General features: G+C 36.3%; 2 protein-coding genes across 9 annotated transcripts in view; both read left to right on the forward strand.

The window, feature by feature from the left end:
* The first annotated feature begins 32,096 nt into the window (after positions 1-32,096).
* On the forward strand, positions 32,097-106,356 carry LOC103659521 (sodium channel protein type 1 subunit alpha). Of its 8 annotated transcripts, none has more exons than XM_040644302.1 (27): positions 32,097-32,360; positions 42,984-43,102; positions 45,216-45,305; positions 46,918-47,046; positions 48,940-49,031; positions 49,930-50,120; positions 50,731-50,743; positions 53,571-53,634; positions 54,330-54,471; positions 55,120-55,326; positions 56,795-57,076; positions 58,235-58,615; positions 59,863-59,995; positions 60,764-61,002; positions 62,312-62,485; positions 63,461-63,817; positions 65,031-65,513; positions 81,005-81,125; positions 82,815-82,969; positions 84,726-84,899; positions 87,253-87,375; positions 94,443-94,724; positions 97,044-97,097; positions 98,646-98,783; positions 100,974-101,078; positions 102,663-102,933; positions 105,042-106,356. In XM_040644302.1, the coding sequence occupies exons 1-27, from the start codon at positions 32,097-32,099 to the stop codon at positions 106,217-106,219; spliced, it is 5,961 nt and encodes a 1,986-aa protein (XP_040500236.1). In that variant the 3' UTR covers positions 106,220-106,356. The 8 variants fall into 8 exon arrangements, with proteins under 8 accessions (XP_040500236.1, XP_008685274.1, XP_008685270.1 ...); XM_008687052.1 differs by having other exon boundaries at positions 58,235-58,582; XM_008687048.1 differs by lacking the exon at positions 50,731-50,743 and having other exon boundaries at positions 49,930-50,199; positions 56,792-57,076.
* Positions 106,357-127,281: 20,925 nt separating this feature from the next.
* TTC21B (tetratricopeptide repeat domain 21B) overlaps positions 127,282-144,179 on the forward strand; it is a 73,045-nt gene continuing 56,147 nt past the window's right edge. Inside the window, exons 1-7 of the mRNA XM_040644320.1 lie at positions 127,282-127,418; positions 131,331-131,460; positions 131,551-131,661; positions 134,946-135,112; positions 136,514-136,636; positions 139,315-139,472; positions 144,132-144,179. The exon at positions 144,132-144,179 is cut by the window's right edge and continues 37 nt beyond it. Of these exons, the coding sequence (XP_040500254.1) occupies positions 127,398-127,418; positions 131,331-131,460; positions 131,551-131,661; positions 134,946-135,112; positions 136,514-136,636; positions 139,315-139,472; positions 144,132-144,179 (758 nt within the window). The 5' untranslated portion in view covers positions 127,282-127,397. The remainder of the gene's footprint in view (positions 127,419-131,330; positions 131,461-131,550; positions 131,662-134,945; positions 135,113-136,513; positions 136,637-139,314; positions 139,473-144,131) is intronic.

Below are 144,179 nucleotides of genomic sequence, written 5' to 3' on the forward strand. Positions count from 1 at the left end.
TGTTGGTACAAAACCAAAGAGGCAACAGACTGGTTTCAGGTCTAGAATGCCATCATTTCAGTGGGCCTTGGCGTTTCAGGTTTCCAGTGATTTGAGGAGTCTGGAAGATTGCACACCAATATTTATTAGAAGTTTATAGATCAACCTGTATGAATGAAGACAAGACTGACTTTTGAAGACATTCCAAAAAAGGATGTTAGAACATAATTAAGAACTTAAATAGACATCAGTAAGCAAAGAAAAAAGAAAACACAAGGGTGGGCTCCATCAGCCTACCTACGGAATAACAAAGAATGGATCTCACCTCTCTCTCCTCTGGGACCAAAGCTTATCTTATTCTCCTTTACTCTCTCTTTTTTTCTTTTCATTTTTCGGCATTTTTCTGAGATCAAGAATCGGATGCTTAACCGACTAGGCCACCCAGGGGCCCCCTGTTTTTGTCCTTCATTTCTAACATTCCTTCCACTCTGTGGTTATTTAAAAATATTTCCACAATCATATTCTGAATATGTTCATAGTCTTTGATGCATACAGAATGTAATACAAAAAAATAGAAAAAATCATTAACATGACTTCAGCAGTTATTTTCAAAATGTAGTCCACAGACCCCTCTAAGTTCCCTTGAAAGCTTTTAGGGAGTCGTTCAGGTCAAAACTACGTTCATAATCATACAAAGGAATTTTTCTTTTTTTCACTATATTGACGTTTGTCCTTATGATGCAAGAACAATGGAATCCCCTAGCCTTAAACTTACCAAGACAGGGACACCCAACTGTACTAGTCATCGTTGTATTCTTCACTGCCATTCACTTCCTGTAAAAACAGGTAAAGAAATAAATTAATTAAATTAAAAGCCAGTTATTATGTTCTGTGTGCTGAGATGGGAAATATGCATAAAGAGCATGTGCCACATTCCAGAGTATGATGATGGTTGACTCAAAAGAAAGCACTGTGCAGTTGTTTGAGTTACAGACTGAACTGGCTGCTTTTCCATGGAAGATCATTTTTATTTGAAAGAATGACTGACAGACAAATTGTGGTCATTCAGACTTGGCTATTTGGCAGATAATTTTTTGAAAATGAAGTAAGCCTGTCATTTCAAGAAAAACAACAGACTATTTGTTACCAATGACAGCATTGGAGCTTTGAAGAGAAAAATTAGAATTTTTGAAAACTTCTATCTGAACTCAGCAGCTTCTCAAAACTTAAAGGATTTTCCGATGTGATTAGTAGTGATGATAACAGATGGATAATGAAATGTTTCAACATCTCAAAGACCTCAACTGGTACATTTACAAATGAACAATGGATAATGATACAAAATTGTACATGGGTAATGGATCCATTCAAAGTGTAAGATAGACCAATAGATTTTAGTGTAGCAGAGTACGAAGTTCATTGATAATGGTTTCAGATTCCAGCTGTCCAGTTTCTGTAGGCTATCAAAGAAGACTGTTCACATTGAAGTGAAAAGGCTATTAAAAATTTCAAACTACAAATCTATGTGACGCCAGATTTTCTTCATCCAAATGTAAATTATAATGGATTGAATGTAGAAGCTGATTGAAGAATCTAGACATTAAGCCAGATGCTAAAGAAATTTACAAATTTATAAGATAACAGCACTCTCAGGTTTTTTTAGAACTATGATTATTTTTCACTTAAAATATTATTTTTAACATGTGATTGGTTTATTATTTATAAATTAGTATTTTCATGATTCCTCTATTTTAATTTCTAATATCATAAATATCAATAAACAACCCACATAAACAAAAGCTTTTTGGGGGTCCTCAATAATATTAACACTATAAGGGGGTCCTGAGACCAAAACTTTGTATGACAAGGATGAATTTGATAATTCATCAATTCAATGGTACATTTATGTCTGTTACACTGTAGACATGTACTCATTGAGATTATTATAATGCAGGTTAACTCAGTCCCTGGAAGCTCTGCTGATAGAGAAAATATTGGTCACATTATACCAGTAGGTTTTCCATTAGCTTCACATGTCATCGGTTTAGTTCAATAAGTTCTAGTGAAAGTGAACAAAAAGTTTTGCAAAGTAAATCAGAGATCATAAAAGATAAATGTTCTAGTACTTTTTTATTTATTATTTATTTATTTGTATATTTAGGGATTGAGAGCATGAACTAGTGAGGGGGAGAGGGAGAGGGAGAAGGAAAGAGACAATCTCAAGCAGACTTCTGCTGAGCGCGTGGCTTAACGTGGGACTGGATCTCAGGAGCCTGAGAGCATGATCTGAGCCAAAATCAGGAGTCCCTCGCTTAACAGACTGAGCCACCCACGCGCCCCAATGTTCTAACACTCTTGTTTGGACTTTCATCATCCTTCAACTAAACCAACGTAAGAATGTTCTGTTGGTTTTCATCTTCCCTACTTGGAGTCAGCCCTCCACACAGTCAGCAGTGACTTTTCTAACAAGTGCATCAAATCACCACTTTTTGAAACTCTAAGTGATATCCTCGGGTAAAAACCAAGTTTCTTTAGGATGGCTGGCTTCTGTGAGCTGTCTAGGTTTTTCTTTTCCCCATGGCCTATCTACCCTGCCATTAGTCTTGCAGAACTAATTGCATTTCTGTGAATACCGGAAGCTGTTTACGTCTCCAAGTCTTTGCTACTGCTTCCTTCTCTGCCTAAAAAGCCACCGCTGCTTCTCGCGAGGATTCATTTCGCCGCTGTGCCGCGAATGTGCTGCTGCTCGCCGCTATCACAGCGCCAGTGGTACTTGGGTGTGCGTGTTTCGTAGCCTCCCTCTGCGGTCCTGCACTTTCTTTGCAACACAGGCCAACCTAGTGCCTGCTGTGACTAAGTATTATCAGCACTGCCTACATCAGTTTGGAGCACATAGGTACTCAACAGGTGTTTGTTAAATAAAAATGAAACAAAACCAAAAACAATTTTTGGGTAATATCTAACACCTGACAGTTCCATACTTTAATACCACTTCTATAAAAATACCACTTTTATAAAACTATATGTAAGAATAATACAGTAATTTTAATAATTCTTTTATTTCTTATGCAAATTCCAAACTGCTATTATAGAGCCCATAGATATTACAATTAACACTGCTTTTCAAAGCAATTTTTAAGGTTTTTAAATTATTATCTTTAGCATTATGAGTTGATTTAATATTTGATTACTTCTTTTTTTTTTGTCATTTTGAGGCATATGTTGTTTTCTTACGCGAGTCTAACTTTTAAAAAATTATCCAAGTGTTATTTTTTACAGTTGTAAAATTTATAAATAGTTATTATAGAAAACTTAGAATATTTAGAAAAGTATAATGAAGAAAATAATGTTCACAATCTTACTATCTTTTATGTGATTTTTCCCCACAATAACAATAGGGTATTGTTTTTAATATTTTAATATTTTCCTCAAAATAATCTTTATTCTTCTTTGCATTATAGGATTCCTATAGTGTTTCAATTTAGTATCAGGTGTTATATCTTAAACATTTTTTCTTGCCATCAGAAATAATCCAAAAATATAATTTTAATGACTCCATATATTCCATTATTGAGCTTTACATTTATTTAGTTATTCCTACAGTCTATTGTTCCATATATTTATGATTAGCATATATGCTGATTGTACAATCTGATAGACAAGTGAAAGGAAACATTGACTGATAACATTGATTTAGCTTTATAATAATATTCATAGTTAATGGACCCTGGAGTAGAATGGTCAGGAAGTTGTTCAGAGCAAGAGATAATTTTTCCATCACTCATTTTTTTCATTTACTATTCATTCACTTAACAAACACATATTGAGAACCTGCTTTGTATAAGACTAGCGTTAAAGACTATGTATAAGATTGCAAAGATACTTGCTCTTAAGTATTTAGATTCTGAATAAAAAATATAAGCTTGGGTATATAAAAATTGTCTTTAGAAAGATAGAATTCATTACGTCTTTCAAACTCTGAACATATTTTATACCATCTTTAAGCTTCAATACTACAGAGCTTAAGAAAAATCAATGTTCGTATTTACATGTACTAGTCTCTTCATATAAATTGAGTACTGTGCCTTGGTGGGTCATAATAGGATTCAAAATTCCAGCTTAAATAGAGAATAAAGATTTTTCTTTGTTTGTAATACCCAACATAACACCAAAGATAATTAATAGACATTCTGTGAGGAGTAATAATTCTTGACTTTAGGAAAAAAGAAAATTAGGTAAGGAAATATATTTATGTCCTTTACTATAAAATGTTCTGTATTTTAGCCTTTGTTACTATAGCTGTTGAATTTTGAACCATTTGAATATTGAACTTTGCACCTCTCCTTGGCATTGTTATTCCAATTATTTTATTAACTAATTCAGCGGCTACTTATTGTGTACCATTCATGAGGAAGGAACTTTGTATGGTACAGTGATGAATGCAAAGACAGATGCTTCTCTAAAACCGAGAATGAGATATATTCACAAGTAGAGATAAGGGGAGATAGAAGTCAGCAAGTAGTGCAAGAGTGGCAGATGAACGCTTATGGGAATTCAACCATGACTTGCTCTTCGTTTTGGAGAACTGCCAGTGAATGAAGAAGTTAACAGTCTATATAACAGCAAATTTGCCTCCACATTGGTCAATAAAAGTAGTTAAGGGGAACAACAAAGAGTAGGCAGTAAGTATCTGATTGATAAAAATAAATGAAACATAGCTAATAAGCAGTATGGCCTGTGACAAATATAATTATGAATAATAATATTCATTGTACAAGACGTGCCAGTTACCAATGTATTGACCCTCAGCTTCAGGTCCACCCTTTGGTACCTAGCCAGCCATAGTATGTTGGGCTCTTTAAGCGTTTGTCCTTTACAGTAAGTTTTGTCACTGGTGTTAAACTTTGTCAGCAGAGGACACGGAAGGGGCATTGCAAGAGGAGAGGCCTTCTATTCCTGGTTCTAAATGTTACATTTTGATTTTACCTGCTTCCAGTGCATGGCCCACTAGAGGGGTGTGTGTGTGTGTGTGTGTGTGTGTGTGTGTTGTGTGTTGTGTGTGTGTTGTGTGTGTGTGTGTGTGTGTGTATGTGTCTGTGTACATCTGGTGATATTCTTTCCAGCCACATACTCAGTTCGGGCAGCCCCTTGGCGACTTCAAAGCCTTCCCAGCACGGACAGCACAGACTCTGGGACTGCCCACCGTGGTGTCCCGTTCCTCCTGAAGGCTCATTCACCAGCCCTGGAGGGTTGTTCCTGCTTGCCCCATGACTGTGGCCCACTCTGGCCTGGGGACCCCAGCAAACTACACGGTCCTATACAAACAGGGCTTCAACCACAGAACCTTCCCATGTTTATCCTCCTTTGGGTGCTCTACCTCAGCCCAAGACACTCCTTAGGCCTTTCTTAAATCTTTAAGTGACTCTCCTATCATAACATTAACTCTTCAAATTCAACTTTCTGTGTTTAGGATGTGGTTTCTGTCTCCTGACGGGATCTCATACTGTGGCTACAAGTTCTTTTGCTCAGTTAAAATTGTTGATTGTCAAGTTCCGTAGTTTGTAGCGGTAAAGTTAGATTTCATGTCACTATCCCTGAAAAAAAGAGCTGAATGGGTGTGACATATCATCTTCTTGCTTGGCGTCATGGAAGATGGCTTTTTCACTAGGGAATGCTAAATATGGTCTAGCACTCCCATTAAGATATAAAAATTAGGCACTCATTGACCAAATAAAGTCTCATTAATCCTATTTCTAATAAAAATGCTTAATTTCATATTGAGTTATTAATATAACAGATGTCATAGGATTGTTTTGACCCAAGTAAGCCAAAAAAGATGGATTTAAACTATTTTCATATGGTCATAGGTGTGAATTCTTTTAATGTAAAGTGTTTCAATAAAGTATCGTATATATGCAGAAGTTTTAATAGGTATGAGGTCTGTAGTCCAGGAAATCATTTGTTAATTGTAACTGATTTCACTTCTTTTGCCCGAGTTTTCAGTTACATTTAGACCTGGTGTTAGCCATGTTAACAACTAAATTCGGTCCCTCATTTTAATCCTTTGGTAAAAGGGGGAGACCCTGCATAAAGCAGTTTTAAAAATTTTATGATTGATTTTTAAACTCACAAGTGGCAATTTTACCTCAAAGATTTTTAAAACAACCAAAAACAGTAACAGCTGGGCTACAAGTTTATTGACTCTGGGATCTTTTAAAAGTGAAAATATTTACCAAGAATCCCCACTGGATTGGAGCAAGGTACACCAAGTAAATATGTACAAAATGTTAAATGAAGAAAAGTTCACATTCTTTCCTCTATAGCAAAATTCCTAAAAAAATAAGATATAAGATATAAGTCATTCCCCCTAGGACTTAACTGAGGTTCTTTGAAACATATCAGAAATAAACTGAGAAATTATCTCATTTCCTTTTAGAAGTGCTCTCCCACAGATGAAGTATTTTCTGTTATTTTTATTCCCTGAGGAAGTACTTTCTCAGGACCAGATATTAATTGTTTCCTTTCTCACCAGCAGCCTTGCACTTTCTTATAAACAGCAGGCTGGCAAGACAAAGTGGCCAATTCGCTTCAAAGATGAGGAAACTTTTCCATTAAGGGTTGTTGACCGAGAAATATCAGTCGAAGATCCCATACCAAAAAATGCACCTTATTTTAGCTTTAAGAAGGATTCTTCTAAGGGAAGAAATAGAAAATGTTATAAGGATATGGGTGCCAAATGGAAGTAGGGGTGATCTTATCTAGAGACCTTCTTTTTATGAAACTCTCATGTCCGATCAAGATCGATGCCACCTTTTATAGATGAAGAAAAATTAAGAGGAGTGAAGTGTTATCTCTGCTCACTCAGGTACGAATCTGCACTTTGAACAGTTTCTTCTTCCATATTAACCTCTCAGTTCCTCTGTTTTTTCCACACTTATTTTCTCACAGATCTTGATCCTCTGCTTCATTCTTTTTCTCCAGCATATAATAAGATTTTTTCCTTCTTATCAAAATGTTCCTTCTCTGTCTAGCTACAGTAACACCTTGTCCTTCTATTCAGTCAAGCTTCTTGAAAGAAGACTCATTCAGTGTCTCCATTTCTCATTGCGCATTTACTTTTTAAACCACCGCAATAGTTTGTTTGTATTTCTAGCACTCTAGGACTTCCATATGTTCATGAGATGATAAGGACAACCCTGTTGGTAATCCAATGGACTCTTCGGATCTTCCCATCCTAGATCATGCTGTAACATTAGACAGTGGTGATCATTGTCTCTTACTCTCTCTTCCCCGGTTTTCTCTTCTAGAAAATAGGGATTATTTCTGCAAAGATTGACAGTTGAGTCCTAGGAATGAAAACATTCCTTTTCGATTAATGTCTAGTTTCATCATTTTCATAAGAAAGTTATGACAAATTTGTGTCTCTCCCCTTTCTTCTCAGTTCTTTTCTCTACTATCCGTAAATACCACCAATAAAATTAACTGACTAAATCGAGTTTGATATCAGATCATTCACTCATTTCTTTCGCGCAGCAGATATTTATAAGCAGAGTGCCAGGCACCCTGCCATGAGCAGAGATATATTTCTAGCAAATCTGGTAGAGTGGAAGAACATGGAGCTACAGTCAGATGACTCAGTATTCATATCCCAGCTCTTGCTGAATCCTCTGTGACTTTGATCAGGGTTTATTTCTTCTGACTTTTGTTTTCTCATCTGTAAAATAGTGACAAAAATACATATTTGCCATGCAAACTGTGTAGTAAAATCTACCATTCATGTTCATCAAGTGCACAGCACGATGCTTGGCACCGTGGCATTGTGTTTAAACTATCAGCATTCCATTTTGTACTTTTTTCCTAAGTGATCAAAAGACCATATTAATTTTACAGGTCCTACATGTCCTCACAGCCCTATTCCTTTGTCTTCCTGGAGAATTTCCTTTCATTTGATAAAACCCATTTCAGCCATTAGGAAGCTTTTCTTAGCAACGTTTCTACTCCTCCCCATTCCGAAAGAATTGATCATGGCCTCTTCTGTGCTTCCTCTGTGTCTCATAGATAACTTACGGTGACATGTACACAGTGTAACAAACGTGTCTCTCCTAATATACTGTCTGCTTCTCCTGAACAGAAGCCATGTCTTCATATGTATATCCCAAATTTGAAATCAGGCTTAGAGCCACTTAGGCAACCCAGGAATGATTTATTCTTAAACAGATTAAACCATGCTTTAAGATACAAAAGCCTCCCATTATACATAAAATAGACAACATCAAATTTACTGACGTTTTATTTGGTGAATGATATTTTCTTTATACCTATTATATCTGAATAACAATGAGATATAATGTAATTATTACATGATCTAAATAATTCTGCATATATTTAGCAATCAAAATTAGTTCTTTAATTCACTGTCTTCTGAATGCTGGCGTGTATGTTTTCCATTATGAGTAAGTGCTTTACGTACTTCCAGAGATAACTATCATACTAAAATGTTCAAACAAAGATAAGCCCAAGATATGCCTTCAGTTTTAAAGGGAGGTTATTTCTTGTTTAAATGCATTAATTCAGATAAATACAATAAGATTATTTTATCCTTTGTTGTGCTTTTTAAAATTTAAATATTTCTTATTTATGTCATGTTTTAAATCTCAGACAATAGTTTCTTAGCTTTAAAAAATTGTGCCAAATTAAGTATTGGCCGCATGATTGGTGTTTCGGCATGTGGTCATTCTTATTTTGGATATTAATATAATTCTTTTTTGTTATTGTTTTATGGAACGTGCCATCATAAAGTTTTTAAAATGTTAGTATCCTAAAATGTAGAAATAGAGAAGATGTTTGGCTGGCAAATAGTTTTACTATTCAAGCATATAAATTTACTTACTGGCTTTTATGATTGCAAGTGAAGAAAATAAAATAAAATTTATCTTTCATGTCACTTTAGTGAGTAAAAGCCTTACAAATCACATATTTGTATTGCTAACTTAAAGGGTAGAAGGCTCTACTTATAAAAGTGTATCTTTCATCATTAATCCCCAGCTTTTATATCAGAATTACGAAGGACTACCATAGTCAAGAAGTTGAACTTTCAGTGTCTTAATGGTAACAATGAACATTGACTGTTAAAAAGCCTTCTATGAAAGAATTTGTATTTTATTACATATTGCCATATATATAATATAAAGAGTGTATGAACACGTGTAAAGTATGCATTCAACAGAGATCCAAAGCTGGAGTTGGATTACAAATTCTTAGAATCTTTAAAATAACTCTGAACCTTATTTCCTGCAATTATTGGTCTATATCATATTGCTGTTCAGGTAATTTCAAGTTATTCAAGATGATTAACACTGATTCCATGATATCCTGGAGAAATATATTAACTATACCCTTTTGAAGTCAATTCAAAACTATTACTGTTTGATAACTTTTTACTGATCTCAATGTTGAAAATGAAAATAAGAAATTAAGTGACATGAAATAAATGATATTAATAGCTCTGAGGGATAGAGGAATAGGAACTAGAATAACCTTGAAACTTTTAGAAACTGGTTCATTAAGGCAAGAGAAACTCTAGTGTTAAGTTTAACCATAAGGTAGTATATTCTGAATCAAGAAAGAAACTTACAAACAACAAGATGGTGGAGAAACCAATTCATCACACGCTAGTGGAATCAACAAGGCTCTTGTGTTTGAAGGTAGTCAATTATGTTTGTTGTTTTTGATTAATAGCAGGAAGAACAGGAAGATCATAGGATATTTTGATATGTAAAGATCAACTTAAAAAAGATCAATTTTATTGTTTCAATCCTTTTTCAAAAATATTAAATTGATTTATACAAAGACATAGGCTAAATAGAGATACTCTATCACTAAAAAAACTACACAGAAATTTGTATTAAGGGAAATGTATGCAAAAGTCAGGCATTGTCTTTATGCTAATCTTATTACCCCGCTTCTATTACAGTGTCTAAGCAGATCAGTGGACTTGGGCAGAAATTGGAAAGGAGCAAATGAACAACGCAAGTGGTCATATAGAATCCATGATACTGGAGTGAGATGTTTTTTCAGTTTAGCAGAGAAAAAACGAAAGGGAGAGGCAATAGCTACCTGCAAGCCTATGCAGGTTTGTCAGAAGGGGAGTAGGGGGCTGAGATTTTCATCTCTGTAGAAAGATCACTAGAAATGGGCATAAATTGTAGCAGGGGAGAGTTTTGTTTGTTTTCTGTTCTACTTCCAAAAATGATTTAATCTGACTTACAAAATCAAATACAATATAAATCAGAATAATAAAGACCAAAGAGCTAAAAAGAATGGTAAAGTAGATGTTGTTAGAAGCTGAAAAGTAATAGTGATTTTTGCTTGGTCTTGAGTTTAGCTTGTGCTTCTAACAGCTAAAGAAAGGGGTAGGGTAAGGGACACGGTGGAGTACATGAATAGTCCTCGTTGTCTGCACAGGCAAGTTAATAATTAAAGGCGAGCACCCTGCAAATCTCTTCTAGCCCTGTGTCCTCCAGCATATAATAGCCTAGCTGTGTGATTTAATAGTTCTGTCGGTGATTGATTGGGTGATTGGTATTTAGTGATCCTTTTTTTGTTGAATTCCATTCTACTACATATGCCTAGCAACTGTGTGCCTGTGCCAACTGAATAGAAATTTCTGGTATTTTTATCCTATCCAATTTATTTTCTGCATTTGGCCCTACTTTGAAACATCTAAAACACTAGGTATTTTTATGCTAAGATCTTTTGAATTTTGAAGTGCCACATTCTGACTGTTATTCCTTATTTCTGCCAAAAGATTATATAATGATGTATAAAACTGTGACTTTATGTGGAAAATAAATTTGGCTCAATTTAATATTCTGGGCACAAACTTTGTGTCAGCTGCACTAAAACTTGTTCTTTCTGGTAGATGTTCTACAAGATCTGAGTTGATCATTTAAAAGGACACTTTCAAACACTCACCTCAGTAAGTGGCTCAGAGATTCCAATTTGCAGGTAGCCCGTGTGACAGATCCATCTGTATACAGTTCTCCTCCAAATCAGTCATTCTCCAAGTGTCTTTTTTTTTTCTTGAATGTTTAAAGCATAATAATAATGGCTGCTTTTTTTTTCTGGTCATAATTTTTTCCATCTTTTACAACGTAGAGCTCTGACATTCCAACTAGGTGCTTGCCCAAATGCTCAAGACTATGCTAACGACGTTTTGAGGAAGAATTCAGCCTGGAAGGATTCTTTTAGTCCACTTTTATGAATAAAATGGGATGACTCCATTGCTCAGGGACAGAATCAGTCGGGGCAATACATGTTTCTAATAAAATATCAGCTGCTTGAATTTCTGGTTTTAAAACAAGAACACTGAACTGTGAAACAGTAGACCCAGATCCAGACCTCAGACTTCCCACAGGCCATCAGACCGAGGCTGCTCATTCCATCATCTGTGGCACTGCACTTCACCATACTTCCGTGTCCTCTGTAAGGCAGGCAGTTAAAATAAAATGTTAAGAACCCTTTTATGTGCAAACTGTGTATACATGTCAGGAACAATTGTTTTCAAGGATTAAAACCATATTGAAGTTCACATAAGTAAAATGGATTATTTATTGAAAATCCCATAGACCAAAACATAGCTAAGCCAATGAAAAGCCTGAACTGGAATTGAGAAGTCAGGAACCAAATCAAAATGGCCTACTCTTTGGTTGCACAACTAACTTCTTGTTTCTGTGGGTCTCTTTTTTGCCCTATTGGCTGGTATCCCCTGCTTGCTCATGGAGCTTCCCAGCCTCAACTCTAGATCACTCAGTTCCGGTTATCATAGCATTCTGACTCACTCAGTCAGTCTTAGTCTAATTTAAACATTCTCCAGGAAGAGAATCCTGTTGGCTCAGTTAAGCTTATGCAGTGGCTTCCCTGGGATCCGTGTCCTCATTTAACCTCCCAGGCTATGGCCGTGGGAAAGGGTTAGAAGAGTCAGGTGGTACAAAAATGTCTGTCTGGGTTTATCTTTCAGCACAGGTTACATTTGGGACGCAATTTCCAAAAAGCAGTGAGGGCTGGGTAAGCATCTAAAATGTATTATTCCAAGAATCACTCACATTTCAGAAATGATGGAATTGAAGTTGAGGGAGGTCAAGAAGCTATTTTAATGTCCCAACTCTAAGGATTAGAAGCAAAATCTGAACCGAAATATATTCTTATTGCAAATCCAATGATCTCAACACGAAACTTTCATGGCTGAGAAGCTAAATCTCCAGGTCAGAAATGACCCCTTCCAACATTTAAATGAACTGTAACATGGATTCATCTCTAATTAACAAACCAATACTTGCATGAATTAACTCAATTGTTTAGGTGCCAAAAGCTTGCTTTTGGTATTTGTAAAGCGTGCCTTACCTAGTCTGTTTTTCTATACCAGTGTTTCTCAACACTTGCCCATTGATCGAATACAAGCTCTACTTCCTAACCACCCAGACGAGTGGGTTAAATACAGATGCTGGGCCCAACTTCAGACCTCTGAAACAAATTCTAGGGTGGGGTCTTGGACTGGATGTTTTCTCAGAGCTCTCCAGATGACTTTTGTTAATGCAATGGTTTGTGTCCGCCAAGTTCAGTGTCTATTAGAACAATAAGCAATGGGCTATATTAAATTCCTTGCATATTTTCACTTAGTTAAAATGTTATGTTCCATGCTTGGATTTCATAGAAAGGGGAGGTTTTATTTGAATAAGACTGAAAATTTTCATTGTGGCTAAATGTTGGGGTTCTCTTAGCTTAGTGATAACGTGCCTGTTAGCATGAGACGGAGAACAGTGGCATCGCACTTCTTATGATCTGTGCGCTGAGCACATGGCCTGGAATAGACCACTGATTGATTACAAGTTAATTCATGTATTCGTTCATTCAAAGAAACATTTACTGAACAGTGTGGCACATATTTTGGTTCTCCAGTATCTCAGAATGATTATACTTGTATTTCTAGGGAAGCTGGAGAAGAATGTAGGACCCAAGAGATTCCGTTGATTTAGTTCTTGTTGATTATTTGCACGATTTGCCTTTTTCCTCAATGCCAAACTTATCTTTTCTGCCAGTAGTGAAAGGGGTCCCGGCTTGCCTATGCAGCCAGCAAAATTTATCAGCTTCTGAAAATGCCTAAAGTGCTGAGTAATGCTTGCCAATGTAACAGGCCAGTCTGTCCCTTCCCTACAGCTCAGTGAATGTCCTCTACCAGCACGACATGATCCCCCTGTTTTCATAGCTCTGTTTCTACACTCAAAATGAGCCTCGAACTAAACAAAACATTCAATAAGCTTACCGGTATTTTCTTTATTCAAATCAGTATCATCTAAGTCCTTCCTGTAAGGACCCTCTGCTTTGGGTTACTAGAGAGAAAAATATTTAAAAGTGCTATGTCTCTCGTTTCTGAACATTGCTGAACGATTTCCTGAACGATACCTTTCCTTGTAGCCAGTGTTTAAAGGAATTAAGTTAGATTAGTTATGTGATTTTTCTTAAGAAAAAAAAAAAGAAGAAGTAGGAGAAGAAAGAAAAGAAAATCTTTTTCATCTCAGCTGACAGCAAGCAGTGCTGCTCCAGAAAGCAGTGATTGGATCTGCAGCTTCTCCGCAGCCTCTCTAGACTGCATTAGTGCACTCTGCTGCAAAGCCGTGCATTGTGTAACTTTCCCCATCAGGCAGCCAGCTGTTTAGCTCTCTTTCCCATAAAAGTCATTGTGGACGAAAGGGCAAAAAATAAAAATACAATGCAGGTGAGTTCATATGTCCCGACATGTTTCATGCAGATTATAGTACAATAAAATGCTTGTAACTGAAAGAGTAGCTGGAATTATTTTGGTAAATTGGGTTATTTTAAAACAGAAATCTTAGGAAAATGAAATTTTAAGCATAGATTATTTAGTTAGGAGTAACAAATAGCAATAGGAATAAATATAATCTAATATAGAAAATATTAGATTTTAGAATTTAGAATATGTCTAGGGGAGTTTGCTTTGAAATATGAAGTTTAATTAACAATTATTCAATTAACCAAAGGCTTTGGAGGGTCTGTTAAGTATGTTACTCTTCTGGGTGTTACCAGAGGTAAAAGGGGTTTGTCACTAAGGCAAATATATAACATATTAGTTACATTCTACAAGAAAGCTGTGTTGTGCCGGGGAGTGGTAAAGACAATAGAAACCAGGACCGTGCTGATCAGGGAAGGTGTTGGGGCTTGATGGTTCAAGGAGAGCCAAATGCTGCCAGAGTCTTATTCATCCTTTCCCTTTTGCTTGGAATACATTATATCCGCTCTCAGGCTGTAGGCAGTATATAATTGCTTTATCTCTTAGAGGTCTGTGACTCACGCAAATGTTTCAGAGCATTTTCCTCGTTATTGTGGTTATTCATGTTCACCAGTTTCCTCCTTAGTGATCCGAATTGCCTTCTCTTTCTTTCAATCTTGATTTTGAACGTATACGACCTCCTGGGTCAAGAGGAAAGTGATAAAATCAACAAAGGGGACAAATCACTGATGTGGACAGAGGCACTACCCAAACCTTTGAGGATAGTTCACATTCTTTATAATAGAAGAAACCTGACTACATGGTGTGGGAGGAAGTACATATTATCTATGCCATGAGTTTGCTTTTCAGAGCCTTCTATTTAACATTTTTGTTAAAAATAGAAGCCAATATTGTTCATTTAGCCACCATAATTTACACACATAGTGAGGCCAAAATGAAATTAGTAAACTTGATCTGTCTTGCTGTTTTATTTTATTTATTTTTTTTTAGGATTTTATTTATTTATTTAAAAGAGAGGGAGAGAAAGCACAGAGGGAGAAGGAGAAGCAGACTCCCCTCTGATCAGAGAGCCCAATGTGGGGCTCGATCCCAGGACCCCGAGATCATGACCTGAGCTGAAGGCAGAGACTTAACCGACTGAGCCACCCAGGAACCCCATTGCTGTTTTATTTTTATCACCATCTCTCCATCATTGATGAAAATCTGCTTGTCACTGTTTAACAGTTAACCATTTTCCACTTGCAAAAAATAGAGTCCACTACTGATTCCCCTCATCAGTTAGGGACTGTTCTCAAGAACAATTCTGGAAGGAGTGAGTTCTCCGTGGGGCCCCTGCCTTAATCTCTGCCCCCCATTCTATCCTTTCTCCCTGGCATTTGATGATTTTGTCAGAAAGTCCCGCTAAAATTAGTTCATCCACAAGTATCCTCCCACTGAGCTAACAGTTCCCACCCAGACCCACACTATACCTCTTCCCACCAAAAAGGAATTCCGGGCCCTCCGTCTGATGAATGGACTCACTTTGATACAGAGAAAGGAGTTAGCCATTGAGAAATAAGCAGTCTCTTTACATTCGTGTTGATGTATGAACAATTCATACTTAGCAGAGATAGTTGTCTTTTACAAGGGAATGCCTGTTAACTGAAAATGTTAACTAATTGAATTTTAGGCAATGTGAAAAGAATTTTTAGCAGAGAAGCCTTTCTTCAGGTTTAGGGTTTAGCAAATGAAAATACAGGACGTGTGATTTTCTGATAAACAATAATTTTTGTGTAAGTATGCCTGAAATAGTGTATGGGATATGCTTACAGTAAAAAAAGTGAGTCTGTTGTTTATCTGAGGTTCAAATTTAACTGGGTGTCACGTATTTTTTCTGGCAACCCTATAGAGATTTCTTAAATTATCACGGTGGTTACTAGCACCCTCCGTGGCTTAAGCTGGCCTGGCTCTCCCTGCCTCCAGTCAGGTTAGGATTATATTTCCTCCATCTAGCACTCCACCCAGAAAAGAACAGCAGCTAGTGCCACAAATCTAGCACCTTTCTAGGCCAACTCTATAGCATTTTAACAGCAATAATGCCCTCGTGCCTAGGAGCTTTGGGACTTTACTGGAGGTGGGAGTGGAGTAACAGGCAAGAAATATTTGGGAATTTAAGCAGAAGGAAAAACAATTTGAGTGTAAGCCTTAGTGGAACGTAATAATAGTATTTAAATTATTTATAAGGTTTCATTTAACAAAGCATATATTTAAATGACTTCAGCTGCCACCTGCCATTGAAGATAACAAAAAGGAAATTTTTCTCAGTACTTAAGGAATGTTAGAAAACATTTTGAGATGGAAGAACAGAAATGGATCCAAAAAGCATGCCTTTTTAAGAGTTTGTGTGTTAACTGTCTCTTTCCAGTTCTTCATCACTGACATAAGGCAGTGGCAACCACAAAAATGGGTAGGTGAAAGAATGTGGGACATGCATTGAACTTTATGGTTTCTTGTCTCACACATTTATTAACATTCGGTTTGGTGTACCAAAAATATCTTTAAATGATAGGAGCATTAAAATGTGCATCTAGATTAGAGAAAAATCACTCTGGCCTGATAATTTTGTGTGAGACAGTGAATACAGATGACACAATGGTTGCCCAATTATTAAAACATGGTATATTGGTAATAATTCAGCACAGCATTGCAGCTCGCTGCACGCACACGCAGATACCCACACACTGACTTGACTTGTGGGGTTAGGGAAGATGGCCAGTTTTAATGCTTCAGTGTTCAGTGTCCATTTCCTCCTCTCCAGGACTAAAAAAAATGAATCCACTAAGATCAGGAATAGCTAATTCTCCAAGTGGCCTAAAGTCTATTTCATAAAGCAGCCTTTAGAAGGAATTAGCTTACATTCCAGTATTTCCAATATTGTTCATTTCCCCTTGCCAACTTACATCCTTCCCAGCCCTGCCCAGGACCTTGTACATGGTATGCATTCAGCAGATTTTTGAGGAATGAAGAAAATTGACTGCACCTACCACGTGTCACAAACCAGACGGAAATAGACCTGGCTAGGGCTCTGCCGTGACAGACGTGCTGGACATCTGGTCGTGTCCCCTCTCTGTGAGTCTGTGATCATCAGCAGCTGATGGGCACTCAATCTGTATGAAACTAGAACAATACCTAGAGGGTCACTTTAACCCAGACCAGTATTCCACAAAAGGAGTATAGTGAGAATGACTGAGGCCACACTACAGACTAAAAGCTGCTAACAAGTACTGCATGTAAGAAGTAAAGCAAATTTGATTGGATAGATGATAAATAACATATACAGAAAATTCCATATAGTGAGTTTTTGAGTCAGGATGTTATCTCTATCTTTCATCTTTCAAGATCTATTTTCTGTAAGTTCTTTCTGCTTACCTTGTACCCTTATGGTTCTTCTCTGAACAAGAGTTCACAGCAATAATTGCAGGTAATATTATTACTTTACCCATAATTGTTCGATATTCCAATTTTATATATACAATCTTTATCAGTGGAACTACTGCAGCTCTGATAACTTCTGGTCTCAATTTCTCATAACTCAAGGAGATTACCTTTGTCTTCAGGCCATTTTGAAAAGTGAAAGTGTCAAACACCAGGTACTCATGCCTCAGGGTGGTTCATTTGTGTGCGACACTCTCCTCTCCCCCGTGCCACCATGTCTTTCTCTCATTCTTTGCCAGATAGCTCTGTCCTTCGTCTACCCAGCTGCCCCTGGTTCTGTGACGGCCGTGTTTCCGCACACATCAACCGTGCCCTGGGCGGTTTCGCTTTGTGATGAGGTGGTTTCATATGAATTCCCTTGAACAGGAGGAGGAACTTCAGGTTGAGTTTATGCTAAAAAAGAACCCCCTGAGCAGAATTCCACACTCCAGGACATCTTCTGTCTGGCACCACTTAAACACCCTTCTGGCTACAGCAGCTCAAGGACTGAACTCTTGAACTATTTCACACCCTGAGTTGTTCAGGCAACACGCATAATAGTGAAGGGGAGGCCATAAAAAAACAAAAATTAAAAACAAAACAAAACAAAACCCAACTGTGAGTGTGTAAGGAAGGTAATGCCTCAGCATTCAGTAAAGATCCTACCGAAGTCTAAACATGCATGCCATGAGACCTGAACGGGAAAACATGTTGGCTGAAAATATTGCGTTATTTCCCTGAAACGGTTATCAAAGTACATACTGGCTAAAAGGGAGCGTGACAATTTTCCCCCCCAACGACTTGTGTTAAAATGCTAGTGCTAGTGCTGACTTCTTTTTCCCTCGACAGGAATTATACCGAGTAAGCCTGATTTTTTCTCTTCTGTTATTGTCCCCATAGCAAAGGACAAATGCTGACTCTAGCACTATTTCCCTGGCTGCTCCTTACAGCTCCATAACTCCCACCTTGACCAGCACCACGGGCGCAAATGACTTGCATTGCCTGAGAGAGAAAGCAGCAAGAATGATGGCATTCATTCTGTCTGTATCTTTGTCAGATTCATAATACATTACTATTCAACAGTGGAAAATACTGAATGGACTCCTGACAGTTCTACAGACAGAGGAGATGGTGGGGAGTGCGAGGAAGGTGAGCCACGGAAGTGAGATGAGAGGCTGAGGAAAAGGACAGAAATGGAGCATCAGGGAGAGTTGGGAGAGAAGAAAATGAGCGAGGAGAAAGGGAAGGCGAGTGGATGAACACAACTGGCTGCTGTACTTCTCGTCCCTCTGTTATCCACTGTGTTGACAACCTGCCGTGTATAACCTGGGCTTAGGCAGTGCCTTCCTTGGTCCCAGCCACACGGGGTGGGGGGCTTCCAGTGCTTCCAGCACACACTATCTCCAAATCTCCGACCACAGACACAGCCCGAAGAGACTTCTACTCTTTCCTCCCAAACCTCTGTGGCCCGACCACTCCCCCACCAAAAGAAGAGTATTTACTTTCAAACATAGAAGACTTCTTTATGGAGAGATTTTAATTTAAATAACTTGTTACTTACTGTTTTCTTAATACAAATTATTCAAAGTTGTGCCAGAGAATACCTTTCAGTTATCCTGAGTAGGAATGAGCAAGAAGAGATCCTGAATTTCACACGGTTTATGCTGTGGGCTAGCCACCATCCGACTTCTTATGGCTGACTTTTAAGGGAAAAACCCATCCTAATGGTATTATGTTCTTTGTGACCAATCTACAGGCAGAACCTAAGAAACTGAGCAGGTCTGAATCTCATTCAATAGTTGTGTTTGAGAGATACTGTGTTTCTGTATCATTTGTTAACTCGGGTTAGCGATCTGGTCATTGATTAGTGGCTTTTGCCAATGGATTAGTTAGCTTTGCTGTGTTCAATCAACCCCAAAGTTTCAGTGATTTACAAACTTGTTAGTGGTGAGTGGCTGGCTCTGGCAGCTCTGTCCACTGGTCTTCCTGTTCCAGGACCCAGGCTGAGAGAGCAGCCTCTATTTGACACATGCCATTCTTAGGAGTGAGGGAAAAGAAGGCTGGGTGGAACCGCAACATTGCCTGGTGAGCCTCTGTGTGGTTGAAGACTATGTTTGTCTTCTTCTCTCCCATTGGCCAAAGCAAGTCACCTCTTCAAAGGAACAATGCAGCAAGGAAGCACATTCCAGGAACATCACCTACCCAGAGGGGCTGCAAGTCACAAGGCAGTAGGTGGAGCTGTAGCCTCCCCTTAGGGGAAGCAATGATTAGGCATCTACCACAATTGAATTCCAGTGGGGCACTCGTTTCACCCCTTCGGGTCCATTACACCTGCTGCAGTGTGCAATGCTCAATGTAAAGAGGAGTTTGGGGCAAGACTAAGATTCTCCCTGTCAAGGATCTCCCCTGTCAGCTGTCGCCTCTGAGATGTTATTGCCTGCCTAAGGCACTGCCATCCCCTGCTCCATCTAGAGACTCTAACTGTTCACAGAGACAGTTCTTTCCCCATCTCCCTACTCTGAGACTTCTAACCTCATGTCTGCAGTGCATGTCAGAGTTTACCCAGAGGAAGGAAAGCATGGACTTAATGCAGCTTCTGTCTACTGCTCTACTAAAATTCATGAGTTGATAAAGACCTTACCATTCAATCTGCTGGAAATGATAAATATATATATATGCAGAGCACACACAAATTTATATTTCAGTAAATGGTGCTACCACGTAACAAGTTTTCTAAAGGTTAAGACTCTCAGTCCAAGTCTAGGACACAAATGTGCCAGCACTTCCTACTGTCAATGCATCTTTTTAATCAGGAATACACTGAGTGCAAGATAACGTCCTATACTGGGTAGTAGTTGAGTGGTTTCTGGAATTCAGGGAACAAACTGATGGTATAGTTAAAGGCATAGTATGGAAATAGCAATTGCCCATAAGACTGGACCCAGTGAACTATTTTGGCTAGTAAAATTTATCATAGGGCAAAGGAAAATAGGATTGAAGGCCGGATGGTATCTATTAGAGCTAAATTTGAATAGGAAAGTTCTCTGTGGAGCAAGAATACAAATGTTTGGGCCACAACAGTATATGTATGGTCAAGCACATTGTGGGAACCGATTTGAATGAGTCGGTGTATTTTTTTTTTCGATTCATTAAATACTGCCTCAAACATACTGCCAAACCAAGATATATTCGAAGTTAACTCCAATTGATGGGATTGGGACATTAGGGGCTCTTTTGTTTTTCTGAACATTTAATTCAGTAATTATACAGTGAGGCAAAAATGCCTAATAATTACACAATTTTATTAATAAAAAAGTAATGCATTGTGTGTTTCTTGATTCTAAACATCCCTAGAATGTAGTGTTTTATTTTGGTTCAACATATAGCACTTTTTAATCCACTGTTTTTGTTAATTTAGCATTAGCATCTGAAGTAAATATAGACCATCTATTCAACAGAGTAATAAGTGATGTCGATTTGAACAAAGAAGTTTATTGATACTTGATCGGCCAAGGCACTAGTGGATTGAGTCAATTTTGGAGCTTGTGGTTTATTATTCGAATGCCCTGAAAAACACAATGTAGATGTCAATGTATGTTAGATACGAGACCTTCTTTTAAATGATATCAGCATATAGCATGAAAACTTAGGGATGGATTACAAACATTTTAAAGAATGTAATTTTTTTTTAGATTTTATTTATTTGAGAGGGAGAGTGTGCACATGAGGGAGGGGCAAAGGCAGAGGGAGAAGCAGGCTTCCCGCTGAGCCGGGAGCACGATGCGGGGCTCCATCCCAGGACCCCAGGATCATGACCTGAGCTAAAGGCAGACACTTAACCAACTGAATCACCCAGATGCCCCAAGAATGTAAATGTTTTAAACACATGGAAGAAATATGTTGTTTAATCTCAGGTATAATACTTAAAATGAATATTATTAAAAACCAAATGAAATAAAGACTTTTTAATACACATACCAAACCAAATTTTTCTAGAAAAGAAATTTGTAAAACAATATTTCCTAGGCTTGTGAAATTCTGTGTAAAAAGTAATTTCTTTCCTGGGTATTAAAAAAAAAGAGTCATGTGAGATCACAACTGTAAGAATAACATTTTACCTAGTTATTTTTATTATTATTGGCAGCAACATTCTTTTATAAAATGGGTGGCAGATACACCACGAAACCAACCGGAATGCTTCATGAATTGCCATGCCCAGGTGGTTTATGTGCCCAGAATAGTAATGGGACTGCACAAGGGCTGACAGTCATTTTGGCAGGAGTCTGTTCGGTGTCTCCTCAGCATGAAAATCAAACCACTTTAATGACAGAATTGCAGATATATGAATTTTCCCCACCTCAAATTATATAGTATAAGATGATCGAGATACATAAATGATACATAATTATAACTTTAGTGTTAGGAAACCTTTGGGGAAATTGAAGTGGGGCAGATGAATTAGAGAAAGTGATCTGCTCAGTAGATAACTAGAAATAACCAGGTTTAGCAAAACATTAAAAAAGTTATTTAAGAGTGGGGGATGGGCTAGATGGGTGATAGGGATTGAGGAGGGCAGTTGTGATGAGCACTGGGTTTTGTATGTAAGTGATCAATCACTGAATTCCATCCTGAAACTAATATTTCACTGTATGTTAACTAACTAAATTCAAACTTTACAAAATTAATTAAATAAATAAACTAAAATGAAAAACAAACAAATGTTATTGAAGTAAAATATAAATTGACTGTGGAAATACAGTTTATCAGGTTTTAAACCTACATGATATAATTTCTAAATTTAAATATTACAATCACCTCTTTTTTTTATGTCTCCTGTTTTTCAGATTTTCTAAGATAGTCTCCATTTCTGCCAAAATACTTTATTTAGTAGATTTGTTTTGGGTGTCTCTAAGAAATATAATTCAAGTGAATTTCAGTTTAATGTGGCTATTTATATTTGCATACACTTTACTGAGGTTTAATATCATGTAAGTACTTGAAAATTATTTCGTAACTATTCGAAAAGGACAGGCGCTGGTTTGGGAGTCAGGAAATAAAAATTCTGATTCCAGTTCTGCCATTATTAAGCTGTGTGACCATGGACATATCACATGCTTATTTTGGAAGTAGGAAGCACAAAAACTCTAAAAAAAGAAATGTCAATTTTTCTTTGATTCCGTTTGTTTTCTGTTAAGTGAGAGGGATGAGTTAGACGATCCTAACTCTTCTTTAAATGTCTGCCATTTCTTGATTTTATGAGGACTTCTGTTTGTCTTATTCTCTTAAAATACCTTGTTAACCTATCAGAAGTTCAGAGGTTGAGGCAGACGAAGTCATCCCTGCCTGAAAGCCTGTCTCACAGACTCCAGTGACCTGTGCCTCACCAGCATCATATTAGAATTACAGTAAGGATTACATGCATTCTCTTGTCTGTAAAGAAAAACTTAAAATCTACAACCTGGGAAAACAAAAACCTGTATGTTTAGTTCATTCATCAGTTGGTCAATTGATTTTTTTATTAATTAATTTAATAACTCATAATGGTAGCAGTAGAAGCTTGGAGGAGAAGATGAGGATTGTCTCACCATGTTGGTGGCAGGAGGGGCAGGCAGTCGAGAGGGGGGGTTACTTTTAGGGTTTAAAAAGAACATGGACTTTAAGGACACTGTGAAAGTAAAAATATCTCATCAGAAGTTAACAGTTATGTTATTCTTTGCCTAAACCCACGACGACATTAGAATGCAAAGTTGTGGGTATTAGTAGTTGCTTAGGGGGAACATTAAATAGCAACTGTCTTTCTCACCCATATTCTGAACCAAGAGCAAAATTAAACAGAGGACTAAGATAGATACGTAATAAAATATCACCTTTTTATCTCATAGAAGTTTGTCTGAAGGATGTAGCTTTGTGTGAAAGCCCAAAAAAGCATGCAAACCAAACTCGAGTTAAGCAGACCTGCACACCCAGGCCCGAGTTGTCGAGGATAGCAGTACTTTCCGAAAAGAAGTTACATAGTCATTAACTTGAAAAAGGCCGAACTTCTTCGCATTCAAAGCATTTATAAGATCGCCTTCATGTTGCAGGCTTTTTGTGTGAAATGCTGCAATGAAAAGGAAATGCTTCATTCTGAGCTATTGTAGACATTTCCATTTGGGTGGAAAAATTCAGATGCTCAAAGAAGTCTGAACTATGAGACCTCATGAGTTAAGATAGCTTTAAATGAAGCTCTTTTACAAAGGTGATCAAAACCATATTGTTCACTAGTCCAGGCCACCTTACAATAAAAATCTTTTGGCTGCGATACACAATTGCTCCAGTCCAGTCTGTACTACATACATAATCTTCTACAGAAAAGAGAGATACAAAATGTCCAGAAGCAAAAACTTCATCCAGGACTGGAACGTTTATTATAACGCATGTAAGGAATTCAGAAACTTGGAAGTGATACAGAATATTATCATTACGAACTTTCTGATCTTACAAAGCCCCCAAGAATGTGTAACATCACTGAAATGTGATTCTAATGCTACTGCTGTAGCTTCCCTTTTTTATATCAGCTTGATATCATCAGAATGCATCATTTATTTATCCTTTCTACGTTCTGATAAATTTTTCCCTTTTATTCATCTTTCACCCATATTAATGAATATTGGGCTATTACTTTTTTTCTTTCCAGTCACAAATCCTATATTTTGTTTTACAAGCTTTTTTCTATAGCCTCTGGCTTCCATTTATGTTCTTTTGGATTTTTTTTTTCCTCTTTAAGACTTCTTATCTAATTGTTTTCTACTTTTGTTTGCCCTCCTAAAGAATCATTCTTCTTCCATTTTTCTTTTTTTAAGGATTTTATTTATTTATTTGAGAGAGACTCAAGAGAGAGAGCACGAGTGGGGATGGATGGGCAGAAGGAGAGGGAGAAGCAGGTTCCCCATTGAGCAGGGAGCCCGATGTGGGGCTCGACCCCAGGACCCCGGGATCATGACCGAGCTGAAGGCAGACGCTCAACCAACTGAGCCACCCAGGAGCCCCTTCAATTTTTCTGTTGTCCATTATACTAATTATTCCCAACATTTTTTTTTATTCTTTCAGATTTGATGTCTGTTAACATACACTTCCTGTTATTTTGTGTTCCTAATTATGGTTCTTTCTTTGCTTTCTTTCTTTTTTTTTTTTTTAGTTTTCTTTTTTTTATTTTGTCTAACTGCATATCTCTATTCCTCTTGAAAATACATCTGTGTCTTTGAAGTCTTTTCACTAAGAAAGTGAGCGTGTCATCTTACCTTTTTTGAAAGTTAGCAAGGGCTTCTCTGTCAACCCAAAGGCATATATAAATCCTGGTTCTCTTGTAAAGAAAAGGGTGTAAGCCAAAACCACAGATTCTGATGTTCCCCCCTTTCATATCAAATGAGATGTAATTTCATAAAATTAGGACCATGTATTTAGTTACACATTTTTGCACTAAAGAGTGAAGTTTCCTTTCAAGTGTAAATGAAGAACTCATCATTTGTTTATTTATTTATTTATGTTAAAGATTTATTTATTTATTTATTTGACAGAGAGAGACAGCGAGAGAGGGAACACAAGCAGGGGGAGTGGGAAAGGAAGAAGCAGGCTCTTAGTGGAAGAGCCTGATGTGGGGCTCGATCCCAGAATGCTGGGATCACACCCTGAGCCGAAGGCAGACGCTTAACGACTGTGCCACTCAGGCGCCCCTCATTATTTATTTTTATATTTTTTAGCAAAGTATGTACAAATTCCAAATATAATTTAGAAGTTTTTTTCTATAGTGGTACTTACAAAATATAATATTAAATTGTATTTGATAGTTTGTAAATATTCCATAAATCAACTTATGGGATAGTTTATAATTTAAATTTTTTTATTCATATAATTAATATAAGGTTTACTTTTAAATAGATATTGGAATAAGCTCTACTTAGAGTTGCAAAAACCCTTTCATTAATCTCAGTGTGATGTTATTATAATATGCATGAAATTGCTCAGATATAAATGTAATTCCAGTGTCTGAACTAATTTATAATTATATGTAATACAGTTGAAGCGATTGTATTTATCAACATAAAATGTTTTTCTTCTATCTTCCTGGTTGTTTACTTCTCCAGTTGGAACTAACAGCTAGTAATCAGGAAGATTTGCCTAGAAGGCTTTTCTCAAATAGACTATTTCTGGAAAATAGGAAGGTTTTAGTAACTTTCTGTTCCATCTACACAACTTCATGGGCAACAATCTCCAACATAACATTCCCTTTGAAGGGCAGTGATTGGCCACAGTGATCATATATATTTAAAATATACCTATATACAAAATCCAAACATATATACATATTAAGGAAGTTGCAAAAGTGAAATGGAAAGGAGGAAACCAAGTGGGACGGGCAAAGACATAACAGATAAATGCAAACAAGAAGAAAACAGGAGTCCTAATATGACATCAGACAAAATTGTCTTCAGAAGGAAAGATATTAAAGTGAGACAAGGACTATTTAAGGTAGTAAAGGGTTCAGTCCACTCCATAGATCATACCAAATAATACAGCATTAAAATTCATAGAACAAAAATCACAGGGACTATAAGAATAAATAGAAACACATTAAAACAGACTTTAATTTTCCTCTCTCAACTCATAATAGATCAAGTAGAACAAGAATATGTACAGATACAGAAGATCTAAGCACGGTAAATTTAACTGAGATAAACTGAACTCTATAGCTTTATTTTTTTTTTTAAAGGCAACTTTTTTTTTTTTAAGATTTTATTTATTTGACAGAGAGAGACAGCCAGCGAGAGAGGGAACACAAGCAGGGGGAATGGGAGAGGAAGAAGCAGGCTCATAGTGGAGGAGCCTGATGTGGGGCTCGATCCCAGAACGCCGGGATCACGCCCTGAGCCGAAGGCAGACGCTTAACCGCTGTGCCACCCAGGTGCCCCTGAACTCTATAGCTTTAAAACAAAGAAAATCTTTACTGTGTTCTTGGAAGGTCACTTAAAAAAACAACCTCCATTAGGACAAAGAGGAAATCTCAGTAAATTCCAAAGAACATAAATGGTACAAAGTACATTATTGGATTATAATATAATAAAACTAAATATAAATAAATAAGAAGAAACCTGTTATTTGGAAATTATAAATACTTCTTCTTATACAACTCTTACAATAAAGAGGAATTTGAAAGCAAAGTTAATTTTAAGAATTTTCTGGTTATTTTTTATTTTTCCAAGTTCATGCAGTTCTAAAGTTTTCTTGTTATTTTTGGGAAGGATATATTTAATTCATTAATTAATTTAGGACAATTTCATATCTTTATCATATTGTATTTCTATCTAAGAAAATGATATGTCTTTCCATTTATACTTTGTTTTAGGTTTATTCAAAGATTTTTTAAAAATTCTTACATTGTATTTATGAAATATTCATTAATTGTGTTTTCCTCTTTTAAATGGACTGTTTTTTAGGTTCACATAAAAACTGAGCAAGAAGTACAAAGTTCCCATATATGCCCAGCCCCCCTGTGAGCTCAGCCCACTGTCAATATCACACACCAGAGTGGCACTTTTGTTATAATTGATGAGTCTACATTGACACATTGTTATCACCCAAAGTACATAGTTCAGATTACGATTCACTCTTGGTGTTGAACATTCTATGGGTTTGGACAAATGTGTAGTGACTTGTACCATTACAGTATCATACAGAAAAGTTTCACTGCCCTTCACATAGTCATTGTTCTTTCCCCACTAACCCCCAGCAACCACTGATCTTTTTACTGTGTCTATAATTTTGCCTTTTCCAGAATGTCATATAATTGGAATCATGCAGTATGTAGCTTTTTCTGATTGACCCTTCCACTTAGTACTATGCATTTAAGTTTCCTCCATGTCATTTCATGGCTGGATAGATCATTTCTCTTTAGTGAGAAATAGTATTCCATTGTCAGGCTATACCACCATTTATCAATCCATTTACATTTTTAGGACATCTTGATTGCTACCACATTTTGGAATTTTTTATTAATAAAGTTGGCATAAACATTTGTGTGCAGGTTTTAGTGTAGACGTAAGATTTCAACTCATTTGGGTAAATACCAAGGGGGACAATTGCTGGGTTGTAGGCTAAGAGTAAATTTTGTTTTATAAGAAGTTGCCACATTATCTTCCGAAGTGGCTGTGCCGTTAAGCATTCCAGATGGCAATGGATGAGAGTTCCTGTTACTCCACATCCTTGTCAGCATTTTGTATTATCAGTGTTTAAGATTTTGGCCATTCTAATAGGTGGGTAGTGGTATCTCATTGTTGCTTTAATATGCATTTTCCTGATAATATATGATACATAGCATCTTTTCATATGCTAATGTGCCATCTGTACGTGTTCTTTGGTGAAGTGTCCATTAAGGTCTTTGATCGTTTTTTTGAATCAAGTTGATTGTTTTCTTTATTATAAAGTGTTAATTGTTCTTTGTATATATATTTTTTCTTTTGAACTAAAATAAAATGTATTTACATTATTTCTAGTGCAGTTCAAGTAAAAACAGGTCCTGAACAAGCCTGGGAAGGTGTTGAAGCGAGAGAACCTAGGAAACGTGTTACTTCTTAGGTGCAGCCTGATTGTAGCAACAGGAAGAACTTCAGACACAGGAATACAATGTAACCCTTCAGTTTTGAAATGTTGCTAAATCTTCTTGTGCTTCAGAAATGACTGCCCCTGTCCTATAAAAATTAAAATCATCTCTGCCGTTATGTGGAACTGCAGCCCAGATGGGTGCTTCATCAGTCCTTGTCAGCTTTATCTTTTGCAAATATTTTCTCCCAGTCTGTGGCTTGTCTTTTCATTCTCTTGACATTGTCTTTAACAGAGCAGAAGTTTTTTATTTTAATGACATCCAATTTATCAATTATTTTTTTCATGGATCCTGCTTGCTGTGTTTTTATCAAAAAAGTCATTCCCACACCAAAAGTCATCTAAATTTTCTTCTGTGTTCTCCTCTAGGAGCTTTATCATTTGCATTTTACATTCAGCTCTATGATCCATTTTGAGTTAATTTCTGTGAAGAGTGTAAAGTCTGTGTCTAGATTCATGTGTTTGCATGTTGATGTCTAGTTGTTCAAGCACTATTTGTTGGAAAAGACTATCTTTGCTACATAATATTGCCTTTGCTCTTTTATCAAAGATCTGTCGACTAAATATATATGGGTTTATTTCTGAGCTCTCTATTTTGTTCTGTTGACCTGTTTGTCAATAGTTTCACCAATACCACACTACCTTGGTCACCGTAGCTTTATTGTAAGTCTCGAAGTCAGGTACTGTCAGTCATCCAAGTTTTTTCTTCTCCTTCAGTATCGTGTTGGCTATTCTGGGTCCTTTGCCTCTCCATATAAACTTTAGAATCAGTTGGTCAATATCCACAAAATAATTTGCTGGAATTTTTATTGAGATTGCATTGATCAATAGATCAATAAACAAAGATCAAATTGAGAAAAACTGACATCTTGATATTATTGAGTTTTCCTATTCATGAGCAGGGAATATCTCTATTATTTAGCTCTTCTTTGATTTCCTTTATTAATTTTGTAGTTTTCCTCATATAGACCTTGTACATAATCTGTCAGATTTATGCCTAAAAATTTCATTTTGGGGGGGACTAATATAAATGGTTTGTGTTTTTAATTTAATTTAATTTAATTTTTTTAAAGGTTTTATTTATTTATTTGACAGAGACAGCCAGCGAGAGAGGGAACACAAGCAGGGGGAGTGGGAGAGGAAGAAGCAGGCTCCTAGTGGAGGAGCCTGATGTGGGGCTGGATCCCAGAATGCTGGGATCACGCCCTGAGCCGAAGGCAGACCTTAACGACTGCGCCACCCAGACACCCTATGTGTTTTTAATTTTACATACCACTCGTTCATTGCCGGTGTGTAGGAAAGCAATTTGCTTTTGTGTATTGATCTTGTATCCTGCAACCTTGCTATACTTGCTCATTAGTTCCAGGAGTTTTTTGTTTTTTGTAGGTTTGGTTGTTGTTGTTGTTTAATTCTTTTGGGTTTTCTACATAAAAAATTTGTTATCAGCAAACAAAGACACTTCTATTTCCTCCTTCTTAATCTGTGTATCTTTTATTTCCTATTCTTGTCTTATTGCAGTAGTTAAGACTTCCAGTACAATGTTGAAAAGGAGTGGTGAGAAGGGCTATCCGTGTCTTTTTTCTAATCTTACTAGGAAAGCTTCTAGTTTCTTCTATTGTGTTTTAAAATATGTATTGTTCCTGTAAAGAAAATCTATTGAGTTTCTTATGTTTTTGAACCCAGACACTTAATTCTCTTACTACTTGTCGGAGTTTTTCAGTGTTTACACAATATGCAAATAAGTATAACTTTACTTCCTCTGTCTGTGTACACACAAATGTGTATAATAACACATTTGTGGTGAAGATGTGGACAAACAGGCACAGCATTATATTGCTGTCTGGAGAGCCAATACTTCATAGCGAGTAATTTTGCAATAATTATCAAAATTAAAGATTCATGTTTTACACAACCAAGTCCATTTTTAGACACTAATACCATAAATATGTCCGCAGACATGTGAAAATATGTGTATGAAATATATTAGTTGCAGCTTTATTTAGAATAGCAAAAGATCAGAAACAACCTGAATACTCGTAACTGGACAATTGATTCAATAAATTACAGCACTTAGAAACAATGGAAAACCATGTAGCCAATAAAAAGAGAGTTGAAGCTATAAAAATTGATAAGGAATGAACTCTAATATATACTTTTAAGTGAAAAATGAAAGGTTCAGAAGAGTTTGTGTACTAAGATACTATATGTATGTGTTTTTTGATAGAAAATGTGTGAGTATACATACACTCATGTGACCAGTGTTTACCTATTACACACCTGGAAAAATATATGGAGCCAGAGAACAGTGGTTACCTCTGGGAGCAGAATCGAGTTTTGGAGAGCAGGTAGCAGGGAGAGTTTACACTGTATTTTCTTTTAAATGATTTGTGTTTATGTCATTTACACATACCTTCAGTCAAAAAACGAATTAGTTAAAAGTGAGAGTATCTATGTCATAATACTTCCCTTATGAGAAAAAGCACCGTACTTGTTATCCCTAAACTTTTATTTCCAAATAAATAACTGCCAGTGTTTTCCTGATGCCTTGTGGGGGAAGTAGAGTCTTAAGGTAAAATATTCCTTTTCCACTCATTTACATTTACTGATTTAATTTTTCTATTCTTCCAGGCCCTGAGCTGATTACAGGTAGATTCTTACAAGCTCTAAAGTTTGTTAGTTCACTTAATAGACGGAGAGTCCAAATTTAAACTTCAATGTCCTACTTGTTTCTCTTCATCCACTGAAAAATATTGTCATAAACCTCACAGCAGAGGGAACGTCCTTCGGTGAAATTTGAGGGCCCTCTAGGATGCCTCACAAAACAGTCGTGGCTGCAGTGTTGTTATCACAGTTTCTATCCAGCAAAGCTGCAATTGACTGCTTCATAGCTTGTTGACCTTAATGAGTTAACACGCTTTCCAGATAAAACTCATGGCCAAGCAGGAGCTTAGGCTCTGAGAAGTTTTGGCTCCATAATATCTGTGAAATTTGAGCTCATATTAAATATACCTTGAAACAATACACTTGGGATTTGGCTCCTGGCGTCAGATCAGATCTGACTCTGCTGTATGGAGTTGAGAGTTTTGCCTCAGGTCCGCATCGTATGTTTAGCACTCCAGGACTATAGAATCAGCAAGAACAGCCTTATTGCTTTAGGGAAGCAAACACTTCCGCTCTTGTTGAGCTATGGCACCCTGCCTTCTTTCCGATCACTTTTTCCTGAAATAGGAGAATTCTGTTGTCTTCTCCCACCTGAGGCCCAATCTAGGAATTTCTTTCCAGCTTAGTCTTTTTCTCATTCCTAGTCACATAAACGGCATTTGTCCAACACTGAACTGTCTCTGTGCGTGTCCAGGTAAGCCAACCCTGGCATGGCTAATGACGTGAGCAGGGCACAGTTCTAGCTGTCTCCATCTGAGATTAGATCAAGACTCAGGTCTGTGAGTCAGTCAGTAGGGACTCTTTGGTTATTAAGGCTGGCTAAAGCAAACTGTTTTGATCGGCTTGGCCAGGAGCCACCTGTCAGGACTTAGGGGTTGGATTTTATATCCTCTCAGAAACAACTCCCTTTCTACTCCATGCCGTTGGTAAGCTCTCATTGCCTCTCTGCGGATACATCCTCAGCTGGGTGGCTCACAGAGTGAACAGCCCATTAGGGACATGATGGTGTTTAGCCTAATGTACTTTAATTAAGGCTATAGTTGAATCACTTTCTTAAGTTATGGCACAGTTCCTGTGTCGGCAAAGCACAAGAATTAATAAACATGGGACACTTAACAAAACCTGAGATAGAAAACATATCTGGTAAGCCAAAGCCAATGAGGCAGAAAAGTAGAACGGTGGTTGTGGGGGTTGGGAGGGGGAAGGGAGAATTGATATGCAGTGGGTATAAAGTTTCCGTTATGCCAGATGAATAAGTACAAGACATCTGCTGTACATCTTTGTGCCGGTAGCTAACAATACTGTCTTGTACACTTAAAAATTGATTAAAAGGGTAGATCTAGTGTTCCATGGTCTTACTACAAAAAAATTTGTATTTCATAATTGCATTTCAATTTAATTAGAAATAAAAATGCAATCCTCTAGTTCCTATTTCATGACCAGAGTTTAGACATTAAAATTTTCTCTTAATCTCCTTAGAATATCTGCATCCTTTTTTTTTCTTTTTTTTAGGGCTTTCATATGCAGAGTAGATGGTAATTAAAATGTGCAGGATGACAAGATGGAGCAAACAGTGCTTGTACCACCAGGACCTGACAGCTTCAACTTCTTCACCAGAGAATCTCTTGCGGCTATTGAAAGACGCATTGCAGAAGAAAAGGCTAAGAATCCCAAACCAGACAAGAAAGATGATGACGAAAATGGCCCAAAGCCAAATAGTGACTTGGAAGCTGGGAAGAACCTTCCCTTTATTTATGGAGACATCCCTCCAGAGATGGTGTCAGAGCCGCTGGAGGACCTGGACCCGTACTATATCAACAAGAAAGTGAGTGTTTTTTATCAGGCGTATTTTACTGCTAATTGCCTACTGCATACCTTGGACTGTTGTAGCACCAACATGTGCCAAATTAGCAGAAAGTCCAGATTTGTGTGTGTTTTATGCATATGCATCCGCGAGAAATAAATTGGTTATATCATAACAGATGGAGCTGTCCGAAATGCACCACAACAGATACCTAAAAATAAATGTATGATGTAGGCAGGCAGCTAATTTAACGAATTGAAACATTCTCCCCAGAGATTGTATGTACTCTACAATTTTATTATGTGTTTTCTGCACTTGAAAATCCTGAAACTATCAAAAGTGATAAAGATTTCAAAAATATTAGTATTAATTTCTCATGGAACAAAATTTGATGCCACAAGGGTTTCAATTTCCAGATCATGTTATATATAATAAATCAATTTCCTGCAGAAACTTTTTCCTCCTTAGAAAAGAACATTCCTATACAAACTACAGTTTTAAAAATTCTTCAGAGCAAATAATAATGTACTTTTTCCATTTGGATCCATGTATCTCTGGGAAGTATTATGTTTAGTGGTAACAGCCATTAAAACTCAGTATATCAATCAGCTGAACTATGAAACAAACAACTGAATTGCTGTATCACGAGGTGTTAAATCAAAATTTAAATAATGAGATCTATTCTGCCATTTTTCTCAATATTATTAATAAATAAAATAAAATTTTGCTTAAAATATTTTTATTTCAAAAAATATTTTTTTTGGTGAAAGTATATTGATATTGGTAAGAATTAACAAAAATATAGTATTCTGAGGAACTTTTAAAACAGTATTTAAATGCCTGTATTTTCTGTATCCATGCTTGAAATGAATACTTTGTATTAAGCATCCAGTCTTTCATTATGACCATGACTTCACCAAACCAAGAAGGATAAAAGATAAAAAGATAAAACTGAAAAAAAAAATGTATCGTATTGATTTTAGATTAAATTTATGACTAGTTAATTTGTAACATTTTATTATCTTTTTCACTTTGTGAACTCTTGGTAGAAGAATGGGGCAAAAATATTGTAACTGAGTAAATAAAATTTTTTAGTTGGACACGAGCCTTAAAATACCCCAAAACTTTTAGGGACTCTCTTGGTTGCTGGCACAGTTCTGTATCAAGTTAGTCCTTATTAAACGTATAAGTTTGGTGATTTTAATATGTGGATTTGAGACAGTTTTGCAAATTGCTTCTTTATTGACTACCGTAGTTTCAGAAGTAAAAATCTCACTATGTTCAGATTTTTTTTTTTAATTTTTCAGGATATAACCAATTTCAGGACTTACTTTCCCTTTTTAAAAACCAGTCTGCACATTATACAGTAAAGAAAGAGATAAAGAACTGTTTTCTATAGATTTCATTATCTTTTATTTACTTTGCTTTTTAACATAATGTTAAATCCTAGCAGGTAAGAGTTTATCCATTTCATAACTACCATTTAAATTATAAGTTGCACTTTATCGTTCAGTCACTCCTTTGAAAATTAATTTGATATATTATCTGAAAAGCTAAAACCCAAATTAAGGAAATGATGAGGGGTTTATCTGTATAAGGAAAGCAACAATGCAGATTATTCAATTTTACAAACATTTTAACTTATTTGAAATTGCTTCATTCTTGAAGTAATGACTCTGATGTGTTTCCAGACAGACATTCATTCACACCGTAGAGTTTGTTTCTTTATTTTTTTAGCCTGTTTAGAGGTGCTGTTATCATGGGTAAGGGGGCTCTGTCCTCAGCAGGGCTTTTGCTACCCCCAACATCCATGTCCCCCCTTTCTGGTAGTAATCACAACCTAAAAATTATTACAGCTACCCAGTTTCTACCCCTTCATCAAACAGGGCTTAAATCTAGCATCGCAGCTCATACACTGTGTCCTTATTTGTAAAACAGTAAACGAATACTTTGAGAAAGACCAAACTAATACATGTTGACAAGGGCAGCAATTCTTTATGTGGAAACCAGATTATCCAATCAATCTTTCCTTTAAATTAAAGAGTTTTCAGACTGGTAACAGTTGTTGTCTTGAGGGAGTGTCCCCAAACAAAATACCCCTTGATTGGATTAATACAAATGATATATAACAAAGGATATGAAGGCAGCTGGAAAAGAAAATTATGCAAACCCTTTCAAATAGTTCAAAGAAAGGTCTTCAAACTGAGGATGAAAGACCAGCTCTGAAGGAATCAGTCAGCCAGATTCTTGTGCTGAAGTAACCCTTACAGACTTGGTTAGGTTCACATTCAAACTTGCCTCTAACATCATCTATCCTTATCTCCAAACGCACATTGTATGAGGAAGGAAAGACATTTTGGCATTTTGGAACAAATCACACTGTGCAAGCAGGACAACCTGATAAGAGAAATACTGTTATCAGGAAGGAGTTTTCCCCAAGGTAAGGCTCTCCATTGCCTTAACACTGGCCTGACATCACCCAAGTCTCCAAATGTAAGCCGTTCAACAGCAATACAAATGAAACTCCGCAGCCCTGAAATGCTTGGAAAGTAACATTGCATGCTTAGGACACACGACTATGCAACGTGTTTAAAATTTCCTTCTTTAGCATTTTCATGTGAAGACTTTCTCTAGTTGCCATTACACTGGTTTCTAGTCTCAAATTTTCTTTCTATAATTGGATTATTTCAGTTTTGAGGAGTAGCCTCAAATTCTAGATTAGTTTGCTCTGATTAAAGTTGGAATGCTTAGAAAATTAATAGCTTTTTAAAAAATAGTGAGTATTTCTTTTGATATTTGGTAACCAATCTTATTGTCCGACTTGGATATCTGAGCTCAGCAGGGTGATCTTCATTAAAACGGCAGCTGACACACACGGTTCCCCTCGCATACACAAAGCTTCTAATGGTGGAAATGTCACTGAAGATCCCACTATTCCTGATATTGGGGATGTGGATTTTATGGCCTGAGTGAGTTGGAATATACAAATATAGGCAGGCCAGTGACTTACTTCCCTAAGTTTTAAGTCAAGTATGACAATTAATGTGCCATTTATATCTATAGACAAAGTCTTTAGTTTCTTTCTTATTAATATATAGAATAAACAAAGCAAGACTACTATAAAAATGATTGCAGAATCTATTCTTTATGTTATATTTTAAAGTACAGTGGTATCTGTATAAGAAATTTATGTGTTAGGACTAGAAACAACGCAAACCACACTAGAGCCCTCTATGATCTTCTAAGAAGACAATGTCAGTGAGCTTATGGAACTGTCATTGCTGAGGGTGTATTTTCAGATGGCATATGCCCACATATTTTTATCTTCTTTGCCCTAGTTTAAAATGTGCAAGTTATATAATGTTCGAGAGTTCTACTAAAATTGTTAAAGTAGTTTAATCCCTGGTCAGTGATATTGTAGTAACAACTGAAGAGATAGTAGCAATCATCTCATGAACATTCCTGATGCGTGAAGCATTTCCAGACCCTCAGAGGTTTTAAGCTGTCAGCAGGCCACGGTAAGAACCAAAAAATGAAATAACAGTGCTATCAGAATACGATCATGGAATTTTCCATATCATGTTACCCGTGGTCCAGCGCTCTTCGAAACATGATTCCAGGCTGGGTTCCTTTTGTTTGTTTATTTACTGCAGCTATGTGGCAAGTCACATTTAGCTTCTGAGCACACCTTTATTTCCCCTTATTTTTTTCTTCACATTCTTTTTTTTCAAAGCTTGGGATAATTTTGTACCATTTGGCTATACGTTCAAATTCTTCACCTACTCTTTATTACAGAAAATTTCTTTCTTCCCATGTTCTTCTTAAAATTACAGATGACTCATTAGTACCATGGAAGAAAATATCCTTTGTGACAGTGTCCTGGAAATAGAATGAGGTATTTTAGATCTGTAGTGAAAATGGATGTTAATCATGGAATATAGAAACGTATCCAGTTAAAAATGTATTCTTTCCTTGATTGTGTCGCGGGCCATTTATGAACAACTTATTCTCCCTTTTTATCAGCTCTTCTAAAAAAGATGCATACGGCCTCTTTATTGGAGCTGCATGAAGAGTCATATGAATTTGTGATTTCAAATTCATGCCTGGTCTGTTATTGCTACAGGAATTTTAAATTGTTATATTGGGTAGAGAGAGTTGTTTGTTTTGTTTTTAATTGGGATTAGGGAGTTTTTCTTGCAAAAGTAATCTAACAGAAAATCAGAAAAGTAGATGGTAAATAAAACCTTATAATTCCATAAATTGTCTTATGAACAGTCCCCAATTTGTAACTTTTTTTTTTTTTTTGGCATATCATTAGCTCCTCTAGAACTAGCAGTCCCCCAGGCTCTCCCTTCCACTCAAGGCACTATAGCTGACTTCCAAATCTTTCTCCTCTTCATCCACTATTTTTTCCTAATGCCCCTTTCTTCTTTGTCACCTCCCCATCTCTGGCTCAGAAACAATCCCAGATGATGATGATGGTAGTAAAATAATGGTTAGCATTTATTAAGTACCTGCTATATTAGGAAGAAACTCTTCAATTTAGAGTGACAAAAATCTAAAAGAAACTCATTTTTGAAACCAAACAAGCTAATTAATTAATTAGCTATGTGATGGGCTCATTGACCAGATTAATGCCACATGGGCAGGCAAATGTTATAATTTGTCCTCAATGCACTACATATCAGGATATTTACAGTTCCTCTTTAATCCTCATGTCCTTCCAAGATAACTCTTGCCTTTATTTTAAAATAATGAAACTGAGGTGAAGTAATTTGCCTAAGATCACAAAGCTATTAAGTAACAGACACTAGATTTAAAACAGATCTGTCAGCGTCTGGGGCCCATTGCCATGCTACTTCGGGTGTGCAGTCTTTGCACTGATAATGCCGGTGGAAAAGAAATGTCAATAGTAGAAAATAAATAAGCCTATTGCTGCTTTTCCTGCCCCTCTAATCACACCATCTTGCAAGCTCACCCATCTCCTAGGTTGGTAATATTTCCCAAACCCGACTTGTTGCTTCCCTATTTCTCTCATCAGGGGCATGCCCTATCTTTGTAAAAACAAAAATCTTTAAGACTCAGTAGGTTTATATCAACTTCTAAAATAATTAGACAATTACATTTCCCAACAGATTCTAATAGGATGATAAACACTTTTTTTTTTCCAAGGAGGAGAGATTCAGCAAATTTAAATTATGTGCCTCTATAAAGTAATGCATTTAATTTGGGATCTGAAGGATAGCAAGGAGAGGAGAGAGAAGTCTTCCAGGGAAAGGGAATAGCCTACAAGCGGACATACGATATAGCCGGCCTATAATAAGTAGGAAGAGAATCAGATGTGGTTGGGGAGGTGGGTCAGGGCTAGATAAAGGTGCTTTGAAGTGCATTATTAAAGAGTTTGAAGTTTAAGGGCAAAATGAATTCTCAGTGGGACTTAGGTTAGGGGAGTGACGTGGTCCATTTTATATTTTTAATGATCAAGCTGGGAGTCTTTATGGACGCTTGGTCTAGATTTTTGACAATGAAGACAGAGAATAATGGATGGGATCTGAATCTATTTTGGAGGTGCTCAAGTACCAGATAGCATTGTTTTCTGAATATGAAATTTGGGAGGAAAGATGGAGCAGTAAAGTTGCAATGTGAAAATTGGTCCTGCTTTCAAATACGCAAGTGTTAGTATGTGTATGTGTTTGAGAACCAGACAAACACACACTTCTAACCTTTTCATTCTCGTATCTTTATGGCACTTTAGAATTCATTAAGGTGGTTCACATCTTTTCTTTTCAGATGTAGAAATCAACAGGGAATAATCTGCTCAAAATTTTGACGCAGCAAGTCTGCAGTAAAACGGGACCTCAAACCGGTCCTCTTCAGTCAGTGAACTGAGCATCTAATAATGTACCACACCCACCATATAGGCTGAAGACACAGGCTGGGAAATAGTTGACAGCCAGACTGCATTTGCACCTGTGGTTAGAGTGTCTCCGCTCTGAGTGGAGGCAGGGGCAGCTGTAACCCGGCTAAGAGCCCAGCGGGGCACCTCTGATAGGGTTGTCTCCGCACTGGCCCACCCCCACCATGACACCCAGCTAAAGCCTAGGGACAAGCAACTCTACAGACTCCTCCCTGGGTACAAATTGTCTTTTGCATGAGCTTAACGCAGAGATTTTTTTTAAAAAAACTGACTGTGAGGTATTGAGCCCACAGACACATCTGGTTTGACTCAGGCAATATTTTTTTTTTTTTAAGATTTATTTTATTTATTTGACAGAGAGAGAGACAGCCAGCGAGAGAGGGAACAGAAGCAGGGGGAGTGGGAGAGGAAGAAGCAGGCTCCCAGCAGAAGAGCCTGACGTGGGGCTCCATCCCAGAACGCTGGTATCACGCCCTGAGCCAAAGGCAGACGCTTAACGACTGAGCCACCCAGGCGCCCCAGGCAATATTGTTTATTTTGAATTAGTTTCCAAGATCTATAAATCAAGAGAAAACACACACACACACACACACACACACACTCATGCATACACGCACACACATAGGATCTGCATATTTAGGGTTTCTCTTATAATATCAGATCTAGCTTCACTGGTTTGCATACCAAAAAATTGATAGGGACCTCCCACCACCTCGCCTCTGTGGGCATTTTGGCTAGTGATCCCTGGCTTGAAGACCACGTGTGTAATTAGGGAAGGCCAGATACTTAAGCGTGGGTGCGCCACAGGCAGGCAAGTGCCACGGGCTGTTCTTTGGGCCGCTTATCCCTAGCCTAAAGGGAAAAATAGAATAAGACCAGGAAAAAAAAAAAAAAGATATTGCATGCCCCTTTCAGTCATCAGGTGGTGAAGCTGTGAGAAAGATTTCCATTTCTCAGTGAGCCAGAAAAGGTGGGAAATGTTGGCCTGAATCCACAGATTATCACAAAATAGGCATGGAAGTAGGTAAGACCCTTTAGAATGCCCACAGGGGAAAAAAAAAGTATTAGATGCCATGGAGTTGGCCCAGATGAGCAATGTTCCCAGAAGTAAGTACTGATGAAATCTCTTAACTTTCTATGATGTTCTTTACATTCAAAACTTCTGAAACATCTCTCCTCCTGCCATGTGGCTCTCATTCAACCCCTCCCTTCTAAATCTCTTCTCCAACCAGCAGCTGAGAACCGGGAAAATGTTGTTTCCTCTCCTGGCAGAAGATGGAGCCAGGGAATGTCCCTTATTCACATGCCAGGGCAACTTCAAGGGGAAAGGTGCACCTGACAGCCCAACTTGCAATTCTTTGGCCATTTGCAGAGTCACAAGTTCTTTTCCATGGTGATAAGGTTTCACAGTACCATTAATACAGAATTCCTTTTCACTAAGAGTTAGATAGGCTTTTGAGTGGTATGTAAATATATATGTTTATGTGTATATGTATGTGTATGTATATGCTTTCTGTGGGAAAATATATTCAGTACAAACAATTGATTTCCAAATATATTCTTGGAGCATAGTGTAAGTACAAGTTGAAAATTGCTTGTTTTAAATTTTGAGGCTAAAGCACAAATTTATTTATTTATTTATTTATTTATTTATTTATTTTATTATGTTAGTCACCATACAGTACATCCCTAGTTTTTGATGTAAAGTTCCATGATTCATTAGTTGCGTATAACACCCAGTGCACCTTGCAATACGTGCCCTCCTAAATACCCATCACTGGCCTATCCCATTCCCCCACCCCCTCCCCTCTGAAGCCCTGTTTGTTTCCCAGAGTCCATAGTCTCTTGTGGTTCATTCCCCAATTTAATCAACCACGAGTGTATTCTGTATTTTCTGTTGTTCATAATCATTGCTAGCCTTCCTCTGTTACTTTTGCCAGTATATTTACTTTAAGAGCAGACAAATGCAATACATTTAGAGGCAGTCCTGTTATTCTGGTAATTTTTGATAATGTTTAGATAAATACAAAATTGGGCCTTAAACTAAAACTATTTAGTGTAAAGAACATGGCCCCTAGATCGAAAGAAAAATTAAAATAGTGGACATCTTTAGAAAAAGAGACTGGAAAACTATGGCTTGTTAAATTCAATGCCACCTTGGAAAAAAGGAATTTATAAACAAATCACTTCTAAAAACTCAGAGACAAAATCACTCGGTAGTAACAAGCACAGATTCATAAATAGCGATTTCTACCAAACTAGCCTAACATCATTGTTTCCTTATTGACTGTGCAGCTAGGTTAAGGGGAAGGATTTTAATGCATGTGTACAACATAATCATTAACAATTTGGGCAACTTTAAATAGTGCCCATTAACAGACATAGGTTCACAGCCTTGCTGTTGAAGAATCACCTGAGGGATTTACTAGAAGTACATAATACTCTGCATCAGAATCTCTACTGAACTGCAATCACAACAACTTTATGAGCTAAGAATATGTAATTTTCCAAAAGAGACAAACGAGCGGCAGGAAGCTGAGGTAACTGGTCTAGGCTTGCCCTGCTGGCGGGCTGTGGGGTCAGCTTTGAGCCAGATATCTGACTCCAGACTTTGCACTTTCAATAACTACAAGTTCAACTAAATCCTACGTCTATTTTCCTAATGTTGCTCTCCAGATTGTCAGACTGTTGAGTAGCAGAGGTGTTTGCCTGTTTTTCTTGTTTTGCCTTGAAAATCAGAATTGCTTGTACCTTGCCGAAGAGAGTCGGAACTAGCAAAGCCATGCATGTGTTCGTCTAGGACTGTGTTGCCAAATGCAATAGACATGAGCCAATTGTGGCTACGGTACTTTACATGTGGGGAATCCAGACTTCGAAGACTTAGAATTGATGTGAAAAAAAAGATGTAAAATATCTCAATAATTTTTAATATTGATTCCATGAAATGATAATATAATGAATATAGTAGGTCATAGAAAATATTACTAAAATAATTTCACTTGGATCTTTACTTTTTTAAAAATATGGCTCTCGGAATATTTAAAATCACATATGGGCTCAGATTTGTAATTCACATAATATTTCTATTGGCCAGCTCTGATCTAGGTAAACCTTCACTTATCCTTCTAGATTTTCTTCTGCTGGCTGACATGGTTGAACATTTACTAGTATATAAACTTCTTGGGGTCATGTCTATCTTTGTTTTCCCTGTAAACTGTAGCACAGAGCTTTGCAAATATTTGTGCTGAACAGTTCATATCTATCTTTTGCACTGAAGTTTAATTAAATTAATATTTGGACCTAAACCACTTCCATGATACTTTCCAGGTGTTTGCCATGCTCATACATATTAACAGCTTATCAAATAGGAGCTCAATAAATGTTACTTGAGTTTGATGACTATATATGAAGGGGTAAGTGACAAACCTGACCACCATCTAATGTATGACCAAGTTATGCTCATACAAATGTATCCTTAAAGTGATATTTCATATATAGAATCTCATTTCTGATTCAGTCGAAACGCTGTTTTGAAATTTGTTCTGAGGCACATAATTATTCACTCATTAAAATGATTTCATGAATTTTCTGCAGCCATGGGCTGTAAAGAGCTTGATGCTATTTCTCAGCCTTTCTCCTCTACCACCAATCTTGAACTTTTTCTTTGGTATTGAAGTGACTTCGTGCAGTAAATATTATCCTGAGGAGTTGTGATAATGAAATTTTTACTGAACTAATTAGATTTAAAAGGTGCTAAGGTACTTCACTATAATAAGCCATCCAATACATTCTTTTAAAAAGTCCATGCTAAACTATACATTTAGAATCAGTTAAGATGGTAAATTTTACGTTACATGATTATTAGTAAATGCCTTAAGAAACACAGAGTCAGAATCCTTCATTATACGTTATTTATGTTATTGTATGTTGCTACTTAATTTTTTTATATTTTTGTCTGCACATGGCTAATTGATCTTAAATATATCTAATGCTTGGAATGTGATTCCAATCACATTCATGGTTCGGGGGCTGTGAGCTTTCACTCTGCTAAAAAAGGCACTACATGAGATGAGCAGTCAATTAGGATTAGAATTCAGTGTGTCAGCTAACTCAGAAATCCCAATACAGAATTTAGCACTCCTGGTCAACAGATACTCTCCAGGGAGCTTGGCTTCCAAAAATCAATTCTTGGATTTTGTCCATCTAACTCAAGAACGGGTTTGAGGGTGGCTGTTTTTATTTCCTATTGCCCATGGAGGGATGATGATATTTATTTTAAAGAATAAGGGGTTAAAAATAATTTCAAAAAAAGTATTAGTTCTAGTGAATGATTTTGCATTCTACAGGACTAATTTTCAAGTGTTTGAATTGGGAAAGCTGAAATGACTATAAAAGGAATGTAGTGTCTGAAGAGTCTTAGAATGAAATGAAATATGCACCCATTTAAGACTCTCTTTTAACTCAGATGTTTAAAATGTTAAGACAATAAATAAATTCTCTTGGCCAAATACCTTATGTATGATAAAATTGCAGGTAAGTATCAGGTAAAAGGTAGGGGACACCATTGGATGTCCTCTGAGTTAAGAGATCCAGGGACCCCTGGTCTGCATGGCACACATTGCAAGTTGCAACATTGGAATAATTCATTATGACAAATAACAGAAGTAGGCAATAGAGTTGAAATGGTTTATACTTTTATACTTCTATGTTGTGTTCCTATCTTACAGACTTTTATAGTATTGAATAAAGGGAAGGCCATCTTCCGGTTCAGTGCCACCTCTGCCCTGTACATTTTAACTCCCTTCAATCCTCTTAGGAAAATAGCTATTAAGATTTTGGTACATTCATATCCTTTTCAAGTGATCAATATTAACTATTTGTGTGTAATCTATAAGTGCTTTCTAGCTAAATATAAAATTGGCTTGGGAAATGTCCATATTCTATGGCTTTTATCACTCTCGTTTTTGTGTCTTCTTTTGTCATATAAGTCTTATTCTTACAGTTTATTAGTCACATGGATGCCACTGAATCTTACGAAGTCTTTAATATTATATATTATAATATATTATATTACATATATAATATATATCTTTCAAATGTAAATTACATGTCAGTCTGTAACATTTTATATATTTATATATATTTTATATATATCTTCCTAAAAATACTCTAATGTATTGAGTCTTACAAATCTAGTGTAAAGTAGCCATATTTATCCTTACCATCTTGGCACAAAGGTTGTCATGATCTAGAATTTGCGGTGAATAATGATATAATAACAGACAAATCTATTTCCAGAGCCAAGTTCAGACATATCTATTATATAAAGCATTTTAGTGTACCTTAGAATAAACCTTTAAGTATATTTTCTATGGGAGAATGTCAGGAGGTTTTGGCCAATACTTAGTTAATTCTTGGACTTTCCTAATGAAATCCATGAGGAAATACTGGAATACTGGCTGAATTTCAAATTTAAGTCATTGAATTATGACTGTGTCATGGAAAACTGATTGCTCGGTAAAGACTTCGGAAGTTAAAGAAAGAAGCTGAAGATTATATTTCCAAACGGTCTTTAGGGATTTGACTTTGAGGTTTCCATTGGTGTTAAAAATGGACTCCAACTAAATTCATCTATTCATGTTCATTGGCAAAAAAAAACTTTATTTCTGATTATGTCTCATTTGATGACTTTGGTGTTAATAAATATGAAAATGTTGTAATTTTCATAAACACGTACTACCTGATTTTTTTAAAAAAAGGATTCTAAATCTGAAAAGGCCATTCTATTTTTGACCTGATAGCAAGAGAGTCCTTACTGATATAAATATGATATTATTAATATTAAAAGATTCAAAACATAAAAATTCTACATTCAAGATTTTTACATTTGTGGAGGTTACCTTATCCTAGTTTGTACTCCTACTGCCATCATGTGGTCATTTGATGAAAACTTCCTTTTTCACTTACGGAAAATTTTTGTTTTGGCAGTCAACTGTAGTGGAAAGAATATTGGATATGAAAGCAGGAAACTTGTGTTCTACTCCTCAGCCAAGTTATCTAATTTCTCTAGAGCTTAGGTCTTATTTCTCTAATTTCTGAAATACAGTGGTTAGACTAGCTCCAGAATTCTGTTTAGTCGTTTGTTTGAGCTCACACTTGGATCCTATCTACTAATATGTAGGCCTGTGCAACGGACCTTACCCATTTTAACTCACGTCTTCTGCACCTCAAACTGACCAGGTCTATACCTGATTAGCTGCGTTGTAGAAAAGTCGGTGGAGACATAAGATTCTGTGGCAAGAGTGGCTGAGTGACTTGCCCAAGATTACTTTCATGTTGAATTTTAATTACATTCATGTCACTTTGAGTCCTGGCCTTCTGGAATTTCCACTTTTACTCATACTCAGTATGGCTGCACTTGAACAAACTCAGTGAAAATAGAGCAACCCCACACTCAGCACCAGGCTATACTTTGACTACGTATTTTTTTAGTGTATTAAACTTATTCTATAACATGTGTTTAAGAAATTACAATATTGCATGCATGTACCTTCCTCACAATTTACTATTTTAGTCACCTGAATGAGTTCAAATTCAAATTAGTTCGAATCAGTTTTCTCTGCTCACGTTCTGTGCCACTCCGGATTGCACAGTTTTCCCACTAAAGTTCTCCGGGAGGTAAATATATTGATTCAATAATAGTATCAAAAGCAGCATTTTATACTTACGTAAAGCTTTCTCATAATTATCTCAATCTACACAACTGCTCTGTGATGGGGATATTATTGCCCACATTTTACAGATGACAAAACCGAAATTTAAAGAAATTAGATAATGGCCCACACTGTATCAGTTGCTGTGTCCTAGCTAAATTCCAGTTTGAGTTTTCAATGTTAGTTTTATATAATATAATACATGGATTTGGGTTTTCTTTTGTGTATTCCTTAACAATTACCTACATTATTCAGCATGCTAATTATGTGCACTATTTTGACAAACTGTGTGTTTATGACAATGAGTAACCCTCCCGACTGGACAAAGAATGTAGAGTAAGTTCAACTTATATTTAAACCACCTACTCTGTGAGCAAATGTGTGTGTGTGTGTGTGTATGTGTGTGTGTGTAGATATAACTGTATAGATATATAGACCTGTATACCTGGATATCTATATCTATATATTTAGGATTTTGAAACTATGTACCTTCCATACAAAACTGAAGAGTATTTTTCTTAAAGCCATTTCTGAGCAAAAGTACAAAGCAGGAAGACAAATGGTATTGGCCCTCAGGCCTGCTGGCTTTAGATCTAATATCTGTCCTTCACCTATATTTGATGGTGATTAGAATCCCATCATCCTTGGACACTTACCATTTTTTCTTTAGGGTCTATAGCGGCCAAAGCAAATGTGATGAAAGCACCTGCAGAAATGAACCAGTATGGTAGATCTTGGTTCCTGTTAAATTCCAGATGAAGTTAGTGAGTTCAGAGTTTATCAGGGGCTGTTACACAGGCCATCAGAATACAATATTGGGCCTCTTCAAGTTTTCATTTCCATCAGGCACATCCACTTCATGTCAGGCCTATGTCAGTTTCAAGTGTTGTCATCCAAAAAGTCACTGAAAAAAAAATCCCCAAATTTGGGACTTTACAACTTGAAAATTCAATAAACTGAGGGCTAAACTAACTGAAGCCAAAGTAACAGTAGTGTTTTTGGAAACTAGAAGCATTACTGACTCCACTGATGGCTCTGTTCTGGGATACCTCTGAGGGCAGAGGCTGGATTTGTGTTACGTGCTACTGGGGCTGCTCGCCCTGCTCAGGTTGTAACCACTCTTGCTCTGTGGCTGCTGACCCTGAAAACAGCAACCACAAGGATTCCCAAGAGCCCCTTCCCTCCCTGGACACTTCCAAGTTGGAGCCAATCAGAAAGAAACAGAGATCCTACAGGAAATAATAAAATTTACATACAAAGAATACCCAAAGTATTGAGGTTAACATGTGAGGCCCATCCACCTTCAGTCCCCCTGGTTTCTGTGACTTTATTCTCCAAATTCTGAATGGAAGGTCAAAACTTAGGAAACATCTAAATTTCTGAATTTATCCCAACATTTTAATCTAAATTAAATTTTCACCTCTTATGACCCTAAAATTATTCTATTTTGATGTTAACAAAATACTTTTTCCAAGTTAGTTTGTTAACCGTCTTATCTTGTAGAAAGAAAAACACAAGTCTTACTAACATGTCAGTGTTCTCTCGTTCACAAAACATGATCGAAATTAGCTTTTTACTTTCTAAAGGAAAATCATTTTATGCTTCTGCAATATTATTGGCTGGCCACTCCATCATGTGAATGTACTGGGTAATTTTCAAGAGGTTCTATTCATTTATGTCAATACCAAGATATTTCAGACAGTAGGTACATAGATTTTATATAGCATGTATTTCTTCTTCTGCCTGTAGGACACTTTAAAAACAACTCTTCATATCTTGGGGAATGAATTTAAATGTAAGGGTATGTTTTATTTCCATGAAAATAACATCAACCTGCTTCGATTCCTCTTTTAATATTCCTCTATCCCAATGACAGAGTGATAAGAAACTGATATGCTCTAAAAGAAAATTATTGCTTTATCAATTCTTTTTGGATACTCGCCTCCAGGTACACCTTCACAGGAATATATACTTTTGAATCACTTATAAAAATTATTGCAAGGGGCTTCTGTTTAGAAGACTTTACTTTCCTTCGGGACCCATGGAACTGGCTCGACTTCACTGTCATTACATTTGCGTAAGTGCCTTTTTTGAAACTGTAAGATAGAATGTGGTTTGGCTTTCTATGAGTGCTTCTGTTTTTAAAGACTAAGCTTGCTTTAATTGAAAAGCACCTTGGTATGATTTAGACATTTAAGCTGATTTTATTTAGCGCAACTGGTCAAAGTGGCAGTTCACTTCCGCATACAACCGCTGCAGGGGGTTGAAGTTGCAATTTCCGTGTGTAACAAGCATGTCAGCAAACTTCATACCTGCCACTTGTTCAACACACACACGCACACCCTCCCACATGCACAGAATATGAAAGCACAGGTGTATGCATAATACATCTGTGAAAATGACTTTTAAAAATTATAGCCACAAACAGCTGCTGGCTGCACAAACTTTCATTGACCTTACCTATATTATGTATTCTGTCTTCTTTTCTTTTTAAGATTTTATTTGTTTATTTATTTATTTGAGAGGGAGTGTGTGCAAGCAGAGGGAGGGGGAGGGGCAAGTGGACTCCACACTGAGCATGGAGCCTAGCTCGGGGCTCTACCTCACAACCCTGGGATCATGACCTGAGCTGAAATCAAGAGTTGGATGCTTCATCGACTGAGCCACCCAGACACCCCTCTCTCTGTCTTCTTTTATTAGTTTGGTAGAATAATGGAATATAAGCATCTATGAGCATCAAAACATTCTGACAGATAAAACTAATAGGAAAAAATAAGGTACTTAATATATTATGTATCTAATATAATAAATTATTATTTCATCGGCAAATTGATTTTTAAGACTTAAGAGCAGACACATTCTCTGTCTTCTCCTATTCCTCACCTGATCCCATTTCTTTCTTCCTCTTTTCTTTCCCTTTATGATTGTCTTCATATCGTTCTTTACCCTCAACATAAACCTTCTTATCTTCATCTCCCATCTGGATACACTCAGTAATATACACAATTTCTCTATCCACCCCCTTTAATTTTTTCTAGTGGTAAATATCCCCAAGGAAGAAGAGACTCAGAAAAGTAATCGAAGGCTGTTCAGGAGTAGGTGAAATTAGTGTGAAGGAAGGTGGTCCATGTCCACCTGGTCTCACCGTTCCTTCGGGAGCTGATTTTTTTGGCCTCTTATAGGCATAATGGGGTAGATAGGAGGAGAAGTAGGGCTGACATACTCAGGTCTCCAAATGCTGCCTGTCTCATCTTAATTCCATAACTAGGATAAGCCAATTCTTCCCATTCCTTCTGGCCACAGTTCAAAAGAAAGCATATTGGAACAACTGTTTCTTGAGACTTTTAAGTAACAGTAATAGCAGGGGCACCATTGGGCCCTCAAAAAATCTTGTTCTTACCTTGCCTAACTTTCACTTAGGAGTTGCACTAGAAAAACCTTTTCATGTACAGATAGTAAGGCAATCTGCCTTTTTCTGCCTAAATTTCTCTTGGATGATTTCATACCTTTTTTTTTTCTAACTGAAACCCTGAAACTATAGCCAAGAATTATTTTCTATTTACTCAGTTCTCCTTAGTTACACATGATGTTAATTATATTGCTTGCCAAAATAACAACACGATTATATACTTTATGAAGTTTACATCTATAAAGAGCCTTAAATTATGTAGGTTAAGAAAACAAAACTATCATTTAGAATCACCAAGAAGGTCTTTATAAAAGGTCCAAGCAAATAATATAAATCCTGCTTAAATCTTGAATAACTCTGATTTAATTCTACAGGTATGTAAAAGAATTTGTAAGCCTAGGCAATTTTTCAGCTCTTCAAACTTTCAGAGTCTTGAGAGCTTTGAAAACTATTTCTGTAATTCCAGGTAAGGAGTGATTGGTGTGAAGCATAAGGCTCCTTGTACCTACAGCTCTTTCTTTGTATCCTGTTATTGTGTTGTGTGTGAACTCCCTATTACAGATACGTGACAGAGTTTGTGGACCTGGGCAATGTCTCAGCACTAAGAACATTCAGAGTTCTCCGAGCACTGAAAACAATTTCAGTCATTCCAGGTGAGAGTGGGGTTAAACACTGGGGCTGACCCATGATGTTTTTTCACAGTGACAGTTTCTTTGCTTGGCAGCATTACAGAAAATCAGGAACCATAATACTGTAATCAAAATCATAATCAAAATCAAATGCTTTACAGGAAATAATTCTTATATGGACGTAAGTTTTTATGTTTTTCTACTTTTTATCAGCCTAGGAGTTTAATAGTGATTTTCATGAGATACTGAAATATGCAGTCTGTGTGTGATTTGTACTTAGAGATGTCATGTTTTGTTTTCTTTTTCTCCATGTTAGTTGTACCAAGGATTTGGTTCCTACTGAATGTACCAATTTGTAATTTCTTGTTCATTGTAGGTATTGACGATAATGTATATACAATGTAAATCCCAATACTGCTTTAAAAGAAAGGAAATAAGATAATGAAGAATAGCATGAGTTTGCATAGAGGATTTATTATCTTAAAGTGTAGTTATACCCCAAACCACCTCCAGAATTACAGCAAAACCTTTCCTACTTATAAATAAGCATTTAAAAATATGGTACTCAGGTAATTTGCTATAAAACTGACAACTGACACTAATGAAAGTATGGGGTGGGTTTCATTAGCAAAAAGGAGAAATACAAGAGCCTTTTCTTAATACAGGCTTCATGAAGACCATGCACCACCCATTATGTTCTCTCAACATAATGGGATATGATCTTCATTTCATTATTTGGATCATTATGTTTCCAGAGCTTATCTCCTTAACACTCTAGCCTACCATGAAGTGTTGCTTTTCCACTGGCATTACAATTATTTTCAGACTTATGCATGGAATTGATGTTTTCAAGAAAATCGTGTAAGGCTTTTGTTATTTCTGACCTTCTAAGTCTTCATAGTCATAGCCTTCTTTCTTTAAGGCCTGAAGACCATTGTGGGGGCCCTGATCCAGTCAGTGAAGAAACTCTCTGATGTCATGATCCTGACTGTGTTCTGCCTGAGCGTGTTTGCACTGATTGGGCTGCAGCTGTTCATGGGCAACCTGCGGAATAAATGTGTACAATGGCCTCCCACCAATGCCTCTCTGGAGGAACACAGTATAGAAAGGAATGTAACTATGAATTACAATGGCACGCTTGTCAATGAAACTCGCTTTGAGTTTGACTGGAAATCATACATTCAAGATACAAGTAAGAATTTTTGTTAAGTAGATTTATTTTTTCATTGTTGATTTGCCTTCCACCAAGGCATGGAAAATTTTCTTAAAATGATTGCATAATAGGTTGTGACCTCTTAATCACCATATCAATGGTTTGCATATACACTTAATTATTTTATTGATAACGGTTCTAATTTTGACTCCTAAATGCCATTTTCTGTGGTATCATTATGTGGGAGGTTGAAAAATTCAGCTGCAAAGAAAATAAGTAAAATTTTATCTTTTATTTAGTTTTAGTATTTACCAGTGGCAATGTTTCAAAAGAGGAAACAGAACATAATACATTGAGGGGGGCAGGCACCTGGGTGGCTCAGTTGTTAAGCATCTGCCTTTGGCTCAGGGCGTGATCCCAGGGTCCTGGGATCCAGCCCCACATCAGGCTCCTCTGCTGGGAGCCTGCTGTTTCCTCTCCCACTCCCCCTATTTGTGTTCCCTCTCTCGCTGGCTGTCTTTCTCTCTGTCAAAAAAAAAAAAAAAAAAAGAACATAATTCATGGGGAAAGGAAATCTTTAGACGTCTAAAGGGAGTCTTTAGATGGGCTTGTATCTTTATTATTTTTAAGGTGATGAGTAATACTTAGGGAAAAAATCAAAGAAAAAATCTTAGTGACTGGTTGTGTGGAACAAGTAGGATTAGTCATAAAAAATAACTGGTAGTTGGATAATTCTTAAAGTCATGATAGCATAATAAAAAAAACCTAATCAGTGTCTTTTTATAGTTGGAGATCTAGAAAACACCTTGGGTGATACAGATTAACTCTTTCATGACGTTAGTGATATGCCAACAAATAATTTGCAAACAGTTGCAAATCTCTAGATTAAGAAAAATACATGTCAAAGCAGTACATGAAATGTCCCTTACTCACTTCATATGATGCCAGTAAGTCTACTGTTGTCACCAACTCCCTGAAATCTGTTATTTTTTTCTCTCTTCATCTAAAATCAAGGAACTGACCATGAGGATGTCACGTAGGGTATATTCTATCTAGTGAAAATGTGCTGGACTCTGTTTCTCTTATAATCAAAGTAAAAGAAATCTTAAATATCTGAGGCGTTTTCAGCTCTATAAATTTTTACTTATCATTTTGCCTAACAATACTCCGTCTGTTGAAAAGACTATTTTAATCAAATGCAAATATAAGTAAAATGGTTTGTCTTTGAAAGTAATAGAAAATTAAATTTATTAAAATTAAAGATAAACTCTATGACTGGAAGTTGTATTTTCTTCAGATTAAGCTTCTAGATCATTGACTTTAATGGATAAAACTTCATTTATAAATACCTGATATCAAAAATTTATCCAGAAACTATCATATTCCTTTCACTTCACTTCATTTTAATTAAAAGTTAAGAAATACTATCTAAATTTTCTTGTCTACGTTCAAAGAAGTAAATACATTAGCAATGGAAGTATTTCCCACTCTGTGTTTTTGTATCCTCTATAGAGCTATGCGTAGAATAAATTTCTCTGAAAGTTTAATATCTAGAAAATATTTCTTTTTATAAAATCCAAAATTTTTCTTCTTAAAACTTGATTATAGGTATGCCTGTGTGGCTCAGTCAGTTAAGTGTCTGTCTTTGGCTCAGGTCATGATCCCAGGGTCCTGTGATTGAGCCCTGCATTGGGCTCCTGCTCAGAGGGGAGCCTGCATCTCTTTCTGCCTTTTGCTCCCCTGATTGTGCACTCTCTCTCTCTCTCCCCCTCACCCCAACAAATAAATAAATAAAATCTTTAAAAAAAAACCAACTTGATTATTTAAATGGCATGATCTCGTCCTTTTTTATAGCTGTGTAATATTTCTTGAGTGAGTGAGTGAGTGAGTGTGTGAGTGTGTGTATACACCACATCTTCCTTATCCGTTCATCTATTGATGGACAGTTAGGTTGCTTCCAATATCTTCGCTATTACAAATAATGCTGCAATAAACATAGGGGTGCATATATCTTTTCAAATTAGTGTTTTCATTTTCTTTGGGTAAATACTCAATAGTGGAATTAGAGGATATTATACCTAGTGAAGTGAGTCAGACAGAGGAAGACAAATACCATCTGATTTCATTCATAAGTGAAACCTAAAAAAAAATACAATAACAAATGAATAAATAAACAAAAAGCAGATTCGGACCTATAAATACAGAGAATAAACTGATGGTTGCTAGAGGGGTGGGAGGTTGGCCAAAATGGGTGAAGGGGAGTGGGAGATGCAGGCTTCCAGTTATGGAGTGAATAAGTCATGGGAATAAAAGGCGCAGCATTAGGAATATAGTCAGTGATACGGCAATAGCTATGTGTCAGGACAGAAGGTAGCTACGCTTGTGAACATAGCATAATGTGTAAACTTGTGGAATCACTACGTTGTACACCTGAAACTAATGTAACACTGTCAAGCTTATTCAAATTTTTAAAATGATGATTTAATTCAATACATTTCTCTTTTTGTCATCATTTTACGTATTTATTCAATAAACTTTATTGAAAGGCTGCTGGGCCCCAACAATAGTAATATGGAAATAATTAATGATCAGACTTTCTTTCAAGGAGTAACAATATTTGTAAACAAATAATTACAGTATAGGACAATGAGTATAATAATAATGGAAGTAGCTACATATTACTGGTAACACAGTGAGAGGAGTTCTTAATTTTGCCATTCTTTAGTGGTAGGAAGTAGAGAATATCAAGGAACAATGCATAGAAGAAGCGACACTTGATATTAAAACACTCTAAGGAATTTGTCAGAGAAAGAAAGCTTTGAGATAATATAATATTAATCTCTAGTAATTATTTTAGATTTACTATTTAACATATTTTATTTTGTTTCTTTTACTAGTTGACATGGTTTGTGCATCTTTTGCTATAAGCTGCCTCTTATATATTCTGGAAGTCGGTAGAATGTGAATTATAATTAACTGTTTAACATTTATAAATAGTGTTTGAATATACAGAAGAAAGAAAAGATACAATCTTTTTATTTTGAAATGTGTGGTCTTTTTGAAAAAAAAAAAGGAATCTCTGTCATGCTTATCTATTTTTATAAAATGAAATTTTTATTTTTCACAAGAGTAGTGGAAAAAATATGATACCTTTTCAATTTCTCTGCTAGCACCTGTGATTACCACTGATTTTACATTCACAAAGAACAAATGCTTTCTACTATTAAGTATCCAATCCCTTTAATATCACATCTAGTGTTTAGAGGGAGAAGTGGCAAATACATGTGTCTTTGAACAAATTATGTAATGTATTTTGAATTACACTGAATCCTAAAAGTTGCGCCTGATCTTGCTTTCATTTTGCAATGTGATGCAAAATGCTCATCATTGACTTTCTTTTTTCTCACCAGGATATCATTACTTTCTGGAGGGTGTTTTGGATGCCCTACTGTGTGGAAATAGTTCTGATGCAGGGTAAGCCAATGATTTGTGTGTGCTTGTGGATATGTCTATTTTATTAATACTTATTTGCTATAATTAAGGTTACTTCTAAGGTGAGGGATTATTTAAAGATTAGGCAAGCTTTTATGTTTCATAAAACAAGGAATGATACTTTTGCTGTGTCCCTTAGAATAGTATATGTGAGGGGCGCCTGGGTGGCACAGCGGTTAAGCGTCTGCCTTCGGCTCAGGGCGTGATCCCGGTGTTATGGGATCGAGCCCCACATCAGGCTCCTCCGCTATGAGCCTGCTTCTTCCTCTCCCACTCTCCCTGCTTGTGTTCCCTCTCTCGCTAGCTGTCTCTCTCTCTGTCAAATAAATAAATAAAATCTTAAAAAAAAAAAAAAAAAAAAGAATAGTATATGTGAGCTAGAAGACAACCTTAGAGGGGAAATGAACTAGAGTATGCTAAAATGCTAATTATCAACAGAAAACAGTTTTGTAAAATATTATTAAAAATGCTAAGCAATATTTTAATGATGATATCAAGAGGCTAGTAAAACTATGTTGTGTCAAAAGCTGGGAAATATATCATGCTTCTATCCCTTGAGATAACTGCTATCCCTTGAAATAGCCAATTTTCCTGGTTAGACAATTTTGTAAGTATAGCATGCTATCAGAATAAAAAGTCAGAACTTCTTGTAATACTTTCTTTTGTCCCTTTTATAGTCAATGTCCAGAAGGATATGTGTGTGTGAAAGCTGGTAGAAATCCTAATTATGGTTATACAAGCTTTGATACCTTCAGTTGGGCCTTTTTGTCTTTGTTTCGACTGATGACTCAGGACTTCTGGGAAAATCTGTATCAACTGGTGAGAACCTGAAGAGATACATACCACATTTACGTAGAAGCATATAAGAAAACTATCTTCGTTAGGAAATCCAAGTCACAGCATAATATAGCAGAAGGAACAGAACTTGAATTTAGGAGATTTGAGGTCCTGTATCCTATTGATTATAACGCATAGTAAGCATAGTGATAACAGGGCTAGCATTTCTCTCTCATTTCCCTTTGGCTCAAAACCTATTTTCCACCCTTTCTAGACACAGGTCTTCAGAAATACAAGGGGCATCTTCCCCCTCCACCCTGTCTGCCCCCTCAAATGACTCAGGTGACAGGTGATGAAAATCAATAAGCAGACATAGAGAACTTTGATGTCTTCCTTGACTTTTATCACAGGCTCAGCTCTTTGATGGGATCTTGATGGTATTTGATTTGATTCCGTTTTATTCTTGGTGAGTCCAAGAATTCCCTCCTAGAGATCAGAATGTGAATGCATGAGTTAGGGAAAAAGAAAGAGGAAGAGGTTAAAGAAGCAGTCAAGGAGGTAGAAGGGGGTGTGACCACCATAATTATCCTTTATGTCAGAGTCCTACATGACACACAAGTAAGTTGAAAGTTGAAGCCACTAGTTAGTGAAATGACATTGAAACGATAATTTTAATGTTCTTATTTTCAGACACTACGTGCTGCTGGGAAAACATACATGATCTTTTTTGTGCTGGTCATTTTCCTGGGCTCGTTCTACCTGATAAACTTGATCCTGGCTGTGGTGGCCATGGCCTATGAGGAACAGAACCAGGCCACCTTGGAAGAGGCAGAACAGAAAGAGGCTGAATTTCAGCAGATGCTCGAACAGCTTAAAAAGCAACAGGAAGCAGCTCAGGTAAATTCACCACGTCAAATATGTCCTGTCTCACGGTACAATTATTTTTTATTATGTTGGTTGTTACAAAAATACCAGAGAGAATGTGAAAGACAGATAATTGTTTGACTCTACTTAATAGAAGCGGATTCGTAATGGTTTCTACATATTGATCATCTGTAGATTATCTAGTTTAATTTTCCTAAGATGTCTGCAATATTGGCCACAGTGGAACTCTCTCATGCCTTTTTAATGTTTTAAGATTTTTATAACTAAAGGGGAAATGTGATTTTGAATCTTCTCAAATGAAAAACTTACTGAATGGATATACTGGCATTAGGAGAAAACCCTAAGAAGCCATCTTTTCTTAGAAATAAAGTACTGGTTATCATATAAAAAGATGTTCATCTGGCTCTTAAAAGATAGTCTATTCTTTTCTTTAACCAAAAATATTTTGGCTTTTAGTATGGTTGCTTACTTGCCTTTCTGATAGAGTAAATAAGGAAGTGATGAAGTAATGTTCTGTGATAAAGCAGTAGTCAGCAGGCATATGAAAGTCACCAATTTTAGGGAGATCAGGTGACTACAAATTGCTTGTTCTTATAGTGAGGTGTTGATATAGTACAATTAAATGCCTGTCTTATCACTTCCATCTTCCCTTGGGCTTTCTGTTTAGCATACAAACTCAGTGTCTTTCCTTTAGAATAAAGTTGCTTGGGGAATATTAAGGTATTGGCCAGAGTCCCTGTATTGAGGGTACTCTGAGAACAATGGTAATAATCAAAAAGTGCCAACTGAATACCAGTACAAGCTATGATCAAAAGCATTGTTTTCATTCCATGCCCGCATGTCCAGCAAGAACCAGTACTGAGCTAAAGAAGCCGGGATGGTATTTGGAGAAAGGAATGTCTGGTCTTGCTTAGTAGAAACTGTTGACTGCCATTTCTCCAGTCTGTAGGATTATGAAGGGGCAAGGAACGGGTTTTATCACCGTCCATAAATTTGGTGGATCATATTTTGGCAGCCAAGCTTTAGTGTCTGGGGAGAGGACTTCAGCTTTTCATTTCATTCCTCCTACCTTGGAATATGACCTCGATTAAGTCATTAGCTTTTCTTCCATGCCGCAGTTTCTTTCTCAGAGAAAAGAAGACAGTGCTAATTAAATACCAATTTTTGGAGTGATTCAAATCCCCAAAAGTAATACAGGTTTATGTTCTTGTTGATGCCTGATGGACCCTTTTGAATATGTGGACTTTGCAGTGTAATATAGACACAATAAGTGTCGGCACAGATAAAATCACATTAACCCTGAAAGCCTTCATTCCATAGAAAGGGGGGGAAATCCCATTTATACCTGCAGAGCTTCTTCTATGGATGACCAGCTTGAGTCAGCTAAATGTATTTTTTAAATGTCATGCAAATACTTGAGCTTAAAAAGATAAAATCTTCTCTAATGCCATACTAAAACAATTTCTCCTTAATGTAGCAGGCAGCAGCTGTAACGGCCTCAGAGCATTCCAGAGAACCCAGTGCCACTGGGGGGCTCTCCGACAGCTCATCTGAAGTGTCCAAGTTGAGTTCCAAGAGTGCTAAGGAAAGAAGAAACCGGAGAAAGAAAAGAAAACAGAAAGAGCAGTCTGGTGGGGAAGAGAAAGATGAGGATGAATTCCATAAATCTGAATCTGAAGACAGCATCAGGAGGAAAGGGTTTCGCTTCTCCATAGAAGGGAATCGGTTGACGTATGAAAAGAGGTACTCCTCCCCACACCAGGTAAGGCACCGTGGCGTTAAAGGATGCGTGGGTGAAAGTCAGAACACTGAAGAGAGGGGGAGAAGTAAATCAGATTTACAAATTGTCATCAACTGAATTGACTGCTGTGTTTATTACATTTAAACCTATCCTTTCTTCACATAGCTATGAGAAAACTTTACTCCGCATGTATGTAAGTCTGTGGCTTTCTGTAGTTGGGGTCACACTGGGTTGAAAGTCAGAAGACCTGGATTCTCATCCTGATACTATCTGCTGATACCTTTTAAAACTAATGACGTTTATTCTTTCTGCTCCTCAGCCTCTTTAATGAAAACAAAAACCAGCCAAAAACGTGGATATGGGGGCTGGCTGATCAATAACTTCTTTATGTTGGTTTTTTTCCCCCTTAACTTCTTTATAAACCATACATGCTTCTGAAAATCTCAGGTGTGAGATGCATTATCAAAAAGCACACTACTCTGGGGCGCCTGGGTGGCGCAGTCGTTAAAGGCGTCTGCCTTCGGCTCGGGGCGTGGTCCCGGCGTTGTGGGATCGAGCCCCACATCGGGCTCCCCCGCTGGGAGCCTGCTTCTTCCTCTCCCACTCCCCCTGCTGTGTTCCCTCTCTCGCTGGCTGTCTCTCTGTCACATAAATAAATAAATAAATAATCTTAAAAAAAAAAAAAAAGCACACTACTCTGAATTTCGGAAGTCTGTGCCTTACAGATGAAACAGCAGTAATAATGGATGTAAAGTGATTTTAGAAAGATGGCCTAAAACAATTTGAGAAAAGTGTTGGAATTCTTTGAAAGGAAAGAGCAGTAAGAACAAATGTGTCCTTGTGAATCATGCTGCCAATGTTTATTGAATCCTTTATGGCGTCCATAGTATGTGCTAAGGACGTTTCCTTTTGAACTTGAAAAATGGTGATTCGGGGTTTTGTTTTTCGGTATCTTTAAGTTGTGATCTATCTCCCCATTCATAACCTCAAGGCCTAGAAATCTTCTCTTATAAAACCAACTTAATCTGAGCACATAAAACGAGAGTGTTAATCAAAAGGAATGAAGCACATTCTCTTATGAATACTGAAATCTCCTTCAACTTAATCTTGCAAAATTAAAAGCACATTTCAAACGGCTATATTAATTTGCTTGTACTCTTTTTGGTTTCAAACTTCTAGTCTCTGTTGAGCATCCGTGGCTCCCTATTTTCTCCAAGGCGAAATAGCAGAACAAGCCTTTTCAGCTTCAGAGGGCGAGCAAAGGATGTGGGATCGGAGAATGACTTTGCCGATGATGAGCACAGCACCTTTGAGGATAACGAGAGCCGGAGAGACTCGTTGTTCGTGCCCCGGCGACATGGAGAGCGGCGCAACAGTAACCTGAGTCAGACCAGTAGGTCTTCCCGGATGCTGGCAGTGTTTCCAGCGAATGGGAAGATGCACAGCACTGTGGATTGCAATGGTGTGGTTTCCTTGGTTGGTGGACCTTCAGTTCCTACATCGCCTGTTGGACAGCTTCTGCCAGAGGTGATAATAGATAAGCCAGCTACTGATGACAATGTAAGGAAGTTTTAAATAGTTCAGGCATGGCTGGCCCGTTATTGCTGCACCAGCCAGTGTTTCTACAGAATGGAACCTTTTGAGAATGATTCCTGGTTGGTCAAGCTGTGAATGCACCTGCATCTTGTAATACCTTTACTAGACTAACCAACTAAAACTTAAGGCCTCAACACTCTCTTGCATCACACCGAATGCATTTACTTATTTAATGTGCTAAGAATAAATTAGACACAAAAAGAAATCACTGCCTCCAGTCGGAGGATTTGCTATATACCCATGCTGAGCTTAGATAGCAAGACATCCTCTAAAGCTTTGGTATAAAAGTAAATGAATGATTCCTCTGTTTAAGTATAAAGGGTATATAATAAATCTTTCCAACAGATTCTAAACGATAGTTCTGCCTTATTTTAGAAGATTTTCGAGAACACTGTGCCTACATAGATAGCTTCATTGTTATCTTAAAATTTCTAGTATTCACATTTGTTTTTCTAAAAAAATGCTGATATAAGTCTTCTCAAAACCACTCTAAATGACAAGACATAAATCGTTAATACAGACAGATAAAAATTGTCTGTACAAACGTATGTTACGTGTTTGTGAATGTATATGAGGATGAGGAATTTCTGAACACATGCTGCCTCTTGTTGAACGGGTAACTCCCTTGGAAATATATCAGCATGATGAGGCATGACCAAGTCAGCATTAGATGACTTATTGCTTTGGTACCCTGGATGAAACTGTTGTCCATGCAGCATGTGTGTGTTTTTCACATACAGTTTGTGTTGTCAATGACCATCTATGTCTTGTGTACAGAAAATGAGATGGTGGCTACATGTGTTGTAAACATTTGTATTTCTTGAAAAATAAATGGCTACCTTCTCAAAAAAACAATGCCTGACCATTTATATGACTTTTCAGGTTTTTGTTTTGTATTGTTAGTTCAGAAATGAGGCAAACCGTTAAATACGTCTCTCAAGAGATTTATTAACTATATCAAAATCACATCATGTCTTGTAAAGTTATGAAATTAGAGGGTTAAAAAACTCAGTTTTTGCTGTACGACTAAATGGTTGACAGTTTGGCTATTCCAGGTTAATGACACAATAAGTCAGCAGTATCTGCCATCACCAACTAAATACGAAAGTGCATGATGCATGTGTTTCATGAAATTCACTGTGTCACATTTGGTTCTTTGCTTAGCAGATTGCTCAAGTTCATCATTTAATACATTAGCATTTTCTTTACAGGGAACAACCACCGAAACGGAGATGAGGAAGAGAAGGTCAAGTTCTTTCCATGTTTCCATGGACTTTCTAGAAGATCCTTCCCAAAGGCAAAGAGCAATGAGTATAGCCAGCATTTTAACAAATACAGTAGAAGGTTTGTTACACATTCCATTTTCATTCAATTATTTTCACTAAACTTATATTGTCTCACTTGAAACAAATATCTCTATTTGTAAATTGGAAAACAGTACATTTTAAAGAGAATATACTAGATCTTATTTAAGAGTTACTATTTGTTATACCTACTCATATATTCTAGGAGCTTTAAAAAAGTTACTTAAGCACAATGATTTTGGAAATCTAAAGAATGTTTTCCTGTTTGGCAATTCTCTGAAAATGCAGAATAAAATGTTTCTGTTAAGGCTGCTAATCTCACTAGTCATAGTGACCCTCTCTTCTGTTCCATGTAGCTTAGGACTTCGACACCATCCTAAATACTCTGAAGACTGGAGAGGAGGAAATGATTCTTGGCTCATATCAATTCCTACCCTATCTTTTACAGCTTTAGGTTGACAGTTTAGCCAGATATTAACATAGGATTGCACACAGTATCTACATTTCTGCATCTCACATTCCTATTGAAACTTCATTTAAAAGACCATTCACTTCAGACCAAGTGCTGAGCCATATTGTCAACGCAGGCGAGAAAAATACTCTTTGCTACCTCTGCTCTATGTCTGATGAAATACCTTCGGGTGTCTAAAGAATAAATTCTATAGTTTTTTTTAAGTTCAAAAGAGGTTGACTCTGTAACAAATAAGAATGTGTTGATTACTGAAAAATAAGTCTAGTGGATCTGAAATAAATATATATGTGTACAAAGTATATCTTTTGGTGGTTCTTTTTTTTTTTTTTAATTTAGAACTTGAAGAATCCAGACAGAAATGCCCACCCTGTTGGTATAAATTTTCTAACATATTCTTAATCTGGGACTGTTCACCATATTGGTTAAAAGTGAAACATATTGTCAACCTGGTTGTGATGGACCCATTTGTTGACCTGGCCATCACCATCTGTATTGTCTTAAATACTCTTTTCATGGCCATGGAGCACTATCCAATGACAGAACATTTCAATAATGTGCTTGCAGTAGGAAACTTGGTAAGCATGTTGGAAGGTAAATGTCTTCAGTCTTTGAATTTTCTGTTTGAGAAACTGTTTCCATTTAATAATAGCTTAAAGCAGTCTTTCTACCACCCTTCCTACCTCGTGACTCCCAAAAGATGAGAATTATATCTAGTTGGCTACACCCTACCTTATGCCAACCACGATAGCCCTTAATGTCAAAGCAAAAATTGAGAAAGAGAGCAATAGGCATAGGCCTGTAGTACTACTTGAAAGGTCAATATTGATATTTATAATTTTTTCAAGATGCAGAAGCAATTTAAGGGCACACTTTTTGAAATGATATTATCACAGTTTCCCTAGCTGTAGAAGGCTTAAAAAAAAAATGTAGATTTTGCTGAGTCATCATCATTATAAGCAAAAATTTAACAACTCAAAAATGTATTCAGCTTTTCCCCTTCCAAGATCTAAGTAGGACATGGATTGTTTTATCCATCTGTTCTATAGCAAAACCATCAAATATTGAAGACCTCCAGTACATTCTGTGTATTATTTGATTAGTAAGGTCATTTTTGGTGAAGGTTGTCACCTAAATCCTTCTCTCCTGTGCTTAAAAACATGAATTATTAAAGTGATTGTCAGTTGACTCAATTTAGGAATAGTAGCTTCTATTTGCTGAAAGAAAGAGGACTTTAAAGTAATGTATGTATTTATCATGGTATTTGTTTTGAGCTTTAAGATTTTTGATGGTAAAAAGCCAAACAGGTAAAGGATGCTGCATTGTAGTATTTACAGTTTTAAAGCTCTGGTGTTTATACTATGGAAGTAAATTTATTTTTTTCACATGCTTAACAAATTGATAATAGTAACACACATATTACAGTAATAGATATATGCATATAATAACAATCGGATTTGAGGAAAATGGGAATACACTTATAGATAAATAAAAGTGTTCATGGGCAAGATGTCGTGAGTACCCACGTTGTATAAAATCTGGAAGGACAGGCAGTTTGATGTGATGGAAGTTAAAAATAGATTTGGACTCAAATCCTAGTTTTCCCATTTTCTAGTTGTATGATACCAGGCAAGTCACTGGTAAAGTAATGGATAAAGTAATGTTTGTATTACCTGCATTAGCCACTTCATAAACTTCTGTGGCAATAAAATGAAATCGAATAAATGAGAGCTTTTTTATATAAACTATAGATTACCATACAAACGTATCTAGTAATAGAATCATTATGGGGAAATTAGCATAAACATTTTGTTCTATGATCAAATACTAAGTCATTCTACTTTATCATTATCTGATGGAATTAAAGTAACTTTGTTTTGATTGTAGGTTTTCACTGGGATCTTTACAGCAGAAATGTTTCTGAAAATTATTGCCATGGATCCTTACTATTATTTCCAAGAGGGCTGGAATATCTTTGATGGTTTTATCGTGACGCTTAGCCTGGTAGAACTTGGCCTTGCCAATGTGGAAGGACTATCAGTTCTCCGTTCATTCCGACTGGTAAAAAACAAACAACAACAAAAACAAAACCTGTCCAACAACCAGGGCTCTTACATAGTACTCTTATAGGTTTTACTATGCAACTATTAACATTTTTAATTTTTGTGTAACATTTATCATCAAAACTACCCCTAAATGGAAAAAAATTATCTCCACTTATTTAGAAAAAACTTTATTAAAAAAAAAAGCATAGTCAGGTAAAGTTTAATATATAACTCAGTTGCCATTGTGACTATTGTTTCTAGAGATATAGTTAATATTCTGGATTGAAGAAAATATTTTTAATGAAAATATATCACATTTTAATAGTAACTTGAAAATATAAACAGCCCTTTGTATGATGGATGGTGATCAAACACAAGATCAAACACATATGCAGAAAATTCCTAATTCGACCTCTGGAAAATATGCCCCTTCCCTCAATCAGAGGAGAAAAATCTGTAGGATTACTTACCATGCCCATTGATTTACATATATGTCCTTGCAAATCAGGGAAATAATTATAGGTGTGGGAAATCTCCAAATTTTTAAATGCAGGCATCTAGCTATGTCAGTGCTCCAAAGGAGTATTAAAGAATAATAAACACTTTTCTCTGCTTGTAGCAGAGGCTCTCTATGATGTCATTTTATATGCTCTTGACAAAAGAGTATCTTTTCAACAGAGATTATTGTGATTCAGATGCTAATATTAGTGACAGGCCTGGCATGCCTTAGAACCACATTCACAAAGCAAATTAAGGACAGTTGGACCCCAAGTAATCTTCAAAAAATTCACTCGTAGGGAAAATGATCTACATGGTTAAAATATGGAAGAATGTAATTCTTCCTAGGGGGTCCAAAAACTAGCCATGAGCCTGAGTGGGTTCAAGGGCAGGGCAGATGTTGTAAGAGATTCAATATTAATCATCATTTCTTGGTAAACCTCAATATATGTAAAGATCATAGTAATATAGTTTAATTTTTTTTATTTTCCAGCTCCGAGTTTTCAAGTTGGCAAAATCTTGGCCAACATTAAATATGCTAATAAAGATCATCGGCAATTCTGTGGGGGCTCTGGGTAACCTCACCTTGGTGTTGGCCATCATTGTCTTCATTTTTGCTGTGGTCGGCATGCAGCTCTTTGGTAAAAGCTACAAAGATTGTGTCTGCAAGATCTCTACCAGCTGTGAGCTCCCACGCTGGCACATGAATGACTTCTTCCACTCCTTCCTGATAGTGTTCCGTGTGCTGTGTGGAGAGTGGATAGAAACCATGTGGGACTGTATGGAAGTTGCTGGTCAAGCCATGTGCCTTACTGTCTTCATGATGGTCATGGTCATTGGAAACCTGGTGGTACGTACCCATTTAAGATATATATTTCAGAAATAGATTAAGAGTATAATAGAATGGTGACCATTTCGTCCAAAACAAAAACTATGATTAATAATTTATAAAGTCTTCAGGCTTGGATATGCATATAGTCTCACTTGACAACACAGCAATATAGGAGTGACCCTACAGTTTTTATATTCAAATCAGCTTTGTCAATCATTTCATCACATTTAGTATATGCATTTTAATAGAGTATCATATTGAAGACAGGCCTTGAAGGATATGCTGGGAACATTTTACAAGTTCAGAGAAAAGGGAGAGAGAAGTCTGAAAAAAATTTTAAAGAAAGCTTTATCTTACTTGCCAGTAGAGGACTAAAGAGTGCTGTTTTTAAGCATTTTTAGTGACTTTACCATTTCCTTGCCTCTTTATGGCATTCAATCACTCTATGTCGTATGGCAGGTGGATTAGCCAACCTAGGTTAATCAATTCTCTAGTTGTTCTCAGTCAAAATAAGGGTGGGCTAATGATGCCTGAGGTTACCCAAATGGAGTAACTGATCAGTTCTTCTCTCTCTTAAGTTTGAAACATGAATTACTCTTTGTAGTGTAGAAAATGTGGTATATTCCAAAAGATACATATATTAAGTGTCAGTCTTATGGAAATATTAGAGATTATTTATAAACAGTTCTCCTAATTCATTAATAGTGGAGTATGAGAAATATAATAGTTTAAGAAAATAAGTGTCAACGCCTATGTTAAGATACTGATTCTTATTCTGGATCATAATGATTTTTTTTCATTAATATCTAGCTCAGTATCTCTGTTTATCAAAAAAGAAACTATAGAAAGTATTTAAGTGCATAATTATAAACACCAGTGATGTTTAAGGTTAGAACTTTATATGGTATATATTTCCATCTGTTTTCTTATAATCATTCAGTTTTAAACATAGCTAAACCTTAGGTTAACTCATTCAACTTCTTCATCCTGTAAGTGGGAGAATGTGTGACCAACAGAAATCATGTCTTTGCCCAACGATGCAGAGTGTAGCCGCTATTGAGCCACACCCCAAATTCAGATGGCCCAACTTCTAATCACTATGCTATGGTGTTCCTTTCCTACCTAGCTGTTAGAACTTACAGTTTCCTCTACACTTAGACGAGTAAGTGATCTCAGTCTGCTCTTCGTTACATTGGGATAAAATTATAATCATGTCCATGTTATTTTTAAGGTCCTGAACCTCTTTCTGGCCTTGCTTCTGAGCTCATTTAGTGCAGACAATCTTGCAGCCACGGATGATGACAATGAAATGAACAATCTCCAAATAGCTGTGGACAGGATGCACAAGGGAATAGCTTACGTGAAGAGAAAAGTATATGAATTTATTCAACAATCCTTTGTTAGAAAACAAAAGATTTTAGATGAAATTAAACCACTTGATGATCTAAACAATAAAAAAGACAGTTGTATGTCCAATCATACAACAGAAATTGGAAAAGATCTTGACTATCTTAGAGACGTGAATGGAACCACAAGTGGAATAGGAACCGGCAGCAGTGTTGAAAAATACATTATTGATGAAAGCGATTACATGTCATTCATAAACAATCCCAGTCTTACTGTGACTGTACCAATTGCTGTAGGAGAGTCAGACTTTGAAAATTTAAACACAGAGGACTTCAGTAGTGAATCAGATCTGGAGGAAAGCAAAGAGGTAAGATTTTATAGATGTGCGTAGTTATAAATTTATATGTATGTACATGTATTATTGCCTGTATATAAGTATATATATGTGTCTTGCTGCCTTGGGTAAATCAGATTTGTGTAATGAGATGGGGAAAGAAAGAGCACAGAGATACAATGGTAGGCAGATCCTCATCTCATTTCACATGTCCATGGATAATGAATTCAGGGGGAAAATATGAGAGATCATTTTTGTAAAACATTGTATAATTTTTTCAGGATTTTGAGTTATTATCTCAGTTAAAATGTTGTTCATTAAAGATTTGGGTTTTACTAAAGAACCAATGGAAGCTGATTTTTTTAAAATGATTTTTATTTTTATAAAGTTGGTTCTAAAGTACTTTTAAAATAAATTTGGCAATATTTTTTTAATCTGATATTTTTTGTCTTGAATCTTCAGATTTACATTTAATATTTGGTGAAGACTAATAGCTACCATATGCTCTGTTGAATTAAAAAAGAAACTTTTTTAAAAAGAAACTTTTATTACAAATACCATAACAAATACTTTTTCTGCAAAAATTTTACGTGATTTATATACTGTTTTTGTCTGTATGGTTCAGGGCTAACAGAAAAACTGATTTTTTTTTTAAGATTTTATTTATTTATTTGACAGAGATAGAGACAGCCAGCGAGAGAGGGAACACAAACAGGGGGAGAGGGAGAGGAAGAAGCAGGCTCATAGCGGAGGAGCCTGATGTGGGGCTCGATCCCATGAACGCCAGGATCACGCCCTGAGCCGAGGCAGGCGCTTAACCGCTGTGCCACCCAGGCGCCCCAGAAAAACTGATCTTTTTATTAAAAAGTGACTGTCCACTGAACCACTGGAGGCAGTTCTACTTCTTCATACTCTGTGTCATTTTATATCTTAGATTATCATTGCATTAATTGAAAATTTAAATATTGGGATAGTAGAAACTTTAGAGACAATGTAATGCAGTATTTCTCAAATGATGAGTCATGACCCAGTAGGATAAACAAATTTATTATACCAGTATTTTTTTTAATTGTAATTAAACAGAATAGATGATACCAGAGCACATGGCATGATGTAGGGAACATGATGAATGAAGCTCGGGCTGCCTATGCCGAGCTCAGATGCACCGCTGTCCTAATCAGAGTGCAAGCCCTGGTCCACGCGGGGGAGTGCCTGAAGTGTAGAGTTCTTAAATGTGAGAAACACTGTTTCGGTGCTTTGAAAGTAGGGATCACGAAAATTTCTGGACCCCAGGCAGAATGGATGGCTTCTGTTTTGGTTTCCAGAGATAGAAGGCAGAGCATAGGTAATAAACAACTCATTCTCCAGGCTCATACATCCCACAAACTATCACACCATTTTGTTCTAACTACCGATATGCATGTAGTCTCTCCTTTTATATTGTGACATGCTTGAATATGTGTGCTACAAAGTAGGCTATCAGATTAAACTTTTCCATCTCATTTAACTCTGTGTAATAGAACCATTTTGAAGGATTCTCATTATCACACTTGCTCTGAGAGCACATGTGAAAATATAGTTTTATTTCCCATGATCCAGACTCCATTTTCCTCCTGATTCAACCTAATATTGTGTTAGAGCTTGTTGTTTTTTTTTCTTTATTAGACATTTGCCTTGTCAATTTACGTAGGGTTTCTAAGAAAGTAATTATCCTTCGTCTTTCTTCACAAGAATTGCTATTGAAATGCAGTTGTATCTCAACCAGCTGAATTTTTATATTAAATACTGAAACTTCTGTTCATCCCCGTTACATTTCAGTTTCTTTCATTCATTTTTGAATTAGTATATATACATATATATATATATATATATATATACACATACATATATAGTTGACCCTCCAACAACATGGGTTTGAACTGTGTGGGCCCATTTATATGCTGAATTTTTTCGATAAATACAGTAGAGTACTGTAAAGGTTTTTTCTCCTCCTTATGATTTTCTTAATAACTTTCCTTTTTTCTAACTATATTGTAAGAATACAGTATATAATATATATGCAAAATATGTATGTATTAATGAACTGTTTATGTTATCAGTAAGGCTTCTGGTCAATAGCAGGTTATTAGTAATTGAGTTTTGGGGGAGCCAAAAGCTATATGCAGATTTTTGACTGCACAGGGGGTCAGCCCCCTGCACCCCTGCATTGTTCAAGGGTCAACTGTACCTATATTTGGATTTTAGAAGGAAGATTCTCAACCTTTAATTATGAATTTCGATGTAGGAACATACCTTATTAACTCACAGTGTTACCTGCCATGGGCTCTGCTAGACCTGCTTCATTTAAGTATGTTAATATTTCCGTGCCGGGATTTCAATAATGAGCCTTATCTATAATGGATCATTACTGAAATTATATCAATGCCTTGGGTTAAAGTTATAAATGGTCATTGTTTATTATCCATTTTCTAAACATTTTTTTAGACATGTAAGCCCACAATTATAATGTTGTTCATAATAGATTATTCTCTAGAGCCAGACCCTGTGTTAGATGATTCCCCACATACCATGTGGCCTTACCTGACTATCTGGTCCTCAATTCTCATCTCAGAAATGGGGATCATATCACCTACTTTGTACTTTCTGTGGAGTATTTAATGAGACAATAAATGTGAAGTAGTTAGCACAGTGCCTAACACATTATAAATATGCAGTGAATTGTCATTATTATTATTATTACTAATAACATTCCCAACACTCCGTTGGCCAGTGTTTTCTTGTAAAAATTAGTAGTAACATAGTTCTTTTAGTAACACAGTAACCTACCTAGTAAACTACCATAGTAACATAGGGAGTCCTTTTGTGGTGTCTGCCTTTCGCCCTCTGTAATAAATTGCTTTACAGTTTTATCTGGAAAAGCGATAGATTTTCTATTTTCTGTTTCATTTTTAAATTGTCTCCTCAAATTCTGGATAAGGTAGACTCCTTAAAAAAGGTAGGAAACTTTTTTCCTAAGAGCATACCAGTCAGGAAGAATAAATATACAGAAACCGAGAGACATGACACAACATGTTGTGTTAGACACAATAATAGTTTAGTGGTTCTGGGATATAAAGTCACAGGAGGTGAAGCCACAGGAGTGTACAAGGAGCAGACTGCCTCAGTTTCCAGGAAACAAAGAACAGACTACAAATGAACAGATGCGTGAAAAGGGAGACCTGTATTTTTTTTTTGCCTCCCGCATAAAGTATACACTTATGCACCACTGTCCCCCTTTCCAGGATGAATTTGTGGGCTATCTTTCTATACCTGTCCCATATTTGTCCCCAAATGCAGGAAAGGCATAGCATGGGTCACATTTAACACTTCTGTAAGTCCCAGCAGACTTCAACCCACAAAGTACATTCAAACAACCTAACAAATTGTTTTTAAAACCTCATGAAATTTCTTGACTCATGCAGTAGTAAGAATAATGGGTCAGCTAGAAATATGGGTTTCCACTGAAAATTGATAAGGAATGGTGCCTTAGACAGGTTTTGAAGAGCTTTAAAAACTGGGCAAAATTGGCATTATAAAGTCATACCTCTCCAATTAGAAAACAAGTTTCTTTGGTTATGGATTGTATTTTATATAAATTTAGTCTTCTCAAGCACCCACTGCAATGTTGGGCACAAATATGTACTCAATAACTTTTGGGTTTTGGTTGATTTGTTTAGATAACTAGGCTAAAAGTCTGGTGGCCTTCACTCTACTATGGGGCAAATCACTAGCTCTATTATCCCGTTTCCCAATTTGTAAAAGGAGGACAACTGTCCTCTGGTGCTTACAGGAATATTATGAGGATCTAAACCTATTTGGAAGTTAAAGTGCTCAAAAACATAAGGTGATAACAGCACAATTACTACTATAATTCTGTCTGCATAAATACTTTTTGAATGAAGTGAGTTATTAAACTTATACCTTTTTTGGAGTAAAAACAACACATTACTAAACTCGTTAGGGAAAAAAGTACACTTATTTTTGCAAAGAGTGAGCCCTAAAATGAGTAAAAATGCCATTTGGATCTTTGTAATTCAGGTCATGCTAATAACAAAAAAAACATTTATTGAGTGCTTACCATGGGAAAACAGTGTTTGTAGGGTTTTATGTGCATTGTCTCCCTCAATCTTCATACCCACAGATAGATATTATTCTTGTCTTACAGATAAGGACATTGAATGTAGCATTTCAGTAGCTTGCCACTGTCACACAAATGAGGACTGATCCTGGACTAGAAGAATCCAGGCAGTTGGCAACACAGTCTATGTTCTTAACTGTTACACTAAATCTCCTTAACAGTGTCTGAAAAAATATTTTCTTTGGCATTACTTTAAAGTTAATGATATTGTTTATTGAAGAACTAAGAATAGGTGTCCATTATAGAGGTGGTCTTAACTACCAATATCTCTTCACTGGGCATAGACTAATGGCATGGCCACAGGGGTCTGTGTCCTCTCCCTCAGTCCTGGAGGGTCCTCTTCCTTCTGCGCTGGCCTACAGGTTAGACCAATCTGCTTCTGCCTCCCACACTGACCCATGGAGGTCTACTTCTAATTATGGGGCATTTATTCTCTTGGACTATGGCTACTCCAAGCTGTGCTTTGGGAAGATACACCTGGAAGAATCTTCCACATCATTTGGAAGCACTTCTATAGTTACATCACCAGCTTATGAAGTCTTTGAGAACAGGTGAAACACTAACCAGGTCTTACTCACTTTAAGGCCACAATGAGTACAAAATGTTTATGAAGTGAATAAATAAATGGGTAGTGAACATTTACTTCTAGACTCCCATTTGCCCTCTCAATTATAACATCTATGTTAAAATAATATTTATTTGCTGTTTTGTGGATATTCTTTCATTTAATACTTTTACCTCTACTGTATTTGGGTTAAAGAACATATGACAATTCCCAGCTGAAGCATATACTGCTCAGCAGACTAAATTTATACACAGAAAGGTCTATGGTGAATGCCTCAGTTCTTAAATGTATCTGAGAGCAGGGATTAGTCCATTTCATTGACCGCAGTATAGCCCACCTTCATCATGGTGCCTAGTATATAGTAGGTGCCCAGTAGATACATGTTAAATAAAGAAATGAGAATAGGAAGTTTCTGCTTAATTCTGAATGAAAACAGATATGTACGAAGATTTTTGCAAATATCCCAATTCATGAACACCATGATAACATAATTTTCCCCACTGAGAAGCATCACACAACATATCTGGGGATATTAAAAATCTCTGGGAGATAGATGTGTATGCCCCCAACTGTTCTTTCTGTACAATCTCTACACAAATCCTCATGGTCTCTGATGCAGCAACTATTGCCTCCATCCTGTATTACACTTTCTCCTTCGGAAGCCCTTCCCACAAACTTACGTAATTGGAAAGACTCCCATCCTAAAATAAAATAAAATCGTGTAAATTTTAAACGTTCCTTTGATCTCATCTCTTCCTTAAGTTATCTGTCCTTGAATTCATTGCCAATCCTCTTTAAAAGATAGATTAGATTATACTCACTGTCTTCCCATTTTCCATTGTTCAGTCACCTTTAAACATCTCCTTTCTGGTTTCTTCCCCTACCCTTCTCTCTGTCAAAAATCATTGATGTTCTCTTATTTGCCAAGTTCAGTGACCCTATTTCACTTGTCTGCAACATTTCCTAATTCTTTTAAGCTCTGTCATTCCCTGGCTTCCAAAACTCCAGGCTATTTTCCTCCCAATCATATAAACTCTCAAATAGCTTATGAGAAGCCCGGATTCATTCTCAACTTCTCTAATTGGAAGGCCCTCATCAAATTTCCTGCCAAATCCTGCGGATTTTATCTCCTAAATCCTCTCCAATCTTGACCTCCCAGTTCCTGTCCTATTATTTCATCTGTATCACTAGAATTACCATCTGAAACACATTTGTACAGGAGAAAAAAAGGCAGTCTTAAATATATCATGAGCAATTGGACAGCCTTGATCAGACTCATTTCTTCAGCCTAATTCCCCATGACTCAACTCAGTTCTAGTCACACGATTCCATGAAGTTTCTGTCCTTAGACTCCATCATTTCTTGTTAGAAATTACCTTCTCCTTGCCATTCTCTGCAAAATCTAACAAAACAAAATGACCTTTGAATCAATATTCAAGACTTTTTCCATGTATTCACTCCACAAAAATATATTGTTGCTCTGTTAACTCACTGTATCAAACAACTCTCACTTCTGGAAAGGCCTCTGAATTTCCCCCAACTAGAATTACTAGCTGCGTACAATGAAAGGTATGCATTGCACTCTGTTTCTCTGTTGTGTATCTCTGTCTATCCTACTTACTAATCTTGTGAACAACTCGAGAATAAGAACTGTGGTCATAGGTATCTTTGTACTTCTAGTAACTTCCACAGTACCTGACACAAATGAGGTGCTGGATCAGTGTTAATTGGCATCATGTAAGTTAGTGGTATGTTTCATGTCATCAGTCATACCTTTTCAAAGTATACAGATTAATAAATCAAGCGAGACTATTCCTAAGTCAAACTGAGTAAGCAGTTTGCTTTTGGATGCAGGTTCTCTCTGGGGAGGGGGCAGAGAGGAGAGAAGAAGGATGAGAAGAGAAAAGACTTGTAATTTTCATATAATTGCCTGACAGATGTCCATGGAGCACTTTGTAGAGTCCCATCTGGACACTGCTTGGGTCTTCCCTTCCAGCTCTTGCCTATTTCCCTATCTGAGCTATAGTTTCTCAGGGCCATGATCTTTATGAGATGGCAACTGTTCCATGTGAAGAGTGCTACCATCTACCCAGTGGATACCCAAACTCCTTCTCCCTTACATCTGGTTGATTACCAGGTACCACCGAGTCGATGCATCTTTGTCTACTCTGCATCCCCAGCAGCCCCACACAAGGGCAGACCTCCATCATCTCCCGGATTGAACTGCTGCAACCCTCACAAATGTTCCCTCTCACTAGCCTAGTCTCTACATAATAAATCGTCTTTCTAAAAGGCAAATCTGGTCATAGCTCTCCTCTCTTTCTAACCTTTCAGGAGTTGCCCCTTGCTTACAGTCTATTCTACTTAACATGGCCTGTGAGTCCCTGCAAAAAAATGACCATTACAGACCTTTCCAGCCTCACACAGTAATAGTCTCCACCTCTCCTCATCCATGTACACTGATATGTTTCCTAAAACTCCCCATGCTTTGTCAGGTTCTGACCCTTATACCCATTCTCTCCATCTAGAATACTCATGCCATCCTCTTCCCCTGCCCCAACTCCACCCAGCTCATCCTTCTGGTGCTAAATGTTGCTGTCTTCTGCCCTCTCCTCTTAGACTGAGTTAGGTGGTGCTCTCAAGATACCCTATACTAACTCGATTGCAGTGTGTGACACTTGTTTGGTCATCTGTATCTTCCATCCGATTGTGAATTCATGAGGGCAGGTGCTAGGTCTAGTCACTATTTCCTTTTTCAGGTCCTAATCTTCTTGTGCGTGGACTGATATTTTTGGTGGTTGAAAAGGTCAAATATTAGCAATTACACATATTACAAACTATATAACACTGTTATGAAAGTTATTACCATTTACTGGGTAAGCACATGGCAAGCATTTTCTGTGTGTTATCTTGTATGATCCTTATAACAATCATGTGACATAAGGACCATTTTACAAATTAGAAACTAAAGCTTAAGGAGGTGAAGATAATTGCTTAAAGTCCATAAAACCACTAATTGTGATTCAAACCTAAACTTCTCTGACTCAAAACAGAACTCTTAACCCTTTCATTATAGTTGCACAGTTCCTCCAGTTGGTAGACACTTATTAAGTATTTGTTAAATATGTTATCATTTATCATGAAAAATTAATGTCAAAAGAACACTAGAGACTCTATGCCCATTTCAGTGAAGTGAATTTAACAATGGAAAATACTCATTTGATTTACAACTTTGATTTCTAGCTTGGGAATTATAAATGCAATTTTGCAGACTTTTTTTGTTGTTTCTAACTTATTTGCATTATAATAATTTTCTGTTGGCCAGTATATGATGAGGTGTTCTATTTCTTTTCTATCTAATCGTCAATAGAAAATTCATGTTTGACATACTTTAAAGCAGAATTCAGAGTATATGAGAGCTATATTCCTCCACTTTCCCTTCTACCTTGGTGAAGTGTTTGACTAACACTGGATTTCACAGTTGATAAGAACAAGTTAATATTTAGTAAATATGAGCAATGCACTGAAGACTTCCCTTCCAGCCCACAGTTTGATGAAGAAATCATCTGGGCTTTAGGGATGATGTGGGAATTAATGAGTTAATATTTGAGTTTTCCAGCTACTCTGTGGAAATGCTAAATCTCGGTACAGTATATTTTTCTTTGATCTTATATTGTTGCTTTGCTGAGAGTTTTTAATAGGGGTCATTTAAATTTTTAATATGCTTGTGTACACTAGAAATATTTACTAATGCATAATATACACAATAAAATATTAATACTAATATTTTGATGTTGTAGAACATCTCATTTATATATGATTTAAGATATATATGTATATATGTATTTAAATATATATAACAACATAAAATGCCCACCTTTAAAAAAATACGTGCCTAGCTTTAAAAATAAATGCTTTTGGGGCGCCTGGATGGCTCAGTCAGATGAGCATCCAACTCTTGATTTCACTCAGATCATGATTTCAGGGCTGTGAGATGGAGGCCAGCATTGGGCTCCAAGCTCAGCTCAGAGTCTGCTTGAGATTCTCTCTCTCCCTCTCCCTCTGCCCTCCCCCCATGCGCATGTGTGCACATGTACACTCTCTCACTCTCTTCTAAAATAAATAAATCTTTAAAAATAAGTATTAAAAAATACAAACACACACACATTCTGTATTCTTTTGGCCCTTAAATTCCAGATTTATATTTTAATAAATTAATCACTTATAAATTGAACTATTAAACCCTATAAATAAGCTTCCTGTAGCAAATGAAGTCTAAAATAAAAGCATAAACATCCTAACATCAAGCCAGAGAACAAGAAAAAAACATGTAATCATTTACTCTTTAAAAATATTGTGGACTATTTTATTTGTTGTGCTTTATTTTGCTTCACCCTCAAGGTCAAAATCATTTGCTATGGTAGAGAACATTTTTTAAAAGCAACAAATGTTATATAAATCCACTGAGGAGGACAAATGCTCTTACTATCAGTGTTGTAGTTATTAAGTGGTTATTGAATGCCCTGGTGTACAAGACAAAGTGGATGCTTTAGATGTGATGTGGTCCCTGCATTCTCTCAGCTCACTTATTAAGTCAGCCTGCAAAAAATACATGAACAGTACAGGTCAGTATAGAATTTAGCTTGAAAGTCGTCACATGTGAAAATATACATATTTTCAAATGAACTAGCTCATTGGTAAATTAAATTTTGATTAATGGCTTAATAAATATGAAAATGGATTTTTAAAATAGTCTATTACTCTCAAAAACACATGCTTTATTATTTGGATGGTGAATTTCAAAGTAAAATTAAATTTGAATTTAAAAACAAAAAAGGAAGAATTAATTGGCCTTGTTGGTTTTTTTTTTTAAGATTTTATTTATTTATTTGAGAGACAGAGTGAGTGAAAGAGAGGGCATATGAGCAGGGGGAGAGGGAAGGTGAGAGGGAGAAGAAAGGGGAGGGGGAGGGGTAGAGGGAGAAGCAGACATGGGGCTCCATCCTAGGACCCTGGCATCATGACCTGAGTGGAAGGCAGATGCTTAACCGACTGAGCCACCCAGGTGCCCCACCGTATTGGTTTTTAAATCAACAAAAGTACTGTTTGAGGATGTTTTTATTTTCGCTGTTATCCATTTTTTTTAGTATTTTATTAGAGATGGGTTCTTGCCACACACCTAAAAATCTTTGCCTTCTGTCTTTGAGTAATTGTGTTATTATTACAATGGAAATAAAGAATTCAGAGGTATATCATCTTTGATTTCAACAATGAAAAATGTAAGAATATATTGATAAAAATACATAAAAATGGTTGTGAGTGTTTTAATACCATTCTCTTAGCCTGTGATAAAACAAAGTAAAGAAAAATTAAATAGGGACATTGATAATTTGAATAATGTAAGTAATAAAAGTAAATGTCATGGATGTATATATTATCTCAAAATTTATACGTGCAGAAAATTCTTTTCAAGTGCCCATGTATATATTTATATAAATTAACAATGCACTAGATAGCAAAGTAAACCTCAATAAATTCAAAATAGAAGATATCATAAAGGGTTACTATCTAATCACAATACAGGTAAGCTAGAAGTCAATAGTAAAATGAAAGAAAAAGTTCTAACCATTTGAAAGTTAAGAAATTCCCTCCTAAGCAAATATTGGGTTAAGGAGCAAATAAAATATATAAATAGCTATTTGGAAAATAAGAACATTTTCTGTCAGAATCTGTGAAGTAGGACCAAGCAGTCACTGAATGTCTTAATATTGACAAGAATGATCAAGAAAGAATGAGAGGTCCTGGGTGGCTCAGTCAGTTAAGCTTCTGACTGAAGTCATATTCTCAGGGTCCTGGGATGGAGCCCCAAGTCCAGCCCCTAGTCGGGGCTCCACCCTCAGAGGGTAACCTGCTTTTCTCTCTGCCCCTCCCCCGCTTGTGCCCGCACACACACACTCTCTCTCTCAAGTAAATAAAATCTTTTTTTTTAAGAAAGAATGAAAGAACATGACAAAAAAACTTAGTTTGAGAAATTGGAAATTAAGCAAAATGAAGGGAATATAAGAGAAATTAATGAATTATCAATGTAGCAGATGATATTAGGATAGCAGGTGATTCTTAGAAAAGAAAACCAGTAAAATACAGACTTTGGTATGGTTGGCAAGATCCTGAGATGACCCCAAAGACTCTTGCTCTTGTGTAATCCCCACCCCTGAGCGCAGCCGAAACCTGCCGCTATGATGAGATGTCATCCCGTGATTATGTTCCCTTTCTGGCCAAAGGGAGACTATCCTGGGTGTGCCTGCCCTAATCAGGGGAAACCTTTAAGAGTAGTTTTCTCCCACTGCTCACATAAGAGTAATTGAGAGAGAGAGAGAGAGAGAGAGAGAGAGAGAGAGAGAGATGCTCTGGCTGGCTCAGAAGAAAGACTGCATATGTGGCAAGGAACTATGGTGGCCTCTACTTGCTGAAGGGTTCAAGCCCATGAGTTAGCAGGGCGGTAGGGACTTCAGTCTTAGAACTGCAAGAAAATGAACTCTGCCCTTAGCCCATAAGGTTGGTGGATCCCGAGCCTCGGATGATAACTGCATTCGCAGCCAACACCTTAGCTTTTTTCCAGTGAGACCCTGAGTACAGCAGCTGACTACGTAGCGCCAGATTTCTGACCTACAGAAACTGGGACGTGATAAGTTGGTATTGTTTTAACCTGCTCAATTTGTGGCAATTTGATACACAGCAGTAGAGAACTAATTCATTTGGCAAATATTACACATTAAGGAAACTCAAATGACTTTCTGTTTATAAAGCGCAATTGCCATTTGATAAGAACACAAACGCTCCAGTAGGAAAATACGCAAAAGACAGGGACAATTGACAGAAGAAAAAACATAATCGAAATGAACCTTAAGAATGATTAACCTTAATTTTAATAAATTAATATTAAAGTAACCATAAAGTACTTTATACATTTCACTTTGGCCAAGAAAAAAGAAAAAAAAAGCAACAAAGGAAAAGAAAAAAAAAAAAACCCAGATAAATAATGCATTATGTTGATGAAGGGTTTCTATGAGACAGAGACTTCACACGAATCTCAGAATATAGTATCTCCCAATAAATGTTTAGTGATTAAATGAATATTGTACATAGAGCTAGTAGAGAAATTAACTTAAAAGCCCAGTTTTATGTGAGTGGTTTCTCTGTTTCCAAAGTGGGAGTAGCTATTACTTTTGCTTCTCCCATCCTTGGCCAGAGATGATCACGGATTTTTCTAGATATAGACCCAGCACCTATGACTTAATCTGTGCACACCCAGCAGCCATACCCACCCTGAGCTTTTATCGCCTTATCTCATCCTGAGTCCAGGTTTGTCCCTGCATTGCCTTCTTATCATTTTCAGTATCACATCTCTCTTGTATCATTTCAAATCCTTAAAGACTGTGAGTTGTAGAAGACTACAGTGAGAACTTGCCTGGTCCGCCTTCCCCTTCCCCGTAGGGTTGAAGTCTACATCTCCACAGAACATAGGTTGGAAACCTCTCTTCTGTAATAATGACAGATACTCACCTTTTATTGCAAAATGAATATTAAAGATTTACATGACTGCCGATTGAGAATGTAACAGGACAGTTTATCATCTGCAAAAGCACCGTTTCTCTAAATTCTGAAGTGCATCAATGACTGAGCATGCACTGTTTTTATGCAGAACTTATAAGAATGCCTGAGTTTCATCTCAGTGTCTTTCTCTCTTGTTTTTATTAATTATCTTGTCTTTGAGAGAAAGGTCTTGGTGTCCTTATTCATTAATGTTTTTGTGTATTTAATGTTTTTATGTATTTTAATCTATTTTTATTTAATACATTTATGATTTAATTCATTAATTTAAAATTTATTTATTCGGCACACTTCAGCTCAGTCATTTCTGCATCTGTTTTATTTTGGTTGTTTTTTTCTCTCTCACACTAATACTCATGTATTTACATCATGTGTAAACTTCTGGAAAAAGCACTGACATTTCTTTCTGGTTAAGGTATGTTTTGTTTTGTTTTGTTATTTTTAAGCAGGAATGAACCAAATTTAATTTTTTTGTTTTAGATAATACTTAAATATTAAGAAAACTAAAATTTTAAAATTCAAAATATGTTGGCTAAATTTTTCTATACATTATATTTACATAATGACTCTGATTTTATCTTTCCAAGAACAGTTGCCCAGAAAGAAGGAAAGGCAACCTATAATAGTCCCTGGGGCTTGCACTGTCTTCTCAGACCAGATGTACCATAGCAGAGCAAACAATTGAAGTGAAGAAGCAAGGTTCCCTCCCCCCTTTTGTTTTGTTTTTAAGATTTTATTTATTTGAGAAAGAGAGAGAGCTCACATGAGCAGGGGCGAGATGGAGAAGCAGACTCCCTGCTGAGCGGGAACCCCCCCCAGGCAGAACTCCATCCATCCCAGGACCCTGGGATCATGACCTGAGCTGAAGGCAGATGCTTAACTGACTAAGCCACTCAGGCGCCCCCTCCCTTTTGTTTTTATTTGAAGCATTTCTGAATAACAAATGCAGAATTAGATTTGGATATAAAAAGCTAGATGAGGGCGCCTGGGTGGCTCAGTCAGTTGAGTGTCTGCCTTCACTCAGGTCATGATCTCGGGGTGATTATTATTCTTCCACAATGATGGGCAAAAATAACCACTATGAGCAACAGCCAGAGAGCATTAAGAAGTTCACCTTGGTTAAAGCACAACTTCTGTGAAGGATAAATTTAGGAAATGTGTTTGGAGTGCTAAGTTGGAGCCAAAAAGCTTTATTTGGCAATAAGATATGAAACAGAGGTATTCGTTTGCCAAATATTTATTGGGCATCTAGCATAGAGCAGGCTTTGTGGTCCACAAAGCTCTAGAGTTAGGTGAAGCTAGAATGAGGATGATAATTATTCAGTATAGCTCTCCAAAGAAATGACAAGAATGAACAGAAAGGTCATAGGAATTTGGAAGACGAGACTGAGAGAAGTATTATTTCAAAGGTAAAATTTAACAAATTTGACTTTAGATTACTGTCAATATTGCAAAAGAGTAAGAATAAAGGAGAACTTGAGTCTGTTTGCTCAAAGAACAATATTGCAAACAACGAGCATCGAACTTGGTTAAAGGAGTAGGTATAGGATAGGAAAAAAAAGTCATGACTTTAATTGAGAGCATGTGGAGTCTGGGTGACATGAGGCGCACTTCTACTTTCTTACACTAGTTCAGGCCGACTGTAGAATATACTTCCGTTGCTTGAGAAGTGTTTGGAAATTAATACGTAAGCATATATAGGATCACTTGTCTATACCTAGTAACTGGTAACATATTACAAAGTTGGGGTTGTACAAGAAGAATAGCTAATTTTAAAGAATATTCTTAAGACTAAAGTTTGATATATTGGCAATAGCACACTCATCTGTAGAAAATCTGAGCTAGTTAGACCTGGAGTAACTCTAGGCATAAATAAAAGGTGACAATTTATTTTATCCTCATCCAGGCAAGACACGTCAGAGGAGGCTATTTGTGGAGGCAACCAGGAGGCATTTGATAAAATTAATTTCATATTATTTTAGGTTCACATCTTTTTACCTTAATATACTCAGTTGCTGATTGGAAATCTGAAATCCAGATGACTAATAATGGTATTTAGTAATGGATCCGAAGTTTGATATGGAGGCTGATATTTGGCACCATATGTGAGGAACTGTGATAAGCAAAAGGTGGATTTGTCCAAAATTTTTAAAGACTTTTCAAGTATTACTTTAAAAAATTTCCCTGTGAACTGGGTGCTATATGTTAGTGACTCACTGAATTCTACTCCTGAAACCAATATTACACTAGATGTTAACGAACAAAATTTAAATAAAAACTTGAAACAAACAAAAAAAACCCAAATTTCCCTGTGAGTTGAAGTAATACTATATAACAAAGGGTTTTATTATCGCTTGCACATAAGTTACTATTGTGACATTTGCTTTATAACAAGTATATAATTAGTTTGGCAGAATTACTGTAAACAAAAATTAAATAGAACTCATGTCTACAGCTACCAAAAAGCTAGCTTGTTGCAGCTGCTGAAATAATTTCCATGAAGATACTGAATATTTGTATTATATAAAATTCCATAATTAGTTTGTGATGTGAACAGGTGTCTTTGTTTTTTGTTTTCCACTTCAAGATCGAATTATAGATTCTCTTCACCTCTTGGACTAATCTTGCTATTTTTCAATAGATTGTTTTCAGTTTTAAATTGATGGAAAAATTATGTGTGTCAATACACTGTTTCAGAAACAGCGTGATTGCACAGAAGACAGAGCATGGACTTTGGGCTCAGGACTAATTCTCTCAAGTATTGGCTTTCTCATTTACTGGTTATATGAGTTAGACAAATTACTTAACCTGTCTGAGCTTTTGTTCCCCTATCTGTAAAAAGAGAACAATTATACTAATTTTCCTTCCCCCTCACCCTCCCTCTGGGGCTTCTCTAATTCAGTGGTTTCCTTAGTACATGTTCCTGATGGCCATTTGTAACTTCATAACATAACAATTCGATTTCATACTAACATTGTGAATAATAGAAAAGGAGATAACACAGACAATTTCCTTATTTCCTTTTCTTATTCAATCTGTCTTTTGCTCAAACTTAAAATCTCTTCACTTCAAGGAGAATCCAAAATCAGTTCAGAGCTCCTGTTTTTTCTTTCTAGACTATTAGTTATGGAAATTAAAGTGATTTACTTTTTATGTCCATCTCACGCACAGAAACTTAATGAAAGCAGTAGCTCCTCTGAAGGCAGCACTGTGGACATTGGTGCACCTGCAGAAGAACAGCCTGTAGTGGAACCTGAGGAAACCCTTGAACCCGAAGCCTGTTTCACTGAAGGTAAAGAAAATGACCCTCATGTTAATCTTCCTTTTATAGAGTGCAGTTGTTTTTAGCTGTTGATCACCCAAGATGGACCATTCATAATAGAATAGAAACTTTAGTAGATCTATTTCAATTACCTCCAAAATGCTAACAGTTTTTAAATCTATTGTTATTTTGGTTAACTCTGCCCATTATGTGTAAAGATCATAACATGGAGAAAACTATTTTTAATGTAATCAAAACTAGTAATTTATATTTTTAAATAAAATGGTGATTTCACAAGGAGTGGCATCTGAAACACTAATCACAATTCTCATACACAGAATTTACCTTAAAAATAACTTTCTGACTATTAAAGTTAAATGACTTGCAAATGCTGAACTGTATTTTTTAACAAAATCATCATTTTCCAAAGCTTATTGGACGAAGCAGGAAATAAGCACAGCCCCTTTTCTGATACCTGAACAGTGCCTCGTTGAGCCTAGCTGAGCCTGGTACAATATGAACAACAGTTTTAAGACCTTTGTTTTCCCCATGACTTGCATTTCCCATGGTCTGATTTTCTTGGGAATTTGAGTTTTGAAGATATGAATATATTTGCATGGTTTCTATTTAGTGATCTTTTCTTCACAGGCCTAATATATATTGTCTCCCTGTACTTCCTAATATAAATTCCACACATCACTCAAAACTACTTTCACCTGACCATTGTGGAAAAGAGCTTATTATTCCTTATTATTCCTCTCAACAGCTATTCATAAATATACCCATTTAATTCACCTGATAACTTTTTGTATATTATCTTATGAGAGCTCTTCTCTTTCTGTTTTGAACTGTTGTATCTTTACTGTCTTTTTTCTTCCCTCCTTTCCTTCATTCCCTTCCTTCCTTTTCTTCCAGCATAATTGACTTTTTCTTTTTTCTCTTTTGTTTTTGTTTTTGGGGGTCTTTCTGAGGTGGGTTGTTTTGTTTTGTTTTGCCTTGAGGTGGGGGTTCCTGAGCTTATATCTTTTCTTGAAAACAAGAATGTAAGATTCTTGGTGGCAAGCCCATGTGCTATACTTTTTTTCTTTTTGCCTTTTAAAAAATATTATTTGTATCCTCGATGGAGCTTACAAAGGTAATCACAGGTAGTCTGAGTGAGTAAAAGCAGTATAAGGAAGGCAAGGACAAATCAAAGCAGGACCAAGAAATCACACTTTAATGGACTAAATCAATTTTGAAAATTATATGAGCTCTTCTAGAAACACCACAAGAAAGCATAGCAATAACAAACCCAGCATTGTTTGGGGAGATCTACACTATTATTCCGTAACCTCTTTAAGGGAAGTTTTCTGTTTATCACTAATCTTCATTTTGAACTCCGCTGCTAGAGCGACTCCAACAGAGTGCAATAGGATGGCATAGTGCAAGGCAAAGATACTTTACATTTGTTTGTACTTTACCAAGTTCTTTCTTGGACAATAAGAGTTGAGGCCGAAAAAGCAGGTAGTATTAGCCAGGGAACTGTTTAAAGAGGTGGAATAATTTTCACAGCTTCACACAGCTAATGAACGTGCTCTTACTACTCCAGGCTTAGTGAGTTACCCTAGGAAGATGGAGATGGTAATTGTAGTGAGAAGATGAATCAGGGACACGCTAAAGAATACTACTGAAGCAGCAGAAGTTACTTCATCTACTCCTGTTTGAACATTATACTTGCAGGCTGTGTACAAAGATTCAAATGTTGTCAAATCAGTGTGGAGGAAGGGAGGGGAAAACAATGGTGGAATCTGAGAAGAACGTGTTTCCGAATAGTTGAACATAACTGGTTTGAGACCTTCATTGTCTTCATGATTCTCCTTAGTAGTGGTGCACTGGTAAGTGAATATTAAGCAAAAGTGGTACAATATAAAGTTTAAGATAATCTAATACTGATGACTTATTAATCCTTTCTATTGCACTGTTTTAGTATCCAATGCATTTTTTCCCCAAACCCTCATCCGACATTCATTTTCATTTTCAAGGTTTCAGCCATTACCTCTGTTTGATAAATCTCAAACTGTTATCTCTACTTAGGACTTCTTCCTTAAATAAATACACATTTCTATATCCATTCATCCATCCATCCACCCATTCACTTACCACCCATCCATCCACCCACCCACTCTTCTACCTGTCTCCAACACATTTTTCATTACCCCACATCCTATCTTCCAGATCATAGACTTAATGTTTTAACTATGCATTTCTGGATTTATTTCTACTATGTATACATACGATTTCTAATTAAGTATTTATTAAGTTTTGCTTACTATAAAGTAACCTAGAAAATTTGTCCCTCCAGCTTATCCATTATAACCAAAGAATACAAATATCCAATAGCCCATATTTTAATAAGAAGGTAAGCATGGCAACTTAGTGTAGCTATTGGAAGTCCTGTGATAGAGAATATATAACTTCTGAGTTCTGATGAATATTGTTTCTAAATGGTATTATCTCCTTATGGACAGTCAATAAGTCCTTAGAGACCACTTCTCTGTCCCTTTTAAATTGTGTCCACTATTCTTATGCTACTCAGGAAACAATGAATATTGGTAACAAAAAATATTGGGCAGCATGCCTAAGCGATTCATTTAAAGATTGCTTTCTCTTTATACAAAGATGGTTTTTGCATTGAATTAATTTATATTTGTATGAAAATCACTTACAAAAATATAAAGCATAACATATAGATAACATTTTAGAGGAACACTGACACAAATAGAATACTTAAGCCATAAGATAGATAGTTAGATGACAGATAGAATGAACTTGTCTGATTGAAATACAATCACTTAAGTTTCTTTAACTTACATTTATAATTGGAACATATGCCTATATTTTCCTGCATATCTCTGATGACATAAACTTTCTCTGCATGCCACTTTATACAAGAAATAGTCTTTTGCCCCTGAAACAAATGTGAGAGTTAGATGAAAGGTATAAAGAGAGGTTCATATTAGAAGAACACATATCACAATCTCAATGAAATATATTTTCATCTTATCATCATTGTCATACCATATCTCTGCTGAGAAATATAAAATATTAACAAAGTGAAGGGAAGAGAGGGGGACAAATAAGCCCAACTATGTAGTAAAATTGGGCAATGTCATGTTCGATTACAACTTCTACTTTATGAAAAATATAAACCTCCACTTTTTATTTCTTCAACCTCCTTTTTATGGCAAAAAAATCAACAGCAGAAAGCAAAAGAAATGAAACAAAAGGAATAAATAATTTCAAGTTGGGGCAGCACCATCAGGATATGATATCAAGAAATGTTTCCTAAATCAGTCACATTAATTCATGAAAATTATGCTTTTACCTCTTTCTTCTGGCTCTAAGATCAATGGAGAATATAACTTTCCCCTGATTCATTAAAAGATCTTTGAGAGGAAAAAAATTTTTTTTTTAAATAGCCATAGCTACTACTCCTCTGCCCTCCTAGTCCAATGGAATGTCATATGTATATATATAGAATCAGAGAAAAAATTTAAAAAAGTAAAATCAGGGAATATATATATAATCAGAAAAATAGCTTAGAAGGTATAATAGTTTTAGAAAGCTAAAATATATAACTTTTCTTTATAGGCATTTGAAGACATATATATTGATCAGCGAAAGACAATTAAGACAATGTTGGAATATGCTGACAAGGTTTTCACTTACATTTTCATTCTGGAAATGCTTCTGAAATGGGTGGCATATGGCTATCAAACATATTTCACCAATGCCTGGTGTTGGCTGGACTTCTTAATTGTGGATGTAGGTATCCTTTGTATCTTTGTCTTTACATTCAAGCAGTAGTTTGTCTGACCCGTGTTCTAATTCTAGAATGGCGAATCTGACCAGGATGCTGTGTTGACAGGCTATGCTACTTAATAGACATTAACCTAATTCACTGAATGATAGTGTTGTAGTACGAAATAGACTTAGTGCTGGTTTAGAAATGGGGGGATGGGATCTGTGGTGGTTGTCTAGGATAAGAAGCAGAAAATAACACAGCAGTTTGTTGGGAAAGTGGTGAAATAGGGTATGTTGCTTAAACTCCTTATGTTGTGTCAGGCAGACTTGCGTTTGAATCCTAGTCCCATTGCCGATCGGCTGTGTGCCAGTGGGTAAATTACTTGTCTCTTAACTCTGTGAAACTGATATTAGTAGGTACAGTATTAAAGGCTCTCGTAAACAGTGATGGTGGTGGGAGCTACCGTCAATTTTTTAAAATTCTCTTTGATTTACCCAAAGTTTTTAAAACTTAGATTTAAAGAGTAGATTATATAGATTACACTCCATTAGAGGCAGTAAAGCGTACAAAGTGTAGGGAAAATTCTGCTTCATGCAGCGGCAGGAGTTTCCCTAGGATGTAGACTCAATTTGTGGCAAGCCTGTAATACGCCAAACAGCCCTTCACAGAACTTACATGCCCAATGACTAATAATACTTCATCTCCCCTAAAACAGGTGGCTGCCTCTGAGATTTATTAAACAAAATGGTTCATGCTATCAATTTGGCATAATTTCAGCTTCAGAAAAGTGTGTCCAAAATATTGCAGATTTCATAGGCAACAGTTTTATCCCCAAAAGATAATAAGTAAAATCCAGCAGGACTACACAGTTTTACCATGGAAAGTATTTCTAGAGCTAAGTCATGCATGTATCTCCTGAATTCTGAACAAAAGCAAAACCAGAGCTATTTGAAAAGCTTACCAATGTTACTATGAAATGAGTAAATTGAGAAAAACCTCAAAAGAATAATTGCTTCATCATTATAAAAGAAAAAAATTTCTAACATCGAGGTTTCATTAGAAATTATATATTTCAACTCATAATTTTTCACACTACATTTTAAATCTAAATATTATTTAACTCTTTTGAAACTCTGTGAGCTTTGCTTTTCTCTATTATACTTATTACATGTCTGAAATTTTAGTGAAAGAATGATAATTTTATTATTATAAGTTGGGTTTTTTAATTACTAGATTATAAGCACTTACTTGTTACTTATTTTTTATTGAAGTATAGTTGACATGCAATGTTACATAAGTTTCAGGTATACAAAATAGTAAATTTAATAGCCTGAAATATATCAAGAAAATAATTCTGTAGAGATTTTGTCATTTTGCAATAATAATATTTTATTTTTCAATGTTCTATTTTAATTATTTCATAAGGATCAGTGTATCTCTCTAAAAAATGCAAAAAAGTTATAGCACATTGCAAGTAATATAAAAAGTATATTTAAATATAAGGCAACTTAATACACTTAAAAATAGAAAATTTTGCAAAAATAGTGTCCAATGTATGTGAAACTGTCCAATACTAGCCCCTTTCAAACCAAAGAAATTGTAACTCTGGATATGGAGTTTTGGTACATTCTTTATTTAGAGAATTAGACCACCTAACATTTTTCTTTCTTAGTACTCTCATATTTCATACAAATTAAATAAATTCATTGATTTATTTACTTGGCAAATATTTGTTGATTATCCCTTTTCAGCCAGGTAACTGTGGCAGAAGCTGTAAGTTAGTATAGAAAAATTTGAGGAAGTTTCATGATGGATTTATTTATTAAGTTACGCTGTTTACATAACGATAAATATCGGAGAAAACACAGATGTTAGCAAGACAAACAAACTCACCTTCAGAAATCAACTGCGAAATCAATGTGCCAAGTTACTAATTTTTGAGAGTATCAGTTATAATTAGTTGAACATACAATGCAGGATTGAGATGTCTTGCCTTTTCTGATGGAATAGCAGTTTTTGTATTTTATCACTAGCCATACAAAGCCCTAAATTCACCACAACTTAATAAAATAAAAGGAAGATAGCCAATGACCTTTTCTTACTCCTGAATTTCTTCCTTTTTTAAATTAATTTTAATCTAGTTTTTCTAACTAATTGCTCTACTAATAAATTAGTTTAACAATTAATATTTTACATGACATTTAAGGTTTTTTTATTCAGCTAGCTTTAATTCACATCCTGAAAGCTACTTTTTTTGCATCAAGCTGAAAACACTTTCTTAAAATTTTAAGCAAAAAATTGTATTTATTATATTATATAGTAAAATGAGAGATGATTTTATTTATTTCCTTCCTTACTTATTTGTTGGTGCAGGTTTCACTGGTCAGTTTAACAGCAAATGCCTTGGGTTACTCAGAACTTGGTGCCATCAAATCTCTCAGGACACTAAGAGCTCTGAGGCCTCTAAGAGCCTTATCACGATTTGAAGGGATGAGGGTAAGGAAAATGAAAGAACCTGAAGTATTACGTATAGTAAAAATTAAATTAATTACATTAAATTCTATAAAAGGAAAACCCATGCATGCAAAAGGAATGGCAAATCCTTGCAAAATTGCTACTCTATCATTTTATCTGTTGCATATTGACTTCTGGGTGATATGCAAGAGAACTTAGGCCTCCCGTGAAATGATGTAATATCATTTATCTGCTGTGCTCATTTAAATGACTTTATTTCCTAATCCATCTTGGGAGTTTCCTTACAAACCTGTATACAAAAAAAAAAAAAAAAAAAAGCAGATGCACTATTAAAGTACTATGTGTAATGATATGATAATAATCCACTGAAGTGAAGTCTACGTTATATGCTTCTCATTTGTGATGACCTAAATTGTATTTAATGAGTTTTATCGAAAATAATGTGAATCACACACGTGTCTAAGTATAAAAGTAAAGGAAAACAATTTTTAAATGTCAAAATTTTGTCTGTATAATGCCAAAGTTTGCATTATTTGAATATATTCAAGGGTAGCTATTAAATATTGACTGAACTTTAAACTTTTTTTTAAAAGTTATGTTTAATATAGCCTCAATTTATAACTGCCTTAATCTTTTTAATGTATATAAGTAGAAATACTAACTTAAAGAGTATATGTAAATCCACACAATTTTTCATGACAATAAATAAAGCATTTATAATATAATGAAGAGAAAATATAATTTTGACTCATTACCACAGATGATTCATAAATTAAGCATAACTGAAATTTCACTTGAGTTACAGAAAATGTTATACTATTCCTTTCAAGGAAATATTCTGTCATTCCCTATGATTCATTATGGACTAGAAATGTTGCCATTATTGATCTAGTATTTTCCACGCCTTGTTAAAATTCACGAAGCATTGATATATAAGACGTAGAACATTAAAAAAGTAGTTCCTTTTTTTAAAAAAGTCAAATTTTCTTTTACCAAAACAAAGCTGCTTAATAAGTGTGATTCCAATAGAAAAACATTGCTTTTTCTTCTGCTTAAGGTTTAGTTGTTTATGGAAATTGAACTGTATTGAAGACTTCCAATTACGTCTTCTAGGTTGTTGATAGCCTTACGTGTTTTTTTAAAATAAGATTTATTGTAAATGTCACATGAGACTTGTCTTTAGTTTCCCTAACATATATAGAAAGTTTTTTCCTCATTAGAAACAATTTAACACAATATAATGCAGTCTTATTTTATTTCTCACAGAGATCTTCACATTTTTACTAAAATGTTAAAGGAAATTCTCTCCAGGGTATGTAAAAATTAAGTTTATTTTCCAATGAAAATGTCACTTTCTTTTGTTTCAGACTGGCCGTTTCTTGAGAAAAATATTTGTATACATTCTACTTGAAAACATATTGCCTGAATCAAAGTAATACCTTTTAAACGTCTTCTGAAATCTGAACAATGCTATATGAAGCTGTTATAAACATTTTGAATTTAACCTTTTCAAAATGTACTAAATACGTGATTCAAATGGCCAGAGATTCCCATGTTTAACACTTTATTTCCGTAACAACATTGGTCTTGCGTGTCTACCTTTGATTTTTACAGAAATAACCTTATCTGTAATTATTGATCAGTAATGCTTTTTATATTATAAGGAGAGGTTAACTTTTGCAACTGAGAATTTTAAAAACATAAACTTCTTATTGATGCTGATAGGAGATGAACTCATCTTTAAATTATAGGATTTATGAATATGGTTACTTGCCTCTTGTGACAGCTTATACACAACCCTAAAATGGCTGATCATTTCAATACATGTTTGGCATTGTAGAGACAAAATAACCTGATTATTGATTCTATCTTTGTGTTTCTAGTGTTTGGATTTTTTTATTATTATTATTATTATTATTTTTTTACTTTCTAAAAAATGTAAACATGGATGATGGTGAGGATGGAGATAATAATGATGACTATAATTGGGAAGTGATATTTGAATATATTCAGAAACTCTCATTTTATTCTTTTCCCTAGCAGCATAAAATCACAGTAGCTGTGTCAGAGTGTAAATCAAGCACTCATTTTATTTTTGTTGATTTGTCACTTTTTTAAGCATGTGCTTTTATGCAACATTACCAAATAAAGCATGTTGTACAGCGCTTGATAAGAAGTTAGAAAGTGATCAATTATCATCACGTTGCACTTTATGTTTTGCATGTTTTATGCACATTTCTGGCTGACAGCTTTTAAACATTTATTGTATTTCAAATTTCCAGTCCAAATTTTTCAACTTGTAAAATTGAACTGAGTGAATTGATGTCATGAATATCTAGGGTAAAATAAAATTTGTACTTAAATTAGTATTTTAATTTTCCTAATCTAAGAAATCTTAGATACCTTCTTTTTCAAAAGAACTCAAGTCTTGATTGATAGGAAAGCAGAGACCAATCATATACATAAAGTAACACCAAATGTTCTGTCATATTAGATTTTTAACTAATAACAAACTATATATTTCTATTTTATATAGGATAATCTTGCTCCAACTTGGATGGGGTGGAGCGCTGGTTCCTCCCCTCAGCCCTTTATTATGGGTACTGTATTACCCCTTTTGCTACCTTTCATCCTTTCACTGTGACTTTGTGTAGTGGGATGAGGGAGGGATTGGGAAGGGTACTATCGCACCGCAGTAGGGAAAATACACTATATTCTAATCCCCTATTTTCAATTGTCTTAAATTTTCTTTTGAGAAAAATACCTTTGTGAATTTACCCTCTGTGGATTTGAACACCAACTGTTGATTTCTTTACTAAGTGTCACTGAATATGATTTAGTTATGTATATATGGAATTTATCCATTTATGGGGAGATTATCTGATCGGTGAGGGGGGGTTAGGAGTGAATGCGTGAAAACTTTAACTTGTTGATCCATGATGCTGTTTGAGGCATAAAACTCTTGGCATTTTTTACACTGGTCTGGATCCTGAAAATGGCCATCCAGATACCAGCAATCAATTCCCTGCCTTGTTTTATATGTGTGAGCAGATGCTAGGTTCAGTATTCCAACTTTTGTAAGACTGGTATTGATTGCATGACCGTATTCATTTTTGTTAAGTGAAAACTTACGAGGGTTATTTTCAAAATGTAATGAGGCAAAAATATATTAAGAGTTGAGTCAGCACATGTGATTTGTGTTTTAAATGAGGAAAAGTTAATATAAAGAGATCCACATATTTGAATTATACAGACTAGAATAGCTACCTAGAAATAAAACAGAAATGTCTTACCATATGTATGAAATAGAATTTAATGCATAAACTTACTTCTTAGAGTAAGTCACTCCCAAATAACTTTTTAGGATCTTAGAATATATCACAATGAAAACATAAGTAAAAATGAATCTATATTTTGTTTATTCTTGAAGTTTAAAAAAAATGTACAAGGAGAGTTTTTATTTTTGAGAGAGATAAAGTTGGAGATTTTGTTGGGGAATTGTATCATATCTTTCTAAGATAATTTTCTTAATTAAACCCCATAACACAAATGTAGTCATTAGATTTAAAAAAAGATTCCATTGTTCTTCTTCATACTTAAAAATGTGTGATTTTATTTTGCCTGCTTTTGATTTTTATTCATATAGTTTTGTATTTAGATTAAAGAAGCATTAGAATCCATGAGTAGTATCATTTGAAGTTCAGAGATAATTTGCTCTGACAAGACATTTCTACATGTATCAAAATTCTTCACATTAATTTGCATACTTAATTGTCAATCCTTCATTTTGTATAGATTTAGTAAAAATGCAGATAATGAACCAGATACGGGAAGAGTTTTTATAAGAATGGATTGTGCTCAAATAGAGAAATTCTATTGATGACGTTTTGCAAAACCTTTGTGAGAAGAAGCAATCTCTAGTATTAATTTATTAAGATGGTTCCATCCTTAGACATCTTCTTTTATGCATCCTGAAACCTCAATCTGTTCTTTCCAATTTATTCAGGCCATTTCTGCCCAGTGCCTTCACCTCATGGGAACTAATTACTGCAGTTCCCTAGAGCCTGAAAAGAATTAATACACCTCCCTCTGTGCTGAGCCAAGGAATGGCTTGGGGCTCTTGGGAAAAGACAATCCTTTCTCTGAACTTTACTGCTTAATTTAATGAAATTTTAAATATGACGGACCTTTGTATAGTAAATTTCCCAATACTATGCCAAAAGTTTTCCAGTATTTAGTTCTTTTATCTTCATAAAAATAAACCTTTTCTTTGGACCAAATGTATGCCAACGTTGCAAATTATTTCCTGAAAGACTGCTTCAGAGCACTTGCTTGCCTCATGAATTACATAGAGTTCATGTTAACACCAAACTAATCCCCAGTTTCAAAGTAAACCTCTCAGACTTACTGGCTAACCCCCAATTTTTTTGTTGTGCCCGGCTCTTTATTCTCATCTCATATCCAATGTAACATTAAAAATTATGTTTTCATCAATAAATGCTAAGCTAATCTTTACTTCACTCATTCATTCAATCATTTTTTTCCCTTATTCAAAGTACTCTGTTATATTCCCATATTCGAAACATTCAAGACCTTGGAGAATTCACAAATATATTTTTGCATGTTAGGTTAAAAAAAGAAAAAGCCTCTTGTCTGTCAAGATTACAGGAACACAATTAACTCTAATACAGGCAATGTGGGAACCAGATAAGTGGGAGCAACTCTAAGGAGAACGAGTGAGGTAGAGTGGAAAGAGCAAGAACTAGATGCTACTTCTAGTCTACTTTCTGAGCTTAATCCATCTTAGCCTCATTTTTCTCATTGCCAACAGAGAACACCATACTTAATTGTCTCTATGGTCCTGGCCAACACTGGAATTCTGATTCTTAAATTCAAAAGAGAAAACGCTCATCTTTATTTTGGAGGCTAACATGGAGGGTGAAGTGAGGCTCCATGAAAGAAGTGCTACGTGAACTAGATCTTGTAGAAGAAAGAATGTTCCAGAAAGGGGGATACTGGGCAAAGGATTTCAAAGGCATCTCAGTTGTCTGGTAATTGTATCAATTGGGTTGGCATAAGGGTAGGTGGCTAGGGAAGTTTAAACTAGAAATATAGATTGTGGGGTGATTTGAATACCAACATAAGGAAAATATTTGATGGTCAATTAAATAATTTTAAAGCGAGACTTAGGGATGATGAATTCATATCACATAGATGAAAGGAAGGAGAAAGAGGACTCTGACAGTAGTGCCAGTATGAATTATTAGAGGCCAGAGCTAGGAGGAACGGTGAAGATGGGAAAGAAGTGACAGAGGTGAGAAAGGGCTTGAAGAAACAAGTATGGGAGCTAGAGATTGACATAAAAAGAACTTCAGGAAATAGGTATAGGTCACCAGTTTTCTGCCCATGCTCTACACTGGCTGTTGTAGGTAAAAATGTGCATTCCAATGTGTACTCTGTATACACATTAAAAATAAGGTTGTTTTTTTTTTAATCTGGATGGTAGGCAAAATATTCAGAAAAGGAGGGAAATCACTAACTTGATTCCAGCTATCAAATTTTGAATCCAGGAGAAATCTAAGTATGTACACACATTTAAAATGAAGTATAAAATAAGGATGTATTTGATCAACTATATTACTGCAGACAGGAAATGAGATAAGGTAAGGTGCCTGTTCCGTTTGGTAGGCCGCATAGGCTGTGTCACGTGGGTCTGCCCAGATGACTCCACCAACATAAATGTCTGTGCTTAGTTCCTTACCTTTGCCAACAGTGGTTTTACTGTTTCCTTGGACCCACTTAGCACACTGTTTTAGAACCCCAGAAGGCCTAGAGTTCTTTGAAAACTTTAAACACAGCTCAGAAGCGTAAGGAATTGGCTCATGTATTTAATTTTTCAGACAGGCAATCAAAAGATTTTGCTCTAAAAATACACTGGCATTAAATGGCCGATAGAAGATATTTTGATGCTTATTGTTTACATTGGATCAGATTGACAGGAGTAATAGAAGTACACAGGTAGGAGTAACTTAGCCAACAATGTGCAAGTCTGAGGCATCCTCTGTCACTCACGAGCGTCTTAGGGCCCGTCTTTATCTTCCCTCCTAGCTACTCCTATGCAGCTCCAATGGGCGCTGTCGAGAAGGGGGCAAGGAAAACCATCCTTCCAGTGTTGCCAAATATGAAAACTCAGATCTTTTCATCTGGGATCCAAAAATTAAGATAAAAGGGTGAAAAAAAAAAACATGCTCCCATAGAATAAGAATAGATAATTATTTAGCACAGAATTTGATGTTAATCACATCAGATTTGGGACCTATGTGTGGCATCCCCCCTTTTCTTATTTTCCTAAGAAACCAATTTCTATTATGTTTCATTTAAAATAAGTTTATTGAATTAAACTCAGTAAATGAAACAACTGATATGACTGGAGCTTGAAATAAACGATGTGATGATCTAATGAAATACATAATGCTAAACTGTCTTGCTTCTTATGCAAAAATTATTAGTCTTAGCAATGCATGAATAATTAAGGACAAAACTATAGTAGGCATTTAATAAGATTTTTATATTTATACATCTGAATTTTAAATTTATTAAAGTATATTGGTCAAACCAACTTATGTCCAAATATTTTAGTTTCATTATTTAATATGTTGCCTTTTTTAAAAACTTAATCTTCTTAATCTTCTGTATTAGGATTTCCTACTTCTCTTTTTTCTAATAAACAACAAATATTCTAATTTCATCTGGCAGCAAATTCCTCTGATTTTGCCTTTCCTTTAACCTTTTGGAACTTCCCCCTCTCTATTTTTTAAACTTTTTTTTCTTGTTTCTTTGTTATATTGTCTATATTTGTTTCCCTAAATGTATTGCTTAAGAATGAATGGATTTCATTTTAAGATTTTTTTTACTTTGCTTTTATGTGTCCTAGAATAGTCTCGATACTAAAAAAAAAAAGAAAGAAAAGAAAAAAAAAGAGAGAAAGAAAAAAATGAAAAAGAAATACTAAAGATTACTAGGGAAATGTCTTTTCCTTTTTAATAAGTAAGAATTCTGACTTTTCTTTTTTTCCATTTGTGTATTAGGTGGTTGTGAATGCCCTTTTAGGAGCAATTCCATCCATCATGAATGTGCTTCTGGTTTGTCTTATATTCTGGCTAATTTTCAGCATCATGGGCGTAAATTTGTTTGCTGGCAAATTCTACCACTGTATTAACACCACAACTGGTGACATGTTTGACATCAGCGAAGTGAATAATCATTCTGATTGCCTAAAACTCATAGAAAGAAATGAGACTGCCCGATGGAAAAATGTGAAAGTAAACTTTGATAATGTAGGATTTGGGTATCTCTCTTTGCTTCAAGTTGTAAGTGAACACTCTTTTCTCTGAAATTTGTTTATTGTTTGGAATAATAACAAAGTAATGACATACATCTATGTTACTAAGAAGAGAGATTAGTTATCATGAAGAAAGTTTATAATATACTTTATTTCTAATTTTGATTTATGAGTACAAGCGTATGAGCCCAGATGGGTGGCAGCTTGGGTCCATGTAAACGCAGTGCAGACATAGTTGATAGTGACCAGCTATTTCAGTTCCTACCAAAGGTTTTATTCTCTTCCTGCCTATATTGCTCTCTCTTCCCATATGAACAAGTTGATTAATCATTAAGTTTGCTATTATTTTTCCTACTGCAACTGGAAAGCTTTTTTCGCTGATGGATCACCCTCACCAAACATACACACTTAACACACCTGATTGGGTTGTAACTAATTGGTGGCAATTAACTGCTACTGAGTTGTATGATTTGGACTGAAGATCGGGGAAGGAATGACACTTAGCTTTTAGGGTGAGACCCTCGTAATGAAATGGAAATAGCACAGGGTAGAGCCTGAACACAGAAATGAAATACAAGCAGCTGTGGTCTCACTTCAAATGACCTTTCAGTGCAATTACTGAAGTCTATTTTATCTAAATATTCGGGCTTTTTACTGCTGGGTTCCTAAGCCTGATTTACACAATAGAAAAATAGTTCACAGTTTATAAAAACGCAAGAGGTGGTGGCCCTTTAAGGATTTGCATTTGATGCTGCTTTTGGCAGGAGCTGCATCACAACAAAGTAGTGGCTAAAAACAGAATCCAGATTGTTTGAAAAACACAGAAAGATCCTGCTCTATTCTGGCCACTGAAAACTCAGCTTAAAAAAAAAAGGCTATAAAAGTTCTTTCCTTGTGTTTCTACAGAGGCTTTAGGGCAGAAATCCATTTCTACTCACCAGGATTATGTTTTCAGTTGCTCAACCAGGAGACTAACCAAGCAGACAAACCTGTATTGGTCAAAACCCTCTTGCATCTCTTTCAGAGGTGTCTGAACTATGATTCTTTTACAAGTTCTTCCCACCTTCTTGTTGGAAGTTCCTATTTCTCTTCTGGATGTTTCTGACTTACTCTGAATGTTTATGCGATTAAAATAGGGATTTAAAAAACCTGGCAAGTATGAATTCTTTAAATCTTATAGTGGACACACGATGACAGTTTCTTGAGAGTTTATCCTAACCCTTAATTAATAACCACACTTGTAAATATCACTGAAGTATACCACTTCCTCCGTAAAATTGAGAAAAGAAAAAAAAATTCAAGCAATTCCTTAAAATGCTGAGTAATTCTAAAAATGTCGGGTAAAGGTCTTGCGTGAAGCCATTAAATAAATTCCACCACTGAAGAAACTCTAAAGTACTACTTTGTAGTTGGCTTTATACAGAATCACCTCTGTTGATGAGTAACTCATTGAAATGGTTCCTCGAATCACGTTTTTCCTGTTCCTATACCTAGTGTGTAATGGACTTGTTCTATCGTTGACCTCAGCCATTGACATTCCACATTTCCCTCTCTGACATACAAACAGCTTCTATTTTCTAGCTAAGAATCATTAGTTTCTCTTCACTGCCATCAAACGCACCCTTCCTTGGTTTTCTTCCCGTGACATCCACCACTTCACAAGTGTTAGTGTTATGAAAACAAAGATGTGTTGGAATACAGTTGCCAAAAGCTTTGCTAGACTTGCTCACTAGCTAAGAACAATCCTCTCAGACTTCCAGGGTTTAAAATGTATGTCCTATGACAAATAACAAATTACTGTAAGTTATTAGACTTGGGATCTGTCTTGAATCTGGAACACCAAGTGTCTACTGTATTATTTTTGCCCATATGAACTCACTTTCAGATGATCCTCAGAGTGTTAAGGTCAAGAGAAATGTTAAACTCTCAGTCACTATCATCACCTAGCCGATAGATTTCAGTGGATGACTGGAGATCTAAATTGTAATTGTTTTGCGGTTACACATATTGTCAAGTGTGTTGGCATTTGTGAAGCTTTCTAAAAGTATTCTACCAAATTTTGATAGCATTTCAAATTTGCATTATTCCATGAACTCTTAAGAATTGAGAAATATTTGTGGGTTGGTTGTCAAACAAGAGGATATATCAAATAACCATTTTGCTTATTATGTGTTTTAGAAATGAAGTCTTACTAAGATATGGTATTGGTCCAAAATCCATGTAAAATTTGTTTTGAAATGTCTTTCTTTCAAAAACGTTCCTTTTAAAAAAATAGATAAGTAAGAATATTTATTAAACGTCAGGTCTGAATTATTCCAAAGTAAAGCATGCGTGTCCTTTTTAATAGGCCACATTTAAGGGATGGATGGATATAATGTATGCAGCGGTTGATTCCAGAAATGTAAGTATTCTTTATATCCTGCCTTTTTGTAATATTGGTTAAGTACTAAAATTAATTCAACAGAGGATAGCAGCCAAATGGGATGATTCTATGATGACTATTTTAAAAAAGGAAAAAATACGACTCAAGTTAATATTCAAGTATAGAGTGTTTAAAAGAAAAATCTTACTGAAATAAATCAAAACAAATTCTTTCCAAAGTTAAAGTAACACATTCATATATTTAATAACTGATGAATATCCTTCCGTTGAATATTTTTCTATTTTGCTTTCTTCTTCTCTACTAATTATATAATCGGCAATAATTTTGGTGTGTAGGAACAAATGTGAAAAAATACATGATTGCTATCAGTAGTTGAAATGTATAGTTACTCTCCACAAGTAGACAGTGTGAAGTTAGGGATGTTGTCCAGGCAGCCTTAGATTTCTATAATAATCCCTTTCAGATTCATTCTTTTACATGATTTTCGCATCCGTAAATGTACTGGAGCCTTTACCAATGATGTTATCACTTCAGTGGTCACATTTCCTTTAAGTTTGTATCACCAAAGGAAAGACCTACTTTATTTGGTTTCTCCTATCATAGCCTCTTTTAGGCTTCAAGGAGAGAACTGAAATCCATGCGATTCCAACTCTGCTTTTCAAAACTGTGTAAAAATTTAGTGTGTTCTATTGTCTTCCTCATTCTGTTCCGAAATCCAATCTCTTTAGTCTATTATCGTGAAAAATAACTTCTGTCTCAGTACTCTTTAAACTGACCCGATAGAGCTCACTTATCTTTTTTGATGTACACTTCTCATAAGGGCTTTAATTTTATTTGAGTACCTTCCTGATATCCTCCAGAATTGTGTTATTTCACTTGTTACTACAGTTTTGTTTTGTGTGTTTGGTTGGTTTTAACTCTGTTATCTTTAGAATGACATGAATTTTTAGGAAACTATCTATCATGACTCATTTACCCTTTATTATGGGATATATGGTAGCTCACTGATAACTTACTGTAAGTCCAATCCAAAGACTAAATTATCAATTGAGGTTTCATAAGATGGATGTCTTGTTATGTTTACTCAATCTAAAAAATTCAATGACTATTGTAATGTTAAAGGTATGACGCTAAACATCTAAATGAATAACTCAATTCTTGTTTGCCAAATAAATTCATGCACACACAAATGGTTGTGTCCTAAACACAGTCTATACATATTATCTGGAATAAAATTTTTCATTAATAATTTTTAAATTATTGAAATTCAGTACTAAAAAAATTTTACCAAATTTAGCACTCTACCATCCGAATAGCAAGATACTAGTTGTATTTATAGTTATAAAAATAGATTCTAATGTGTTATAATAACTATACTTTCTTACATGAAAACATCTCTAAAGGCTAATTTCAGAGATTTTTTTTAGAGGTAGCTGATTCAGAGGGGGAAAAAAAGTACTGCTAAGTATTACTAGGCATTTTCTTTTCTATTCTCATGAAAAAGCACCAACGACTTCCAGCAACAAAACATATTGTGATATTTTACAAACTCTTCTCCTTTGGTAGGTGGAACTCCAGCCTAAGTATGAGGAAAGTCTATACATGTATCTTTACTTTGTTATTTTCATCATCTTTGGGTCCTTCTTCACCTTGAACCTGTTTATTGGTGTCATCATAGATAATTTCAACCAGCAAAAAAAGAAGATAAGTATTTCTAGTATTTTATCTCCCCCTAAGATAGTAAAATTATTTGAAGTGCTTTCTCCACTAAATGAGTACTTTGATTCAGAAGCCTAGTGGGCATATATGTTAAAATCTATTTTGCGCCCTTCCCTTCTGCCACCCACTGCCCATCTCTTTTCAGGGTATAGAAAGTCAAAAACAACGGTGTTCTGTATTCCTGTACATAATTTCACAAAACCTCTCTCCTCTTTTTTATTTTAATTAATTAATTTGTTAGTTTTATTGATTTATTAATTTATAAATATTAATTATTTTAATCAATTCATAATTAATAATTAATTGATTGATTTTAAATACAAAATTTAAATAAATAAATTTATTTTAGAGCCAGGGGCCACATTTCCATTCCTTTGGAAAAGAACAACTAGGAAAAAAAAAAACTAGAAAAGAACCCAAGCATATGCCCCTTTTCCAAGGTCAACTTGTTTTATCCCTATGATTCCCCTCCTAAAAATATACTTTCTGGTGAAAACCCTTAGAATGTTTGCAATAAATTAAGCATAAGACATAAACTTCTCTTAGTGTTTCTTTTCCTTCATCAGTTCCTTGTATAATTTCCACTTCCTTCTCCCTGTTATTTAATTATAAACTATTAGTTCCAGGTTGAATTGAACAGCTCTTTATTTTATTATTATCATTTATAAAGCCCATTTTATCATCCTAATCATATATGCACAATATAAGAAATATGAAAAGTAAAGAAATATCATTACTTGGGAGTATCACTATTCACATTTAATGCCTTTCTATTCATACTTTTTCTACATATGTTCTTCGTATCAAAATTATTTTATTTACAATTATAAATTCTTGGGGCACCTGAGTGGCTCAGTCGGTTAGGCCTCTGACTCTTAATATCAGCTCAGGTCTTGATCTCAGGGTCATGAGTTCAAGCCCAGGATTGGGCTCGGTGTTGGGCTCATGCTGGGTGTGGAGTCTACTTAAAAAAAAAAAAAAGGTGTTGCATATAATTATAAATTCTCTTTTTGACTTAATGTAAGTATTTTTCCATTCTCATAAGTCTTCGTATATACATTATCATAATTTACTTAACCATGTCCCAACAAATTGATGATTGATGTTGTTTCTAATCCTTAATGATTTAAATAGTGCCTTGTCAAAAGTCTTTGTGCAAAAGAAAAAAAATGAGTATTTAATTATTTTCTTGACTAATTTCTAAAGTATTTTGCTTCCCCCAATAATATGCCTGATCATGCTCATAATCATACTCATAATAACATCCACACAGACATGCCCAGGGCACTGCTGGCTCACTGGCATCAAACATTCTGTTTTTCAATACTGCATATTTGATAAGTGAAAATTGTTTTTAATTTTAATTTTTATGTCTTTTATTACTAGTCGGTTTAAACATGTTTTTGAGTGCTTTTTGCCATTGATATTTCTTCCTTTGCTTGCTATTCCTTCATCTTATTTATTCAGTATATTTTCTTATTATGAGTGCTTCCATTGTATGAGATGCTTACAGAACATTGCTGTCCCCACCCCTTTTTATTGTTACTAATATTCTATGGTCAATGTCAGGCTTTTATTTCACTTATTAGCCTGAGTTGCGATCCTCTGTACCTCCTGGCCTATCATATCCTTGCCATACTAATGATCTCTGGTGTATCCCCAAATCTTCTACCAACTTAGCACATTTCCTTTCTATCCATTTGTTCCAATTCTTGGCAGACTGAAAGTGGCTTTTTATGAGTAACTTTAACCCATCTTGCAATATACATACTATAATGCATTGCTACATTGGAATAAGAAAATCATTGTCTTTAACTTCTGAAAAGCAGTATGTACAGCGTTAGGAGCTGAGTATTTCAAGTCTCAGTGAATCAAATTTTACCACTCACTGAGTATATGGTGTTGGGTAAAATACTTAGCCTCTCAGTTTCTGGGGTTTTTTTCTGCCATAAAATAATAATGAAAATAATAAAGTCCATTTTGGATAATTAGAGAATTAAATAATATTGTACTACCTAAAAAATACACTTCTTATTTTTCAAATTTAAAATTCTAAGCATAATTATGTTATCCATTTTCTTTTTTAACTGTCCCTTTCCTGTTTTAAGTTTAACATTTAAAAATTATGTGCAAAGGGACACAGTTTTAACCAGTTTTTATTTTTCTTTTCTTTACTTTGGAGGTCAAGACATCTTTATGACAGAAGAACAGAAGAAATACTACAATGCAATGAAAAAATTAGGATCGAAAAAGCCACAAAAGCCTATACCTCGACCAGGAGTAAGAAATACCAAATAAACAATAACACTTATATTGGGAAAAAATAAACAAAAACAAAAAATTGCATGGGCTTTCTCACAGAAGAGATAGTGGCTAACATTTCCAGCAGCAAAAATTAGAGCTTCATTAATTCATCCTTTTATGGTAATGGTAAAAAAAAATTCTAAAAAGAGACCACCAAAAAAAAGAAGACGAAGAGGAAACAGAAAATGCACCCTATTTTCAGGCGATTTCTAATTACACAACTAAAATCCAAACTAAATGGCAAAGACACATAAGTAGGTGATATGCACAAGAAAAAGTTGATCACAGAACTCAAGAGTAGTTGCCAAGTAATGGTAAAGAGAGGAGTAAACCTTGGGTGGGGTTAAAATACGTGCAATTTTCTGCTGGATTAACAAACTGACAAAGTGTTGAGTGAAATAACATCTTACTTCCATTTTATTTTCCATTAGAGGAACTGAGTGGAGAACAAAAGAATTCTAGTATCTACTGTTCATATATATGGCTATAAAGTTAGAAGTTACTAATGTCTTCAGAAGTCAGGGTCATTAAATAGAATTCATGATGATAAATAACAATTCTCATGTTTCCGTGATGAACCATCCAGACAACTGTGAAATGGAGAAGGCTTATCCCACACTGTACTGATTTTTGTAATGATGATCTGTGAAGTTAAAATAATTCCTGGGGTACATTAGGGAACAAAATACTAGTAAACATTCATATTGTGCTAGCTGATGTTCCCTTCTTGAAAATGATGAGAAATACATACTATTCTCTGGTAAGCCTTAACTCTGGAAGTAGAAATGGGTCAACTATGTGTAGGAAAATGTGAGATAGAAGATATCCTCAGAGTTCCTGAACGGCCTTGGAAAATGAGCCAGACAATGGCCTCCAGGGACCAAAAGTGGCAGAAATGGGGAGCAGAGCCACAGATCATTGACAGAGACATTAATTTTTGACATCAAAGAATAAGGAATGCCATTCTGGTCTGATTATTCCTGTGTAGGCTCAGCATTCTGTGTCAAGCAGCAAGGACTGTTTGGTGAAAGAACATCAATATTGACATACATAGGCTTTAAATGCATAATGTTATACATGTGTTCCTGAAATTCCAAGCTCCCTTTAGCAATCCTTTGAGAATAAGACAAATGGAATGTTAATAGATACTATGTTTTGAAATGGCTACATGGTCCAACTGATCATGGGATATTCTGGCAAAACAAAATTAAGCAGGTTTCTTCACTTCTCATAATCTTAATATGTTAATGTGCATTTTGTGCCTCTGAGTGAAGTGTATAGCATGCAATGTTTCTTGTCAGAAATCCCCTTTTGGAAAAAAAAAAAAAAAGAAATCCCCTTTTGACAGGGATTATTATTCTGTGGAATACATACTGGTAAATAGAAATTTCGATAGCTAAATCTTAAAAATTAATGCGTAAGCCATCTTTTACAAAATTCCAGGTGAGTGCTTACTATGTATAATATTAGAAAGCTAATCAATGCAGAAAGTCCTTATGCAGATGCTAATACGTACAGGAAAACTCCTCTGTTACTGAAAGCATTTCTGTTTCCCTACAGAACAAATTTCAAGGAATGGTCTTTGACTTTGTAACCAGACAAGTTTTTGACATAAGCATCATGATTCTTATCTGTCTCAACATGGTCACGATGATGGTAGAAACAGATGACCAGAGTGAATATGTGACTACCATTTTGTCACGCATCAACCTGGTGTTCATTGTGCTGTTCACTGGAGAATGTGTGCTGAAGCTCATATCCCTCCGCCATTATTATTTCACCATAGGCTGGAATATTTTTGATTTTGTTGTTGTCATTCTCTCCATTGTAGGTAAGAAGTATTTAAAATCTCTTAAGTTCTGTTTAAGAAAAGTGAAAGTTGGAACATTCAAGTTTAAATTAGAGATCATGCCACTACTTGGAAATAACTACTCAGAAATTTTTTATGTATTTCATCCAGGTGTGTTTATTTTTCTTACAAAATGAGGCTCCTACTATGTGTATAGTATTGTATCCTAGCCTAACCATTTTAGATTATGGTGAATCTAATGGTAAATTCCCATTCATTTGAACTAGGAATCTGCTATTAACTAAGATAAAAATGTTTGTGACATGTCAAGATTGAGTAATTTTCATAACATCTAAATGGCTCTGTTGAGAACTAGAAATTTAGTCTGGTACTCAGGAAGAACACTGCATTGGATATACAGACATAGAGCCATTCAGCATTAAATAGAAGTGGAGGCTGGTGACAAGATAAAGAAAGGCATAGAGCGGAAAAAAAATAAAGATAAGAACAAAATGTTAGGAAATACAGACAGTAGTTACTTTAAGGGTATCAGGTAGATATTTTCTAGATAACCTTGAAATGGAATTATTAGTAATGATGCACAAGGGATGTGAGGTGGTATGGGACATCATGTTATCAGTAATACACTTCAAAGTCTGGAATGTACAACACATCACATGAACAATAGCTCATCTCATTAAAGATACAACTCTAGCTCCAGGGAAGTGATAAGCCTATCTATGGGCCTAAAGTATTTATTCTTCCCTAAACCAGATAATATGATTGGGTCAACATTTTACCATTCAATATGGGGCACCTCTGTTGGGTAGGTTTTCATGCCATTACCCCCTCTGAAGAAGATCTTCTATCTAACCCATATGTTGTAGGTAGCCTTTGATTTCCATACCAATCTATGGCATAATCAGTTGTGGACAGTGTACTAAGGTTGTCTTCACCTCTCTTTTCTCACTCTATCTTCCTCTTTCTCTCCCTCTCTCACACACCCACACACGCTTAGACTAATTTACTCTTTAAAGAATGAGACAGAGTAACTTGAAAGCACTTGGTTTCTTGAACTCCTTGTTAGTTCAATTGTTATTTCATTATTTAAAAGGCAATTGGAGAAAAAGACTTAAAAGAAGTGGGCTGAGTGACCACATTAGACACAGGAGACCAGTAAGAGCTTCAGCTTGGATCATTTTAGAAATGTACCAGAACATATACATATACTATTATATATATATATGTAGTATATAAGAATATTGTAGGGGAAGCTTAGGCAAATATCAAGTTCATGGAGAGATGAAAATAGCATTAAAAATTGCAGATACTTTTAGATGGATAAGGACTCGATAGGCAATTTCAGAAAAAAAAATTGTATTCATATAAATGTGAACTTATACCCTTGGCCATTGCTGTTTAGACTTCATAATTTTTAACTTATTTTTTTAGATTTAGTCTTGAAATTTTGTATAAGCTAAAGATAGTCTTTAGACATCCCTCAAAGACAAAAAAATATTGTAAAATTGTTATTGAATATTGTCTGAGCTCGGAGTACCATAACAAATTACCACAGATGGGGTGTTTAATAAATTAAACAACACAAACTTATTTTCTCACAGTTCTGGAGGCTAAAAGTCCAAGATCAAGCTACCAGCATGGTGGGTTCCTGGTGCGAGCTCTCTTCCTGGCTGGTAGATGCCTACGTTCTCACTATGTCCTCATATGGCAGGGAGAGAGAGGGAAAGTTCTCTAGTGTCTCTTCTCATAAGGGAACTAATCCTATCATGAGAGCCCCACCCTCGTGACCTCATCTAAACCTAATTATCTCCACAGAACCCTATCTCTAAATACCAGGAATTGGAGAGTTAGGGCTTTAACATATGAATTGGAAGGGGGGCCAGTGAGGAAGAAGGGACACAATTTAGTCTATAACAAATATCTGGTTGAGTTTAATACTGAATGTCAAAATTAAGGTTTATTTATAATATATATTAAATACAGTTATATATATTATATGCATGTCAAATTTAAGATTATGTAACTGAATTTCAGGCTCTAAACTTTACTTTGGAGACTTAGCAGAACTGTAATTATTATTTTAATGGATAACTTCTTTAATGGTTGGTATTCCCATTTTTTATCTATAGGCATGTTTCTGGCTGAACTGATAGAAAAATACTTTGTGTCTCCTACCCTGTTCCGAGTGATCCGGCTCGCCAGGATTGGCCGAATCTTGCGACTGATCAAAGGGGCCAAGGGGATCCGCACGCTGCTCTTCGCTCTGATGATGTCCCTTCCGGCCTTGTTTAACATCGGCCTCCTGCTCTTCCTGGTCATGTTCATCTACGCCATCTTTGGAATGTCCAACTTTGCCTATGTTAAGAGGGAAGTTGGAATTGATGACATGTTCAACTTCGAGACCTTTGGCAACAGCATGATCTGCCTGTTCCAGATTACCACCTCTGCTGGCTGGGACGGACTGCTAGCACCTATTCTCAACAGTAAACCACCCGATTGTGACCCTAATAAAGTTAACCCTGGAAGCTCAGTTAAGGGGGACTGCGGGAACCCCTCTGTCGGGATTTTCTTTTTTGTCAGTTACATCATCATCTCATTTCTGGTCGTGGTGAACATGTACATCGCTGTCATCCTGGAGAACTTCAGTGTTGCTACTGAGGAAAGTGCAGAGCCCCTGAGCGAGGATGACTTTGAGATGTTCTATGAGGTCTGGGAGAAGTTTGATCCCGATGCCACCCAGTTCATGGAATTTGAAAAACTCTCTCAGTTTGCAGCTGCTCTGGAACCCCCCCTCAATTTGCCACAACCAAACAAACTCCAGCTCATTGCCATGGATTTGCCCATGGTCAGTGGGGACCGAATCCACTGTCTTGACATCTTATTTGCTTTTACAAAGCGGGTTCTGGGAGAGAGTGGAGAGATGGATGCTCTCCGAATACAAATGGAAGAGAGATTCATGGCTTCCAATCCATCAAAGGTCTCTTATCAGCCAATAACAACGACTTTAAAACGGAAACAAGAGGAGGTGTCTGCCGTTATTATTCAGCGTGCTTACAGGCGCCACCTTTTAAAGCGAACTGTAAAACAAGCTTCATTTACGTATAATAAAAATAAAATCAAAGGTGGGGCTAATCTTCTTGTAAAAGAAGACATGATCATTGACAGAATAAACGAAAACTCCATTACAGAAAAAACTGACCTGACCATGTCCACAGCAGCTTGTCCACCTTCCTATGATCGCGTAACAAAGCCAATCGTGGAAAAACATGAGCAAGAAGGCAAAGATGAAAAAGCCAAAGGGAAATAAATGGAAAGAAATGAGAATAGTTGCGTGACAAATTGTTTACAGCCTGTGAAGGTGATGTATTTTTGTCAACAGGACTCCTTTAGGAGGTCAATGCCAAACTGACTGTTTTTACACAAATCTACTTAAGGTCAGTGCCTACAATAAGACAGTGACCCCTTGTCAAGAAAACTGTGACTCTGTGTAAAGGGGAGACGACCTCGACAGGAGGTTACTGTTCTCACTACCAGCTGACACTGCTGAAAACAAGAGACAAGATGGCTACTCAGACTGTAGGGACCAGTTCAAAGGGGTGCAAACCTATAATTTGGGGGTTGTTTAACATGAAACACTTTAGTGTAGTAATTGTGTCCACTCTTTGCATTTCAACTGCCACATTTGTCACATTTTTATGAAATCTGTTAAGGGATTCATCTTTTTTTTAATCCATATGTTGTTTAGTATATGTGACTATTTTTGTAAATAGGGTTTCTGTTGTGAAATAGACAAAGGGCCTCTTCAACAGGTGTGCCACTGGGGGTTAGCGCAGTCACACGGCCTCCCATCTGCACAAAGGCGTGGTTTGCATGAGGGCATGCTGCACTTAGAGATCATGCATGAAAAAAAAGTCACAAGGAAAACAATGAGATCTTAAATTCCATCCATGTCTCTGGGAGGGATAATTGGGGAATAATTGGAGGTGCTTTGCTGATCTTGTTTTGTCAAATCCAGCCCCCAGACAAAGTAGATCATTTTTGGGGGTAGGCCATTAAATCTTAGCAGGTGCAAACTTCCTTCAACTGTCTGGAGTCATAAATGTTGTGTTTCTGTTTATTGTATTTAAAAAAACAAAACAAAACTGAGAAATGAGCATTGCTTCTCCCCTGAAGACTGAAATGACCAGAAGAGCCCTTTATAAATTTCTGCTTATCCTGCACTTTGGTTAAGCCATCTTCAGCTCAGCAAGGTTGACAACTGTATATGTTAATGAAATGCTATTTATTATGTAAATAGTCATTTTACCCTGTGGTGCACGTTTGGGCAAATAATGACCGAAGCACAGTATTTATTGCATCAAATATGTACCACAAGAAATGTAGAGTGCAAGCTTTACACAGGTAATATAATGTATTCTGTACCATTATAGATAGTCTGGATGCTATCAGTGCATGTTTCTATTACCATGCTGCCGTATCTGCTTTCTCCCACTGCTCAGAATCTCATTTATGAGAAACCATATGTCAGTGGTAAAGTCAAGGAAATTGTTCAACAGATCTCGTTTCTTTAAGTCATTAAGCAATAGTTTGCAGCACTTTAACAGGTTTTTGGTTATTTTTAAATTTTAAGTGAATAACATATGGTGTATAGCCAGACTGTACAGACATATTTAAAAAACAACAACAACAACAACAAACACCACTTAACCTGTTAAAAATGTGTTTAGGATTTTATAAGCAAAATATAAATACTGTACAAAGTCATTTTATCTTATTTTTCAGCATTATGTACATAAATATGAAGAGGAAATTATCTTGGGGTTGATATCACAATCACTTTTCTTACTTTCTGTCCATAGTACTTTTTCATGGAAGACATTTGCTAAATAAGAAAAGAAAACAAGACTGGGTAGTTGTAGATTTCTGCTTTTTTATTACATTTGCTAATTCTAGCTTATTTCATAATTTTATGGGGCAAAATAGGTTCACAAGTCACACCCAAATTATGCTTTGCAATTGGAAAAGGGTATAAAATTTTATTGACGTTTTTGGTAGTGCCTGCACAAACTGATTGAAGGTAATGCTTATTTTTCATTTTTGTCCTTTTCTTTCTAATTTCTGTTTATGCTTTCATTTCTTTGGAGTCATGCTGCTCTAGATTGTTCTAAATATAATGCGGGTTTTGCAATTTTTTTCCCACAAGAACAGAGAGTAGGGAACTTATATAGAGAATTACATCAGGACATTTTGTGTTTCTTATAGAAGCAAACCATAGGCTCCTCTTTTTCTTAAAATTACTTAGATAAACTGTATTCGTGAACTGCATGCTGGAAAATGCTACTATTACCCTAAATGATGCTAACCAACGTTAAAAATGTGCAAAACTAATAAAGATTACATTTTTTATTTTATTGTTTGCCCACTTACTTTTTGTTAAAAGCACTTGATGAAAAGATGAAGATATTTTATTCTAAAAATTGAGGGAGAAAGGGAAGGACGCACACACACACGGGTCTACCTGAGCTGACAGTAAGAAAACCTAGGGTAGAAATGGGACTATGAGGAATGACCTCCCAGGGGCTACAAGGAGTAGGGTGTGAGCTCTGCCAAAAGGAACTGATACCAGAGCATAAGCTGGTGGCTCTAGATGGAAAAGAAGTGTGGGAGCTAGAGCAATGGTGGATGGTCCTTTGAGGTACAGAAGGAAGGCCTTAAATCTGTATTTACAAAATTAAACGTTGCCTTGTGGATATTTTGTTTGCTCCTCTAGAAGCACTCTCCATGCTTTTCCATCCAGCTCTGTGGGCGGTGATTTTGTGCATTGCATCATTGGGCTCCATTACCCTCTGGCTCCCAACTGGGAAGCGCCAGCAAGGAAGCACCAGTGGGAGAGGGTGAACTTGGGCATTTACTCCTCAGATCCTTCTTTGCTGAGTCGCTCTCAGTTGGCAGTGGTGTACCCATCAACATAAAGTTATACTTCGGGTCAGACAATCCCATTCTACAACAAAAACTACTTGGGGGTCTGGTCGTCACCTTAGACTTTGGGCTGGACCTCCCTATTCCTGGTAGCTTTTCCCCAATCTTGGCAACACCCTTTCAAATGGCCGCATCACGAAAACATTCTCTGTTTCATCTGTTTCCTGTCCGGATGACACAGTCATTAAATAGCTTCCGAAACAGGACAAAGGGCAAAGATTTGCTTTAGGTTAGTTTAGAAACTCGATCTAACCGGTTCCGGTAGATAAAGGAACAGGAACTGGGGAAACTACAATAAAGTCAAGCGAAGAATTCCATTCAATAGAATTCAAAGAATTCTATTCAAAGAATTCTATTCAAGAATTCTATTCAATCTCTATGAATAGAGGTTACCAGAGTGGTCCCAACAGTAATATTGAGAGTCTAAAAAACTTACCTAAACGTATGAGGAAAGAGAAGCCTTTCCGTGTCATCAGGGTAGTACAGTCTCTGTTGTGAAGCTAGAAGGGAGGACACGGGCTTGATGGGGAAAGGAGCGGTCAAGCACAGTGCTTCTCTCATCCTTCTACACTTACTGACTCATCTCTTCATAATATCACAACAATTAATTCTGATTTATTAGTGGCTGAAAATAATTTCCCGTTTCCAACCAACACAAATAAGGATTATAGCAGAATCTCTACAGATTTTTTTTTTATACTTCACATCCACACCACACACACTGGTATTTTTCCAAATACAAAAGAATTGGTGAAACATATTCATAAATTACCATATTCCTTTTGGTATCACTTTGCATACTATTTGCTGTGCCAGAAAGTAATATAATGCTCAAGGAATAATGAGTCACATCAGTGGAACAAAGCTAGTTTGAAGGGGGTTCCCACTGGCCAAAACCAGGGAAATTTAAGAATCAAAATAAATAACAATAGTATAGATTACAACCCATTTAATAAAATAAGAACCCACAAGTATATACCGATATAAATAAATAAAAACAAGCAAAACTCTCTTTCTTACAGGTGAAAGTTAACTAACAAATGTAGGAGAAATACTGGACTTAGAAAATCACCATTTGGCAACCATGATAATGACAACTGATTCATGCAAGAGTGATGAACACAAACTCATGAATGAAAGTTTGATGGGGAATAAGAAAATTACATTGTCTCAAAGTAGCTCTTTTTCATTAATTAAAAATTTTTAAGAAGAGTTTACAGTGGAGAAACCCAGCAGATGCCACCTTCAAAGATATCATCAATTAGAGGGCCAACTACACTGAAAAAGATACATCACTTCTCAGTATCCAAAAATAAAGAATTTAGCCATAAGGAAAATCAAATTGAGGACATTCTGAAAAATAACTGAATTGAATTCTTCAAAATTTTAAAGTCATGAAAAACAAAGAAAGGTCAGGAACTGCCTGAGGTTGAAGAGCTCTGAAAACTAAACACAATCTGTGGTTCTGTATCGGATACTAGACTGGGAAAGTAACATTGATTATGGATATTGTTGGGAAAACTAACTTCGAATATGGACTGTTTGTTAATTATTAGTATTATGAAAGCTGATTTTTTCATTTTATTAAGTCTAATGCAGCTATTACGTAACTATAAGTCATGTCCTTCTTGGAAAGTGCACACTAAAGTATTTAGGGGTGAATGGGATGAGGCCTGCAGCTCACTCTTGAAAGAAAACGTGTTCAAAGGAAAACGAATTATGTGTATATGTGTATATTTAGTATATAGATATAGAAATAGATGTGTATATCTTTGGGGAAGGGAAGAGGTTTTTTGCCCCTGTTGAGTTATTGAAGTGTGTATGTATGTGTGTTCAGTCTATCACTTGTTTTTTGTGTCCTAGAATTGATTATTTCTACTGTAAAAATTAGAAATCCTATCTCCAATTACTTCAAAGAATACTATATTTTAACTACAATTCTTTTTTCCTGGAAGTCATCTTTCTAAAGTCACTTAAATGATTACATTCTTGCCCTTTATAATAATTCTTATACTGTTAAAAAAAGAAGACTTAAAAAGAAATATGTGACCTAATGGTTAAGACATCTGTATTTGAAACTAGACAGACCTAAATCGGAGTTTTATGATCTAAACTCTGGTGATTTCATCCATATCATAAAAGAAAGTGGCTTATTGGCTGTCTGAGCTGGGACCCAGACATTGTAGGTATAAACTAATAGCCCGAACACAGTTCCACAGACCAGCACCCCCATGACAAGGTTTTCATATGCCTAGAGTTAAGCCAGGAAATTAAGAATAGTGTCATAAATATTTATAAAGCTTAATGTATTCAGTTTAAAGAATGTCATTGTAAAAGTGTGTCTTTTATGTTATTTTCAAAGGCTAAAATCATTTTTATGTTAAATATGGTATTTTTAGAAATTAGGGATGAACCTGGGTGGCTCAGTCAGTTGAGCACCTGACTCTTGATTTCTGCTCAGGTCATGATCTCGGGGTCATGGGATGGAGCCCAGCCTTAGACTCTGCACTAAGCATGGAGTCTGCTTGAGATTCTCTCTTTCCCTCTCTCTCTGCCCCTTCCCCTGCTTGCTCACACCTGAGCACTCTCTCTCTCAAATAAACAAATAAATTTTTTAAATCTTTAAAAAAAAAGAAATCACAGTGAGAATAAACATTAGTGGATTGTTTTAATATTTTATTTGGCCAGATTAAAAACTGGTGACTTTGTGTTGGTCCTCTCATTTGTATTTTACTGACAAATGAATTCAAAGTCTAGGAACCATTGGGGTAGACAATACTACTTAATCTCATAAATTTGTATGTTTATATGTGTGTACCAAAAAGTTCACCTTAGAACTATAGAAACTGTATTAAAGACAGCAAATATGTCCTGTAATTGCATATTTTATCATGTGTGCACTGAAATTTCATATTATTATAAGAAAAGAAATGTTCTTCAATCGCCATGAATTTATTAAAAATATTTATAACCAAAAAATATTATTGCTTCAATCAGGTGCAGCTGATAGTACTGTTCTTCCTGGCACATGGAAATATTCTTTGAGGCTATCAATGAACATTGATTCAATCAGTGTGGCAGCAAAGGCACTAGAGGAGGAAAATATTCCAGGCAATCGAGTGTGGCTGGAGAAGTTGCATCACCAAGAAATGCTATCACAGCTGAATAATCCGCAATGCCGATTGCATCCCCTCAAAACACTCCTCATATTTGCAGATAGCTCTGCCTCTTACACACCGAGAAACACGAGGACATTTGTCATAAACTTCCTCAAATTCTTTCCTCTCCAGTGAAAAATGTCTTCCTTCCCTCCCTTGCCTTTCCCTTTCCTTTTCCTTTCTTCCCCTCCATTCCCTTCTTTGCTCCTTGTCTTTGCTTTTCTTCCTTTCTCCTTCCTTCTCTTTCCCTGCCTCTCTTCCCGTCCTTCATCTGTCTGGAGAAAATTTCCCCCCATTCATTTTTACACACTCTGATACCTGGCTCCATAAGCTATTTACCTTCTCTCATATCTTTATCCTCTCTTTTTGATTGATCCTTTCTGTCAGGCTTTGCACTTTCAAAACTGGTTCTTACAATCTTGAAAACTAACTTTGCTCAACTCTGATGCATCTTTATGCACTGTCCCATTATCTCAGTTACCTTCTAAAATCAGGGTTCTGTACTCACCACCTTCACTATTGGCTAAAATTAAATAAATATAGGGCCCAGTCATGTTGATGAGAAAACTTGGCTGTGAATAATCTTATTGGGGGCACCTGGCTGGCTCAGTCAGTAGAGCATGTGACTCTTAATCTCAGGGTTGTAAGTTTGAACCCCATGTTGGGTGAAGACATTACTTAAAAAAAGAATCTTGTTGACATAAACACGTTGAGTGTTCAAAGTGTTATGCTGGCTATTATCAATAACATTATGAGGAAAAGATGAAAATACTCACACAAGGTAGATACAGGAACAAAGAACATTACCCATGTGGAGCAAAGCTGTACATACTCTGTTTCTGGTTATCATGAATTATATCTACACGTGCCCTCCTTAATCCCCATCACCTGTTTAACCCACCCCCCCACCTCCTCTCTGGTAACCATCAGTGTGTTCTCTGTAGTTAAGAGTCTGTTTCTTGGTTTGCCTCTCTTTTCCCCCGCTATGCCCATTTGTTTAGTTTCTTAAATTTCACATATGAGTGAAATTATATGGCATTTCTCTTTCTTTGACTTATTTCACTTAGCATATACTCTCTAGCTCCAACCACATCATTGCAAATGGCAAGATTTCATTCTTTTTTATGCCTGAGTACTATATATATACATATATATATACATATATATATATGTATATATGTATATATATGTATATACACCACACCTTCTTTATCCATTCATCAGTTGATGGACATTTGGGCTTTTTCCATAATTTGGCTATTGTTGATAATGCTGCTATAAACATTGAAGTGTGTGTATCCCTTTGAATTAATATTTTTGTATCCTTTGAGTAAATACCTGGTAGTGTAATTCCTGGGGTAGTTCTATTACTAACTTACCTCCATATTATCTTCCAGAGTGGCTGTACCAGTTTGCATTCCTACCAATAGCATAAGAAGGTTCCCCTTTCTCTACATCCTTGCCAAAACCTGTTGTTTAACTGTGTTAATTTTAGCCATTCTGACAGGCATGTGGTGATACCTCATTGTAGTTTTGATTTGTATTTCTCTGATGATGAATGATGTTGAGCATCTTTTCATGTGTCTGTTGGCCATCTGGATGTCTTCTTTGGAAAAATGTCTACTCACGGTTTCTGCCCATTTTTAACTGCATTATGTGTTTTTTGGGTGTTGAGTTTTATAAGTTCTTTACAGATTTTGGATACTAACCCTTTATCAGATATGTCATTTGTAAGTATCTTCATATAGGAAATTATATTTTGAGTGTAAATTTTTCATGAAAAATATATTGTTATAGAAAGTTTAATTTCCTCATTAAGATATTAATGAGTTCACTACCCTATGGTAAAGTTGCCAAACTCTGTGTGTGTGTGCGTTTGCGTTGCTCATTTTGAGAAAGCATTAAGATACAGGTTTTATCTTTCTTCATCAAGCTGTTTGATATAAATTGTGACTCAAACAGATTCAAATACCAAATCAATGCTGATCTTATTCTTCCAAAACACCTTCTTTCTCTCTTTAATGCTTTCAAATCAGGGTCCTATTCCTGCCAGGCTACAATTAGCCAAACTCAATGATCTTTATTCAGTCGTTATTATATTTGACAGATTATTAGTATTTGATGCTGGGCATCGTCAACACCTCCTTTATAAACCGCATCTTCCTTTGCCTTCCATAAAACTAACTATTCTAGGTCTCTTCCTATATTTTGGATTATTTCCCTTTACCATTTATTAACTTTTTCTCTCCTTTTGTATTTATAAAGCACCATCAGCTTTTTTGCTGAGCTGATGCTGCAATTTCAACTTTCCATTGGTCTTTTATACTTGCATATTCAACTATCATTCTCTACTTAATACAGCCAAAGTGATTTGGCTGCATTCTATTCCTCTCAGCCACCAACAAAACTACCCAGAAGTCAACCTGCTTTCCCAGTATCTGTTATTGTGTGGGTTATCCTTCTAGTTCAGCAAAAGAAGTAAGTACACATTACGGAGTATACAGAGGGATTGATGAGTAACTCTATGGGAGGATATAGGAACAATTATGACAGTAAATCCTGGCCTGGGTTTGAAGAATAAGAGGGGCAAGGCAGCCTGAACAGCAGAAATATTATAGTATAGTGGTCAAAAAGTTAGATTCTGGAGCCAGATTGCCTGGATTCAAATATCAACTGTATTGCTTACTAGCTGAACAACCTTGAAAAGTTTCTTAACCCTTTGTTGCCTCAATTTTGTCATCTGTAAAATGGTAATAATAATTTTTATGAGGATTAAATGAGTTAATACAAATAAAGCTTTTAGATCAAAGCTTTTAGATCAAATGAGTTAATACAAATAAAGCTTTTAGTTCCAAGATCCATATAGTAATTACTATGTACATTTGCCCAGCTGATGATGACCAAGACACAGATGGAAAGGAGAAATGGCATGGCATGTTCAGAGCATTCACAATAAAATGAAAAGTGAGTATTTTTTTAAAAGATTTTATTTATTTATTTGAGAGAGAGAGTGAGCGAGAGGGAGCACAACTGGTAGGAAGGCAAGAGAGAGAGGGAGAAGCAGACTCCTCTGCTGAGCAGGAAGCCCAATGCAGGGCTTGATCCCAGGACCATGGGATCATGACCCGAGCCAAAGACAGGTACTTAACCAACTGAGCCACCCAGGCACCCTGAAAAGTATTGACAGCAATTGAGAGGCAAGCAGGAATCCGATAATAAAGGGCCCTAAGTGCATGTAGGGCTTTGGCTCCAATGTATAGTGATGAAGAATCATTAAGACATTCGTAAAATAAGTGAAGGCAGAAGTGAAGAGGTTAGAGAAGATTTTGACTTCAAGGAAAAGGAAACAGAAAGCAGAGACATAATTTAAGAAGCTACTGGGAGAATACAGGCAAGCAATGAGGAGACACCATTAGCCTTAGGTACCTTCCTCATCTCGCTTCCTCCCCACTGAAACCAAACCCAAACTTTGGGATTCAGTGATAGCTCCCTTGTATCTTATTACTGCAAGAGAATTTTCTCTCCTATGAACTTCCATGGGATTTTGATGTATATGTCCAAACCCAAACAGTTTTGCAAGTACTATTAGGAGGAGGAGGAGACTATTAACAATTATGCAGAAGCAACAGGCATAAACACAGACTCTTCCAGGCAAACCAGGACATAAGATGACCTCATATATGCCATTTGCATGGCACTTAAACTGCCAGGATGCAGTGGTTTGGAATGTGGTTGCTTCCTCTGACCACCCTCCCTCTCCACTTCTGCCATAGGAACGCACACAGTGGATAGTGTCTGATAGGCAGAGCCTGGCTTTAAATACCTTTTATCCTTTATAGTGCTTTGCACACAGAACACTTTCTGTAGGTATTTAGCAAATGAACAAATTAATTAATTTTTAGCATTGCTCAAAATAGTTCTATTTTCAAAAGTTATTTGCCCTTCTAAGATATTTTCCTCTTTATTTATATACTATAATATCAGAGAGCTATCATTATATACAAGATATATAAAGTAATAAAACATTGCAAGAGTTACAAATGAATATCAGTGCTAGTATATTTTAGTAATATTGGTTATATATAATAAATATTTAAGTGGATGAGTATTACATCCATCCGTAAGAGCACATGCACTAGCTCTCTATTACCTATAAAGAAAGAGACATAGATATAGGTATAGATGTGTACATACATAAATATTTCCAAGGTATAAGAGTTCATATATTGATTTTTAACTCTTTAGAACTTAAGGATTATATAATACTCACCCCATTCTTTGCCACGGAACTATTGAGCTTGCCATTTTAAATTTATTCCTCTAAAAGGAATTAGGGCTTCTGGACCTTGTTTTCTCTTCAACATCACTTGGCCTGATTCTCATCTGCATTATTAATGCTCATCTTTCATCAAAGATGGTGAAGAAATGTCTTGTTCAGCAGTATTTCCTGCAGTCGTAGAAAACACAAATTTCTAAAGGCAGATTGTGCCTTTGATCAACCTCAATTGTAAGTGCAGCCATTTGCCTGACCTTAGGGAAAAGTCTGTTGAGTTATACTGACTGATAACCTAAAATAGACGCAGTGCTAGAGCAAACTATAGATAGTAACTATGAGATTGTGATCGTATAAATATGTAAGGTAATGGATAATAGGATTTATGGAGAATGGTGAAAGTACCTGGAAATACTTTCTTCAGAGACAAGGAGAGTAAGGAAGGAGTTCATTCAAATACAGCAGAGGTTGTATGATTCGCTAAAATAAAACTCAGAATGCAGCTAAATGCATGAAATTTAGTATACTATCCAGGTATGTCTTACAACTTCTTACATTCTTACATTCTCTCTTTCCCACACCAAAACCTCGGTATTTCCATGGCATTCTCCCTGGACTATGCCTTTGGTGTCCAATCCAATCCAAGGATAACTTCAATATGGTGGCTCCAAGTCTCTGAACCTATCACGTAACTTCTCTTACCTTTCAACAATGTTAGGGCAGTTTTCTTTTCTTTTTTTTCTTTTCTTTTCTTTTTTCTTTTCTTTTCTTTTTTCTTTTCTTTCTTTTCTTTTCCTTTCTTTTCTTCTTTTTTCTTTTTTAATTTATCTAATTCTAAAAACCTACCAGGGCAATAGCTAAAATACAGTTTTAAGCCTCAGCTCAAATTACGTCAGAATCTCTAGAAAAGGACTCGAAAATATCTATTGAGTTATGCTGTTAGAATGAAGCGGGAGAAAGCTATAGTAAGCTCCCCAGGAGAGTCTTATGATTAGCAAGTCTGTGAAACCCTCGCTTAGGGGTAGGCAGCCTGGTAGAGTTCAAGAACTTCAGGAACTCATCATTAGTTGATGATAGTACTTAACGAATAAAATATTTAAAGGTCAGAATGTGCTGGCATCACCAGGGATCACCCCCGAGTTACAGTTGGATTCAGTTTGATACTTTGAGATGCCCAAAGACTTCCCAGCAATCTGGGCTGAATAAACAAAACAAAATAGTTACTCTTCAGCACATATGATAAATTCTAACATCAGGGACACAATTAGCTTATACAGACCTTTGTAAAAATTAAGAAAGATTCCCCTTTCTCCTCTGGGGAAAACAGCTGTGCACTGGGATAAAGAATTTGGCAATTGGATCAGAAAGGATGAATACATACCCACCGTTTGCATCGACATGGACGGAACTGGAGGAGCTTATGCTAAGTGAATTAAGTTAAGCAGAGAAAGACAATTATCATACAGTTTCACTCACAGGTGGAACATAAGCAATGGTACGGAGGACCATTATGATTATGATGATCAACCAATTCAGGCAACATAAAACAATGGGGAAAGGAGGGAAATCTGAAGGGGGAGAAATCAGAGAGGGAGACAAACCATTAAAGACTATGGACCCTGGGAAACAAACAGGGTTTCAGAAGGGAGGGAATGGGGGGAGGGGGTAACGGGTGATGGGTATTAAGGAGGGCACGTGTTGTGATGTGCACTGGGTGTTATATGTAACTAATGAATCATTGAACACTACATCAAAAACTAATGAATACAGTGGCTAACTGAACATAATAAAAAATAATTTGGCAATTGGGACATGGTATCTTGTTGCAGGACAATCTGAACAACTGGTGGTCATTTATTGATACAGACTACTAATACCAAGAGAGATCACACAGGAAAGATTAACTTCTAGGCCAATGACCATTCTAATATTTTAGACTATAGAACCTTTTTTTCTACTCAAATAGCATCTTATGATAAACATGAGAATTAAAAAGTTATGATAGGGATAGGGACCAGTACCTACTGGTTTTTGTAACCTTTATTGAAGTGTGATGTGGTTTTGTTTGTTTGTTTTGATTGGGCTATAAAAACAAAACATGCCTTTTATTTCAGAAAAAGAACTAAAACAGCACAGAAACGTATAAAATCTTATTTTTCCACTCTCTTGTTTGAACAGTTTCTTGAGTAATGCTCCAGGCATTGTTGTATGTGTATTGTCATATGCATATCATGTTGTATACAAAACACATTGTTCTGCAACTTGCCCTTTTAATTAGTATATCTTGGGTATATTATTTATTTATTTATTTATGAGACAGAGAGAGTGTGCCTATATGAGTTGGGTGGGAGGGGCGGAGGGAGAGGGAGAAAGAGAATCCCAAGAAAACTCCCCACTAAGCTCAGAGCGTGACGTGGGGCTCCATCTCACTGCCCTGAGATGATGACCTGAGCCAAAATCAAGAGTTGGATGATTAACCAATTGAGTCACCCAGGTGCCCCGAGAATGAGGTAGATTTATATGTGCCAATTGGTATATTTCCAATTTCTCACAATATCTTGAAATTTAGGATCAAAAACAAGAAGCCAATAATACATATTTTTTTGCAGTGAACCCAACACAAAGCAACATGCTTAACAATGCCATATTTCAGATGATAGGAGCCATATATCATCACATTATTATTCAAAGAAAACGCCTATTTGAGAATTAAAATGAGGAGTTATGGAAAATACTAATAGCCCATATGATGTTATTCAATTCCTACATATCCTATGAATGATAAATAATGTAATTTAAATCAATTACCTATGAACAATTATACTTAAAATAAGCTATCTCATTCAGCAATACAGTCTTTCTTTTAAAATATTGAAAAGTACTGCTACATTTATTTCTGAAATAGAAATTATCTCCATTTCTGATTACAAGAGCAAAACATGATTATTGTAACAAAATCAAGCCTATAAAATTTACACAGTAGAAAATGGGAAGCCCAAAGACAAATATTGCTAAAACTTGGTTTATATTTTTTTCATAACTTATTACTACATGTAGCATTAGATCCAAACATTTACTTAACCTTTCAAACTTCCTAAGCTACTGTTTGTCAATCACTCTTCCAGAAGACCAGAGATACTGTTCTAATAAAATCTGTAATGCCTTGAACTCATCATTTAACTTTCCTTAACATTGGAATCTCATTTACAAAATGCAGGTTTGAAAAGACATGAATTTTCAAGGTCCATTCTAGTTTCAAAACATTATTTTTCTGAGAATAAAACCAATTCAGGCAACATAAAACAATAAACTACCTTAATTAACAAGGTAAATCAAGTAAACCTTACATTAGTTTTCTAGGCTTTTAAGACAATATACAGGAGAAGGGATAGCAGCTATCTACACATTGATTTTGATATAATAATTGTCTGGAGGAGAAAAAGATACAACATTATAGAAAGGCCACCAGTTCTTAGGAACCCATGAAAAATGATTTTCTTTCTGCTTTGGAAGGCTGTATTTCATGAGAGAGCTTATGTCCCAGTCTCCAATGCAACTCTGAAACAGAACCTCACCCCGGATTATCCTGCTAAATCTAGTCTCCTTGCCATTGTCTGAATTACTATTTGGAAATAAAATATCAGGTTTTAGGGTCTGTTATATTCAGGTACACAACTTGGGACATCTTCTAAACCAATTATTTGGAAATCTAGTTTTGTCTAGACCTAAGCTAATTTAGTGTCAGAAGTCATGAAGTTTTTTTATTTTAAACATCATTGCATCCACTGCACTGTACAGAACTTCAACTATATAGAAACTAGGACTTTCTAAAGTGCTCTTTCTAACTACCACACAACATTCCTATGCTAGGCTAGACTAAGGCTAGTTATTCGTTTAGCATCTAGATTGTTCTCTGTGTCCATTATAATACCCTAATGATAAAGCAAATTTGATCAATAAGTAGTCCTAATGTTCTATTTTACAATTTTTACTAAAACAATCGTTTTCAAACCATGGTCCTCAGACGAGCAGCATCAGCATCATGTGAGAATGTGTTAGAAATTCCCCTTTCCCCCAAATTGAAGTAAACCTTTGCAGGTGGCAACCTAGCATTCCACATTTTAACAAGCCCTCCAGGTAATTCTGATGTATGCTCAAGTTTGAGAACCACTGCTTGTCTTATGCATGGGGCAACAATGTCCCCCAGTGGCCAAAAACCCATACACTATTTAAATACATGTATATATTTTAAATAATTACCAAAGATAATGTTCACTATTTTTAGTGGGCTTGAAATTCAGTCCCAAAATTCATGTGTGCAGAAAATTTCTATTTCTTTTTCTTCTTTTAAGTCTAATAAAAGCCAAAGTTTAGCATCAGTCCATTGGATTGCCAGGAAATAAATCCCACTCGGTATTAACATCCTCCTCTCCCCGGACTCAACCAGAATCCAAAAGGAGGCCCATATGGTGTTCAGAAAATGGAAGAAGTTTCTTGACCCTCTGGTCTGTGACAGCTTCTGATGACATCCTTAATGTCCAAAACAAAGTGGATCCCCGAGGTCAGTATTATTGAATCAGTTCTACTGGGCACACCATGCCACCATTCATCTGAAGTTTCATCTCCCTCTGGGGGCACTGCCACAGATCAGGGGTGGGTGCCTGAAATTACAGGACCCTCTTGCCTTATGTCTCTGTCTCTGTTTCTGGAAAGTGCTCCTCCTTCTCTTGCCTGAGTGGCGCTTCTCTGGCCCCTTCTATGGACCAAGAAACCCAGATCTTTTACAAAAGATCTTTTACTTTATGAAACATCCCAAAGTCTTCTAAAGTGCTGTAAAATCAAATTTCCTGAGATGACGAAATTGTTCTCTCTGTGTGATGTCCACTACACACATGGCTCCTGAGCATCTCAAATGTGTCTAGAGCAACTGATGAATTTAATTTTTATTTTAACTACGTAAATTTATTTAAAAATTTTTTTTCTCTGACATTTAAAAGCTTTATTTAAATACATTTCAAACATTTAGATGCGTGTAATGCAGAAAATGCAATTGTTCTCTCAATCCCTCTCCCCACACCCCAAGAAATACCCTGCTAATGGGTTCTACTTTTCTGTGTACACTGTTCGAATATGTATTCACTTACAGATTTTAGCTCATCCATCATCAGTTTCTTTTTCTTTTTTCATATATATATATTCATTCATTTAATTTTTTATTTTTTTAATTATATTCAGTTAGCCAACATATTGTACATCATTAGTTTTTGATGTCGTGTTTAACGCTAACTATGCAAATTTAAACAGCTGCATGTGGCCAGTGGCTACTTCATTGGGCAGCACATTTCTAAAGACTTTTGCTTCCATCCTGCTAGAAAATACTAATGGCCTAGTCATCTCCATAAATCAAAGAGAATGGGAAATCTGGAGAGCAATACAAAAGAGCATCTCAGGAAAGTTCTCTGGGGATGAGTGTAGGAGTGTTCATTATATTGTTCAACTTTTCGCATGTTTGAAAATTCTCCAAGTAAAGATTTGGGGGGAAAATATACTGCCACAAATTAAAGCTCAAGTATGAATGGATTCATGAGCAGGGATCCCGTGGTGTGAGCTCCAGCTGTTCGAATTCAGCTAATTCAGATAAGTGGTAGGGGCCCATGGGGAGGGCCCTGTGAAGGAGAAGCCAGAAGCTGGATGTGAAAAGAGAAAACCTAGGTGCTTTGAGGTGAGGGGGAAAAAAATCTCCTCAGCTGTCAGAGGGAAACATAAGCTCTGCTTCCAGGCATCACTCTGAACGGGAGATGTGCTCTACCTGAGGGAGATGGGACTCAGATGCCTTCATGGTGGAGCGAAGGCCCTGTGCCTCAGGGTAAGCTGACACTCTAATGAGCTTCTGGCCTAATTTCTGGTAGATGAAGAAGTCAAGGTTGGAGGAATAAGAGGTATTTAGGGCAAGCCTATTGGAAAGACAAGCTGGGAGAGGCAGTTCAGGGGAGCAGAGCTATCATACAGTGGCTGTGGACACAGATGCCGAAATGGATGCAGGGAAGAGAGAGACCGATGGGAAAGGCAAAGGAAGGAAGGTCGGTGAGAAAAATTATCTCCGACGTACTCAAAGACAATCACAATAGAGCGTAGAATCCTTCGTGACTTCATGTACTGGGCTGAAGCCACTGTTCCCTCACTTATTTTTGCAAACTCAACATTTCACATTAGCATATATTGCCTCTAAGGAATGTTGGTGACTAGCAGGAAACACCACTATAAACAAAGTTATCAAGAGACACCTACAAAGCTAAGGCTTGATTCTTCTCAACCTTAGGATAAAAAGTAGAACAGACCTCTGGTTATCTCACATCCAGAAATAATAGAGCGTCTAGGAAGACAGCAGTGTGAATCTGATGTTGGGTAAGATTTTTCAGATATGAACTTGGACCTAAGTGAGTAAATTCTAGGCTGATGGGGGAGTTATCACTATTCTTCGTTCTTATCAACCAGATAAAGATTCTTGAAAGGAGTAGAAAGCCAAATGGCATCTCGTGAAGTTGTTCTGTATATCGTGCTTGTAAACATTTAAATAATTCATTATTTCTATTTCAAAATACCAGACTCTTCTGAAAAACATTTTTCTGTATCTTCTTTCTCCTGCTTTTGCATAGATGAAATGTCAAGATGTAATTAAGAAAACCAAGAAAAAAAATAACTTTCCTGGTAAGTCTTCATCATGGTATTTTGAGTAGAAACAGTCACTACATATGATAGGTGAGCAAGAAGCAAATTTTCCTGTCATCAGCAAGTTCTTAGCTCTCAGGTATCCCAGCTGCTTTGGTATTTTCAAAGAAAAACAAAGTATGAGTGGTTGAAAGGAAGTCAATCATAGGAACTGAATAGGAGTCTCTGGACTGTAACAAGTGATGTTAATTTCACTTCCTTCCTAATACATTAATCCCTGAAGTTGTGAAGAAACCACTCAATTTAGTCTCTTGTTTAACTGCACTTCTTAAAACAGCTATTAAAGCTGTCGCTACTTGTAATTTATTCATTTTCTTTGTGACTACCTATTCAATGTCTGTCTACCTTTACTAGATTTGAAAGTATAAGTGGGCGGGAACAAGAATTTTGTTCTCGGTCATAGGCACTCGCCAAATGTTTGGTGAATGAAATGAATGAATGATTAAACACTACATCGCCAGAAGTTAGATCACTTCTTCAACTTCCTCCACAGTGTAATTAAGCGAAAGAAATGTGAAAGGCATGTGCCTGACCATTACTGTCTTCTCCCTAACTTAAATGAATAAAATTGTAGAATTTTAAATGGATGAGTTATGACAATCATATTTTTTATGTCAGCAGATACCAAGCTTCATACATGATTCAAAAATACGGTACTTTTGTACTGTGTTATTTGGAAAAGAAAAGAGCACTAGACAGCATACGAAAGGTTGGATCCTAATCTCAGAGAGGTAAGGTGGTTGCTCCCTAGTCAAACAGCTCATTAGTTAAGGAGTTTTCCTGTAACTGTGCTATGAAGTTTTCCTATAAATGTGCTATGAACTTTTACACAGTTTCAATTTTTCAAAGACCTTACTATAATCTCATTTAGTCTATACATTGACAAAGGAACTACTATAATCCTATTTCCAATTACTCATTATAAATGTATCAACCAAAACAGAGAAAGGTTAACAACTTTCCCAGAGTTGCAGAGTTATTAAGGGTCAGAGCTATAACTCAAATTCCTGACTTCAGTTAACCTCTAACTTTTCCATGATGTCACCTCTGAGACTGAACTGTGTGCCAGTTTATTTGGATTTCATACATTTTTAACCTTTTATCTCCTGTTTCAACTTTATAGTAATAGTCTTAAGAGGAAAAGAAAGACAAACACTTCCTCTTGTCCATTACTCATAACTGCTTCTACATTGGAAGTAGAAAACTGTGAGATCTTGGGTGGATGATTTCATATCTTTGGACTTCATTCTACTCCTTAGTAAAATAAAGAGGTTAGACAATAGTCTCTAAAGTTCTTACCAGATTCCAAATTCCATAACTCTGTTTTATTTTTTTCTTACTTTTACTTTTTGTCTTCACCAGAACCACTTCTTTTTCCTAAATGTTTTCCTTTAACTTCTAGAATATATAACGAAATAACATAGATAAAAGTAGCTTAGTTTAAGAACAGGGGAGAAGAAAGCCAAACAGAGACACGATTGAAGGGCTCCAATAGTCCTATTATATTTATTAAATGCTTACATAATCAATAGTATATCCTATATTTGGAGAAGTTGGGAGTACAAATAATTATAGGTTAAAGTTATTCAATGCTTACCGTATACCTAATACTGCTGTGTCCATTAAATATTAACTCATTTAATCTTCTTAACAATTTTCTGAGGTATTAGTCTCAGTTTACAGCTGAAACACAGAGGTTAAGTAATTTTTCCAAATGAACAACTAGTGAATAATAGTATTAGGATATGCTCTCAGATGATCTCTCTCTAGGGACTAAGCTCTTACCCACTACACTACATGCATGGCCTTAAGGTGCTCACCATATAACAGACAAGATTAAATGAACAAACAGCACACCAAAACCATAATACAAAGAATATACAAGTGCCGTAGGTCTTGCAGGACACTATATGTTTAATGGAAATTACCAGTTGTAGAATGCCTATTGTATGTCAGGAACTTTCCATACATGTTAGGTGATTAGTTTCTTTGGTAAATAAGGAAATTAAGGCTCAGGAAATTACTTCTTCCCAAGTCACAAAAGTAAACAGACAAGAGCTCTACCCTAGGTCTGGGAAACTATATTCTTGCTCCTATCCCATGCAATCTCTCACATCCATCCTGTTATGGTGATCCTAAAGTCTTCCTACAGAATGAGATTTGAGATGAACTCTGAAGAAAGAGTCGATTTTCTCAGATGAAGAAAGAGCTCAGAGTAGGGGAAAGCATTCCCAGAAAGAAGAATGGTTGTCCCATTTGCCTGGAATAAAGGCTCTGGGAAGGGTGAAGCAGGTTTGAAAAGACAATGAGGTGAAGTGTCTTAGATGCCACACTCAAATGTTGGTAGGCAAAAGTGGGCCAATAAAAATGTTTGAGCAGAGGAACACATTCCTTGGTTCTTCAGGGAAGACAGTTTTTCCTGGCCTGAGATCCAAAAGACACTTCTTACCTTATGCAGAAAACATCAAGTTGCCAGGAGTGTCAAAGCAAATTCCCAAAGTAGATTTAATCCAACAAATACTCATGGAGTGCCAGGCATGGTGTTTTGTGTTAAATAATTTAACTTTAGAACAAAATTCAATGAAGGAAATTCTATAAAGGGCTAAATTAATATGGTCCAAGCATGCAGCCTTCCAATGGTCTGACAGTCGAAGTTTAGATTTTAAAGTTCTCAGAAAGGTAGCTGGGCCACCTGTTCCTTTAACCACATCCTTATATTTTCTTTCAGTTGGAACCAAAAACAAAGAGTTCAAGATTATATACTTTGATGAGCACCACGGTTTATGGTATTTTCTGCTGCATACCAAGTGCAGATTATGCCACATGCTTTGAAAATCAGACCAGCACTTACAAGTTGCCCATCACCACAACTGTTTAGCTTGACTATGAATATGGAAAACAAAACAAAACAATAATCCTCATGAAAACAATATTTTTGGGTGGAGAACTCTATAAGAGGAAACCAATAAAAAATATTACCTAGCCTTGAAGTCTGGGAAAATAACCACTTTTTCCTTCTAGGTTGTCATTACCTGACCTACTAGCATGGAAAAAAGCTAATGCTCATTGCCTCCTCAACAATTTTTTTAAAGATTTATTTATTTATTTGAGAGAGAGAGAGAGAGAGAGAGCAGGAGCTAGTACAGAGGTAAACGCTGGCCTGGATCTCACCACCCTGAGATCATGACCTGAGCCCAAGCCCAGAATCAGAAACTCAACCAATGGAGCCACCTAGGCGCCCCTCCTCCTCAACAAATTTAAAATTTGATTATGGCAGCTTCCAAGTATATCAACTAAAATAAGATAATTAACAATGGGATGGAAATCTGAAATCTACAAAGAACACTTAAACCTCAAATCTTCACCACTATTTTTAAAGTATCTTGAAGCAGAAATAGGAAATCTCTTACTTCATTATATTTCAATTTAATTCTCCGACCTGAAGAAATCTATGAGCAGCTGGCAGAGTTGCCTTATGGGTGAAAACATAAAAGTTTGCATAGGTATTATTTTATTTTATTTTTTAAGAAAGTCCTACACCCAACGTGGGTCTAGAACTCAGGAGTAGCAGACCAAGAGTCACATACTCTACGACTGAGCCAGCTGGGCCTCCCATGTACAGCAATTAATTTTACTGTCAACTTAAAATCCTGGAAAAAGTGCTTCTGTCATTATCAGAGCTCATAGAAAAAAAAGGACTAATGTAATGCGTATTCTAACAACAAACACAGGATTGCAGCAATGCCTGTAAAGAGTTCAAAAAACTTATCAAGAACTGTGACTTTTCAGCGCCACCTTGCGGCGGTAATACAACTACTACACGTAAAAGTTAAAGCTTTTTCTCTGTGGTGGTCAGTCCTCCAAACAGCCGCATTGCGGAAACCGGCCTCTACACAAAACGGCAGAAAATGGTGTCTTTCTTTGTAGCCAGTGATGGGAAACAGTGCTCTTTTTCCTACTTCCTCCCCTATTTCCTTTATTCCCTCATTCCAAATACTCGGGCCCGCCCACCCGCTGTCCTCCTAGGGCCGTTCCCACTTCTGAAACCCCTTCGCCTTCCGCACCATCAGGTCGCTCCCCCTTTCCCACCCGCAGCCCTTCCTCCGGGTCCTCGCAGCGCCTCCTCCCCCGCAGCACCTCCTCCGCACAAATCCCGGCGTTGAGAGCCCGCCCCCTGCCGCCGGCAGCCAATGGCAGCGCGGCCCCGCCCCGCCCCGCCCCTCCCGCCGTGTCCCGGAGCGCGAGCGGGATTTGGGCCTGGGCTGCGGGGCCGGTAGCCCTTGGCTCTTCTGCTGGGCTGCGGCTAGCGGTCCTCCAGGAGGCCTAGACCCAGCCCGGTGGGAGCCATGGATTCGCAGGGGCTGAAGGTGAGCGGGCCGCGGGCCTGGACGCGAGCTGCCTTTGCGGGTGGCATGGGGCCGGGGAGCCTGGGGAGGGGCAGAATCCGCGAGAGCGTCGTTACCCTTCTGTGCTTTTGCTGCCCCAGTTCGCCAGGTGCCCCAGCGTGGCGTGTGGGCCTGTAGCCACATCACCTGGGCCACCTCCGTGGGCCCTGCTTTGAAATCTTGAGGTGCAGGGCAGCCCGCGCGCCAGGCTGCTAACGAATTGCCGTTAGGGTGCTTATCCCACCCCGTTTGTGGTGTTTACTTTTACTTTGTATCCCGTTGGCTCAGAAAGCTTGGTCAATGAGTAACACCTACTGCACCTCCCGGTGCGATCTTTAAGAACTTAATTAAGCTAGCAAGTGTCAGTAAACCGGTTGGACAGAAAGGAGCACGGAAAGATTACATGATAACAAAGACCTAGGCTTGGAAATGGAAGAGTCTTTATTTTGGGGTGATGGTCTTCCTTATCTGCCACTGATTCATCTATTAAGCAAATATTTTATGACGGACCACTTAAGTGATGATCTAAAAACAGGGGCATGAGGTTTGAGAATTAGGTTTCTTCGTAGGATGATAGTCTTCTCCGTTTGTTCACTATTTCACTCCTTAAGCGATGGAGGGCTCACTGTGTGTCCACTAGAACCTGGAATAGTGATGAGCGGAGCTGAACAGCCCCTTCCTTCACAGATTTTACAGTCTCATGCTGGACAAAAATTAAATTAACTCAATAAATACTTATTGAGCGCACGCTATTTTGCTGACACTATTCTAAGCCTGACGATAATAAACCCTGCAATACTAAAACTAAGAAAAATGTACAATGTTAGGTAGTGGTAAGTGGTAAGTGGATGAAGGACAGTTTGGCAGCGAGAGGGAGTGCTGGAAGGTCTTTTGCTTTTTTTTTTTTTTTGCCTGAGCTACATTATTTTCTGAAACCTTTCCCCATCTCCTTATTTTTTCCCCCATCATTTTAATTTATCCTTTCCACTACCACCCAGATGAACTCTTTAATAAAAACACTTTCATGCTAAAATACAGTTATGTGATTCCTCATTACTTAGACTAGAGGAGCAAATCCAAGTCCTTAATATGAGCCCCTGCTAGACCCCACCTTTCTCTCCAATCTCCTCGTCCTATAATCTGTGTCTTACTTAAGACTCTAAAACAGGGAATGGCAAAGTTTTCCTACAAAGGGTCAAATAGTACATTATCTTGGGTTTTCCAGGCCAGAGTGTCTCCATCATCTAACCTGTCATTTTGTAGCTTGAAAGCATTCATAGACATAATTAAATGAGCACAGCTCTGTTCCAATAAAACTTTACTTATGGGCACTGAAATTTGAATATCTTAAAATTTTCATGTATGAGTATTTTTTCTTTTGTTTTTTTTTTTTTCCCCTCAACTGTTTGAAAATGTACTAACCATTCTTAGTTTGCTGACCATACAAAGAGAGGCAGGAGGCCATAGTTCGCCAATCCCTCCTCTACAATATAGAATGACTTTCAGTCCTCTCCCTACCCCACCTCATCCCCACCCCATCCTTATGTATCATTGCTGATTTCTTTTTTTTTTTTTAGATTTTATTTATTTATTCGACAGAGATAGAGACAGCCAGCGAGAGAGGGAACACAAGCAGGGGGAGTGGGAGAGGAAGAAGCAGGCTCATAGCGGGGGAGCCTGATGTGGGGCTCGATCCCATAACGCCAGGATCACGCCCTGAGCCGAAGGCAGACGCTTAACTGCTGTGCCACCCAGGCGCCCCTCATTGCTGATTTCTTATGTCTGTTGTTGCAGTTGCCCTGACTGGCTAAGTCCTCTGTCTTCCTCAAGGTTCTCAAAGGGAAATAGTGTATGTGTAGAGGGAGAGTGAAGAGTTCATGAGTCAAGAGGCAGTTCTGAACTCCTCTCGAAGAATCTTTCCCTTAATTTTGTTCTTCCATCCTCCCACACGGCAACCTCATTCTTGGACATCCCTAAAGCACTTTATAAGCTCTTTTCTTGCTTCCATTTACCACATTGTATTTGTTAGTCTTTAGATTCTAGTCTCAGTTGGAGAATTTAAGCTTTTCTGGGTCAGGAACCATATCTTACTCATCTTCACATTCACAGCATCTAGCCCAGTGCCTGGCATTAGTAGGCAGTAAACGTTTGTTGGACTGAACAAACCAAGGAGTGATAAGGTATGGAGAGTAGGAAGTAGACTAGAGAAACAGTAGAGCCTTACTGACTAGTTAGAATCAGGGGAATTGGGCAAACTGGAATGAGGATGCCATGACTTGATTTTGGGCTTGGGTAGCAGGGGCAAATGGAAGGATGAATCTGGAGCTTAGATGAGAGGTCTTGGCTGGATACTGCATTTTTTATTTCATCAATGAATGGGGTTCAGAGGAACTTAATTTTTTTAGGAGTTTTACGGTATAATATTATAACTAATCCTTGCAATGATCTGTAAATAATTAACAGTGTTTTACAGATGAGCAAACTAAGGTGCTGTAAGATGAACCAGAAATTTAAAAACAGGTCTTTTCACCTTTAAATACATGTCCTTTTTATGATACCTTTCAGGAGGGTTACAAGTGCTTAAATGCTGAACAGGAAGTCCTTAGTTGTGGTAAAGGAAGAGGTCATCTGCGATCTTAGGGAAGGGCACTGGAGCAAAACTGCACTTTACTGAAGTGTGCTGTGGGGGGCACGGGAGCTAGAGAGCAGTAACCACAAGGAGGAAAGAGGAGGAAAAGTTATGGAGAATATTTGCCTAACTGCTCTAGAGAAGCAGGTGGACTGTAGCCCTCCAGAAACAGCAGATTGTAAAAACAGAGCAGTGTAGACACTCGTGTTTCAATTCTGTCAATTGCTGCTTCATCCTTATTTCTTGCCCCTGGTGTACCAGCTGCAGAGTCAGAGTAGCTGAGTAGGAGATGACCCACATTGGTTAAGGGAGGTGAATCAGGTGTATCACAGCGATCGTGAATCTGGCTTCCCTCTTTGATTAGGTTAGTAACTAAGGCTTACGTATGATCCTGAGAAAAAGGTGTAAAGCATAGACCCAATTAATCAGAACTTAGTAACTCCCTATATTAGTTTTCTGCCATGTAAATCTAAATAATACAGTTTTGAAATGAGTTTGAAGAGTTATTTCCATTGAAAAACAGTTTATTTAGAGCACTTGTTCTTATTTGTTGCAGGACTCAGAAAACAAGACAACATTTGACAATTGCTGAATTCAATTTGTCATTACTTTGTAATGCTATAAAAACAAAAGAGTTTTTTTTTTTTTTTTAAAGAATCCAGTGATCTGGCAATGGAAGGCTCTTATTATTCCTGTTTTTTGTCTGTTTTCCCATTTTCTAAAACCTTTAAGAAAATGTGGGCAAAGGAGAGGAAAGAGGAAAGTAGCCCAATTTCAGTATTGTTAACAAATAATTTAGAAAAAGAAGACTGAGGGGCGCCTGGGTGGCACAGCGGTTAAGCGTCTGCCTTCGGCTCAGGGCGTGATCCCGGCGTTCTGGGATCGAGTCCCACATCAGACTCCTCTGCTAGGAGCCTGCTTCTTCCTCTCCCACTCCCCCTGCTTGTGTTCCCTCTCTCGCTGGCTGTCTCTATCTCTGTCGAATAAATAAATAAAATCTTTAAAAAAAAAAAAAGAAAGAAAAAAGAAAAAGAAGACTGAAATTATTTAAAAACATTGAGTTTTTTCAAAAATTTTGTGTTTGTTGTGTTTTGCATTCCTTACTGTTAAGTGCTAGCCTTTAATAATATTTTCAGGAACTTGGAAGAAAAAAAAATCACATTACCTATTTTTAGATTATTCAAGATTTTAGATTAATATCTGTTTCTTACAGTGGGTCAGGACAGCAAAATCTCTTTTAACGTTTAGTACTTATTTCCTTTTAGACTTTGATTAATTACTATTGTCAAGAGAAATATTTCCATCATGTATTACTTACTGCCAGTGAAGGAGTTAAGAGGTATGGCAATGACCCAGTGTTCAGGTTTTATCATGCCTATGGTACATTAATGGAAGGTACGTGCTAATTATCAAACATGTTCCATATATTTTAAATTCCTGTTTTGTACTATGAACAATTTGTCACATTATAATTTTGATTTTCAGGTAAAACTCAAGAAGCTCTTCGTGAATTTGAGGCTATTAAAAATAAACAAGATGTGTCACTTTGCTCTCTAATTGCACTGATATATGCCCATAAAATGAGTCCTAATCCAGGTATAGTATTTAAGTATAATGCTTAGGACAATTTTTTCTACTCAATTCATTTTCATTTTTCTCAATTACCATTGCACTTAGTCTGATAATACTGTATTATAATTTTCTGTAGATACTGTTGTATTAATTTGTTTTATCTTCCTGACAAAGTTATAAATTTATCAATCACAAAAAAATGTGTCTTATGTCCCTTTCATATTCCTTTATCTTATGACAGAAGTTTCATTAATATCTAGGGATCACTTGAATTAATATCAAGTTGAATGTTTATTAGCAATTATTAAGCAGAGGACAGCCCAAAAGAGGTATATACATAAATGGCTCTGCGTCAGCCAACTCTATAGCTTGTTATGTGCAAATCAGAGCTACATGCAGTTTATCTCTTCTGCTGTATGTTAAGCTTCTTAAAGGCCTGTACACATCCCCACAGAATTGCTAGCTCTTGGAAGATACTCAGTAAATTTTTACCCAGTGGTAGGTTGGGAAATATAGGTAGATTGTAGAGAGAATTTTGTGCATCAACCAGCAATTAAAATTGTGTGACCTGTCAATATATGGTGGGTCTTAATGGTGGAAGCATAATATCATAATTATAGATAATAAAGAGGAAATAGTACTGTATTTTATATACATTCAGTAACAGCTAATAACATTATAAATATAGATCATGTTTCAAATAATTAGACAATAATCAGATGTCACAGAATGTTTTAATATTAGGAGATTTCTTTCCTAAGCAAAGTATCACATACCTCTTTCACCCCACATGCACTTGCTCAGATCAACAAAAAGCTATTTAGAACATTGATATGTTTAACAACTAAACAAATCTAATGATGAGGTGCTTACTTTCTGCAAGGGACTATGTCAAATATAGTTAGAGAATACAAAAGAATTGTAAAAAGTGATCCCTGACATCAAGTTTGTAGTCTAGTGAAGAAAAGAAAATGTAAAACCCACAAAGGTTAAATTCTAATGTTACTATTAAATAAAATTGTGAGAAAACAAATGAGTCCATAATTAACTGAAAATGATATGTACTATTAATCCATAGGAGAAGGCTGTGGAGGTTTTGTGGAAGATGAGGACTTAATCTGGTCTTTGAAGAACAAGTAGGATTTGAATATAAAGCATATTTGTTAGACAGGCTAAATCGATGGGCAAATATATGGAAGTGGTTCAGGATTAGGTTCTTGTATGGGTCTCGTGCCAGCAGGAGTGTGTTAAGTGGAGCAGAGAATTTGCATAGAGAGATATAGCCAGTAAATCTAAAAAAAAAAAAATAGTACAAAATATTTTCCTCTTAGAATCAAGTTTTCATTAAATTAGTTATTTTCAAGGGTGTTGGTTCTGTTGGGAAATGTGATTTCCAGGACACTAAAAAGATGGAGGCAGAAATACTGTTTAGAAACACCTGAGTACTGACTCTACTTTCTACCGTAGCTGATTCTGAGTGGGCTTAAGCTCAGGAGGGACCCAGATGTCCATCAGTATTGTCTAGGAAGGCCCTCGACTGTTCATGTTCCTTCTTCCTAATGCTGACGTAAGCCCTGATTATAAAAGGACTGTCGTGCATTAAGAACTTGAGCTGATATCTGGTAAGAGCCAGCTTTGTGCAAGTGGTGTCACAGCTAACAGTGCCCCACTTGGGACTTGATGAACATCTGGCAGAAAAGTACAAATCCCGCCCCTGCCCTGATGAGTTCTCTTTCTATATCATAACTACTTAATGAAAATTTATGAAGGTGTTCAAGTGGGTGTGTTGGAGGGTCTTCTTGCCAAGAAACCGGTAGCCTTCCAGAAATAATTTTGTTTCATGAACTCATAAAGTTGTTCCTTGGTGGTTCCACATGTAAGTTTACATTGGTACCATTAGAGATAAAAGGAAGAGATAGTTCCGTTTTCTGGATGGCCATTTCCAGAAAGGTAGTTGGTTAGAATCACAGCCTACAACTTTGACATTTCTTGTAGCTTACCGCGTAGCTGATCCATATTCTGATTCAATTCAGGATTTGGATTGACACTGGTGTCCTAAGCACACATGTAATAGATTTAATGGTTACAGTTATTAGAGGTAGACCATCTTTTTAAGGGAGCCGCCGAGCAGTCGGTATTAAACCATGTAAATAACAGCCAGGAATGTTTACATATTTTAGAATTGTATTAGAGAGTTGGGTAATTTGAGTGCTAGTCTTGGCTTTGCCCTAATAATTTTAGAATGATTACTTATTTTTTCAAGTCTTTATTTAGCCTTTTGATCTTGAGAATGACATAAACAACTGTAGTATACATTACAGTGGTCATTAACCACATGTGGCTGCTGAGTACTTGAAATGTATCTAGTTTGAAAAACTGAATTTTAAGTTAAACTTCTAATTAAATTTAAATTTAAAACTGATACTTGATTCAATTATTTGAAAAGTTATGTTTGGAACAGTGAATATATGAATCTGCTGTTTTCGGTTATAAATTTTATGGAATCTAAGTACAAATCAAGTATTTTTTTATTAAAGATTTTTTTTATTATTGAGAGAGAGAGAGAGAGCATGAGCAGGACGGGAAGGAGGGGCAGAGAGAGAGAGAAGCAGACTCCCTGCTGAGTGGGGTGCCTGACATAGGGCTCGATCCTAGGACCCTGAGATCATAAGCAGAGCTGAAGGCAGATGCTTAATGGACCAAGCCACCCAGGCACTCCAAATCGAGTATTCTTTTTTTTTTTTAATTTTTTTTAAAGATTTTATTTATTTATTTGACAGACAGAGAGACAGCCAGCGAGAGAGGGAACACAAGCAGGGGGAATGGGAGAGGAAGAAGCAGGCTTCCAGCGGAGGAGCCTGATGTGGGGCTCGATCCCAGAATGCTGGGATCACGCCCTGAGCCGAGGGCAGACACTTAACGACTGCGCCACCCATGCGCCCCCAAATCGAGTATTCTTGAAGAAAATTTAGCATGATAATTGAAATATACTTTGTATAAGACACATATCAGATTTTAAAACTTTAATAATAAAAGTAGTATCTCAATTTTCATGTCAATTTTGTGTTGGAATGATAACTCAGATATATTAGGTTAAATAAAATATATTATTGAAATCAATTTTACTTGTTTCTTTTTACTTCTTTGGTGGCTAGGAAATCTTAAATTACAAACACAGCTTGTATTTTATTTCTATTACACAGTGGTGCTATAGAGAGAAGAACTATATTCTGTGCTCCGTTAATTGACCCCTTATGAACACTTGATCTAGAATTTAATTTTCATTTAATGCCTTTTTGCCCTCCTAGATAGAGAAGCTATTCTGGAATCAGATGCCAGAGTGAAGGAGCAACGTAAAGGAGCTGGGCCGAAAGCTTTGTACCATGCAGGCTTGTTTCTATGGCATGTTGGCCGTCATGACAAGGCGAGAGAATATATTGACAGAATGATCAAAATGTCAAATGGCAGTAAAGAGGTAGCTGGGTTTCTTATTTTGAAACAGATACATTTCTAAGAGAAGCTTATATTTTCAGTAGTATTCCTTGTTATTCTACTCTATTCTCATTTTAGAAATAGCAACTTTATTTTAATATTTTATTATTTTGTAAAATTGTGGTTGTCTAAGGTTGTTTATTTTTATGCTGTTTATTAACTCTTGAAAAGATCTGTCCCTGGTTCCTTTCCTCCCTTATCTCTTTCCTTTCCTCTCACTTTCCTTATTGAACTCTAGAGTCAAGGCACCGATATTTGCACTGTTAACAATACAAAGATCAGGAATAAATGAACTTTATTTACGTGGATGGATCAGTCTAGTAGTGTCGTAGAGCACATACCCCGCTGATATTATGAGAACATTTATATGTGGTACGAGAGACATGTGATTAAAGTATAAAATAATAGTTAACAGTTATTGCTTACCTACTTTGTGCGAGGCACTATTCTAAGGATTTAAGGAGAGATTGTGTCTATAAATGTTAGGAGATGAGGAAGAATTTCTTGAAGGAAGTAGCATTTGAGCTGAAACCTGAAAGATGAATACAGTTTCCAAATGCAAAGTTGATGGAAAAGGGAAGCAGATACTCCCAAGGTGGGAAATAATAAATGGAAATAAGAAAAACAAGGCAATGTGCTTGTTCTGGGTACAGTGAAGCTCACATTTAACAGAAACACTGGGTGCATAGTTAAAAAGGGTGGGAAAAAAAGCTTAGAGAGGTGGATTGGGCCTTGACAGATAAGTACACATCTTTATATCTAATTTGATAGGCATGGAGAGGTCATTGAGTTTTTTAATCATGGCAGTGGTATTATTAGAGTGCAAATTCACAAATCTGATTTAATGATGGTTTATAGGATGAACTTGCATGGGGAGAAACTAGAGTGCAGCCCCCAAAATGGTAGTACATGCTTTCTGGCAGAAGGTTTTGAGAGCCTACACTAAAATATTGTACCATGGGTATGAATTTGAGAATTGCTAAATACGCACAAGTCCTGTCAACTGATTATAAATGGCAAGGGCAAGATTTTGAGGTGTCAGATATCAAGGATGTCTCTCTGAGGTCTTCAGCCTGGACAGTTCAGAGACTGGTTAACATGAACAGAGAATGTTGGGATGAGAAGGTAATCTTGGAGGGGTAATATATTTCGTTCTAGACATGCTGTGTTTCCATTTCTGGTGAAACAGTGAGCTGGAGATAGGCTGGAAAGGGTTTGAAAACAGTTTTACTGAACACTGTTTTATTATTCATAACATTTTTTGACAGAGGGATTTTTTTGTTACTAATCACAAAAAAGGACATTAAGTTTACCTCTTTCATCAACATTTATTTCTTTCATTTCCAACAAAATGGAAGTATGATTAGAATTTTTCATTCTACAGGGACAGGTTTTGAGAGCATGGCTTGATATCACAAGAGGAAAAGAACCTTATACTAAAAAAGCACTGAGATATTTTGAAGAGGGATTACAAGATGGAAATGATATTTTTGCTCTGTTGGGTAAGGTGAGTTGGAGTTAGGGTAAATAAATCATGTTTTAAAATTTTTTCGTAATATTTGAAACCCAACAAAACCGATTAGCTCAAGAGAGATAATAATTGTCATGTTACTTTTATCAGCTCTCAATTATAGGAGGTACTTGGATTTTATTTGTATAGGACAGTGAACAACAAACTAGAGAAATGTCTTCCCTACCAAATTCCTGAATCTTGATTGGTTTTAATTGCTTTTGTTGTTGGTGGTGATTCCTACATTATTTACTCACTAAACATTTATAGTTTGTCTAATATGTGCAAGGTATCACTCTAGATACCAGGGATACCCTGAAGCAAAATAAAATTTCTTGCTTTTATGGAACTTACACTCTATTTTTGGAGACAGACAATAAAATAAGTAAGTAAATTATGTAGTGTATTAGAAGGTGATAAGTGCAATGGAAAAATAAATAAATCAGGTAAAGGGGGAAATACAGAGCTGGGTTATGAATTTGTAGGTTTAAATGATATGGTCAGAGAAAGTGACATATGAACAAAGACTTATACAGTAGGTGGGAGTTGAAGCTCTGTGGGCTCCTGCGGGAAAGTATTACAAATAGAGGGGATAACAAGTTGAAATACCTTAAGGCATGCAGGGCATTGCTGGGAGGCCAGGAGATGAAAGTGGAATGAGCAAAGCGGAGGGTAGAAGTGGAGGCTACAGGAAAAGAAGGTGGGTGTGGAGTGATTGAGGAAAGGCAGGGCTGATTGTATAAAGCCTTTGGCTTTTAATTTGAACCAGATAGATAGGCAGCCAATGAAAAGAGAAACACTATGACCTGCCTTACATTGTGAAGGATGAGCACGTAATTGGCAGTCATTAGAAATCATTGGTGGATAGAAATGTATATAATTCGGGCCCTTTCTTCAGTTCCATTGATGCCTTCAGAACGCCTTAAAATTTTTCAAATATTTGATTTAGCAACAGAAAATTAAATTTATATGTTAGGAAAACAGCTTGTTAGATAAGCAGTAATTTGGGGGGATGAAAAAGGAGAGGATTATTAGTGTCTTGGCTGTTGTTACTGTCCCCTCATCACTCTTGTCTGTTGCTGTGGCTTGTTCAGATATTCGCCTCTGGTACAACTAGCATTCCAGCTGATTGGAGTCAAGTTTTACCTAATGGCACTCCCAGAGGAATTGAGTATGTATCAAGGTTTTAAAAAGTTTTTCTTGATCATTTCTCCTCCGCCCTATTCCTTAGAGAAAAGCTAGTTGATAATCTCCTAAGGTTGGGGCTATTTCAGGTGTTAATATAGTTTAGGAGGGATTTACCTTTTTCCTCCGATACTTAAGACTGGCTTAAATTCTATTTCTGATACAACCCATCCCAATTATGTATTTGTTTTTCAATTAATTCAATAGAGGATGTTTGCATTAGCCTAATTCCAACTTGGAATGATGTGAACCAAACACATAGCAAACTTAGTTTCATTTAATATGTGTGTGGCATCACGTGGGAGGTGACGGCCTAAGGAAGTAATAGATATGTGGTCTTTTAACATGATTTTCTTTTTGTACGTTAGCAGCTATTTAGGCAGATTCTAAAGAATTTATATGTAATTTGAAAAAATTCTCTGCATTAATCTTTCTCAGCTATTCAGAAATTTTAATAATAATTTATTTTGACATAGTGACATCTTTAGATGGTTCTCAGGCTTTCCTTTAATTATATGGGAATATAATTATACGAGAATATACATGAAAATACAGTCTCAAACCAATTTTAGGATTATATTGCATCTTTTGAGACTGAATGCTCATTTTGAACTGAGATATATTCCAGGACTAAATTTATTCCTAAAGGAGATCTCGAAGCAAATTTTTAAAAATCTGGTATGTGATAAATATGCCTCATATCTTTTCTTAAAGCACTAACACTGTAGCTTTATTTTTTCTGACTATGAAAGTAATACATAGACATTGTAAAAAATACAATTCAGTAATATCTGAATTAAGAGTAAATATCACCATTAGAGATAACCAGTTAAACTATTGTACTATAAATGACATCTCTTCATGTCAGTAAATATGGATCTACAAATCCACATAGCCACCTGAAATTTGATTAAATAGATAGGCTATAATTTAATCCTGTACGGACATATTGGATTATTTTTATTTTTTCCATTATATATATTAGAAATCTGCCATAAGTATAATCTATATTTTTTGTGGTCTTATTCAATTATTTCCTTAAGATGCTTCCTAGAATTGAAAATGTTGAGCTAGAAGGAGTTGTTTGAACTTTATTTTGCTTATTCTTTAAAGTCTTATCTTCTTTAGCCTGAAAGTAATTTTTAAAAAAAAAAGATACAGAATCTCTTCATTTTAGATGCTATTTGCAAATATCCTGGAAATATTTTATTCTAAAAGATAGTTTTCCTGTTCTAATTATTTAAATTAGGCTTTTTTATACCTTACATAAAGTATTTTTGTTGTTCTACGATGTTTTAAATTTTTTGTTTTGTTAAAAACTTGTTTTGTATTTCTCATTATAAAAATGATAACTGTTCCTTACAGAAAAGTCAGAAAACAAAAAATAGAAAATGTTAAACACTAGTATTCTACTTATTCCAGGATAACTGTTGTGAGAACCTCAGTATATATGATCATAGTTTTGATGTTACGTTTTTTTCTTCCGTTAGGCACAATGCCTTGAGATGCGCCAGAATTATTCGGGTGCTCTGGAGACTGTGAACCAGATAATAGTGAACTTTCCAAGTTTCCTTCCTGCTTTTGTAAAGAAAATGAAACTACAACTTGCCTTACAGGATTGGGACCAGACCGTTGAAACAGCACAGAGGTTAAGTAAAAAAAGATAATATAATTACCTTTGGATCTGGTTATAATTTCCAGAAAAAAAAAAAATCTGTGTTTTTTTTAATCATATTTTAAATTTGATTTTTTCAAACAATATAGAATTGAAGAACTTAACATTGCATTGTTTTTAAAAACTGAATTTATTGATTTACATAAATATCTGAATAGCTGTTCTAAGACACTCTTTTATGCCCTTGTGAAGCTTATATTCAAATGAGAGGAAGCAGATAATAAGCAGAAGAAATAAGAGGGTATGGAGTGTGTTAGAGAGTTATTAAGTGCTATGGAGAAAAGATAAAGCGGGAAAGTGAAGTAGGGAGTGGGGGGGAGAGGGGTTCAATCTTATGGGATGGCCAGGGAAGGCCTCAGTGAGCAGATGGCATTTGAACTAAGGGAGAAAGCCGTGCAGATATCTGGAAGAAGGCTTTGCAGAAGGAGGGAAAAGCAAGTGTGAAGACCTTGAGGCAAAAGTTTGTGTCATATTTTTAAGGAGTGGGAGGGGATAAAATGACTGGACAGTGAAGTCCCAGCAGAAGGTGGAGCAGGGGAGCCAGGATGTGAATGGTCTTGGTCATCTTAAGGACTTGGATTTTTCTTCTGAAATGTGAAGTCATTGGAGGATTCCTTTTCTCCTTCCACCCCTCCTCATTTTCCTTCTTTCTCCCTCCACCTGCCTCCCACTTCTCCCAACTCTTTTTTTTGGTGTACAAGTTAAAGAAACCAGTTTTTTATCCTGTAGGTTTTCCATAAGAATTTTATTGATTGCATGCCATATGCTGTATAACTTGTTGCTATCCTCTGAATTTCCTATAAATAGGTACTGGATATAGAGGCTTGGTTACATTCATGTTTTATTTATTTAATTTATTTATTTTGCAATGACTTCGTAAGTGGTGATGTGTTCTTTCATCTAAGAGACATAATCTTTGCTTGACTTTTTGTGGTATCAGCAGATTTATTTATGTTTTTTTTTTGAGAGAGGTAGGAGAGGCAAGGGCAGAGGGAGAGAGAGAATCCCAAGCAGGCTCCACACCTGATGTGGAGCTTGATCTCACAGCCCCGAGACCATGACCTGAGCTAAAATCAAGAACTGGACATTAACTGACTGAGTCAGCCGGGTGCCCCATTAGCAGAAATTTGTGCTCAGTACCTGGGTGTTGTCGGATTACGATATGATTATATCATTCTTTCTTCATTTCTTAGCTGGAGTACTATTAAAAAAAAAAAAACCTCATCTACTGGTGGTTATCTGGTGTTATAGTTTATATAAGAAAAATCGGACAAATGCTTGAGTCTTTTATTTCTGGGTTTCAAGAAACCAAAAAAATTTTAAAAATTCCCTGGCATCCTGCAATGGTGACTGATTAGTAGTTTGGATTTGTTTATATGACATGGATTAAACTTGTGTGTTTCTAACCATTTTGGTTATTATGATTGCTCAAATTGTCTCATCTTTGACTGTTAGGAGCCTCTTCAAGTTAGTTCTTAGGTCCTTTTCATATGATCCCAGTAGTTTTTGATAGTTTCCTTGCTATTTGGTGTATAGCAAGATATACTAGGGTCATTTTGTGTTCGTACTGCCCCAAACAGGTATTAGCCATTGTGGAATGCAATCTAATCCCTTTTAGTGGGAAATGATATTTGGAGGCCACAGTTTGGACATTAGTAACTCTTTGATGTTTATATTTTTCTAGATTTCTAGGCACTGTGTGTGAGTGAGAGGGTACCAATATAATATGTCAAAAGTATATTTGAGGTGGGGGCGCCTGGGTGGCACAGCGGTTAAGCGTCTGCCTTCAGCTCAGGGCGTGATCCCGGCGTTATGGGATCGAGCCCCACATCAGGCTCTTCCACTATGAGCCTGCTTCTTCCTCTCCCACTCCCCCTGCTTGTGTTCCCTCTCTCGCTGGCTATCTCTATCTCTGTCGAATAAATAAATAAAATCTTTAAAAAAAAAAAGAAAAAGTATATTTGAGGGGATATGTGTAAAAAATAGACTTGTTATATAGTTTTTAAACTTGATTTTTCTTTTTTTTTTTAAAGATTTATTTGAGAGAGAGAGGGAGAGAGAATACACACGCATGGTGGGGAGGTACAGAGGGAGAGAGAAACTCAAGCACACTCAGTGCTGAGCATGGAGCCCAGTGCAGGGCTTGATCTCACGACCCTGAAATCACTACCTGAGCTGAAACCAAGAGTGTGTCACTGAGGTGCCCCTAAACTTGATTTTTCTTTAACTTAGTATTTTGTGCATATTCTTTTATATCCATTCACACAGATATACATAATTCTTTTTTAGTAATCAAAACATCTATAAACAAACTTTTTCTCATCGATAGACATTTAGGCCTATACACACACAAACACACACACCCCTTTATACACATATAGGTGTATTTCTGGAGGATGGTTTCCCAAATGAAGAATTACTGAGTTAAAGGGAATCATATTTGTTAGGGTAGGCTAAGATCCTATTAAAAAATAGATCTAAACACTTAGAATTTTTCTTGTGATATGTAACTGTTTTGAGTGGGTCTAACTCTTGGTCAGGCAGCCTTCTTCCACACCTTCCTTAAGGGACCTAGTCCCTTTCAGTCTTGGAACTCTGCCTTGTCCTAAAACCTCATGATATTGGTATCCAGAAAGAGAGGGCATAGGAGTCATTCCACTTTTCTTAAAAGCCCAAGCCCAGAAGTGGCATATGTTGCTTTGTCTCCCATAGGCCACGTCTAATTGCAAAGGTGGCAGGAACATGTAGGCTAGTTGTGTGCCCAAGCAAACGAGGAGAGGGTGGATTCGAGGAGACGGATTGGTCTCTGCCTCGCGCATGCACGTGTGAAATTTTGGAAGGCACTACCAAATTGTTCTCCTCAGAAGTTATATTATTTTGTACTCCCATCACTAGTCTGTGGAATGCCCCCTCTCCCATCCTTATCATTTCTGGCTATTATCGGTGTGGTGTTTTTCGTTTTTGTGTTTAACAATCAGAATAAAAGTGGTAGAATCGGGTAGAATAAAATCATTTTTATTTTCATTTCTTCGAGTATGTTGAGAATGAGCATCTTTTTAATACTAAAAGCTGTTTTTTCCCCGTGTATACTGACGGGTACTTTTCTTTTTTTTTTTTTAAACTGGGCCTATTCTTTCCTATATTTCTAATGGATTTTTATATTTTGGGGGGCAAGTTCTCCATCATTTGTCTTTTTCGATAGTTTTCTTGGCTCTTCTCTTGTAATTGACTGTCAGAATTAACTTATCAAGTTAAAAAAAAAAAACCTTATAAGATTTTGGTTTGAATTGCATTAAATCTACAGATTATTTGGGGAAAAAAATTTTTTAACCAAAAATGAGTATTATCATACGGCAGCTCTTGCAGCATAGCAAACAACTACAGATCTCAGGGCATATGATGAGAAGCACTCGTTTCTCACTTTGGTAGGGATCATCTGACCTCGACCAGGCTTGTTGGTGGTCTGCTTCAAATTTTAGATCCAGCTGGCTGGGTGTAGCACCTCATTGCAGTTTGGTCTCTGGTCAGCTCTAAGAGTGTTCTTCTCTGGGCTCAAGCCAGAGAGCAGCTGCTACGCAGAGGAAGCTCTTCTCATGGTGATGGCAGAGACGCAAGGGGACAGGCAGAAATATTCAATGCCTCTGAAACTTCGGGGTGGCACACTGCCATTCCTATTCACATTACATTGACCAATATAAGGAAAATGTCCAAGTCTGTAGCCAAGAAGCAGTAAAGTACATATCAGCGTTTATGGGAGGAACTGCTCACTTTCATGGCGGAAAGCATGTATTAATGGAAATGGTGAAGATTGAAGCTAGTAATTCAGTGTACCACACCATTCATGATAAGAAACTTAGTGTGTTAGTTACCCCATTTGTTCACTTTCTTTTTCAAATGTCCTTGAATAAAGTTTAGGAGTTTATATAGCTTTTGCATATTTTTTACTGTTTATTGCCTTTTTTGGGAAAGGGGAGTGGTTTCTATTACTAATATGATATTTTTTCATAATATTTTCTCATTTGTTTTTATCACATAGGAATCTGTTTTAATGTTGTGAATTACAGTAACAGATTTTTAAATGTTTAACCCATCTTTTCATTCATGAAATTCTTGTAATAAATCTTCCTGGTCAAGGTGAATTATTCTTTTTTTTTTTTTTTTTTTTTTTTTTGAAAGGGAGAATGGTGGGTGGAGGGAGAGAGAGAACCTTAAGCAGGCACTACACCCTACTCAGAGCCTGATGTGGGGCTTGATCTCACAACCTTGAGATCATGACCTGAGCCAAAATCAAGAAGCAAACACTTAACCAACTGAGCCTCCAGGTGCCCCAAATTATTCTTTTAATATACTTTTGGATATGGTTAACTAATACTTTATTTAGGATTGCTGAAGAATTTAAAGAGACTGATAAAATCTATTCATATCTTTTTTAAACATATTAAAGATTAAGATTCAAAGATTTTTTTAGCTTAAATAATGAGATTGATTTTCATAAAGGATATATTATTTTACTAATTAAAATTCTTCTTTAGACAGTGGAATAGTCAGACCAGCAAACCGCCTTTTCAAACCCTCAAATAAAAGAAAGCACATTAAGTTTATTTCAACATTAAGTGAAATGTTTTTCTGCAGGTTAATACTTCAAGATAATCAAAATGTGGAAGCACTAAGAATCCTGGC

The sequence above is a fragment of the Ursus maritimus genome, unplaced genomic scaffold, assembly GCF_017311325.1.
Source record: "Ursus maritimus isolate PB19 unplaced genomic scaffold, ASM1731132v1 scaffold_1, whole genome shotgun sequence".
Classification (NCBI taxonomy): domain Eukaryota; kingdom Metazoa; phylum Chordata; class Mammalia; order Carnivora; family Ursidae; genus Ursus; species Ursus maritimus.

Bases quoted from the DNA above. Each gene is read 5' to 3' on its own strand.
- LOC103659521 (XM_008687048.1), top strand. From the start codon at position 32,097: ATGGAGCAAACAGTGCTTGTACCACCAGGACCTGACAGCTTCAACTTC. The intron at 49,032-49,929 runs GTGAGAGTGGGG...TCTTTCTTTAAG, and splicing joins AACAATTTCAGTCATTCCAG to GCCTGAAGACCATTGTGGGG. The intron at 50,200-53,570 runs GTAAGAATTTTT...TTTTCTCACCAG, and splicing joins ATCATACATTCAAGATACAA to GATATCATTACTTTCTGGAG.